At 37.1% G+C, this 144,179-nt stretch overlaps 1 protein-coding gene across 4 annotated transcripts; it reads left to right on the top strand.

Annotated features, from left to right (window-relative positions):
• Window positions 1-28,629: 28,629 nt before the first annotated feature.
• Window positions 28,630-128,148, top strand: Msr1 (macrophage scavenger receptor 1). 4 transcript variants are annotated; one of them, XM_006509311.3, is made up of 10 exons: window positions 28,630-28,771; window positions 38,555-38,660; window positions 39,986-40,099; window positions 47,045-47,454; window positions 51,316-51,502; window positions 55,558-55,638; window positions 59,659-59,748; window positions 63,242-63,295; window positions 81,902-82,090; window positions 127,998-128,148. In XM_006509311.3, the coding sequence occupies exons 1-10, from the start codon at window positions 28,673-28,675 to the stop codon at window positions 128,111-128,113; spliced, it is 1,446 nt and encodes a 481-aa protein (XP_006509374.1). In that variant the 5' UTR covers window positions 28,630-28,672; the 3' UTR covers window positions 128,114-128,148. The 4 variants fall into 4 exon arrangements, with proteins under 4 accessions (XP_006509374.1, NP_001106797.1, NP_112472.2 ...); NM_001113326.1 differs by lacking the exon at window positions 127,998-128,148 and adding an exon at window positions 89,515-89,680 and having other exon boundaries at window positions 28,702-28,771; XM_006509312.3 differs by lacking the exons at window positions 28,630-28,771; window positions 127,998-128,148 and adding exons at window positions 35,562-35,615; window positions 89,515-93,958.
• The last annotated feature ends 16,031 nt before the right edge of the window (window positions 128,149-144,179 follow it).

Genomic DNA, 144,179 nt, shown 5'->3' with positions numbered 1-144,179 from the left:
AAAGAAAATTGTTAGGTTTCAGGTTAAGAAGAGTGTGAACTGTTCATCAGCCAAAAGAAGACAAAAATATCAATGGAAAAATTAAATATGAGAGTTAAAAAAACAAATTTAAATTATTGAGCATTATGTAGTATAAATTTACATTTCTGACTGAAAAAAAAACACATAGCATTATAATGGTTTCTGTATTTGTGATGCTAACTAAAAATACATTGGAGCCTTGATAAGTGAGACAGCTTTGCAACCCAATTAAATGATGAATATGAAAAGGTACAAAGGTAGACACATACAAAAGGTAGTCCTTCGAATAGTGGTCCAACTCATATCCAATATAAGTTCACATATTTATAGCTTTGGTACACAAAAGTAAATAGTTGTATAAAGTGGTCATAGTTTAATTATTAATCATATAATTTAAAGCCCCATCTACCAGAGAATGGTAAAATGAAAATAAAGAGAAAATATCAAACATGTAATAATAGCAAGGAACACCTGAAAGATGAATTATTAGTGTGAACTACTAGTGTGTAAATTATGACAAAAATCTTTGAAAGACTTTTTTTTTGCTAAGTTTGAACAAATCACATACCCTATTATTCACATATTTGTAACCCATAAAGGTTGTTCTATTTAGCTAAAATGTGACCACTGGTAAATAATTTTTATTATAGGAATATGGCAAACATAATTCCAGGAATGTTTCTCAGCCATGTATTTTAAATTAGCACCAAACAAAAGCAGTTTAGCATCAGTTAATAGTAAAATCAATAAGCATTCATTGGAATTCTAACAACTGAAATGAGTGAGCTGTAACAGAAAGCCTCCATGCAAAGACCCAATGCTGTACAAAGGAATGGGGGTCCAACATAGATTGTATGATTCCATTCATTATCTATGCCAATGAAGCAAGCAAAAAATAGTCTTAGATGTCAGAGTTCTGAAATCATTTTCAGCCTAATAATTGATAAATCCATTACACAAAAGTGAGATTTTTGATGAGAAATAAGCAAATGCAAACATTCCTCTCAGTAGATGCTGCATATAATTAAAGATATTCGAATGATACATGAACAACTCTTTTGTAGAGATTTTAATTATATCATGAATGTATCATCAGTAAACTTCAGTACAAGACCAAAGTAAAAACATCTACAGCTGAAATGCACAATACAATCCATTAACCTTGAGTTCTACCACCCTTTGGCATCTTTTCCTTATTAATTTTGTTGTTTTCTTTATGAGCTGAGGGGATGTTTATAGCATCTGTCCCAATAATGAAGCAGGATCTGTAGACACCATTTTAAAAATAGTTTTAAAAACAACTGTGTCTGAGCTGATTTCTTATTGTTCTGCATGGACCAGTAAGAATACTGAACCCAAGGTTATACAGTTCCAAAGGCAATAAAATCAACATCAATGTACGACAGGAACAGAGCTCATCTCTATGCTTGCATGTGAATTTTTGTTCTTTTTTTTTTCCGGTGGAAATACTATGTACAAATACAGAAATTTCAAAATTTATTCAGACTCCAGATTTTTATTGTTTGTGACATAATCTGTGTGGTCGACACTAGTGTACAACATTTGGGAGAAAAACATAGAATGCAAATTGAAGTCCATGCATTTTGAACTTGGTATTGAAAACAAGCTTCTCCTTAAACAACCAATTAGAATTCCTTTGTGGGCATAGCCGAAAAGTAAATGTTACCAAGCAAGGGCATCAGGGAATGCTGGAACTGAAAAATGTATTTTGCTACATGTAATCATGAAACAAAATGTTTTAAGAGAGTAATTATCTAAAAACATTATAAACACACTATTCACATAGAAATAGAATATATTGGGAACAAAATTAGTGTAACATCAATTTTTCAAAGATGTAAGTTATTTTATTTGTGAAAAACAAGAAAATAGAATAATCTTAGTAAGATTTCTCTGATATGTTTGCATACAAAATAAGTATCTAGTGACTGGAGAGATGGTTTGGATTGATACTGCTCTTGAAGAGTACCAGAATTTGCTTCTTAGCTACCCACACCATTTAGTTCACAATTGTCTGTACTTTTAGCTTCAGGCCATACAATATTCTTTTCTAGCCTCCAAACACACACACATACACACACACACACACACACACACACACACACACACACACACACACACACACATATATATATATATATACAAGATCCCCCTCATACACATAAATAAAAATGTGTGGTTTCTTTAATTTTATTTTATACATTTGGTTCCTTGCATATATGCACATATATGTGTGTGTGTGTGTGTGTGTGTGTGTGTGTGCGTGTGTGTATGTATACAAATATACATATACATGCATATATTTTTGTGTGTGTGTATTCTATGTACATACCTAAAATAATTTTAAAACTAATTAGTACCACAAATACCTATATGGCCTTTAATACCTACAAACTGTAGCGTGGATCATTATGAGTATATCCAAACATAGAGTGACTTAAATGGGAGCAGAAGATGCTTATATTTTCCAAATTTCATGCAGAACCTATCCGGAAATAACAAGCTTGTCAGTGGAAGCATCCATGTTTCTTGACAGTACATACTATCATAAATAGTGATGTGTAGCACAAAACACAGAGCCTGCAAACTGGGTCCATTTCCACTGAATTGCAAGATGAACTACACACCGTGTAGAACTGCTATCCTTCCCACTCAATAAGGAAACTGATAATAATTACTAACAACAGATCAGTCAGTCTTATGTCAGTGTGTCTTGTCTGTTTCATCATCCTTTGAAGCGACTTGAGAGATACTTGAGGAAGGAGACTGTGAGCCTAGAAAACTCACAGGTAAAGAGTGACATAGCTGCATATGTAGCAGAAGATGGCATAGTCGGACATCACTGGGAAGAGAGGCCCCTTGGTATTGCAAACTTTATATGTCCCAGTACAGGGGAATGCCAGGGGCCAAGAAGCGGGAGTGGATGGGTGGCGAAGCAGGGCCGGGGAAGGGTATAGGGAACTTTTGGGATAGCATTTGAAATTTGAAATGTTTATAAAGAAAATATCTAATAAAAAAGTGAAAAAATAAAAAAAAATAATAAAAAAAGAAAATTAAAGCAGTGTTGAGTTCCATGTCCTTCTGTCAGATTGAGTAGCTATCATTCACAAAACAAACAAGAAGTGCAAGAAAGCATGCAAGGAAAAGAGAACCCTTATGTGCTGTTGGTGGGATTACTAAATTAGGGTATCCATGATAGGAATTACAGTTGAACTGTTTCAAAAACTGAAAATAGATCTACAGTAGAACCTGGTTATAACATCGCTGGCTGTATAACAAAGGACTTTATCTACCACAGATGCTTACACAACTGTTTATCAGACTGTCTTTCCACAGATGAGTGGATCAAGAAATGTGCTATGTATATATATTAGTGCCCTACTTGGAGGCAAAGAATTTAAGGATTATCATCGTAGTAGAAATCTGGGTATTTTACACAGTTCCCATAATTCAGATTAAACTTTCTTTTTCTCTAAGATTTTTTTTTATTTATATGAGTACACTGTAGTTGTCTACAGACATCAGAAGAAGGCATTGGATCCTATTAAAGATGGTTGTAAGTTACCATGTGGTTGCTGGGAATTGAATTCAGGACCTCTGGAAGAGCAGTCAGTGCTCTTAACCACTGGGCCATCTCTCCAACCCCTCTGATTACACTTTCATTTGTTTTAATTTTTTTAAAAATGTATTCACTTTACATTGATGCCCCCCTCATGGTCTCATCCTCCCACAATCCCTCTCCTATCCTCCACCACCCCCCCCTCTCCACTTAGAGAGTAGAGGCCCTAGCCCCACCCCACCCCCAGACTGTCCCACACCCTGGCGCATCAAGCCTCTTCTGGGCTAGGTACATGCTTTCCTACTGAGGCCAGCAAGGCAGCCCAGCTAGAAGAATGTATTCTGCAGAGAGGCAACAGCTTCGGAGAATAGCCCCCCACCCCGCACCATTTGTTCAGGACCCAAATGAAGACCATTTGTTTTCATTTCAAATTGACATATTAAAATGATAAACAGTGTTCCTGCATTGTTTCAGCAATATAAAACCAAATAAAAACACAAAAAGTGACCAATTGTTTTAATGCAGAAATGTCCTCTAATTTATTTTGAACTTAGAGGTATACGTTTACATAAATCTTCATTTTTTTCACATATGCCTCAGTGTTATACAGTAATGATTCCAATTTTCGGAAAAATTAAAACATTTCCTCCAGGTTATTTGAAGCATGCCTGTGACCCCTGCACAGAGTAGAGAAGGGAACAATGCCACACATTGAAGCCAAACAATTGTCACAGTGAGTTCTTAGGCTAAAGAGAGCTGGACATTAAGGCCCTGCCTCAAAAATACAAAACAAAGCTTTCTAAAAGCCCCCACACAGAAAGTAACTCTTCTTCATAATGTAACTGTTCTTACTGTTTTTAATGGTAAGAATATTTTATTTATATCTTGTATAGTTCATATATGACATAAGATTTCTTACAAGAAATTTATACTAAAATTTGCCTATCTATGAATATTCAATGTATGATTTTATTAATTTTTCTACAGAATACTGGCCTCATGTTCTTATGTTGACAGTCTTGAATTGGTATGGCCATTTCCAAGTATAGCCTATGAAACTCATACAGCAGCCCTCGTACAGCTTCTCACTAATTTCCTCTCTTCTGCACTACCATTCTGTAGAAGGAGGAGTCAGTTTACCTCCCCGCTGTCTTGTGATTATCGAAGATTGAGTACAATTAATTGTTCACTTATGTATCCAATCTTTCAAACGTTTGTCATTGACACCTGCTCTGGACTAGACCTTAAATAATGGTCAACAACTAGACAGATACACGAGAAAGAACCTCTTTCTCTTCTAATGACAGACAAGTGTGTGTGAAAACCCAACTTTTCCCTGCTCCACCAGTAAAGACCTAGTTAAAGCAAGTCAGAAAATGCCTTGCAGGAGATTTAAAACATGGCACAATAAATGGGAAATCCATTCATAAATGGCATGTTATCATTCCTAATCACTCACTAGTTTCAACTATCTTTGTCTTATACTTCTAGATTACAAATCTGTCTTTGAGAGATGTCATGACAGGAACTCGAAGTTCATCAGCCTAGAAAACTGGAGGCAGGAATAATAGAGAATCAGTGCTTGATGCTTGTTTGCTCTTTGGCTCTTTTACTAATTCATGCCCACCTAATTTTCTTAATCCACCTAAAACCATCCACCTAGAGTGATGACACCTGGGCCCTCCTACATCAATTAATTGTCAATAAAATCCCTCATAGCCACGGCCACTGGTCACTGGTATCTATGTAATTCCTTAGGTAAAGCTCCTCCCCTCAGTGACTCAAGCTCTTGTGGTTCTATGCTTGTCTCTTCTCACAAACAATTCTCTAATATATTTTTGAATGAATTGTGTCAGTGTCTGCTTCTTTTTTAAAAATATTTTTATGAAGAGATGCATGTATGATCATGAATATATGTCATGCTTGTGAAGGCTATCTCAGAGGCCATAAAAGAAAAAGAAGATTCCCTGCATGTAGAGGTATAGGCATTTACAAGGTCTTCCAGTGTGTTGGAAACCATGCTGTGTTTATCTGCAAAGTCAGCAAATGCTCTTACGTTTTGGTCCATCTCTCCTGTCCTTCAATATGTACCTCTAAAGAACCTGGACCAACACAAGAGGAAACTATTGTAAATATATAGTGCTGCACATACATATATTTATATACAAGTATTTTGTACATTGTTTCATAGTATGAGAGAAATCTACTCTGGGACTTAAAGTCTACAGAGATCCGTTATCAGATATACGCTGAACTAGATAATAATCAGTATTATAAGAGATTTACAAACACAGTGGACAAGATGGCCAGGCTAGGATAGGACACCTCCTTTCTGTCTGTCTGCTGTACTTTGTGTGTGTGTGTGTGTGTGGGGCGGTTGACCAGATGCAGGTGATGGAGAAAGCAAAAGATGTGCATCATACTATAGCTAAGTAACACTCATCCTGGCTACACACATGAAACATTTTCAGTGCATTAGGGAAATCATGACTATAAGTGATAGGTTTGAATTTAGAAATAACCATGGTGTGGTTTTATGGGAATAAGGTGCAGGATCAGGTTGAAGAGAGACAGGAGAGAGGCCCAGAGGACCAGGAGAATGAATCTACACCTGCCAGGGGTAGGGATGGAGGAATCAATTGGAAGTTCCAGAAACCTGGGATGATGCAGAATCCTAGAAGTCAAAGCAGGTGACATTAGATGAGATGCCTAACAGTAGGGATATAGAACCTGAATGGGCCACCTCCTATATCCAGGGATGACCCCTGGTGGCAGTATAAAGACATCAACCCACCCTCAAAACTTTTGACCCAAAATTTGGTCTGTCTACATGAAGTGCAGGGACAAAGATGAATCAGAGACAAAAGAAATGGCCAGCCAATAAACACCCCAACTTAAGACCCCTCACATGAACAAGCACCAATCCCTGGCACTATGGATATTCTGTGATCCTTAGAGACAGGAGCCATCATAAATGTCCTCTGAAAGATGTTATCCAGCAGCTGACTGAAACAGATACAGATACCTACAGCCAAACATTGGACAGAGGACAGAGACCCTTATGAAAAAGTAGGGGGGGATGATTGAAGGCCCTGAAGGGGATAGAAGCCCTACAGGAAGACCAACAATGTCACTAAACTGAACCCGTGGGAGATTTCATAGACTGAGCCACCAACCAAAGAGCTTACATGGGCTGGACCAAGACCCCCAGCACAAATGTAGCCTCATTTGTCTGGCCTCAGTGAGAAAGGATGCACCTAATCCTTCAGAGACCTATGCATAGGTTTGGGAGATATCCAGGGGGCTCCATCCTCTCATATATGAATGGGAGAGAAATGAGGAGAGGGACTCTGTGTGTGTGTGTGGGGGGGGGAATGGTAAATAAATAATAAATTTAAAAATGAAAAATTAAAGAAAACCTACTAAAATGACAGTGTGAATTAAGGAGAAGGAGAAGGTGGAAGAGGAAGAGGAGGAGAGGAAGCAAGCAAATAAGCACATTATTTCTAACTAAAAGGAAAAACAGACAAAGACAGGAATTGTGTTTTTATCAAAGACAGCATTGATATTAGAGTTGCAAATCATGTGGGAAAAATCAGCATCGAGGAAGAAATAAAATCAACAATAAAGAGCTAACCTATTCAAAGTAGGAAAATGTTTAAACTGTAATGCATCATAAATTTAAAATACCAGGAGAGGTAATACTAACCAAATAAAAGTAAAAAGCAATATATTTAATTAAATATAGTTAGTCATTTCATTATCTATTTCATAATTATTTAAGGAGTTTTGTTATATACAAGAAACAGGCTGTTATATACAAGGAAAAATTAGTAGTCAAAATACAAACCCCAGGTAATACCAGTAATAGAAAATGGTATGTGAAGAATTAACTTTAGATCTACCTAGAGAGAAATGTATAACTCCCACTAGAACTAAGCTGTTATCACTGAAGGATACCCAGTAAGTGGCACTCACATACCAACCATAGTCTACAAACCATCAAGGAAATAAAATACTATAAGGCACTGTAAAAGACACATAAGATTGGCTTTTAATTCTTTTAATATTATCAGAATTATCAATTATTAGCTGCATTCAAAGACAAAGCACATTAATTAGAATTTTCCCACATATACTGAATTAAATTGACAGAAAGCTTAGCATTTCCAGCTAAACAAAAGGAAACTGTTTACCATAACCTATGGTTTTAAGAAACAGGAAAAGTGCTGGGCGGTGGTGGTACACGACTTTAATCCCAGCACTTGGGAGGCAGAGGCAGATGGATTTCTGAGTTTGAGGACAGTCTGGTCTACAAAGTGAGTTCCAGGACAGCCAGGGCTACACAGAAAAACCCTGTCTCGGGAAACAAACAAACAAACAGAAACAGGAAAAGTAAATCTAGAAGTAATGAGTAAAAAAACAATACTATAGAAATATAAACCATACGTAACATGGATAAAGTAAAATAGCAATCAGTAGATATATTTATTTAATTATATTTTAACACTGTAGTTTCATTTGAGATTTTACACAAACATTATAAAAATACAATTCTAAATAGTGAAATAATCTTACTATCATTTTCATTTATAAGAGTACAACAGTGAAACTAAAATTTGAAGATTTTCTAAAAGAATTAAGTCTATCCTATGTTAATTTAAACATTAATGACTACAACTGTAATAAGAAAACAAATTATAAGTTTTTCAAATTTAAAAGGTCCAGGAGAGCAAACTATTGAAAATTGTTAGTATTTCTATTTTTTTTTTCATTCACCCCTTTCTACAACCAAATCTTCACTTCCCATCACTTAAGACTTCTAAGCCTGCAGACACTGGTAGTGTGCTGTGTGTTACCTGTTGAGGTCCTCTCACAATTTATATATTACAATCTGACAATTATATAAAGGTAATATTATTAGTACCTTCAGTCTTTGGACATCAAATTTAGTTAAGGACTTAAGACAACTGAAGACATTCATTGGCCCTCTCCACCATATTGGGGCATACATGGAAACCACTATCTTGTATGAAGAAAGACAAACCTCAGATTTTTGGTGGCTTGATGTACCCAGGACTTGGCATACGTTAGAAACATGTTCATTGTGTTTCCACTGTTTGCAAATTGATATCTAAGATAGTACAAGCTTCTGTCATAACAGTTTGAACTAAAATCAGCATTGCAAAGGCATACGACATCCTTCCATTTGTGTTTACACTTACATCCACATTTTATAAACCAGTAATGAGGACTGTCAAGATGGCTTACTGGATGAAGAAGCTTTCTGAGGAGCCTCACAACCTGAGTTTGAGCTCAGAGGGCCACATAGTAGCCTTTGGACCCTTCCACAAACTCACCATGATTTGTGTGTGCATACTTACACACACATTAATGCATGTAAAATAAATTAATGGTAGTAAATTGTCACAATAAGAAGAAATTTTACATTGTTTATAAGTAAACTTGGAGCCCACTTTGAACGCTTATGCAGAGGTAAAACATTATTTTAAGGAAGGAATATAGGTATAAATGATCTTCAGATGTGAAAGAGAAACCTGGCAAATATTTGAACAGAATATAATGAGGCCTGACAATTTCATAGTATAAAAGGTGGGTGGATGGGGGCAATGTAAGAACAAAAGCCAGGAGATTAGCACCCAGCTCTTGTTTTTTAATCCATGTGTACACATGTGCACAACGTTGAGCAAATGGTAGACTGGTGCCATGGGAAACTGTCAATATTGATAATGCTTACAGATTGAAGGCACTTACAAAGGAAAAACCAACCAGGCTGAGTCTAAGAATTCTGAGTGTCATGATCCTTTAGAGCTGTACTATTCAGCACATGTTTCACTAAGTTTACCATTAAATTCAAGTCACTTTCTAATAATCATAATTTGTTTGATATGAAAACAACATGCTTTGTTTTAGTTTCTTGAGTGTGGTTCACACCATAACTTGTTCACTGATTCCATTTTGCTGACAGAGTCCAATCAATTGGAGAATTGTGTTTAGTTAGAGCTTCCTTTCTACCAATCTCTGAGATGACTGAAAGGAAATGAATACAAACATTTTTACTAGAGGAGATTTTCATTTTTGCAATGCCATTGCTATTGTGGTTTTACAAACTGTTCAGATTCCCAACAGGAATTCTGGAAAATATTCACTGACTTGTGGAACCCTCACTCTAGAAGCAGGCAGTAGACAGGATAGAAGTGGGGTACCCTGAGAACGAACAGGCAGTGGAAAGTGATAAAAATGCACAATATATGCAGGCTAATGCAATTATCCCAATTTAATCATAGTAAAGTATTTTACAGTTGTGTCCAGAGAAAAAGAGTAGTATTTTAAAATATAGTATAATATAAAATATTAGAAACATTAAGAGTTTAAGCAATTTATCTCCTTGTAAAAATAACTTCAAGCATGCCCTTTCTCAGTTGTAAAGAGTAAGCATCAAATTGGCTTTAACAATTCACTATAATCCATTCAATGCTTCCCTTAAATATTTAATTCTTTACCATTCAAGTGGTCAATATTCTTGAGAGTTTCTTTGATGTAAAATCATTTATAGGTTCAATTCCTCTAGAATTATTTTTATTGTAACTTTGGTAATGTTTTAAAATTTGCCTTTGTTACATTCCTGTTGCGGTATAAGAACACTCACAGATAGGGGCTGTTTCAATGTCCCTAATTTAAGTATTCTTTGCGTCACTTTGTATTTAATTTAAATTCACTTGTAGGACTAGCATTTATTGTTTTGTCATTGAACTTTCATTCTTCATGCATTTCCTCTTTTATATCCATTTCTTTTTAAATTGTTGTGTGAACTTTCACTGATCAACAACAAAAAATAATGCATGAAAGTCAAAGCACAACCATATTCATTTTCTCTACACATGAAATTAGAGAGTGTGCAATGAGCCTGACACCCACTGCTAAGTCAGGCATGAAGAATTATAGCTAAAATCCAAGCTGAGAAAAACTGAGGCAGGAGGGTCACAAGGTAAAGTCGATTTAGATTGTAAAGATCATGTCTCAAAACAAAGCCAACCAGGTGATGGTGATGATCATTCACACCTGATATTTATTGTAGCTATGAATTAAGAACTAGGGAAGTTGTACATTTTCAAGGTAATCATGATCAAACCATCTGGGAGCTAAAAGCTGGGCCACTCTATTGATGAATCGATAGTATTTAGTAGTTTTGATCAGAATAATTCATATGGACAATTGTCTGTATAAAAACATTAATAGGTTAAGGTTCAAGACTAAAAAGGATTTACCATATCAGTTCCCTGACTCAGAGTGGCTATGTTAAAACCTTAAGTGTGAAAGTCAAGAAAGATTATTGATATGTCAGCTTTTTCATAATGTGATCATGATGCAATTATGACATAAAACTTTTAAAAATCAGATGTATAAAGCACGTGAAAAAGCTCTTTACATTTGAAATAGGAAATATATACATATAATGGTTTCAATATAAGTGGAAATGATGAAGAAGCTTGACTGCTTTATTAAGGTTTATCCACGTGATTAACCACTGATTATGCCACTCAGTGGTGACAGCAGAAGACACAGTCTTTCAAAGAGCATAAGAGCATCTTGTCACTTTTATTTTATTTTATTTTATTTTTTTGCATTTGAGAAGGCATCTTCCTAAAATAATGAGAGAAAATAAACCTGACATCTACTTGCTTTTACCAAATATTTATTCAGCTAAATGAAGACTAAAGAATATACTTTGAACAAGAATGAATGAAAGAAAAAAATGGAAGGAAGGAAGGAAGGAAGGAAGGAAGGAAGGAAGGAAGGAAGGAAGATCAAGCATTCATGGGCCAGCAAGTTGCCTCAGCACATAAAGCACTGGTCCCATAAGTTTGGCGGTTGCAGTTCTTGCCCTTTAACTGTTGAATTGAGAAATGTGCAATCACACTAGGGTCTCGATCTTCAAGCTTGAGCTTGGGCCACATCTACTTCTCTCACACAGGAGAAAGGGAGGAGATCCCGAGCCCAGTTTCAGGCAAGCATTTATAGAGGCAAGAAGTGGGTATCTAGCTTGGCACACAGCTGATTAGCAGGGCATTATGGCCTTTAACATAATTGGCTGGTGATGAGAGCCAAACCATAAAACAACTGTTTTTTTTCTTTATTGCTTTCCTTATTGTTAGGACATAAAGTGTCAGGGGGAGACTTGTAACCTGGAGGTGAAGATTTATTGAATAATTACCTGGAAACTGGTGCCAGTCACAAGTTTTGTTGGGGGTTAACCTGGAAATTGGTGCTAGGTACTGGTCTGTTAGTTAACTTGAATTCAACCTTAAGTCAAGTTCTCAAAGATAGAGTCTGAACCCACAACATCTGCTCTCTCATAACTAGAGAATTGATTTCACAAAGTTGTTCTCTGACCTCCAGGTACATGGCATGGTACACACTTCTAAATACGTAGCTTGTGTGCACGCATATGTGCACACCACACACAGAGGGTGGGGTGGGATAGAGATAGAGACAGAGACAGACAGACAGACAGAGACATAGAGAGACAGAGAGTGAGAAGGATCTCAGAGTCTGAACCAGCAACCGAAGAACATAGAAGAACATATCCCTTGTAGAGGCAACAGCTTTTGGGATAACCCTGTTCTAGTTGTTTGGGATCCACATGAAGACCAAGCTGCATATCTGCTACATTTGTGCCTGGAAGCCTAGGTACACGTTTGATGATTCCCTTGGTCTTTCTGTGGAGTTCCTATCCCCTTAGGGTTCCTCAATCCTTTTTCTAGTTTTCCATAAGAGTCCCCAAGCTCCATCTACTGTTTAGCTGTAGGTGTCTGCTTCTATCTGAGTGAACTGTTGTGTGGAGCCTCTCAGAGGACAACATGCTCCTGTCTGCAAACATAACAGAGTATCATTAATAGTGTCAGGGATTGGTGCTTGCCAATGGGATGGGTCTCAAGTTGGGCTGGATATTGGCTGGCCATTCCTTCAGTATCTGCTCCATCCCCTGTGCCTACATTATTTTTAGACCTGATTAGGTTGGGGTTGAAAGTTTTGTGGGTGAGTTGGTGTCTCTATTGTTCCACTGGGGTTCCTGTCTTGCTATAGAAGGCTGACACCCATTCTTAATCACTAGGAAAAGGCTCATATACAAGCCTACCAAGGATATAGCTTAACTTTATCCTTGTTATCCAACAAGAAAAGGTAGGTACAGAGTGTAAATAATTTGCACAAATTAATATATATATATAATAGATGAGTTCTAAATTCAAGAACTGAAACCCAATAGCATGGTTCACGGTTCAGATTTTTATCATAAGGCTGTAATAGTAGATTCTACATGCAAATTAGTTAATTATATAGTATGCATAATAAAGATCTTTCTAATAATATGTTTAAAAGTGGTATTTCCATTGTTGAAATATCAAAAGAAATTGAATTCAATTGAAAGAGTAATCAATAAGGGGCTGGGAATTTGTCTCAGTGGTTAACAGCAGTTACTCTGTGGAGGAACAGAGTTCTGTTCCCAGCGCCTATATGGTGGCTACAACAAGCTTTAACTGGAGTTACCAAGGAAACCAAACATCTTGGATCTCTGTGTATCAACCACATGCTCCAGAGACATACACGAAGGAAAAACATCCATGCAAATAAAATAAAATAAACATTCAACATTTAAAAAACTAGCTTAAGAAGTAGAAAGCAAAACTGCCTACTTCATTTCTTTGAAATTAAACTCTTTGATTGAATTTCTGGATAAATTGTTTGCCAAAGCTTGCTCTTCATCAATCAGGTACAGACATTGCAGAAAGTATCCAGTAAGTTGGTATATATTTCTGAAGGGATTATGAATTTGGAAAAACAATATAAATGTTAATGAAAGTGATTCAATTTTTAATTTTTTTCTTTTATTTATCATGTTTTTTTTCCCTCTTTGTTCTTTGATAGTTTGAGATAGCATTGTACTCTGTAGGCAATTCTTGTGGCATGGAAATCATAAAAGTTCTGCTCAATCTCACAGTGCTAAGCTTAAGGGGAGATCCACTATGTGCATGTTCTTACGTTGTTTTTTTTTTCTTTTAATTTTTGTAAACTTAATTTATAGTTTGCCATTTGATAGTAAACCAATGGGAGGTACAGTAGATGTCAAACACCTTTATATATTGTGAAAACTAAGAAGCTAACTCTTGGCTTTAGTTACTGTCTAAAAGAAAATTTAGTTTTTATTTCCTTTTTATTTTCACTTGACTAATAATAATATTAGGCTTAGTAAATTTTTTACCTGATGTTACAAAGTATGTTCTAGAAGTTAAATTCAATACCAAAGCAGATTTGTAATACCTGGGTACCAGATGGCTACTAGTATCTTTCTACATTTCAAAATGAAAATATAGCAATGTCAGCACCAATTTTCAAGCAATTCTCTTTAATTTCTCTTTGTCTTGTAGATATACTCTAATGTAAGTATAGTGCCTTTGTTCTAAGTTTTAAAATGGAACGTTTTGTATGCCACTCTCTACCTCAGTAAACCAAAATAAAAGAACACATAGACAAACAAATCTTTTTCATATTTAGAAGAGCCAGCCATAGAAGACTGCTCCCCTGGGTTATGATAATGCCATGTGAAGTGCTATGTATATTTGTTGTAAGCATTATAACAAATGGAGATTAGCTCATTTGCATTTTCAAAAGGCTTTTGCATAGTAAAAGGATATTCTTAAGGTAATTTGTATTCATATCTAAGTAGTAAAAAGCTCATCATCATATTATTAAAAAATGCAATCTTGAGCAACTTGTTATAGTTTTTTTTTCCATTTTAGAAATCTTCTTTGAAGTATTATTCAAAACCTGAAGCTGCCTTGCTGTCCTCTATGAGGTCTCCTACATGTTGCAAATGACAAAACATGGATGTGTTCTTTAATCCTTATCACTATGCCCACTGTTCAGAGACAGATGCATTTGGAAAATTCTTGTCTTTAAGAAGGCTGTAGGCCTTCATCGTATTATTACAGCCTATTTAATGAAGCTCTAAATATGCTTTTGAGCATAGACTTTGACAGATTTTTGTCTTTAAATCTCTACAGTTGAAAAAATACTTTAAAATGGATCATTTCCAAGGATGACAAAACATATCCCAAATACATGACACATCTGAGGAAAAGGAATAAATATGTCTTGAAAGAATGTCTTGAAAGAATCTGTGTGGTCATACCTTCCATGGTTTGGTAGAGATAGCTGGGCAATTTTAATGTAATTGGTGAAAATTTTAAGCTATTAAACTTTGTGTTATAAAAACTGAATTGGGAGAGAGATTTGGAAAACTACACAAAAAAGGGATGGAGAAGTAACTCAGAAGGATAGAGAGAGGAAAAGAGACACGAGACAGAAACAGGAAAAAGAGTCTTAAATGGGACCCAAGAAAGTATTACTGGCGTTCTCCTCTACATCAGCTGTTTCCTAGTTATATCAAGTATCTTTATAGTATAGTAGTAAGAATTCTGGTAAATTTAAGCAATAATTGAATGGGAGGATAGAAAATCTCCTAGAATCTGTAAGAATAAAAAAGAATGAGGTATCTTTTAATTACTTTTCATTGAGATTTGGGGCTGAGACTACTCCCATAACAATTGTGTCATCATTGCACAAACATATCCAGCAGGAAGGTCATTGCTGCAGATTCCAGAGTTTGTAGCTGAGTGATAATGATGATTACATTTGTCCTCTGGTAATGTGCAAAACTATCTTTCTCACCATGAACAAAATTGGGAACCAGCTCAAATTCTCCATGTTCAATGATAAGTGAGTTGAGTTTTCAATAAGACCTTACCATCAGTTTATAGATATTAGCCAATACCCTTGACAATTGCCTGTGGTGTATTGGCATAGTTTATGGGAGCCTTTAGGCCAACAATTCTATAAATTGTAACTCATTCCTGGCATTGAAGGTGTTACTTGGTGGCATGAGATACCTAGTTGGAGCACTGTCTTTCCTGTCATATCATGACTCCATTTATACGCTGCCTGCCCAACCCCATCCTCATTTAATATCTGTTGACTAATGGTTTCTCTTTTATGTCATTTTAGCACTATACTATACTTCCCCTTCTTTGGAAAATTGCTTATTCCTCCTTGGCCTTCACTATATACCAGGGCTGAGTGATTATTCATATTGAAACACATGCATATAAAACCTAAAACCTAACATCTATATTTAAGACAAAGCATGCAGTATTTATCTCTTGGGGTCTGTGTTCCCTCTCTCAGAATGGTCATTTCTAACTTTATTCATTTACCTTCAGACTACATTTTTCTTTTTCTTTTAAAATTTTATTTAATCTCTATTTTATATACTCCAGGTTTTATCCCCTCCTGGTCCACCCTCTGACTATTCCACATCCCATATCTCCCCCTACCCCATCTCCACGAGGATGGCCTCACCCTATCACCACCCACCAGATCTCTCCATTCCCCTTCTCCATTCTCCTCCTTCTCTGACTGAACCCAGACCCAGCAGCCCTCTGCTGTATATGTGTTGGGGGCCTCATATCAGCTGGTGTATGCTGCCTGGTTGGTGGTCTGGTGTTTGAGAGATCTCAGGGGTCCAGTTTAATTGAGACTGCTGGTCCTCCTACAGTGTCACCCTCCTCCTCAGCTTCTTCCAGACTTTCCCTAATTCAACCACAGGGATCATCAGCTTCTGTCCATTGGTTGGATGCAAATATCTACATCTGACTCTTTCAGCTGCTTGTTGGGTCTTTCAGAGGGCAGTCATGATACATTTTTCTTAAAAGCTGAATATTATTGCATTCTGTAATTATATCACAGTTTCATTTTCCATTAGGTCGGTAGTATAGAACATGGTAGTAAGCAAGAGGCACTGAGGTCCTTTCAAGAGCACACTAAGAATTAAATATTTAAGTGTACATTTTTAAATAAAAACACATGGTAATAATGATGAGTTATACACTAAGTATAAATATGAGGTTGATAAATATGAGGTATTTTATCAACTTTTTAATTTAAAATATATTAGGAATATGTATGTCCTAATTTTTTATCATATTTGAAGAGTTAGGCCAAGAAGAGGTATTGCAAAAACAAGAAACTTAAGATAACAAAAAATTAATGGTGATTCATTCCTCTACATTTTCTATTATATTCCTCATATTTATAAAGATCTACTTCTAAAAGAACATATATCTAATGGTAATATCATCACCAGATTTAAACAATTATGATTCCTTAAAATAAAATAAATTTACTTCTGAAACCTTTGAACTTGACTCATTTATAGTATATATGTGTGTGTGGGTATGTGTGTGTGTGTTGATGTATACATATACACACACACACACAACTATATCCTCTTTACTAGAAGTAATAGTAATGGTGTGCCTCCTTGTTTGCATAAGAAAGTCCAAGTTTCTGTTGCTATGGAGCCATGTAAAGCTCTGAAAGCAGGAAAAATCAAGCTGACATCTTCAGGGTTAAATATTGTTTTATCGTCCAATAAGAATTCATCATACCTCCTGGGAAGAAGTCAGAGGTCGTCAGTGTTTGAGCGGTAAGGACATCAGGAAGCTTCAGACTACAGTCTGTTGTTCACATACTAGAAACTCACCATGAGGGGAACTCTGCATAAGCAGATCAGTTCTGTTTAGAGAAAATATTCAACTTTCTCCTTCAGCCATCGATCACCTCTCTCTGCTGAGTGGCTGCTTTGTGTGTGTGTGTGTGATGGCTGAAGAAGTTTGTTCCCAGGAGGCAGGTAGCATGAGGTACACAACCAGGTATTTCTTGTTTTGGTGCTGTGAGTCTGATAGAATATTTTGTTTACGAAATTCTAAATGGGCAACAGCATAAAATATTTTCTGCATTCATGCCCACTAGCGGGCACTCACCTGCACCCCAGTGATGCAGTTGACAATCTCAGAACAAGAAACATTTTATTGGGTACTTGATGTCACTTAACATTCTGTAGAAGCATCACTGAGCAATTACAATCTTCTGTCCTGGATTCCTCTCCCTAGAGGTTTTCAGTGACCTCCACTGGACTCTGCAAATAAGAGCCTTGTCATCTCATACCTCAAACTTCACAAAGTCCATTTGGATTCTGCCCATTACAGAAAAATAGCTCTTCTTAGCACTTATTTTGATTTTTTGAATTTTTTTTGGGGGGGGGAATAATCCCAGGACAGGCCCACAGTTCCCAGAGATGGAGATATGAGTCAAAATTTAGCAAAAAGAAAAAGATAAAAAGATATGAGTTCTGAGATTCTAATGACATTGCTATTCTTTAAAATATACTTATCTATTATTTGAGAATTTCATACACCTTTTGCTCACCTTTCCCTTAACGTCTCCCTGGATCTAACCTGATATTCCCTCCCTCTCATCTTTATGTTCTTCGTGTTCTTTAACTCTCTTAAAATAAAACAAGAGCAAAATAAAACAAACATGGCATAACAAAAGACTGTGGTCTGATTTGTGATGTATAACTACTTCTGAGCATGCGGTCTGTCTTGGAGTATAGTTGATATACTTAGTATCACTCCATAATAGAAAAGTAATATTGCATCTTCAGGCAGCTATCAATTGCAAAATCTTCTTGGCTACTGGTGGGACTTTGTGACCACTTTCCCTTCCATGACTTGAATCTTTGCAGGTCGTTTACATCCTGCTGTAGTCTCTGTAAGTACATATGTGCCCTGATGTGCCTGGAAAGGCTTTTTATTTCTAGGAGTCGTCTACCACTTCTGGTTCATATAATTTTCTGCACACTCTTCCGCAAAGATGCTGAACGTTACAGAGGAGGTATGATGAAGACATCCAATTTAGAGCTGACCTGCCCTTACCTCTAGATCTGGGAGGTACAAGTGTCTGTTTTTAAGCCACCCACACTTGTATTTTGTTATTAGACTAAAAAACAAACAAACAAAAAACTAGCGAGATTGTTGTTCCAATGCTGTTGTGCTCCATCTACACAAACAGTGGCATAAAAAGCAAGAAATTATTTTCCTATCAATGTATAGAAAAGATGTTTGAAATGAATCCTCCTGAAATAAAATCAAGTTGCTAATGTGGTAGCATTGCTTTCTGGATGCTTGAAAGAAAAATGTAATGTGTCCTTACCTTTTCTTATTTTGGGTACCACTCATAATTTTTAGCAAGAGGATTTCATTCTCCATATTCAAAGCGAGCGATCTTGTATCTCTCCATCTATTCCCTCACAGCTTATTTCCTCTGATTCTCCTTCTCTTTCTTTGTTTTCAGTTTTACTTAGAACAGTGATTCACTGGAATCACTCGGGTGATCCAGAACAATCTATTTCTTGTAATGTCAACCAAGCAGGTTCAATGTACAAGTAATTAATTCCACATACAAATGTGGCTCCCCTTTAACCTGAAATCAGTGTTGGTTTCTCCTTTGAGAATTAGGATATGGCCATCTTCAAAATGAGGAAGTTATTCTGGCATATTTTCCTGCCTTATCAACTTTCTGGAATTTTCCTCAAATTATTCAACTCATGAGATATAGCAAGTCTTGAATCTGGGTAATTCTAGAACAAAAAATGTTTTGAATCCCCACAACAGTGTCAGGTGTTAAAGAGAATGTACATATAAAGAGATATTATTATTAAAGATTTACCCAAAAGACCTAGACATTTTTTGTTCTTTTGTTTATAGAGTTGTATAATTCTTTAAAACACTATAAGCATCTTAAGCCTATATTCATCTGACTCACTTTTGGTACTTTATGTGAAAGTTCCCATGGGGATTAATTCTTCTTCTGTCGGGAAATCTGGTGCCTAACTTCCCCTTGACCAAGTGTGGTCAGCAGCCGGATGTCAGGCGTCCACTTAACTCTGTCTAATGTGTCAGCCTTCTACAAAAAAGCAGAAAGCTGGGGCAAGATGGAGAACAGATCTGAAGTGAAAGAGGAGAAAAGTTCTATTTTCACTGAGTGCATGAAGCAACATCCTTCCTGAAGAGAACTCTTGAATGAAGTGACTTTCAAAACGTACTTAAAAACTGTCAGATCTTTGATGTATATTTTATCAACTCATATTAACTGAAACTGTGAGAATTAACTATGACCCTACTACTTATCCTATAAGATATGAATATAATATTTTGTGTACTATGTATCCTTTCTTTAATAGATTTTATCCCATTTAATCACATAACAGCTAGGCACTTGCCAATGTTTGCTAGACTGTTTTACAAATACACAGAGAGTACAGATAAGAGATTCAAAATTGTAAGTTCCTTGAAGTGAATCGTGTAGAAAAAGAAAAGACAAAAGATAAAAATAGCAAGACCTATTGTCAGCTTTGAGCTAGAAAGAAACTAAATCTAGACGGTAGCCCTTAGCTTTCTAGGGAGAAACTCAGAAGAGGGTAAGGTTTTCTCAGGAGCAAGGTCATAGTCAGTTGGGTGCCAGGCAAAGGTTTGATATTCTTATTGCAGAATCTTGTGTACCAAGCAAGAATCTCTGTTACTCTTGTTGCCTTCCACACATGGTGGGTCTTTAGAATTTGCCAGTGAAACATGTGAAGAGATGTGAGGAACATGAAAGTCAACATTTATTGTCCAATTATAGGCAGATCGAAGTATCAAAGAAAGACTGTACTTTTAGGGATGTTACAGAAAATGATGAGCAAGAGCTCCTGGTAAAATTAAGCTGGGCAAAGATGCATAGAATATACCACTGCATATGATTATGGAAGATCTAGGTGACCTTGGTGATTCAGTGGGGAAAGCTTCAAAGAATATCCATTTCGAGAACATGCTCTGTCACTGGATAGGAACTATAGAAACTTGGTACATTTTCTAATTTCATAATAGAAACAAATAAAATGGAAGGCATGAAAGGTTTATAAAATAAATAGCATCCACTGGGGTACAGTCCACTCACCCAAGGTTTAAGATTGCCGGTTTCTCCCACCCCCACCTCTCATGTTTGCATGTGTCTGGATATATGTGCTCACCCGTGTACATAGGAATGACTCTATCTGTAAGGAATCTAGAGGTCAGCATCAGTATCCTCTTTAATTCTCCTCTACTATTTTTTTTTTTTTGTCACTGTTGCCTTTTTTGGAGAGCAGAACGTCTCACCAGTTTATTCCAACTTGGCTAGAGTAGCAAGCCAGTGAGCTCTCAGGGGCCATCTGTCTCTGCCTTGTTAACACTCATAGGCTCTCACTGCTGATATCACCTATTAAGTGTGTGCTGGGTACCAAATGCAAATCCCAGACCCTTTGCAAAATGTGACATCTTCATGGACCAAGATTCTCTTTTTGAACTCTCTAGGTTGGTGTCTCTTGTATTCAGAGATTCTGGATTGGTTCTGTTTGCTTAGATTTTATTTCATTGACATCTTCACAACTCTTAAACTCACTTAAACTACATCTGGCCTTCAATAGGATTCTGTAGCCTTACCTGCCTAAATTTTGTTCAATGTATATTAATGTTTCTAAAATAATACTCCAAATGGATTCAGGTTCACTTTTTTACATTTCTGGCTCTTTTCAGTGAGACAAAACCATAAGGAAATGGTGAAATGTGGGTGTTGGTTGCTGTAGACTGCTGACTTTGCCTGGTAATTAGTCACTATCATTTTGTAAATGCTTATTTTACTTCCCTAATTGCCCAAGAACTGAATAACCCATGGCATTGAGGAGACACTTATATGAGGTTTTATATTACTTTAGCAAGGTGTTGGATTTTCTAAATGTTCCTGTAGACACAGCCCTCGGAAACTAAAACTTTGGATTTCCCTACATACATCCTTTTAAAAAATAATTTCTTAAAAATACATACAAGTACTGTATATGGACATGATAGGCTATATTTAGAGAGGTATGTATATACAAACAGAAATATGCAAACAAAAATTAATGAAAAACAGATCAAATTAATTAGTTTGAAGGAGGGGACAGGTATATGGGAGTGCTTGGTGGGATTAAAGGGAAGGAGAAAGTGTTTTTATTAAACTAAAATCTCAAAACAAATGACAAAACAACCTAGCAGCTCTTTCTGCTTCAATCTTCTGGTCTTTTCCTGTAACTTTGTTCATTGAGTTGGGAGGAACACTTAATTTATGGTTATGTTCTTTGGGTGGCCCTTTGACTTCTGATAGTGAGCTTGACAAGTATTTCATAGCTGAATATTTTTTTTTCTGTTATTTTGAGCTAGAATCAAGTGGTGACCCCTCAGTCACATAGCTAGCTTGAAACCCTGCTGATGTCTCTTAAACGAAGAGTGGGTCTTGGTTGTGAAGGGCATCTGGAGCATATGATAAGTAGTTAATTCCCTATCTTCATTGTATTTCAGGTACTTTAGGTGGTATTTTTATTTTATTTACATATTTATTTATTTATCTTAAAATTCTTATTAATCATTTTAGTTGTTTACATTTCAAATGTTATCCCCCATCCTGGTCTCCCCTCAACTAAGCCCCCATCCCATCCTTCTCCCCTGGCCTCTAAGAGTGTGTTCCTCCACCCACTCCTGCCTCACTCCTCTAAAATCCCCCTTTCCTGGGGCATCAAGCCTCCACAGGACCAAGCTCCTCTCCTCCCACTGATGCAAGATGAGGCAGTCCTTTGCTATATATGTAGTAGGAGCCAGGAATCAGATCATGTATACTCTTTGGTTAGTGGTTCAGTCCCCGAGAGCTCTGAGGTGTCTGGTTCGTTGATACTGTGTTTTCTTCCTATGGGGTTGCCATTCCCTTCTGCTCCTTCAGAGCCCTTCCCCTAACTCTTCCACTGGGGTCCCGGGTTCAGTCCAATGGTTGGCTGTGAATATTTGCATCTGTTTCTGTCAGGTGTTAGCAGAGACTCTCAGAACAGCCATACCACGTTCCTGTCTGCAAGCACATTTTGACATCAGCAATAGCGTAGGCATTTGGTTTTGGGGGATGAAACGGATCACACAATGAGGAGGTCTCTGGATGGCCTTTCCTCTCTATTTTTTTACAAATAAGAAACATCACTACTGCATTTCCTTTAGACAGGGACAATTCCGGGTTAAAATTTTTGAGATGGGTGTGTGGCCCCATCCCTCCACTAGGGGACATGTCTATCTACTGGAGGTGATCTCTTCAAGTCAGTGTATGGCTATTTTGCCTGCGTGTATGTCTGTGACCCATTTGCAATCCCCATCCAATAGAGGCCAGTAGAGGGTGTTAGCTCCACTGGAACTGGGGCTTCATACTATTGTAAGTTGCCAATGGCTGCTGAGAACTGAACCTCATTCCTGTGAAACATTAGCATATGTTCATAACCACTGAAACTTCTCTTCTCAGAACAGTGTTCCTGCACATTCATACGTTTATTATTTTTAGGGGGGTGTATTTTGTGTTTATCTGGTTTTGTTTTGTTTTTAGGTAAAGTCAGGAACGTTTAAGGGGTTTGGAATCAATGAGCCATCAGTCCTAGTAATCTCTCATTTTGCTTGTCTTAGCTTTTTGGTATTTGTCAAGGTTAATATTGGTGCTTGTTATGGTACAAATGTTGGGTTCACCAGCCTCAACAGGCTAGGATTGAGCAGAGACCAAAAATGAGCCATTCTGTTGTAGTAGTGATGTTTCTTATTTATGTGACAAAAAAACTAACCAAAAGCAAGAAAGGATTCATCTGGGTTGTAGTTTCAGAAGAATCAAGTGAACCATGGGGATGAAGGTGTGGCAATGGGAGCACGAAACATCTGATCACATCGAGGACTTAGTCAGGATCCAAAAAAGAGAGCCCTGCTAGGGCCTAGCAGGCATCTTCCTTCTGAATCATTCCAGGAGCCCAGCTCACTACAAGATGGCTCCCTAGAGTCAGGATGGCTTTTCCTTCCCCAGTTTAACCTCTCTGGAAACACTATCAGAGACATACTCAAAGGAACTTGTAGACCTACAGTGAAGATTAACCAAGACACCATCCTTATAATCTGACAACTAAGGACACAAATATTAGTCTCCATCAGAGAAGATAAGCACCCAATGAGGCCCAGTAGGCAAAACCAAAAGGATTAGTGATCTCAAATGTGTCACTGGAGAACTACCATTAGCTTTAGATGAAAACATAAAGAAATTAAGTTTAAGTGTTAAGAAGCATCTATTAAGGAGTCGTGGTAAATGTGTGGCCTAGATCATCACCATCTCAGTTCTTCATCAGTAAGTCGGCTCTTGAATGACAATGGTGCCTCAAGATAGCTCTCCGATTTCCCTGAGATGATTATTCCTACCTGCTAGAGAGCTCGGCTTTGACATTTGCCTTTGTAGATATTTGTCTGCATTTGATAGGTGCTCTGCCCTGTGACACAATGCCTCGAGATTGTTTTCTTTCTTTGTCACAAATGTAGTTATGGATTCATATTGGGTCCTAGACTCCAATGTGAATTCAGGTTTAGGTTTCTTTTGTGATCTGAAACAGAGCATTCATTGTAAAGGTTGATAGTAAAATGTCTAAAGGAGACAAATACAAAATGTGGAATTTGGAGTTCAAGTGAGGAATCATTTTTTTTTAATTTCTATGTATCTGTTATAGACCAACAACTTTGAATGTTCGCTAGACATGCCTATGCTTTTATTGTTTTGACAATTCTGTATAGTTATAGTATTCAGTTAGAAGTATATGCCCATTTCAGCATTCTTAAAATCTGTATTAAGTCAGAACCCATTTGTTAGATTTCAGAATCCACAAATATTAACTAAAAATCATATATATATATATATATATGTCATAATTTAAAATATTTTATTTTATTATTTTTAATTCTGTATTCAGGTGTATTATTCAGGTTAATGCATGTAGGTGCAATATCTCTGGACAACAGAAGAAGAAATCATCAGATCCTGGGAGCTGGAATTTCATGTTATTCCATGGCAAGTGATGTAAATGCTAGGAATCAAGCTTGTATCATCTGGACAAGCTGGGTGTCCTCATAACTGCAAAGCCATCTCTACAGATCTTTCAGGTTATATCTCTTATGACTAATGACTAGTTGCAACTTTAGGCATACATGCAACCTTAGAGAAAAAAAAATAGGCCTTCTGCTAAGTTCAGGATGCCTGTAGTACAATTAACCCTGGGGTGTTCAATTCAGTTTTGCAAACCTATTTCCCTAATTGATTATGATTTTTTACTGGATACTAGGCTAATCGTATGCAGCCCTCACTGTCAAAACATGTTTAAAGGCAGAAGAGATATAGTGACTAGACCCATGACTCATAACACTGATTAATAGGTGAGCACCCAAATGGCCTGATGTATACCCACATTTCTGATTTATTTTTTATGTAATACTTCTGATGAAGAATATACACACCCCTCTGTAGGCTTAGATCTAATTTTCAAACTTTATTCTAATAAAGGTTCTTAAGTGTTTCAAACTTCCCTCAAGCCCACCAATCAAAGGGAGGGGAGAAAAAAGGTTAATTGGAAAAGGGTGGTGTGGACGTTTTTAGATGTAGTTCTTTGGGGTGATTCCAAACCCAAGTCAGTAGCAGGAGTCTAGTCCAATAGATAAACAACAACAACAACAACAAAATCAGTAGCAGCAGCCCAGGCTATGCCTAATCTGTAGGAGTCTGCAGAAATGCAAGAAGCAGCCAGAATACCACATGAAGTTCTTTGGCACTTTTCTCTCTATGAAGCCATGAGAAGCAAAGATAAGCAAAGATCAGCAAAGACCAGCAAAGCATTGCAAGACGAACCAATGCAAGAGTGCCGTTCACTGTCTGTTGGCTTACACTTAAACTCTTTCCAATCATCACACATCCTCTCATGTTTCTGCTTAAGCAAAACATGAAATTGACAACTGAATCTCCAAAGAAACCGGAAATTTCCATTTTACCCCTATATGATACATATGCTGACCCAAGACTAAGAAATAATATATTTTGGGACATTCTGAAATAAGTACAGACTACCTACTACCTCTGATGACTCAGCTCAAGGATCTTGAAATTTTATTTAAGTGCATCTTCAAGCCATACTTTTTTTTTTTTTAACATTCACGTTTTCAAAGAATGGTTGGGATGTCATTCCACAGTATACTCAGAGTACAGCTTGAAGAAATCAGCTCTCCTTCTACCAACTGGATACTGGGAAACAACCTTAGGTCCTCAAAGATGTGGCAAACACCCTTATCCTCTGAACCATCTCATTGTGCTACCACATTTTCTTGATCAGACCTGAGAAAATAAACAGTATTATATTTCTTATTCCTTCTGTGGTTTTGATTAACCTTTGGTTTAAGTTTAATCTTTTCTCCCTGGTTTCCAGGGAAGGAGCTTTTCTATACCATATTATATAATACCTAACAGATAATATAATATGCTATAACACATCATAGATTGTATAAGCAAATTACATGAAAACAAAATGTGTGGATAGGGAATATTTTTATACTTAGAAGGGATTTTGTTTTTACGTGAACAATTAGATTAACTAGAGAATGACGATTAAAGATGAAGGGAAGTGGTTAGGATTGGGATATATATATATATATATATATATATATATATTCAGATAGACTAAAAAATCAGTTGACCCTAGTCTAGAAAATCCTCATCATAAGTTGTGACTTCTTTGTTTTTTTCTTTAGGAAGTTTCGTTGGAACCTGGGAAGGGGGTCTGGGGAAGGAAGTAGAGGCAGAGGAGAGAGAAAGAAGGGAAAAGGCAGGCCTGGAACACATAGGAAGAAGATAGAGGAGAGGGAGAAAATTTATGACTTCTTAAGTATGACTTTTACAACCTTGTAGCATTAACATGTTATCTACATATATATATATATATATATATATATGCAAGATCTCACTAGATGCTTTGTGGACCTCAAACTCTGTATCTTCCTCCCTCAGTCTCCTGAGTGCTAGGTTCCCAGGCCTGCATCACTATGCCTGGATAGTATGTGATTATTGTACTATAGATACAATAAGCCCCATGCTTTACATTCAGATTTATTCACAAATAAGAATAAAGGAACACGAATGAGATCTCATGTCAGTTTCCAGTTCCTCTTCCTCTAAAATCTTGAGAAACTTAAAGCCATGTGGTTATGAAATAGTATAATAGTCATCACGCTAGTTCAGTGTGGATAGATTCATGATTCTACTTTTTGTTTAAAGCTTCACAGTTAGAAATTATATGCTCCTTTCAAATGCTTCTTTTACCCATTTTTGTTTTAGTTTAAAATTTGTGATGCTAGAGATTGAATCAAGACCCAGAGGAGAGGCCCTTGGTCTTGCAAAGATTCTAGGCCCCAGTATAGGGGAATGCCAGGGCCAGGAAGTGGGAGTGGGTGAGTTGGGGAGCAGGGGGAGGGGGAATATTATAGGGGATTTTCATAGAGGAAACCAGGAAAGGGGATAACATTTGAAATGTAAATGAAGAAAATATCTAATAAAAAAGTAAATCTAAACAAACAAGCTACACAAATGCTCTACCACTGAGTTACACCCCTGCCCACTTTTAGCTTTTTATTAGTTACCTTAGGGATGCGTTTAACATGCAGTTATTATAAACAGTATTGCTATTAGATTAGCACTTGTGTTTCTCAAATGCTGTATTGTTCTTGTGTTCTTTCACGCATTGCCTTCTCATGGTCGGTGCCTTCGGCTTACTGATTTGAGCCACAGTTTATTAAGAAACATGATTCTTCAGTTCTCCCCATTCCTTTTCCTTGGGGTCTCCCAAGTTCCCGAGGGGAGGCACCCAATGGAGATGTCTAATTTGGGTTTTCTCGTTGCCTAATGTTTGGCTGTGGGTCTCTCTGAATCTGCGCCCATCTGCTACTAGAGAAAGCCCTTCTGATTACAATTGCTCGGTACCAATCTATGAATGTAGCAGAATATTGTTACAGTCGAGGACACCAGAAAAAATATGATCCACAGAATGAACTAAGCAGAGCTCATAGGAGCTCACAGAGACTAAAGTAGAAATTACAGAGCCTGCCTGTCTGTACTGGGTCCTTTGCCTATAAATTGTTCTGTACCTTGCTGTTTTGTCGGACTCCTAACAGTGGGAGGGAGGTGTCTATGACTCATTTTCCTACTCTTGGAACCATTTTTTCTTCTACTGGGTTGCCTTGTGCAGCCTTATGAGGGTTTGTGCTTAGTGTTATTGTAACTTGTTATGTTGTGATTGGTTGATATCCCTCTGAGCCCTGCTTTTTCTGAAAGAAAGTGGATCATACGGAGAGTAGAGGTAATGTGAAGCAGAACTGGGAAGAGTGTGTTGGAGGGGAGAAACTGTGGTGAAGATGTATTGTATGAGATAATAATAATAATAATAATAATAATAATAATAGGAGGAGGAAGTTGAGAAAGAAAAGGAGGAGGAGGAGGAGGGAAAATTTCTTCTGTTTGGAGCACCAATAATTGCCTGTGGGATATGTTACATATTTCTTTCAGAAATATTAGTTGTAAATCTTAATAATGCAATATTGAATTTTTAAGTGGGTTATACTTTAACTGGAGGAATGTAACTGAATGGATAAGGAAACTGTACAAACCTCTGACCACGTGTCAGAAGGTACAGGGTTTTCCTTTCCTTTGAGCTGACTCTTCAGCCTCCTTTAGTCCACATGGTCCTATAAAATGCTGAAATGATTTACTAAGAGCATCACAGAGAGAGCTGAAGTAAGCAAGAGCATCATTGTTTACCTTGGTTAAATGCTGTATACTTTCCTTATGTTCTGCTCTTTGCTATAAAGACAGTGTGTGTGTGTGGGGGGGGGGAGTGATACAAAACAAAACATGGTATCTTTCTCTACACTGTACCACTGCAAGAAGACACAGTGAGAAATAATGAATGTTGTAGAAGCCACTCACAACGTATTAGCCAGGGATGGCTGATGGAATGTCAATTTTGTATCCTGCTCCAAAATTCTTGCTCCTCTTTGAATTTTAACTTCTCCTTTTCATTTTACAATGTCCTTTAAGGAAAGGGAATGAGTTATCTGACAAATTTAGATTTTGCTAACTTGTGCATTGAAGAGAAGGCTATTGAAGTACAATTCAGAGAAAGGTTTTCAACACACAACTGTGTCATTTCCTTTCCTTGTGGGCTAGATGCTGAAATACTGTGAGATAAAGATTTTAGGTTTCAATTGTAAAGAGAGGGAAGTGGATAAATCAGTGCTGTCTTCTTTACCAGCAATGACAAAAGAGGTATAGTTTAATTTATTTCTTATTTAAATTACTTATGTTGACAGTGAGTCTACTCTTGTACAAGTGTGTATGTGTGTGTGTGTGTGTGTGTGTGTGTGTGTGTGTATGTGTGTGTGTGTGTGTGTGTGAGAGAGAGAGAGAGAGAGAGCACAACAGACAGACAGACAGAGTATCTGATCAATAATTTCTAGTAAACTCTTATTCTACCACTAGTAGTTTAGTTTTGTTGCTTAACAGGTAAACTGGTAGTTAAAATTCTTGACATTGTCTTCAATAAAAATATAATACATATGCACAAAACAAACTAATTTGTAGTCAGATTAGCAAACAAACTTTGTCACATAACTATGTGTGTTTTGTTAAAATGCTGGCTTTGTTTAAAGTATTTTTTATAGCTTAGTGTGTTTCCTTGCCATTTTCTTCTTGTGAAATTTCTGGCTTTAACCTGATTGCTGTATTAATATTTCTTTGCTTAGAGAGTGAATGGCTGCCGAGTCTCTTCTGCTGCAACAGTTTGAATTACATATGAGGAAGAGATACAAAGAAAAAAAATACAGTTAATTTTGTAAGAAGTTCACAATTTAAAGCATATGGCCAAGCAGAACTAATATAATTCGGGCTTCTTCCGTAGAATAAAATTAGTTTTTGTAACTACTATGTGAATGGGAGGAGTTATTGCTTTAAAGGCAAAAGTGTTGGTGGGATGTTACAATTTAGGGTGATTTGGATGGGTGGGTAAGCCTTGCACAGCATAAAATTGGGCTGGTGTTATCACTGGCCATGTGGAACTGTGGCAGAGAAGTGACAGAGCTGAAATGATGAATGTATGGGGCAGCACCAGGGAGCTCACAGTATATGAGCGCATCAAACCTGATGGTCCTCACTTCCAGCTGTATAACATTGAGTAAATACCTAAGCCATTTATGTCTTGGTTTCCTAAATGCAAGATTAGGAGAGAATCTGTCTATAGAGCTCACAGAACTGCCTTGAAGCTAAAATAAGCAAAACTCATAAAGTAATACAGAATCGTAAAAAATGCTGATGCAGTTTATTGCCAGCTCTGTAGTAGGCAAGCTTAAAAATTACTTCAGTCTTCAAGTATTCCTTTACATTGATCGTATATTAACATTTTACACATATAAAAATTGTTCAAAGCTTTAAAAATAATCCCTGCTTTCTTAAAGTCATTTAGCTAAAAGAATGATATATTCGTCTTTCCACTTAGGAACAGTTTGTTAATTTTTTTATTTTTTCTGTTTTCATTTTTGAGAATTTTATAGAATATATTTTGATCATATTCTTTTTTGACATGTTTGGTTTTCGACTCGAACATTAGTACTTTTTATATTTTACTAGCAAGGACAATTGTCACTACTATAAGGCATAAACAGTCTTCAACAGGAGTCTTTATACATTCATTTTTATCATTGCATACACAAATACAATAACTTTAAAGGTGATATAAATTATCAGCTACCTATATTAAAAGCAGGGTTTTAATTTAAAAGAATAAGAAATGTTACATTGGAGAAATTTACCCCACTGTTAAGAAAAAATGACTGTAAAATGATCATGACAATTATAAGTATACATTTATCTTAGAAGAAATGATATGCAGAAATATGAACAGACAAATGGCCAGGCACATGGTCACAGGCCTCTTGTCCACCTGCTTGGAACACCAAGGTAGTCAGACAACAAGATGAAGATGTTCCTAGGCTAGAGAGTAAGTTCAATTCCAGTCTGGACAATTTCAGTCAGGTCTTGTCTCAAAATGAAAAGTAAGAGAGTACTACGGGTGTAGTTTTCTTGCAGCACCTTTACTGAGCAGAGAATTATCTCTAAGTCTAATGCTAGTATTCTGACGACAACAACAAAAAATTCTCAAATGGTTAGTAGATGCTAGATACACATAAATTCCTTAGTTACACATGGGTATACAAAAACTTCCCTAGAGTGTCCAAGCAATGGATATGAACAGGCAATAGCCAAGGTACAGTAAATAACGAATAATTGCATGAAAATATCTCTTCCACACTAATCATAAACAGGAAAACAAAGGTGTCTTAAATTATCACAATTCTTGTTAATATCTAAATAATTCTATGATGATGAACCTCACTCGTTTTAAAATTTTCACACTCATACATTATTCAAATATAATGTGTATTATAACCTCTTTTTAAATAACAGTAGATACTAAGATATTTAAAATAGTTATCACTTAGTGTAGTACTTCAACACTGGTGCAAAATCAAACAGAAGAATATCAAAAGAATAAGTCTAACCAACCACAGTACCTATGGCATCATTATTTATGTAAGTAAAATCGTGAGCTCCAGAAAGGGGGTGGTCATTAAAAAAAATGGTTATAGAAATGGGTTACTCATGTTTGATTAAATATCATATAGTTCATTACTTTCAAATTTGGAAAGACCATTCAAAGGAGAAAAAAACAGGATTTTTAAGCAAAATGTGTCACAGCAATCAACATGCACATTGCTGTAACATGGGGTAAAAGGAGACCTGTGAACAAAGACTTAAATGTCCTGTGAGGAATGAGGGGCTTTATTGTATTCAAGTGACTGGATGGTAGAAGTTGAATTTTATCCCAGCTTCCATGTCACTACATGGTTTTAATGATAACATGCCTGAAAATGAAGACTGCGGCTAGTGTTAACCTCTGAGTTCCTTCATATGGCTTTCCTGTTGCTGCTTCCAGGAACTTTTGACCCTTCATAAAAAGCTTATGTGGCAGAGATGCATTCCGATTCTCATGAGAACATACTGTTGATAGATTATACAAGCTCAAAGGATTTCACAATCCTTTATCAGGGTAAAGGCGTGTGCTGGGAAAAGTCACTTTGTGTGAAATTATTTGGCTCTTAACTTGGAAATCACATTTAAGGTCACAGAAAAATGCTGTAAAACAGTTCCCAGACTACTAACAAAGATTCGCCTCTGTATGTATTCTTACATTTCCAAAAAAGAAAAAAAGAAAAAAAAAGAATCAAATAAAAACTGAAATAATCTGGTAAATTTAATAATAAAATTATTTGAGGCAAAATGGAATGCACCAAGGATATCTATTTTGGGCCAGGTAACTAAGTTCATGGAAGTCTGAGAGAAGCATTTTCCAGTGTGTAACAAATTCTTTTTTTTTTTAATTCTATATATGTGAAATATGAACTTTCTTTCTATGAACTTTCTAGATGCATGAAATATAGTCATCCTTAAAAATATGTGGTCGTTTCCATCTATGTAATTTTTTCATGTTAATTTTTTGTTCTGTTTTTTGTTTGATGGCTCTGGGGATCAAACACAGAGCCTTGTGCCCGATACTAAGGCACTGAGATCATCATGGGAGTAAGTGGGCAGAGACTGCAGGGCCAGAGCTGGGCCAGAGCTGAGCCCTGACACATTCACAGTTAAGGCATAGGACACAGCACATTAGTACACCTGTGGTCATATAGAAGTCTGTTGGAGGAAGATTGCATGCCAAAGCCAGACTGGCTCACTTAGTGATACGTTGTCCCAAAACAAAATCAAAATCCATCAGAAAATAGCCAAAGGTTTGTCTGTGTCCTGGAGTGCTGGATCATTCTTCTTTACTCCACCACTAATTCAGCTTGTTCTCAGGTTTATGTTTCTCAGGTTTGTTTTCCTGATAAAACATTCTCTACATACCTGTTTTTCTCTCTCTGTTTCTCCCTCTCTCACTCCCTTCCCTCCCTTCCCTCCCTCCCTCCCTCCTTTCCCTCCCCCCACCTCTCTCTCTCTCTCTCTTTCTCTCTCTCTCTCTCTCTCTCTCTCTCTCTCTCTCTCTCTCTCTCACACACACACACACACACACACACACACACACACACACACACACACACACACACCATAAAGGGCTAAAACTATAGGCAGTAAAATGAGAGAAATCGCTCAACATGTGACAAATCTTTGTTGCTTCTGTAGCTCCTGAAGATTTTTGGTTATGAATTTGAATGTTTATAAAAGGCATCCCAGCAGTCCTATTGCTGAATGCAGATGTTGCCCGCAGTGATTAAAAACTCTACATCTACATTCAGCAAACACATTCATAATGCACACAGAACAGTGGTTGTCAGTGAGAGAACACTTTGCTTGGAAAAACATGAGGATGGGAGTCGGGACTGTTATAAGGTGGCTGCACTCCTACCATGTCCGTGAGAGCAACACTTATGAGAGTATCTGACCTGTCCTTCCACCCATTTGTATATTGTTGTGTATGAATTGCTCATGGCTTCAGGAACTCGGGGGTAGGGGGTGGGGGTGGGTAAAGCACACAGTACAAGAAGGAACGTTCACCTGTGCAAACACAAGGAAGCCATCATCGTGCTGGCTGAAGACTTCAGCAGGGCCTGCACTGAGGTCAGTCCTATTTCTTTCAGTAACCCCTTTGCCATGTCTTTATTTAAGCCCAGCACACTTACTGCTTCCCGGAGTGAGCTGTGCTGTACTGTAATTCTACTTTGGTTTATCAGGGCATGGGCATTTTAGCCGTTGAGAATATCACTGAAAGGAAACCAGAGACGCAGTGAACATCTAGAGGGTGAACACTGGGTTAGATAAACATCCCCCAAACTAAATCACCCCCTCGCCCCTCCCCCCCCCCAAAAAAGTCATCCTGGGCAAAATCTAGTAAAGTGTCCCTGAAAGTGGCAGTAGGCCAGTTGAGATTGACCAAATGCAAAAGAATGCAGAGGGGGACTAGGCAGAGGCATCTGTCCATGTTCCTAAGCTCTAAAGAGCAAGCCTGGCTCTGGGACCAAAAGGATGAAACAGAAAATATATAAAAAGAGAGAAATGAATTCACAGTTTTAACCAAAATATTCCAACCAGGCTCAAACGTCCTTATATTAGTGTTCTGACCTCCAGAAAGGCTGAGGCGAAGATAGGAAATACTCATCTTGATTATGCAGGAAGCTCGGGCTGTGGAAGCAGGAAGATAAGCCTGTCTCACACTGCCAAGGGAAGGCTTTGGGGATATATGTAGTTTCAAGTCATAGCAGCACACATGCGCGCACACACACACACACACACACACACACACACACACACACACACACACCTACATAAACACACATGGGGGTGCTGTGGCTGGGTGTGCATGCCTATATAATATATGTGTATGCATATACACATATGTGTGTGTATGTATATGACCAATTGAAACACTAAGTTCTTATGGGGCCTGTTATGTTCATATAGGGTCAAAGATGTCAGTGAAAGACTGGAAATAAAGCCAAACTCCCTTAGATTCTGAATCACAAATAAACAGAAGGAGCTAGAGAAAGTACCCAAGGAGCTGAAGGGTTTTGCAGCCCCATAGGAAGAACAACAACATGAACTAACCAGTACCCACAGAGCTCCCTGGGACTAAACCACCAACCAAAGAAAACTCATGGCTCTAGCTGCATATGTAGCAGACAATGGCCTAGTTGATCATCAATGGGAAGAGAGGCCCTTGATCCAGTGAATGTTCTATGCCCCAATGTAGGGGACTGCCAGGGCCAGGAAGCAGGAGTGGGTGGGTTGGGGAATAGGGGGAGAAGGAAAGGGATAGGGGGTTTTTGGAGGGGAAACCAGGAAAGGTGATAACATTTGAAATGTAAATAAAGAAAATATCTAAGGAAAAGAAGAAGAAGAAGAAGAAGAAGAAGAAGAAGAAGGAGGAGGAGGAGGAGGAGGAGGAGGAGGAGGAGGAGGAGGAGGAGGAGGAGGAGGAGGAGGAGGAGGAGAAGGAGAAGGAGAAGGAGAAGGAGAAAGGAGAAGGAGAAGGAGAAGGAGAAGGAGAAGGAGAAGGAGAAGGAGAAGGAGAAGGAGAAGGAGAAGGAGAAGGAGAAGGAGAAGGAGAAGGAGAAGGAGAAGGAGAAGGAGAAGGAGAAGGAGAAGAGTTATTTCTGTCTCCAAAAGAACTCACCTCTGCAGTCCACTGATTTTCTAAATAGTCACCTCACCTGGCAATCAAAAACTAACACGTGAGCTTAACATCTTAGAAAGTCAAATAAAATCATAAAATCATTGAGTCAACAATTATAATGTGTATTCAAAGTACCAGGGTGCCTGAAGCTCGGGTAGTGTAATGTTGAACAAAGCAGGCATGTATCCACCAGCCAGTAGTTTATACTCTCGTCTTTTTTTCAGGTACAAATATTTTTATCTTAATTCAGAAATCTTCCTACATAGAGAAATGAGTAGACGGCCTGCAATGTTTTCTTTGCATTTAAGCAAAAATGAACTCGTACTTACTTGTTTGGAGAAGGACCAGTAACAGCCAGTAAAGAAACGACAGAAAGCCTTCATGAACAGAGTGAATAGGGTTTTTCCAGCTGAGCTCAAAGTCACAAGTTTTATCCACTAGGCCTTAGTCATTTTGAATGCGGCTTTGACCTGATTATAGAGCTGTTCTAGTGTTAACTCCGTGTTGTTTCCTTGCTCATTTGTTTTGCTTGATGGGTAAAAATCATTGTCCACATTTCATCGTGCATTAAAAGGGAAACGCCTGGATCCTGGGGTCCAAATCTGCTTCCTTCCTGGTCAGTCTCCAGGGCTATTTGTCACACATTTACTTAATTGTTTAACGGATTCTGCTTGCTTATGAGAGTCTCACAGTGTGGCCCAGGCTGGTGTTAACTCTGCATTCCTCTTGCCAGTCTCTTCCAAGTGCCAGGATTACAGATAGTGAGGTTGTAGGCGCATGCCATTGTGACTCACAATTGGACATTTTCATCTTTTTGTGGTGGAGCCGTCGCTCTGCATTTAATTCTATAGGATCTACAGCACCCTGTGACTTGCAACATATCTGCTTCCTTTGGTTTGGGCTTTTCCTTTTTTTTTTACCTGAAGAGAGAGAGGGGCGGGGCAGGAAGGGAGGGAGAGGGAGGGGGAGGGGGAGGGGGAGGGAGAGAGTTAGTTTCTGGTCCTCCCGGTTCCCTTCCCTTATCCCCTTGTACTGGTGGCAAATCCTGTAAAGATCACAATCGTCAGACTGAACAACTTAAGATTTGTGAAAACCGATTCTCAGAAATGATCAACGTGCAAGGCATGTCTGTGTGAGTGGCCAAATGAATAACCCTCTTGGCCATAGTTTTACAAGTCTGTTGACAGGGGTTTAGTCACATCCTTGCTAGTCTGTGAATCTCCCAAAGCAGCAAGTGCCTTTAGGTATAAGTGATGGTCCTCTGTCTCCAGCCCAGGCTGGAGGGCTTCTTCCTGACCCTGTTGTGAATTCAGTTAAAACTGCAGCAAAACATCCCTCAGCAGTGGAGTAGATAAAGAAAGATTAGATGATGTTGATTCTTGCTAAATTAGTCAACCTGCCTGAACTGTGACCCACAAAACAACGTTATTCCATTTATCTTCAAGGACAATGTTCGTAAAATGCAGACCATTCAGCCACAATCAGCACCATTTCTTGAAAATTTATTAGAATCTTTAAAAAAAAATTTAAACATTTTTATTAGATATTTTCTTCATTTACAGTTCAAATGCTATCCCCAAAGCCCCTTTATATCCCCCCCCCCGTTCCCCAACCGTCCCACTCCTGCTTCCTGGCCCTGGCATTCCCCTGTACTGGGGCATATGATCTTTGCAAGACTAAGGGCCTCTCCTCCCATTGATGTCCAACTAGGCCATCATCTACTACATATGCAGCTAGAGACATAGTTCTGGGGGTTACTGGTTAATTCATATTGTTGTTCCTTCTATAGGGTTGCCGACCCCTTTAGCCCCTTGGGTACTTTCTCTAGCTCCTTCATTGGGGGCACTGTGTTCCATCCAAGAGATGACTGTTAGAACTTCAAACATTAAGATGTAGTTTAATGGTTAAAGGACCTATGAACTTTTGAGTGATACCTCCATTTTAATGTCTAATACCACAAGAAAAGAGTAAAAGAACAAAAGGAGTAAGAAACTTTGTGTTTTAATTAAATTCACTTGTTTCAATGTAAAAATTAATTTGATTTTACTTAGTTTTTTTCATAATTGGAATTAAGCATGGGACATGACACAGGCTTAGTAAATGTTTCACCAATGCCCTAATCTTGGTCATAATTAAATTTGTGAAATATAAAACTGTAACCATTAGTGAGTGTTATATGATATCTTGATGTATCATATTTATTGTGTCATATGAAAATAATGTTTAACATTTCTTTTTGTTGAAAAATTTCAAGATTCTCTTTACTACCTTTTCAATGTGCAAGGTAATGCTGTCATGTGCAGTCTCCTGACTGTGCAATACCAGACCAGACTCTTTGCTTCTATCATAAATGACACAGTACCTATAGATCTAGAATTGTAAATTGTTGACCCTCTCAGTTCATGTATCAGGAAGACTGGCATTGTAGCCCATTTAGCTCTTATTCAAGACATGCAAGACCATTGATACCTGTCAATAGAGATAAGGCATAGATTGCTAAGTAGAACATTGACTGAATTTGAATAATGGAAGAATAGATTTATGTTGTGTATTACAAAACCCAAAGGAAACATAAAGAGTAGAAGAGAGAGAAGGAGAAAAAAGGAGGGAGGGAAGGAGGGAAAGAAGACACGATGGAAGGGAAGGAAAGAACAGTAACTTTTGTCTGGTTTAAAGACCATTTCTTCCCACTGGGTTGCTTCAACCAGCCTCCATGTGAAGGGATGTGTCTATTCTCGTCTTAATTACTATCCTGTGTTTAGTTGATATCCCTGAGATGCCTGATCTTTGCAGAAGAGAAAGGAGGAATTGATCTGGGTGAGGGGTGGGACATGTAGGTGGCAGGTATTGGGAGGAGAGAAGCAATGTAATACAAGAAAGAAGAATAAATTAATTAATGAAGTAAAAGCAACAACAATCAAAAAGAAAAATTACTTTTGCCTGTGTGTCTAAATCTAGTGACTTGACCATATCTTTCTAAACTGATAAAGAGATGCCTTGGCAAGGAAGTCTGGCTCGTTAAGCTATGTTCAATAAATTCAGTCCAGAAAGTCACTGGAAATATTTGTTCCAAACATGTATAACTATTTGTTCTAAGGGAAGTCATGTTTTCTCTCTAGCTAGTTGATTTTGTCACTTGGATAATTTTTTTTTCATTAGAAAAGTAAGACTCCTCCTCTTCACGTGCAAAGGCCACACATCTGTAAACACAGACGCCTCTGTACAGAGAACAACACAGCAATGAATCCTCAAGGATTCCCCCTTTTAAATCTGTTTTTCATGGCTTTGCAGTGTATATCTGAGTGCATGACTGTGTGCATGTGAGTGTGTGTGTCTGGAGGAGTTGCAACTGAGCAGATGTGTAGTTGTGGATGGAGACCCGGAATCAGTGCTGTGTATTTTCTTCTATTGCTTTGCTCCATATTCTTTGAGACTGGATCGATCATTGTGCACTAGACTCACATTAGTTGCCTGCACTGACTGGTCAGAGCAGTGCTGGGAAATCTCCTGTCTCTTATTTCCAAGCATCAGAGCTACACTGCTTGTAGCTTCTCAGGGAGTGCTTGGCATCCAGATTCAGGTATTCATGCTTGAGTAGCAGGCATCTCGTTGGAATCTATCTCCCTGGTCCCATAAATCTGATATATATTTTTTTAATTTAAATAGAAAGTCATGAGAAAGATTCATATAGTGGTCTATATGATGTGTGTATTTAATTAGACATTTTTGCTGGCTAAAATTGGATCTTAATTATAAATATTAACTTGTAACACCATGAAAACCAACCTGAGCAATTTTACATGGCATTCTTGTATTCTAAATGTGTTTGACAGATGACAGAGAATCAGAGGCTCTGCCCTCATGAACAAGAGGATGCTGACTGCAGTTCAGAATCCGTGAAATTTGACGCACGTTCAATGACAGCATCCCTTCCTCACAGTAAGTGGAAAATGATAGGGTGACACAGGTAGTTGTTTGGGTGGCTTAAGTCAGTAGAGATTTGTCTGTCTGTCTGCCTGTCTCCTCACAGTTCTCTGTCCCAGAAGTCTTAAATCAAAGTATCCAAAGGGTCACAGGTCATTTAAAGGCCATGTCTATTCCCAGCTTCCAGGGATTTCTGACAATTTGTGGTAACCCTGGCATTTAACTGCATCACTGCCCCCCTCTACTTCCTGCTTCAAAGATATTGATTGTTTTCCTGTGTGATCAGATCATTTTTTCTCTTGTTATAAAGATACAACTATTATATCAGAATCAACCTCACATCACAACACATGATTTATAGTCAACTAATCTGCACTGTCCCTGGTTCCAATTAAAATCACCTTTATAATTATCAAGGATCAGCACTTCTTCGTATCTTTTTGAGAGATAAACATCCTGCTTGCAGCAGATGAATGAGATTATTATACAGAGGGACTACATTAAGCAGCATCTAAAGTTAAGCAGCATCTAAGCATTTTAAGTTGACGGGACAGTCTACTAACCCTTGATGCCCATACCTGAGAAAATGGGTGGAGAGGGAAGAGTTAGACATTTCAGATGGAAGAAACATCATGCAAAACCTTCAAAGATCACACATGAGTTCAAATCTCAGCCCTTAGATAAAACTCAGATGTGACAGTTTACATGTATAATTCCACTTTGGGGAAATAAGGTACAGGAAGATCCCTGGGGATTGCTGGGCAGCCAGTGTAACTGAATCTGGGATTCCTGAGTCCAGTGGGAGAACTTGTCACAAAAATGAAGTGCAAAGGGACAGAGTCGAGGAAACTTGCTCTTTTGGAAGACCTGGGTTTGGTTCCTAGCATGCACATGTCAACTCATAACCATCTGTGACTCCAGTTCCAGGTGATCTGACCCCTGACCTCCACATGTTCTGGTGGAAGAAGATGTCCAAGCATTGACCATGAACTTACACAGGAACCCACATGCCCACACAATGTGTATATGTATATACATAGCTCCACTGCTATACAACATCCCATTAGAGAAATACACATTCTATGTAAATGCATACCAAAGAGATAAGTACAGTTCTATCCATAAGATATGTAAATAATTTTTCCCACTAAAATAATTGTGTGTTACATTCAAATCATCTGAGTTATACAAACATAAAATCATATATAATTAAGTTCTCTTACTTGTGTGACAAGCACTTCATCCACTGAATCTTATCTCTAGCACCAATTACAAAGATTCAAATCAAAGTTTTTAATAATAGTCTGGGATTTGTTCCATTTTCTTTTGCTTTGTTTTAGGCACTAAAAATGGCCCCTCCCTTCAGGAGAAGTTGAAGTCCTTCAAGGCTGCCCTCATTGCTCTCTACCTCCTTGTGTTTGCAGTACTAATACCTGTTGTTGGAATAGTAACAGGTACTGTATCCGAGACTTTTGGAACTGCATTCATCTGCTTATTGTAAAACCAGAGCTATAGCAGCTGCTATACGAATGCGAAACTCTCCTCAATTTCAACAATTGAATGGAAACAGATTCTATAATGTTAAGTAGAAACCTTTTCTTTTATTCAAGCAGAATGTAAGGGAGTAAAATAAAAATTTTGACATAAAGAAAATGGGCTAGGTTTATGCCTGTCTCTCCTCCCTCTTTCCTTTCTCCCCAACTCCTCCACTATCCCTCTATTTTTCTCAAAAATCATCATATACATATATATCAATTTGTAAACAGTCTCTGGGTTTATTATATGTTGCTTGACTGTATGTGCATTTATTAGGTCTGACCTCTTAATACTGGATAACACGTCAGGAAGCCCATCCCTGTAAATGATTGATTCTTTACCAGAAACCATTAACAGCCTATATGTAGCTCTTGATCCAGGGGGTAGGGCCTTGTGAGATTTATTCCATCTATACTGAAATGGCAATCAGTATTATCATTTTCAAGTCTTTTCTCATTGATCACATTGTTGGCATTTCATTAGTGCAGATCCCAGGCATACATAGAAGACACCATCTCTCAGTAGATACCCTGATCCTCTGACTATTACAGTCTTTCTGTCCCCCTTGTCTATGATGTTCACTGAGTCTTACATGTACAGCTTGTGTTATCAGTGTATAATTTGGAATAGGTTTACCACAGTCCTTTGTACTCTAGATTTTGGCGAGTTTTTGGATTTCTGCACTAATCTCAATCCAGGGGAGCGAGGGGAATCTTCTCTGACAAGATGTGAGAGTTATATTTACTGGTGGTTAAAGATAATAAGTATTTAGGATGCAGTTAGAAAATTACTGTAGTGACATGGCAGTGATATGTTCTCTCGTCTAGGTTTATAGTACTAGGCATCATGAGCAGGAGGGAATATTATCACAAGTGACAAAATTTTATTTAAATTCTCTCTCTCTCTCTCTCTCTCTCTCTCTGTGTGTGTGTGTGTGTGTGTGTGTGTGTGTGTGTGTGTGTGTGTGTATGCATGTCTGTAATGTTAAGCAAACATAAAATAATGCAGAGGATGCATTTTTATTTACTTAGGATGTTGTTAACTTCTTTCAAAGTTTTACATATATCTTTTACATGTACTCTTAGACATGACTGAGATTAGATTCTCCTCTTGTTTTTGCAAATGCTAATGCATTTGAGTTTTATACTGCAGTTGTTCATTGCTGTTACATGTAAATGTAATTGAATTTTCATATTAAACTTTCTTTAATCTCTTTTTGTTTTGTTTTGTTTTAAAGAAAGTGCTGGTAAAATTCAGACTATTTCAAAATTATACTCCTCAGTTTTGTATACTTCTAGTGATGGGCAACAATGCTCCTGAAATTCCAGTTAGTATATAGTAAAAACTTCCCCCAAAAGTGAATGAACTTAACCATGGTTCTTTAGCATGTCTCCAGAAACTTTCCAAGCATGTAGAGAAAATAATCCTCTGCTTCTGAAGTACTTGTCAGTATGAAAACAAACACATTAATTTACACTAACAATGCCTATCCGAAAACAAAACATGCCTGATTTGCGGAAAGCTTTTCATGCCAAGTGTGAAAATCAGACAGGAATATCACATCATGACTGTCTCTAGTCGATGTGTTTCACATGCTGTAATTTAAAACATATATCAACTGCAACACAGCAATAGCTGTAAAAAATTTAAAAGTATGGTATGCTACTTGGGTTCTAAGTGATGTTCTCCAGAAAAATATTTCTCTAAGAAGTTGGCTTGAGCTGAGATGACAGTTTTAAATGAATGCTTTTTGTTTGCTTGCTTGCCTGTTTTGCTTTTGTTTGTTTTGGGAGGAATTATTATTGTTGTTGTGGTTATGAATATGTTTTATCCCTTTTCCCAGGCTGTCTTCTAATTGTAGCTAAGGATGACTTTGAATAGCTAGTCGTCCTGCCCCTACCTCTAAGTGCTGAGGTCAGGGCATCAACAGATTTAGTTTACATGGGGCTAAAATTGAACTCAGGAAAACCTGAATGCGAGCAAACTATTCTATCAACTGAGCTACTATCCCAAAATAGACCTCTTGGATTTTAATGGATATTCTACTTCCCTGGTCTTGTCATTCTTTTTATTTTCTCTATGCTTCCTCCCCCCACACACACTACATCTTGCTATATGCTAATCAAGAGAAAGGCTTAGGAAAATTTCATATGAATATGCACATTAATCTACCTAAGAAAATGCTCCTAAATATAAAACCAAAGTTCCATTGTTAAGGGAAACTTGAGAGAGTATCTCAAAACACATTAAAAATTCTACTCAGGAAGAAAAGCTAAGGAAATTAACAACAATTGTAAAAGCAGCTATTGTTTTATCATTTTGCATCATTTACCATGCCTGAGCACCAGGCTATAAACTTTCAGCATATTCTCTTAATACATCTTTACAATTACCCTTTCAGCAGACACTATAATTATCTTCATTATCCACACCAAAATACTGAAACTCCTTGGTAATGGAGCATGCATTTCTATCTATGACTTTTGCATCTTAACCTCTCTTGTGTACTGTCTCTCAGTGTAATTTGGTTATGATAATAAAACATGATTGTCCAGAAAAAAATCCATGGAAATAGAATTTTCAAAATGTCAACCAAGAAAATATTTCTTTTAGAAAAGCTCCTGTTTTAGCCATTAAAAACAACTAAAACAAAAATCCAAGCATTGCAACCAAAGCAAACTGTGAACAAATTACAGTGATTGAATAAAGGGATTAGATGTTTCTAACAGCATATATTCCTCATTTCCCCATAAGCAAGGTTGTGTACATGTTGTTCATGTTTACGGACTTATCTACAGTGTGAAATACAAATTTGAATGATGTGACCTTACATGGTGTCAACAAATATACACCAGTTAGAATTTGGGTACATTTCATCTCTTTTATGCAAACCACAGTCTACAGAACCTACCTCAAGGACTTTGATAGGTCATGATCAAGCAAAATAGAAGCATGAATAGAATCCAGGCTTGTAATCAAGTTTAAAGTTCTTGGGCTATAACAAAATATTACCAAGTCAAACATTTGCTCTGGGATTGCCAGAAATTGATCTGTTGTTTTCTGTTTCCTAAAATTATAATAGGTACCTCTTAAGACAGATAGGAAATAGAGTGTTCCCATCTTATAAACTAATACTTGTTTCAAATTCACCAGAATTTTAAGCAGAGCTCATTGTGACTATCATGTACTCAGAACAGGTAGTTGTTGATGAATTTATAACTCTTAGTGTCAGATCACAATGTCTTTCAAAGAGAGCTAAAATGTATTGCATATAGAGACATGATATCAAACGATTACAAATGTAGACTGCAGAAAGTTATGACACGACATACGAATTGGTAGCTGAAGTAAAATGAACATAAAGCTTTCAACTTAAAGTAGCTAGTATGTGAAAACTTGTTTTACTATTCTTGTGGCATGCATTATATGATATCTTTCTCAAAGAATGTGAAGTATTCCTGACAGAAAACAGCATCATAAGACTGGACCAGGATGAGAAGGTATGTTATAGAGCTGATGTGTATAAATTATTACTGAAATACAAAGTATCTTTTCTCAAAATAATATAAATGTTGAATGGACAAAGATATTACTACATGAAAGAGTAAACATGATGTGTAGAATCAAATATCACTAGGTCCCCAGGTATTTGCATAGGACATAAAAGTTTGCCTTCTTTCAGTATAAAATAAAGTCATTACAGAATGCCATCTCTCCAGGAAAAGATGAAAAATGTGAACTTTTAAAAATATAGACTCTGATATTCTTTTTAAATTTACTTTTGAGATTATAATATAATTGTACATGTTACAGCATTTTCCCTTCTGTTTCCTTCCTCCAAACCCTCTTACATACCCTCCCTACTCTCTTTCAAATTAATGGCCTTGTTTTTACTATTGTTATTACATGTATATGTAATATATATGTGCTTATGTATATATACATATTATATGTATATATGTACATATATACACATATATCACACATGTTATATACATGCATGTAATATATGCATATAATAGCAATAGTGCCAGCTCAAACTGTATCATCTTATTTGCATGTTTTCAGCATTGGTTTTTTTGACATTAAAAAAACAGTTTGTTTGTTCTTCCCTGGGAAAGATCACCTCTCCTATTCCCAGCTTTGTTAGTTTTGTATAGCTCCTTGTGCAAGGTCTAGGTCTTGTGGACCTTTTGCTGTTCACTTTTATATGTCCATTGGTGGATTAGAGTCCATGATCATCATGGTGAAGAGCAAGTGGGGAAGAAGGCAGGTATGGCTCAGAGAACTCGCATCTTGAGACACAATCATGAGGAAGAGAGAGCTACCTTGAATGACTTTAGTCTTATGAAACTTCAACTCTCACCTCTATTGACGTACCTCTCCTACAAGGTCCAACTTCCTAATCCTCTTCAACAGGTGTACTAACTGTGGAAACAAAAGTTTAAATATATGAGTGTTTGGAGCCTTCTCATTAAATCCACCACAGTTAATTTGTAATTGCTGCAGTTTGGATTCTAAGGTTCATATATGCATGCCCAGCAAGCCCTATGAAGCTAAATGCTCCAGGACTTGAGTTAGCCATTTGTAAAGAAAGTTAAATTAGTTTCATGTATGATTAAGAAAACAAGAAATATTATATTTTTAAAAATGAATAAAATGTCTTTATTGTCAAATTAAAATTCTAGTTCATATAACCTTTTGCAAAATCCATTCTCTTTTATCTATGCTGAAGAAATATTTATTTTACTATATGAAAAAGAGGTTGCTTTCAAAGTAAAATGATATAGTGAAGCAAATATGGCATAGGTCTAATAAAATAAAATACAAATTACTATGTTTACAAATATAACTCAGTTGAGTAAGGAATATTTGTGGCTATACGAATCCTATAAGATATTCCTTTATGTATGTAGTCAATAGAATTTTATCGATGCTGGCTGCCTGAAATAAGGTCTAAATATTTATTCAACCCAGTCTCAACTACTGTTGAAACGGAAAGCATTTTTACATGGTTCAAGAAATCTAAGCAAGGACAGGGTAGAAAAATACCAAGAACAAATTGACAAGTGAGGCATAGAGGAGGCTTCCAGAATCACACTGTTCCAGTGAAATCACAAATTTACTGATAGTACTAAGTAGACATTTTTGTTGTCTTATTTAATTCTTTTGGTTTTTTTTTTTGTTGTTGTTGTTTTTGTTTTTCAAGACAGGGTTTCTCTGTATAGCCCTGGCTGTCCTGGAACTCACTTTGTAGACCAGGCTGGCCTCGAACTCAGACATCTGCCTGCCTCTGCCTCCCAAGTCCTGGTATTAAAGGCATGCACCATCATGCCCAGCATGTCTTATTTAATTCTTAAAAACTCTGTAATACTGGTTACAACTAAGAAATTCAGGAGATTCACATATGGCTATATATTTAAATATTTTGCCCGTGTGAAGGTGTACTTTTCCTGTTCTATATTATCAAATGTGAAAAACATTATGCATCAAACTAAGGATGTAAAAGGAGCATGCAGACAAAAATATATACATAGCTATAATCTGTTAAGTTTCATCAAATATATATTATTATAGAATAGTGGTAAATATTTTAGTATTTACTTCATCATATATAATTACAGCATATGTAATTTTATCTTTAAACGTGATGTTTTTGTTTTCCTTTATTTATGTATTTATTTCATTCTATACCATTCTGAAAAGATAATTAGCTCATATAGAGAACATATAGCCATTTGCAAACATGCTTCAGCAGCTCATTATAGTTCCCAAATTTCATGGAACAGAGTGGTTATTTTTGAGGATGTGATTCATCACGAGACTGCTTTTCAAAAACATTGAATGTGTTACTCAAAGTAGAAACAAACTTAATGTGGAGAATTTCTAGGGAAATCTGGCAGGTCTATGCTAGGATAGAATGTACTTGCCAAATATTTTTAAATAAGATTATTAAATTAAAATTAAAAAGTGCTGATAATACAACACTAAATTAAAAGTTTCCAGATTCTGTGATTCTGAGACTGGGAAAGCTATGCAGAAGCATCATGAGTCTGAGGTTAGAGTGGGCTGTATAACATCATCAAGGCCAAGCTGAGCTACACGCTGAAGTTCTGTATCACAAACCAAATAAAATAATAATAATAATAATGATAATAATAATAATAATAATAATAATGGAAACAAATGTTTTGATAAATCTGCAATCAAACATTAGACTTTAGACTAATAATACATATGGTAAATTATTTTTCATATTTGCTGCTATGATTAAATATTTTACAACAGGAGAAAATAGTGTAACGTGAACAATGCATTTTTAAAGAGAACAAATGTGTCTTCCCAATTTTATCTTAGGAAAACTAACCTGTTTAACTAAAGTGACTACTTTTCTGGTATCTTCAGTGATAAACCAACAGTTTACCAATCCCGTAGATGACATTGGTCTTCTGATTATTCTGTGTATTGATTTTGTAATTGTAATTTTAATATAAATATGTCCAACAGGATAATTTCAGAAGAGTTGTTTAAGGTGAACTCTTTTCTAGCAACAGTAAATAGCCCATGACTCAGGTGCAGAACACTTCAGTCTGTAGAATTTTCTCTAATTGACAAAGAATTGTTAAGAAGACTAACAATAAGAAATCAGAAAGGCTGATCTATACTGGATTAATTTCTAACATAAAAATCATAGAGGTGACTATGTGATTTATAATAATATACTGAGTCTAATCAATGAAAACTAAATGCTTGTTTTAAGCTAGCATTAAACACCCTTCAATGGGTGGGATTCAAAGACATAGGGATGATGAGCACAAATGATATAGGCTAAAAATTGATTTATTTTTTATTCAAATATTCAGCTCAGCTTTTGAATTGGGAAATGAAGAACTGCTTAGTTTGTTCACTTAACACAAGTGACACATCTCAAGGTCCTATGGAAAAAGAAAATACCAGTAAAGTGGAAATGAGATTTACAATTATCATGGAACACATGAAGGACATGGAGGAGAGAATCGAAAGCATTTCAAACTCAAAAGCCGACCTTATAGACACGGAACGCTTCCAGAATTTCAGCATGGCAACTGACCAAAGACTTAATGATATTCTTCTGCAGTTAAATTCCTTGATTTCGTCAGTCCAGGAACATGGGAATTCACTGGATGCAATCTCCAAGTCCTTGCAGAGTCTGAATATGACACTGCTTGATGTTCAACTCCATACAGAAACACTGAATGTCAGAGTCCGTGAATCTACAGCAAAGCAACAGGAGGTAAGCCTTCAGAATGCAGTGGCATGGCTGTGTTCTGGAACTAAATTCCATGGATATGTATATATATTTGTGTTCCTAAAAATAACCTGGTTTCTTTTGGTCTTTATAATACCAGCTGTATGCATGTTTTCAGACCGACAATTTAGCATCGGACAACCAATTAGTGTACTCTTCCCTTGGGAAGACTATCTTTCCTGCTCCTAGATTTCCTCAGTTACTATAGTTCTTTCTATAGAACTATACAGGCTTTGAACCCTGGTATGCTTTTCTTTGTCTAGTTTAGCTCATTCACTGTTGCCATCCATATTCAGCCCATATTTGAGCAGTAATGTTAGTAAGACTCTATGTGCATAGCTTTTGATATTTCTCAGAGACATAACCTCAAAGCAAACACCTTGATAATTGCTCTTGTGATCTTTATTCCCTTTCTTCCTCAATGTTCCCTAATCTTTAGGCACAGGAGTGTTTTGTAGATATATCCTTTGGAACTGTACTCCTCAACCTTGCATTTGGATTTATTGTAGATTCTATTGCAAAAAAAAAAAAATCCTTGATAGCAGGTGAAGACTATTTACATCTGTGGGTATAAGGACATTATAAATCAAATAAGGACTTAATAGATTATTGTTAGTGATTATGCTAGTTTAGAGGTTAGTGATTGTAGATTTTCCTCCAATAATGGTGATTTTCATAGCTAAAAGTTATTAGCTAGGTTTTTCCATACCATGCATGATCTTTTAAAATCTGAAGTGAGGCCTGGAGAGATGGATCAGTGAATCAACACTGATGGACAAATATGAGGACTGGAGGTTGTATGACTTTCCAGAATTCACATAAGTTTAGATAAAATGGTTTACATCTGTTATCCCAAGTCAGTTCCGGGTGTGATAGAAAATGGAGACATGAGAGTCTCCAGAAACTCACAAATTGTCTGTCTGTGAGAGATCATATATCAAATAAGATGGAAGACAATTATTCTCCCCATGTGCAATGAGGCAGATATATACCACCACAGATGAATATATAAACACATACATATATCATATTCACATACACACATCATACACACATAAAACATAAAAACATCCTCCTAAATGCATGCAAATTGTAGAACAAAAATAAACTCCTAATTTTATTCTACCTAATGAAAATCTATTAAGTTTTTGACTAAGCATAGACTAACAAAAGAGGAAGTTTTGCATATTTTTAACTTGTAAGTCTAGTTATTCTGAAGGTTTGAACTTTTATTTGTTACCACCCTTTAATGTTATCACAAGACACTGATATCATCATTGGCAACTTCATCTTAAAGAGTTCATATATTCTACTTCACTTTCATGTAATATAAAAAAAATTTGAATTGCCATAGTTCCAACATTTTTCATAAAGTATCTAAGCATATAACATATGATTGGGCTATCAAGTATTCATGTGAAGGATTTAGGTGGTTAAAAATGGTACTTAAAGAAGCACCTATGGGGGTGAAGGGTATAAATAAAAGAATAGAATGGAATAGAATAGAATAGAATAGAATAGAATAGAATAGAATAGAATAGAATAGAATAGAATAGAATAGAATATAGTGGAGAATAGAATATAGTGGAGTGGAATGGAAGGGAATGAAACAGAACAGAACAGAACAGAACAGAACAGAACAGAACAGAACAGAACAGAATAGAAATACAAAGATATCAGCTGCAAGTATAGACTTTAAGTTTAAGTGAATGAAGGAGAAAGAAGACTCTTATTTTGTGTGGAAGCAGAGTCAGAGGTCCCTGGAAGTAGAATGAGGAGTGAAGAATAAAATGAAGGAACACCCCTCACTTGATTGGGTAATGTGCTAGTTCCAGCAGAAATGACAGAATGCCACACAGGTAAAGCATTGTAGCCAGTAGACATTAAGACTATGTTTGAAGACCTGAGGAGTGGTTTTGGGTTTGTTTGTATAGACTATACTTTTAATTTGGGGTAATTACAAAAGAAGGTACATGTACACAACAGATTCCAAAGCTGTATTGTATGTGCTTTAAAGATAACTGTTCGCCAAAATTTAGAAATGAAGTCAATGTTGGTATGTGAGTGAATATGCACTGCATTGCCCAGAAAAGCAAATGAGGTTTTGACTGACATCACTGGAATTCTTTTATTTGCCTTTAAATTTTCTTCTTGCAATCTTTATCCACTAAGAAAATAAGCAAATTTAATTCAAGGCCAAATTGGTAAACTCTTTCTAAGAAGCAGGGGCATCTTGCACATCATCATACTTCTGGTCAAGGATACACCAAATATGAATTTGAAAAAGAGACAGTCTTCACTTTTGTTCACCTATTTTCTATATGAATGGTGAATTGTAGTACATATCAGAAATCTCAGCACTAAGAAAGTTGGGGAAGAGAATCAGGAGTTGATGATTTATCCTTAGCTAATTAACAGACTTAAGGCCAAGAGGCCTGTGATGCTCTACGTCAAAGAAATACGAAAAAGAAAAAAAAAGGAAAGAAGCTGTATACACTCTATGTATGTTTGTGTATGCATTTACCTATGTATAGTGTATTTATTATTGATAGAGAATAAGAAGGAATCAAAATCAGAGGCAATAATGTTTGAGAGTAAAATATGAAAATTCAAGTTGGACATTTTACTGAATCTGAAACTCTTCCAATCATTATCACTAAGAATGACATTAAACTTCAGTTGTTACCATAAAACAATTTCACACACTAAGGATATTTTACCACAAATACACAGTAAAGAAATGTCAATTTAGATAAATTAAAACCCCTATGATGAGATGTTATTTTTAATTTTTGGAATTTGACATTTGTGTATTTGGAAATAGAAGCATTCTTAGATGTATTGCCAACTAACTGATTCTGCTTGCTTTCACTAGGAATCTTAATGAACATTTTGCAGCCAAAGAACTGGAATTTTGATGACCCATTTATTTCAGGACAGTTGAACACACTGTGTACCCCGAGGTTGTGTTGTTTACGGAAACAAAACAAAATAAAACAAAGACAAAAAAAACAATACAAACAAACACAAAATGGTTTTTATTGTGTTGTATGCTCAGCCCTTAGCATACATCTTTAATCCCAAATGATGAAAGTAAAGTTATTTGTAGAAGGAATGGTTCAGTCGTGGTTGAAAGTGATATCCAATTGAGGGACAGAAATGTGATGAATCAGAAAAATGATTTGTCAGAATAGGATATGCCCAACTCTGAGAAGTGAGAGGAAAAGGAAGCTACTTAAGAGAGCATTGCAGAGAGGGGGGCTGTGGGTCGTGGGAATAGAAAGATGCAGTTTTACCAGGACAGTTGTACAGAGACAGGTTTCAGAGAGTATAAGCTAGACACAAGTGAAGACAGAGTGAGCCAGAGAATAAGAAGGAACCTGTAGACTAGAGCATATTTCCATAGTTAGTATAAGGCCAAGCAGAGCAATTCAGGAGATTCCAAGAGAGAGAAGCCAGACTGAGTCAATCAGCTTGGAGAGGCATTTGAGTCAGAACAGCTGTGTTGAATCAACCAGCCAGAAATCAAAAAGAACTAAGAAGGGGCAAGTTTATTTGGCAGCAGGTCTCAGAGGCCAAAACCATTTTCTAGGCCTACATTAGATTTTATGGAGGGTAGAAGTGTCCAGGACTAGGCCTAGTTTACCAGACAGAGGCAGTAAATCTCAGGGATGACAATTATATCAGGTGAATAAAAGTTAACATTTATACTCAGTTTCTTATTCTCATTCTGTAACGTTCCCCTAAGGCTATATGCTTTCCAAAAATCACAGTTTAAATATCCTAGACATATACATGATTCCTAACTGTGTGTAACAAAAGTTGTGGTGCTGACTTTGTTTTTAGGACATCAGTAAATTGGAGGAACGTGTGTACAAAGTATCAGCAGAAGTCCAGTCTGTGAAAGAAGAACAAGCGCACGTGGAACAGGAAGTAAAACAGGAAGTGAGAGTATTGAACAACATCACCAACGACCTCAGACTGAAGGACTGGGAACACTCACAGACACTGAAAAACATCACCTTCATTCAAGGTAAAATATCTTGTCCCGGAAATGAGATGTGAAAAATGTGTCATTATATGCAGGCATTTGGTATTTGACATTCCGTCATTTAAAGTAAATGGTTTCTGAGGGTGCTGTTACTACAAGTTCACAGAAGTTTAATATGAGGTTAGGCATGATAAGGCCACCAATGCCCTAGAATTTCTTATAGAGTAAAGCAAAGCCAGGCATGATGACTCAGCACTGGCTAGCTGATCCAGAAGGCCACTGCAAGTTTGAGGCTTCCTAGTGAGAGCCTGCCTCAGTAAATGCAAATAAAACAGAGATTACTATATTAGCATGAAAAATCTCTTCTTATCCAACTATACTTTTAATTAGAAATACATCTTAAACTCTTAATAATAATCATAGATACATTACTTTCTTCTTCAGTTCCAAAGAATCTTACTGATTTTTTAAAACAAGCATAAGTCATTTATACCTACATATTAGAATATAGTTATTTTCACTTGATGGATTTTTTTTCTGCAGTTTTAACTTTCTGGTCTGCATTTTTAAAGTTTATGTCTTGTAAAAATGCTTACTTTTAAAAATACAATCTGACAGCTCTTTTTCCCCTGTATCTACTTCTACTACTTAATTTTGTGTTGTTATTTTTTTTTTTTTGCTTTTCCAGCTTGATATATGTCCCTTACTTTCTTGCTCTGTCTTTTATATAGTTGATCTAGATTGTTTTTATTGAATATATCTGTTCAAAATCACCCAAAACTATTAGGAAAATTTACGCCATACTACTCTTGTCTTCATTGCTGTGGAAATGTGTTGTCATGCATGCTAATGCTCGTCAGCATCTTCAAAGATAACTGAGTGGTATAGGGAACTGAAAGTGGTGTGCCTCAGGACACACGCCCTGGCCTCCTTTGTTTGAGGGTCCAGTTCATCTCTACGTTATGAAGTTTTAAAAGCAAGAGTTTAGTTTGTATTATTCATCTTACTTTTTTATTAAAGGAATTCACTTAGACTTGCCCATGGGATAGCCAATTTTACTCCTTTAAAATCTATGTCGCACATCTCTGGATCACGTTCCTTCTGTATAAATAAAGTTATTGGAAGTTCATTTGAACCAAGTCAATGGCACTATCTTGAGTAATTTTGTTTGTTCTTGATTTTTCTGGCTGTCTTATGCCATACAAGTTTTTATGCCACAGTTATTTTGGTTATTTTATGAGGATAATAATTAACGGGGACTTGGCTTCTGAATACCAAACATCTGTGAATGCCCATCTGCCCTATTAAGTGGCCCAGTATTTAGTCTCTATTGTGTGTACTTTGAATGACTGACGAATTAGTTACTATAACTAACAAAAAGGAAATGCTGTGTAATAGTTGATATAGAGTGGTTTTTAGGGAATGAAGACAAGAAAATAACGGGCATGTAGACATATATGTCATTTTTCCACTTTGGTGCTGGCCTTGTACAGACTGGTTGTTACTCTACAGCTGAACTATACTTAACCCCCTTCTGGTTTTCTTTTATATATATATATATGAAAATTGCATAACCCTGAATGTATAGAATTGACAATAAGAGGTCTTGGTGTATTTTGGAGGAATTTTTCCTGTAGAGTTTGATTTTCCTTGTCCTCATTCTTCTCTCTCTCTCTCTCTCTCTCTCTCTCTCTCTCTCTCTCTCTCTCTCTCTCTCTCTCCCTCCCTACCTCCCTCCCTCTTTCTCTTGCTCGCTTTTCCTTACTCCCTCTACCCATCCTTTTCTACTTTCTGAAGATTCAACCCAAATACTTGCTAAGAGTCAACCTAGTTTCTAGTTTAATTCCCTTTAATATAAATTCTTCCCAATTCTCCCTTCTTCCTCTCTAATTATAATGAAAGTAAATTGGACTGACCCATTCTATCTCTGATGTACATTAAGCTCAATTTCATGATTTTAATATTTCCCTCATTAGTAATTATATTAGAAATTAGAAATTAAGTATTATAAAGATCAGATGAAGCCGTATTTAATGTATACTAATTTAAGACAGTTAAGAAGTAGGGTTGTCCAAATCTTAACAACAAAAATAACTTAAAATCAGCACCTATGGACTATATAGTACAATTTGATTTATTCATTGTTAATTCATTTATTCTCTTTTTTATGTATTTATTGGCACTGGAATTGAATCTGAGGACTCATGCATTCTATATGCAATGTTCTACTCAAATTTATACACGTGGTTCTCAATTTGTTTATATTCATATTTATCAAATAAAAATTTATGTATTACAGATATCTTGATATGTAATAAAATGGATGCTTTTAAATTGAAAGAAAATAAGAAATTCCAAATTCAAGTTCATGTGTATCTCTAGAAATGAAGTAGCTGAGTGAATGAGTGACCTGGTAGCTGGTATCTGTGCCTGCTGTCAGGTTGTTGCAGGGGTACTTTCCTTATTACTGATCTTTTCAGTTCATATACAGCACATGTGTTAGCTCTTCTTCCTTTTATTAGCACATTAAAACACATGACAAAGAAAACTCTGGATTAATCAGCCTTTAAAGAGTTGAATACTTTGTGCATTTTAATCTCTATCCTACCCTTTTTTAAAAAATGGATATTTTATTTATTTACATTTCAAATGTTATCCTCTTTCCCAGTTTCCCCTCCAGAGACCCCCTATCCCATCTCCCATTCCCCTGCTTCTATGAAGGTGCTCCCCCACCCACTCATTTCCACCTCCCCACCTTGTCATTCCCCTACACTGGGACATCAAGCCTTCATAGGACTAAGGGCCTCTCCTCCCATTGATGCCAAACAAGCCCGTCCTCTGCTGCTACATAAGTGGCTGGAGCCATGGGTCACTCCATGTGTACTCTTTGGTTGGTTGTTTTGTCAACCCCCGAGGGTTCGGGGGGCAGGCGTCTGGTTGGTTGATATTGGTGTTCTTCCTGTGGGGTTGCAAACCCCTTCAGCTCCTTACACAAAGAACTCAAGAAGTTAGACACCAGAAAACCAAATAACCCTATTTAAAATGGGCTATAGAGATTCAACTTCACATTATTCAGAATGGCTAAGATAAAAAACTCAGGTGAAAGCAGATGCTGGCTAGGATATGAAGAAATTGAAACACACCTTCATTGCTGGTGGGATTGCAAACTGGTACAACCACTCTGGAAATCAGTCTGGAGGTTCTTCAGAAAATTGGAAGATTTTCCAGAGCAATACCTCTCCTGGGCATATACCGAGAAGATGCTCCAACATGTAATAAGGACGCATGCTCCACTATGTCCCTAACAGTCTTATTCATAATAGCCAGAAGCTGGAAAGAACCCAGATATCCTTCAACAGAGGAATCCATAGAGATAATTTACACAGTGGAGTACTAATCAGCTATTAAAAACAATTAATTCATGAAATTCTTAGGCAAATGGATGTAACGAGAAAATATCACCCTGAGTGAGGTAACCCAGTCACAAAAGAACACATATGATATGCACTCACTGATAAATAGATGTTAGCCCGGAAGCTTGGAATACCTAAGATACAATTCACAGACAACAATAAGCTCAAGAAGGAAGAACAAAGCGTGGATGCTTATCTCAGCCTTTTAAAATCAAAAATCAAAATCTTGAGTTTTAACCAAGTCCACCTACATTCTTATGTCTGTTGTGTTTCTAGTCCTTTTGTAAATAGCATGGTTCTTCCAATAGTTTCTTGTTCCAAGTTGTTTTTGACTTGTCCCTTTTTCTCTTAATATGTAAAGACCTTCCACAAATGCTCTTAATTTTTCTTATATAACATTTAAATACGATATGTAAATATCTCTCTTAAAACTCCTAATTTAAGACACCATTTTCCAATGGTCTTACTTGCAACTGGTCTACTTGACTACATGATCTACAGTTTACTCATTCTGCCTAGAAAAAAGAGACAATTTATTCAACACTTAGTTTATAGTTTTAGGATATTTTAATTAAAATTTAATTTCATTATATGTAAATCTCTAAATTTCCAAATAACTGTCTTGATAAATAACAAGCTTACCTATGATTTATAATTATAATCAGTACTTGTTATTTTTTAAAGGGCCTCCTGGACCCCAAGGTGAAAAGGGAGACAGAGGGCTTACTGGACAAACTGGTCCACCTGGTGCTCCAGGAATAAGAGGTAAGGCTATAGTAAACTCTGAATCATATATCATGAAGTTGAATGATGTGTATTGATCTTTGTATTTAGAGGAAAAGAGCTGTTTCATCTATTCAATGCTGTGTGTGTGTGTGTGTGTGTGTTTAAATCCTCTCACATTTTGGGGATTTATAATGTGTTATAGCATCCTAATCACAAAGCAAATTGAATAGTAATCATTAATTCATATAAAAATATTTAATTATCTGTGTTTGGAGTTTTTGGCTACATATTTATATGTACATCATGTGCATATGTCTGGTATCCTCAGAGAGCTGAAGAGATTATCTAATCCCAACGAACTTGAGTTACAGACAATTATAAGTTGCAATATGAGTCTCAGGAATCATGCATGGGTCCTCTAGAAGAAAATCAGTAGCTAAACTACTGAAGTCATCTCTCTAGCCTAAGCACCAAGTATTGATTTTTATAGAATATTTAATGTTTTATCCAGAGTTACAATGTGAGGTTGTGTGTGAGCCTTAGAGGTTTTGGAGAGACTACATAGTGTGTATAGTAGACATAAGGCTGGACGTGAAGAAAAAAATCACATTCATATTAGATTAGTTTATAAGATATAATTTTCAATACATATATAGATACATTAATGAGTTGTAAAAGTTAAAATGTTGTTCTTATATATTTCTTGACTGTACTATACCTCCTTAAACTCACAGAATCATAAAGTAAATAAAGCTGAGATGATGAACGGTTTTTGCCTGGGCTTTCAGCCACTCTCTCTCTTGTATTTTACTTAGAGAAAAATTGTGCCAAATTATTTTCCTCTGAGTATGTTGTTATCTTGAAACCAATGTTTTGCAAAAAGATAATGGAAGGCAGAGAAAAGGAGAGAGATCATGAACTATCTTTACTGAAAAAAAAATGACACCAACAATACCAACAGGGCGACTGTCATGCTATTCAAATGCCATGTTTTGAAAACAAATTCTCTACACACTGTTTTAAAGGAATATAGCCCAAATGGTCTAAGCAAAATTAGAAAGTCTGACTGGCCAAAAATTACCCTAATAGCTTTGATTACATGTTAGTTTTTCTCTTTAGATGAAATAAAATGTTTTTCTTTTGATATTTTGACTAACTAAAGTTACATGAGGAAAAACATCCAAGGATAAAAAGTATGAATATAATGTGATTGGTACATCATGTGTATCTTATCTTAGTGTCTGTTTATCATCTATCATATATATATCATATGTACATAAATATATGATATATGTATATATATTGTGTGTGTATGATTATGTGTGTATGTGTATGGTCATCTTCCTATAAGCCAGTGAGTGTGTGATTTTAACATTAATCACAGATAGATTTTTTTTTTATCCAGCAAGATCATTCTTGTTGAGGGCTGTATAGATCTAAAGAGAAATACATTTATATCTTAAGTAGGGGAAACAGCCCACATTATTGTATCTGCCAAAGATGTAATCTCTAAGATCTGTAAGAAACTATCCCTCAAGTATGAGGCATAATTGGTAAAGCCATATAGTGCAAGCATAGCAATCAGTGAAGCCCATGACTTGTTGTACAAAGCATCATCTTGAAAACATTATGCCAATTCTTTCTGCACTGTGCATGTGGGAGATAGGATTTGAGACTTTCAACTTTTTTTTTTTTTTTAGGTTACATCAGTATCTTTTTTTTTTTATTACGTATTTTATTCAATTACATTTCCAATGCTATCCCAAAAGCCTCCCACACCCTCCCCCCTACTCCCCTACCCACCCATTCCCATTTTTTGGCCCTGGCGTTCCCCTGTACTGGGGCATATAAAGTTTGTGTGTCCAGTGGGCCTCTCTTTCCAATGATGGCCGACTAGGCCATCTTTTGATACATATGCACCTAGAGTCAAGAGCTCTGGGGTACTGGTTAGTTCATAATGTTGTTGCACCTACAGGGTTGCAGATCTCTTTAGCTCCTTGGATACTTTCTCTAGCTCCTCCATTGGGGGCCCTGTGATCCATCCAATAGTTGACTGTGAGCATCCACTTCTGTGTTTGTTAGGCCCCGGCCTAGTCTCACAAGAGACGGCTATATCACAGTCCTTGCACCAAACGCTTGCTAGTGTATGCAATGGTGTCATCGTTTGGAGGCTAATTATGGGATGGATCCCTGGATATGGCAGTCTATTGATGGTCCATCCTTTTGGAGACTTTCAACTTTTGTTACTAGTATAAACAGACACCATGTCAAACTAATACATCTTGTCTACTATCGAATTAATTAAGGTTATCCAGGGAAAGAGACTAATGAATGACTGTTATAAAAATTATTGGGTTGGCTTATTCAATAGGGGCTGATAATTGAACATTGTCTTCATGCTGGAGAAGCAGAGAACTTGGTTACTCCATCCCTAATGCCGACTGCTTCAGCTGGTCTAATCTAGGACTAAAAGCTTGGGCTTTTCTTGCAGAGCAACTGTTAGTCAGTTCATGTTGGGGACTCAAGAAGCTAGGATGCTGGCCACATCAGCAGCAATAACAACCAGAGCAGTAGCCATAACAGCAGGGCAAATACTCACCAGCACGAAGTGGTTACAAAGCACACAGCGCTGTTCATTCCTCCTTGCTATTGTGTGACTGCGCTGTTGCTGGAATTCTAAGAGAGGGTTTTCCCTCAGTTAGTTCATCTTATAGCTGCCCTCACAGGACTCTCTGTCCCCAACACATACAGGGGCTTCTTGATCTAATCAAATTCAAGATGCAACCAAGTTGGCAGTCAAGATAAATGACAACAAGGATTTAGTGGCTTTTGATGACATTGCTCATTTACACAAATAGATACTATATATGCAGTTTGGTCATATGACAGTTAATTAAATTATCCTGGTAGAAAACCCGTTAAGGTAGAGGGTTGCAATTTCATTTGAGGCATGAGAAGAAAAACTATGCAAGCTTCAAAAATGATAGGTTTGATTATTATTAATATCCATTCAGTGTTGTCTATGATTGCTTCAAATGTGATACCCAACTCAGGAGCCAAGGATAGATGGTGATCAATCGTAATGATCCCTCTTTCATAAACCCCATATATACTGCCATTTAACTCATTAAACTCACCTTAACAAACACCTACTCCCACAGCCAGGATAAAAATGTATTAGAAACTTCTGTGATTACTCTAGCGGCCCTAAATAGTTGATACGTCATAATCATTACACATTCTATAGAGTGCACAAGAGATTAAAGTGTGCTTTTTCTTAAGAAATTATAATAATAATAATTCATTTTATAGTACCAGTCCCTTTGAAAGAGTGTTCTATTGCTTTTTACTCTTAAAATATATACTGGATATATATACATATATTTATGTATATGTATATGTATATGAACTTGTAGTTATTGAGACATGTGATTTGCATCTAAACTGTTGTCTTAAAAGGCTCTGATAGTAAAAGTTTGATAGTGTTATTGAGAAGTAAAGGGATCACAAAGAGCACTGACATCATCATTGTATTAGTCAACTGATAGTATCATGGATGAAGACTAGTAGGGGATAACTTACCCTCTGAAATCTCCAGGAAGGCAGACTCTATAACTGCTTCATTATTCTCCATACATTATTGCATGCTACAAATGCCCATTAAATAATTCAAGGACATGGTGTTTAAATAAAAACTCATGCATACTTCTTATTGTGTTGTGTTTTTACTAATATGAACAATAAAAGCTCGAGCTTCAAAAGTTTATCATACTGACTATACTAATATCCAACACTCAAAATTTTCTGGTTGATTATAGTAGCTTTCTGGGTGAAACTGAAAATGTTTGTCTTTAGTTTACTGACAATGAGTGTTTCATTGACTATAACATAGTTAATGCAATATGCTCATGTCATTTTTTTAATATTATCTTTCAATGGAATACATGAACGGTAGGAAACATGCTATACTTCCTTCAGAGATTAATTTAATTTATTGGGTACTTGAATATATTCAAAATAAATTGTTAGACATATTTGTTTTTTCTTTTAACCATGCAGGTATTCCAGGTGTTAAAGGTGATCGGGGACAAATTGGCTTCCCTGGAGGTCGAGGAAACCCAGGAGCACCAGGAAAGCCAGGGAGGTCGGGTAGGTATTGTGATACAAATAATTACTGGATCATTAATAGTGTTTCTAAAATACTTGCATAATAAAAATTTTCATAGTATGAATAACAGTGTTCTTGTTAACTTTATAGTGTAAAATAGTTTGAAATTAATTTTTACCCACCAGAAAAATTCCTATGCATGGAAGGAAAATAGTTCCATATACACATCACATTAAAAAAGACACTCACAGGATCTATACATTTTACATAGTCATAGCTTGCTATGAAGGATGCTATCTACCATACAGTAAGCAGAATACAGAAAAATACCAGGAGAAAGTAGCAGTGTAAATACCCTTTTAAAAGTAAGTGACCAAATTTTGGTATGTCTCAGTTAAAAAAAATAACAAAATACATGGGTTTCTCTCATTAGTGTATAATAATCAACACTCAAATCATTTCAACTTTTATATAGATGATTGTTATTACCACTGATTACATGAATAGATATTAGATAATGTTCTTCATATTGTAGCATTAGTAGAGAATAGCTTATGTTTTCCATTTTCAAATGAAAATAATACCAAGAGAATACAGTCCATATTGTTAAGGTAGTTTTAATCGATATTATTCTTAGATACTTCTAGGTTTATAGGAACATGTTAAAGACAGCATAAAGTTCCCATACACCTCTCATCAAATGCACAACGTATAATACCTTGTCTTGAGGGATCATTTGACACAAATATTAAGCCAAAGTGGCAACATTATTGACAAAATCCATTGAGTACATTAGGGTTCTAGTACACTTTGTGTTCCATATATATCCCTATCAGTGTTACAGAATAGTCTCTCAGTCCTAACAATACCCTGTAATGCACCTAATCACCACACTCTTGCCATTCAACCTCTACCAGCTTATAGTATGTGAATTGATAAATAAACTATGAAGAAGGCAAAAAACAGAATCATAGTGACAAAGAGAAATATATAATCAGGCCACACAATGATACAGAGAAGTCTTAAATGCACAATGCCAATGGAAAGAAGCTGATCTGAGAGTACTATTAACTCAAAGATTTAAATTGCATGCACTTTTGAAAAAGGCAAAATATTGAGACAGGAAATACAGCCATAGTTGGCAGGAGTCTGGAGGAGAGGCCACAGTGGTTAGGACATCCCAGGGTGTCCTCAGGGCTGGGGTTCTCCTATTTGTAGCACACTGGTGGAGACATCATTGTGCAAACACAGCTAGCAGTTGTGCATTGCTTTCTCTATCCCTGAGCATAAAGTTTAAGCTGAACTTTTGAAACTGAGTTTTATACTGTGGCTGACTCTTTGTGAAGAATAAAATCGATGAACCACACATGCCTTTAACCCTCCCCCCTTTATATTTTTAGATTCTTAATCCTTTCTTTTTTGAACAGTGTGAAGATTTGGTTGTAGTCTTCATTATGGAGTACTCTTAAAAATTAAAACATTGGGTTCTTTTTTGTGTTACTTAATTATTTTGCCAATTTAATGGCACTTGAAATTATTTACTCAGAAATAAAGAGCACATTTAAGGATATTAAAAAAAACTTCAATATAAAAGTGAAAATTAGCAGTTGCCTTCATAGGCATCAGCTATGTAATATTTAGCTTTAACTAATGCTAACTTAATTTAAAATAAAATCCCAAACCATTTCAATTGGTGTAATTTATACAGTTTAAGTGGTTCAAGTCTCAATCTATTTTATACAGATTACATTTTTTAAAAAGCTTGGTGAGTTAGGGACCAAAAATATTTAAGAGGGACATACAAATATTCCAACCAGAGAAAAAAACAAAACATGAAAGTACAAAATGAATGAAATAATTCATATTAAAACCCTAAAATCAACCATAAAATAATTGTGCTATTAAAGAGGTTATCTATACCAGCTAAAGACAGCAAAAATCTGAACATTAGGGTAGATGGGTCCAAAGTCTCATCATTAGTAGCTAAGTCACTGTTGACAATTGATAACTTTGGGGAAAGGAGTAGTGGATTTCTTTGATATACCCTTGGTATATCAAAATGGGTCCACTTCAGGGCCCGTATCCAAGAATAATTGGGCAATATAAATGGGACTTTATAGGTTTTTAAAAATGGACACGAAAATGTGTGGTGAGGGTGGATCTAAGAGGAGTTGGGGAACGGAAGTAAATATGATCAAAATATGTTGCATGAAACTCTCAAAAAAAGTCTCATAAAAGAAAAGTCAAGTTGTAAAAGTTCTTTTCTCTTTCTCTATTGAGGATAGAAATCAGAGTCTAGCTAAGGTGTCAGAGATGATAAACTGAGAGGATAGTAGGATAAGTTGCATAAACTGCTATCTCTTAAGAAAAATGTGTTATTGATATTGTGAGTAATTTTCAAAGCAACTGTGCAATAGAGGGAAGAATTCATGGAAGCATGAACTTCAGCTTTAAAAGGTTTAAGGGCCATGATCTGTCCTAACATCTGCATGTAGTAGAGCAGAATAATTGAAGATAATACTTTAGAAATCATTGATAATTTTCATACTCAGATTCTTAAACCACTTCTGATGTAGTTCAGATGGAAAGTTAAAGGGAAATCCAAAACATTAATAATGAATTTGACTTTGAATCAAATAGCACTGAAGCCAGTCCTGTATTGATGTACCTGTAAGAGGAATCTGGTACCTCTTGGAAGAAGAGTTAATAATCAGACAAAACCACTCTCATGAAATAGAATTGTCACAATGAGCATCTCATGTTGGTACTGGATAATTATCTCCTGAATACCATCCTTTAAAGTGGAACTTAGGATAAAGTGGCAAACCACTCACAAAGCTGAACTGTTAACATTTCTACATTTACTTATAAGTTTGAGTCACTGACCTTCATATAACACTTGGGCTTTATGCCCATGTAAATGAGTCTAGACTAGAAGTTTGAGGAACCAGTGAACATTTATGAACAGTTATCAGAATTCCACAAGCCCCTAAACTTTATAGTTCATCTTTAGAATGGTCTGTTACTAAGAAATAAATAATGATACCAAAAATAAAATTATAGTGAGAAAAATACAAGACTTAGGATAGATTGGAGGATGCTGGGTACATGGAGGCAAAGAAAGACAGAAAAAGAGAAAAATGAGAATGAATATGCAAAAGTCATACTACAGTCCAGTGTTGTCTCTTTGGGAATATTTCACACCCTCCTAAATAACTTTAGATGGTATAATACCAAGCTCACACTGGCTTTCAAAAAAGATCATCTTTATTAGCATTATGGCATGATTGATTATATTTCACTAACTCTTAGTTGCTATAAATTTTTATCTTATTTTGCCATGTCCTATTGCCATTTAAATCAAGTTTTGTGGAGTTCGAAACTATAGCTCAGTGATGCAAAATGTGCTTAGTAAATACAGGCCTTGGGTACTGTCTCTAGCATCCCTAAATGTAAAAGAATGAAGATAGAAAGAAAGATAACATCATTTTGAGTTGGACTAATTTATTTTTTGCTGTTTTGTTTTCTCCTAAGGATCTCCTGGACCTAAAGGACAAAAGGGAGAGAAGGGGAGTGTAGGCGGATCAAGTAAGTTGATGACTACTTTTTTTCCTGTGTCAATTTTTATAATAATGTAGGATTGTGATATTAGTGGCATAGGCTTGAAACAAAGGTTGAGAATTTTAACACTGATTCACAGAGCTTCTGTAGAAGCCACAGATTTCTCCAAATAAAACATGCTAATTAAAATAAAACAAATAGATTAGATTATATAACTCTTTCAAACTCATTACCCACTTGTTTTTTTTTATTTTTTATTTTATTTTTTCGATGAACACTATTTTCTAAAATCACATAGAAAATAGTTCGATTTTCTACATCAATTTCTATCCACTGGAAGGAAATCAAGCCCATGAGTAGAAACAATCAGAGGCCTCTTACACACTAAGTATGCTTAACAGAAACTGATATATAGATATTAGGAAAACCTGAAGACCTTAACCTAGTTATTCTCTGGAAGCTATGGCTTTTGTTTCATTTTGGTTTTTTTTCTAAAACCTTGAAAATGTCATATTACACACTTTCCAACCTTCAGAGGAATAGCTTTCACATCAGGGAGCTTCCTTAATGGAATGCAGGCTTCTTATTGAATTGCACAAAACCAGGGCATCGAGCACTAAATATTAAATATCCGCTGATATGTCTAGGCCATCAGTAATTTTATGTGTATAGGATGAATATGCTTTAATGTAATAATTTTGAAGAGAATGTAGTACACACACACACACACACACACACCACACTTAGATTCTTCAAATCAAAGAGCGCCTCTTCTGTCTTCCCAGGAGAGTCTACCTGTGAAATACATGTTATGAGCATGTGTGGGGTGAACAACAGCCATGCTCTGATCATTCAGTTAGACATACCATGGTAAAGTCCTCATTTAAAAAAAAAACTTTGCTGTTGTGATCAATTTTGTAAATATAGAATCAGCATGTCTTGGTTATCTAAAAAAAAAATACCACATAGAGATGGCACAATTAGACAGTATAAGGTTATCATTGTGATGAGCCATTGGAGTCTAACATCACCATGGTGATTTTTGAAGTTGAACAACATATTGCAGTGGTGGATTTCTCAGAACTTTAGTACTTTCCCCCACTGCTCTTAGCATATTAAGGCAACATAAACACATTCCTTTGCCCATATATTTTATCAAGTGGCCAGTTTTGGGTTGGATGCTTGTTAACCACCTTTATCTCCTTTCTCTTCCATCCCATTTAGATTCAGTTGACCTCTTAGCCCCCGGTCGTTAAGTTTCTGTGTACCTTTGTCTCTATTTCTATTTTCTCATACTTTTTATAAAAGTGTTTTGATCTCATCTCCTTTCCCCAGGGCTTTCTTTAGGCTTTAGTTGAGTTTGGCATGTAAGGAGCTTCTCTACTTTAGTCTCTATATTGAAAAGCGATACTGCTTTCTGTTTCCCAGTTACCAAATGATTTTTAATAATTTTTCAGCTATGGCTAGAAATTTAAATTAAGAACTCGCACAGCTGTTTTGGACTGAATACTTCCTTTGAGAAAGCAGTAAGAGCTATTTTTGTGTATGAGCATATACAGCCTCTTGGTTCTTTTACATGTGTCCCCAAAGACAATGTAAAGGCAATTTTAAACTATTCCAAGAGAAGAAATAATAATATGCCTATACATCTAACATAATAGGTCCTGGTTTTCTGTGTTTAATATGTAATCTCATGTGCTTTGACCTTTTTCTCTCAGTCAGTAGACATCCTAAATTAGAGAGGAGCCACAATTGTCACAAAGTGGTTGTTTATTTTCCTATTCTTGAAGGGTCAATAATTTTTGCTTGCTTTATATTTATATTTGCCTTTAATAAGCAGTGCTACATTCTACATTTCCCTGTGCCATTTTATGAGAATACTATTAAATAGAGAATTTACTAGAAGCAGAATCAATTGTTCAAATGTCATATGCATTTTACAATGAAGTCTGGCAAGTGCCTCAAAAATGGTGCTACCACTTATTCTGCATAGAATTGTCCAATTCTTTACATTTTAATTATTATCTTTAAACTTTGTATGGAATGAATTCAATGTATATTTTTTATACTTTGGGCATGATTTAAATATAGTAAAATAACCATGATTTCCTCTTTCATATGCATGTCAGGATCAGTATAACTCCCTGATCATATTGGGGCAAGACCCTTTTAAGATCAGCTGGGCTGGGCAGAGCACCCTACTATCATCTCCTTAAAAGACCTTTCACCTCTGGACAAGTCATCAACACAAGTGACTTCTGGGATCCTTTTGCAACTCCTTCAAATGACATTGGTTCCTGTGTCATGCCATGCCTGGCTTCTTGTAACTTCTTCTAACCCTGGGTGCTGTTGGGGCCTCCATTGACATAAGTACCTTATGGCATATGCTCTGCTACAATGACTCCCATCCCCTGGCACCTTTTACCTAGATGCTCTACCTGTTGAGTAGAGGGATGTTCCTGCCTTCTTCAGACCTTCTGCTGTTCCCCTCACCTAACTGTGCAGAATCCTATTAAATTCTAAGAAAAACTTAATTGATATTGATTAAGTATTAGTTCTTGAAATGTAAGATATTTTCCTCAAATACAAATAGAGATTGAAATAGGGGTCTGTCCATCCATTCATTCACTAATTCATTTAACATAAATTCATTCATTGTGTACCAATTGGAGAAAGACTTAACAGGTATAAATATGTTTTTTTCTAACTTTATAAGACTAATTACCTCTAGGAGATACAAATACATCAGTTATAAACAAACCAGAGAACACTGTCCCAGGAAAAGAATAGGGCTATACAAATATTGAAAGGAGATAATTAACTTTAGTAGTCTAATATATTAAAAATAGCTCTATTTTTATTGCTTGTTTCACTTTGCTACCTTCTTATTCCCAAAATTGAAGTGTGTGTATGTGTGTGTGTAGATATATATATATATATATATATATACACATATCTCACATATAATTATATACTATGTAGAAATCTATATATGAAAAAGAAATATAAAAGTTGTACTTTTATAATAATTTTATATTTGAATGAGAACCAAACTTTACTTCAATAATTGCTTACCGATTTTAAACAAAAACATTTTGATCATAAAGAAAAAGCAATGCTTATTTTTATTCTAGAAAGCTCTTTACATTTGTTTGCCTTTTATATTTTAAATATGTGTGTGTGTGTGTATACTGGAAACTAAATATTGCAGTAGAAATGGAGATATTTTGTACAAGTTATAATAAGGGAGAAAATACAGAACAAGAGAACAAAAGAAAACAAAATGCAGGAACAATAAAGATATAATACACCATGTTGTTTCCATGTTGATGCCTCTTTGTGAGTAAACAGAACATGTTTTTCAGGACTTTCCTCTGTACTTTAACACTAAACCCTAAAGTCTGCAGCATTAAGATAGTAGCAGATTACTAATTGTATGCCTGTGTATATCTCACTTTTCCTATTTTATGCTCTGTTAATGATCATGTCAATTCCTACCTCACAGGGTTGTTGTGGGGACCAAAATATGTGTGAAGATGTCTGTAAAACCATGAAGACCTTTAAAGTCTTAAGAATAGTTCATAGCAGTCTTTTTATTTTTTTTTAACAGAACAGCTGTTCATTGTAAATTTTATGCAGACCTGGTAAATCTCTAATCATATCAGGACTGAAAGAATATAAAAATGCCAAGAGCCATATGTATTTAATTTAAATTTAAAAAATTTTTAAATAAGACAAGATTTCTATGTTATATGGAACAATGCACGTGTGCCCAGAACATAAGTCAGTGAGTTTGTCTCAGCAAAGAAGAAGATTGTGTAAGGAAGAGAAGCAGCTAAACCAGAGGCCAAATGTCAAACTAATAAAACAAGCTTGGGCTATGCAGGACAGAACCTGAGCCCATTTCTGTCGAGCATGTTCTAAGAAGGACAGCAACAAATTTGCATTGTTACTGGTACAAGGTTTTGTCTCTGCCTTTGTGCCTCCAAGGTCTGATGAAATGTGTCTCCGAGGAAAAGAAAGATGGAATTAGCCAATGATTTTGGGAGTCTGTAGTATGAATGGACTAGTTATTCTGTGAAAACATCTAGAGAAACCTGGATTTGTACCTGTGGCTTAATTGGCCTGTGCTGTGGAGTGTGGGTGACTCTTTTCTTGTGCCAGATGCATTGCTGTGGAAAATTTTGGCTTCATACAGAATGACCCCAATCCCAGCTGTGCTGGCATACGAATTCTAGGAATTCAGTTAAGTCATCTTACATCCAAAACTACACGTATACGGTTAAGTGTGGAATATTAACCTGAACTTTCCAAATTAGAGAAGAAGGCTCTGTTTTTCTCTTTAGATAAAAATAGATGCTGAATGCCCTGTTCAGAAGCATCAATTATCCCATCTTTTATAGGGTATAATGAAAAGTGAAAATGCTATGTTCTGTTGCCATGCTAACTAGAAAGGGTGTTTCAATCAAGCAAGGGGACCGTGTAAGTAAACGCTGAGAGGCACCATTGAAGAGTCCTGTTGCTTATCTGTGGTGTGTCAGCATGCTGTGCTCGTGATCAAGAAAAGAGACAGGATGTGAATTTTGGGCATCTTCTTTTGAACCTCATACAATGAAATGAAAATAAAGTGTACTTGCTTTGATTTACACTGAAAACTCAACTCGATCTTAAGTAAACTTCTGGTCTTTCTTAAAACATTCAGTTGATTAAAGTTAAACCCTTCCCCCATCACTAGCTAATTATACTAATGGATATTCAGAGAATACTTGCTGCATACCAGGTGCTTTTTTTGTGCATTTTCAAATCTAATGCTCGGAAAGCCAGTGGGGTAAATGCTATTACTATCAACATTTAATGAACTGGAATCTAAAGTTAACTGCTTATAAAGAAAAACAGCACAAACTCAAAGCTATGCTTCCCAGTTTCCAAATTCTCATGACTCCGTGAAATGCTTCCAAATCACTGAAGTATTCTATGCATATAAACCCTAAAAATATTGAATATGGAGGTGGAGAGAGAGAGTAGACTTGTAATTAGCATTTCTATTTTTCCAGAATGAGTCTTATAATTTGAAGATCTCAAGGAGATAAAAATGTGTAGATTAGGTCCAGAATTCCAGAAGTATACTACTGAGTCATCTGTATTTATGTTTCCACCAGCGTAACTACTGTGTATATTGCCTGCGTTCCCCACCTCGAGTCTATTACTCAGACACATCGTCTTCCTGGAAGTGCTCTCAAGACTTCCATTATCACTAATGAGAGTTACTTACGTGCACCTTGCGAAGAGCTACCTGCTAATAGTCTACCTTTATTTCAGTAACTGACTCAGTTTTCACACTTTAGTTTCTCTAGATGCTTTTATGCACTATTCCTTTGCACTTAGTGTGTCTTCTTTTTCTAAATTTGAGTGTGCTTTTTCCACAGTAGCACTAGTTATGAGCTAGCAAACATGGTCCAGTATACCTAAGCAGGAGCAACTCTCAGTAAATTAAACAAATGCTACCAACTTATAACAGTTGTGTTTTTGGATATCACTTCCAGGGATGCCCTGAATTGTTAATAAAACTATACAGCATTCTCATGACACAATAAATATAGCCTTAATAATTTTATTGTTATGTCTTGTAAATAGGGATTTGAATCAGCAACTGATACATACTTAGCTTGTCCTGTTCAATTCCTCTTCCCACTGACTATCAGAGCCTGAACTCTACCAGGTCCAATCAGAAGAGGGGAAAGTCAATATAATTCTATTCAGGATTTGTGCTAACAAATTTAAAATTTATACAGTATGAACAGGGGTTTGGAGAGAGAAAGGAAACCCAAAATGCCATGTCACATCCTTTCCTAACCTGTGAGCAAACGAGGATTTCCCGACATCCCATCCCTAGTTATGAGCCACTTCCTTCTGTGCTACAATGAGGAATTCTGCTTTATAGGAACACAGTATCACATACTTATTCACATTAAAGCACCTTATAAGTGTAGGCTCACAACCTATTATTTGGTTTCCTCAACCTTCATTGTCTGGAAGCATGCAACTGTTAGGAACTGAGTCTTAAGATCAGTTCCCTAGAAAAACAGCTCGACTACACAGGATGTGTCCAAGACATCTATGCACACTTGCATTAGAGCTTAAGCTAATTACCCTTAATCATTGCCTAGGGCACTCTTATTTTATTCCTCCCACAAATCCTCATGCCCTGAACAATACACTTCAGAGTAAAATATGTGAATTCCAGAAATATTGCAAAGCAGTTTAAATGTCTCTAATGTGAATTGTGCAGCAAAATGGCTCTATCTCCTAGTGATATTTTGTGGGAGTCAGAAGTTTCACTTCCACTGGAATAGTGTCAAGTGTGACTAAACATAATTTTCAGTTTTCTATGCACAATATTTTCATAAAACCCCATATGGTTTACAGCATGACTCATTAGACTCTAGTAAAATAGTCAAATGTTCTTTTATAAAGTGCTAAGTGAAACTCTCTCATGTGATATTAACATTTATTTTTTAATATTAATTTTTAAATTATTTTAGTAGTTCTTTGAGATTTTCTTATGATGTCTTTGGATCATATTTATTCTCCTCTCAACTTTTTCCAGATTGACTCCTGCTTCCGTACCCAACCCAACTTTGTGTCTCAATAAATAAATCAAGACCAATTTGTGTTACCCACATATTTGTGGATGTGACTACTGGTGCATGGTCAACTTACCAGGAGAAATTGATTTTCTCTCTCTCAGCAGCTATCAATTGTCTGCAACTTCTTGGCTTGGAATGGGGCATCTCACCAAATTCTTTCTCTTTGTGGCATGATTAGGCCGGGCTTGAGCATGAACCAGTATTGTGCATGCTGTTACAACTTCTGTGACTTGCATGCAGAAATGGAGGGATCTGGGATCATTGTGGGAGAAGAGATCATCTACCACCATGCACTTTTTACACCTCTCCTTCCACAATGATCCCTGACCCCTCCATTTCAGATAACCACACTGTCACCTATGGGAATACAATCTGTGCATCCAAAGAACATGGGTGTTCTGATCACAAGAAGTAAACCGTTGAATCATGGTTATTAATATCTACTGAGGAATCTAATAGATCCTTAGTGAATATTTTGAAAATTTAAAATCAGACATTTTTTTTTTAGGTGGCAGCAAGCCTGAGCCCTTGTACAGTTAGGCAAATGTTGTGACACTGAGTTGCACTGTCTACTAGCTTTCTCATTGTTCTGACAAATGCACGTTATAGAAGGGCTTGCTTTGACCCACAGTTTGAAGGTGTCTTATACAATAGCAGGGAAGTTACGGGGAGTTTTGAGCCTGAGATATCTGGCCCTGTTTTCTCTATGGTTAGGAAGCACAGGGAGAACCATATTGGTTCTCAGCTTCTTTTCTCCTTTGTAGTCATTCCTGGAAACCCAGAACAGGTGGAGGTGCCTCCCACAGTTATGGTTGATCTCCTTACCTTATTTAATGTACTCTGGAGTCCTCCAGACAGACATTCCCAAAGGTTAGACTCCCAAGTAATTCTACTTTCTGTCAAATTGACAATGTTAGCCATCATTTCAAACCCTTAAATAAGAAATTTGTTTGTTTGTTTGTTTATGGCATTAGTCTCACTACATATCTCAGTCTGGCCTCAAAATTGTGATCCTCCTATCTTGGCTTCGTAAGTCCTGGGATTACAGGCATGCCCTGCTATGGCAAGCTAAAAAGATGATCTTTTTGAACATTTTCTATATGTCAAATCATAACCTAGCAGGTCTCGTTAACCAACCTTTATCTCCCATTTAAATCTAAAGAAAATCCTGCTTTTTCAAGTTTCTGTACACTGGATGACATACTTATTTTATCTCTTATTTATGGATACACAAACACAAAATCTAAGTGAAAGGGGAAAAGAAAAACAAGATGGTCTTATACTGTCAGAATAAGCTGATTTGTCTTATTCACAGTTCTGGACATTAGAGTCAAAACCTGAAGTGCCAGCAGGGTCATTTTCTCTACCACCTCTCTGAGTAGTAATGTTGGTGTTAAAACTTACAAGAATAATTTCCCTTGCATTTTCTCTGTACTGATTTTGTAACTTTAAATTTCAGTAATGTTCCTTAATAGTATGCCATTTCATGAAATAACAAGAATTGTTACCCAGGAAGTTTTACCTGAATTTACAATGACCAAGTTTTTTAAAAAATTAATGTCAATTAATGACCTTGACCATCCTTATCTTCTTCCTCAAATAATTACCACCAATATATTTGTGAGAACAGGTAAGTAGGGCTGAGAGTGGTGGTACAATGTAATTTCAGCATTTCAGAGGCTGGGGCAGGAGGACTGCAAATTTGAGGTCAGCTTAGGTTATATAGTGAGGAACTTTGGTTAAAAAAGGAAAGCAATAAACAACAAAAACAAATAAAAAAAACTGAACTGAAAGGTAACAAAACTCCCTCACTAAAGAAATAAATGTATTGTCTCATGCAAAAATTCTACAAGATGAGTCTTACTTTATGAATAGCATGACACAGGACATATTGGGGTTCTTTAAAGAAACAAAACTAATGAGGGGTGTGTGTGTGTGTGTGTGTGTGTGTGTGTGTGTGTGTATGTATACAAACTCACAAAGGCATTAAAATAATAATAGCACCAAGAATCACATCAATGAGATGAGAACCTGGCAGTTCCTCTGACACTGAGGCTGAGTCCCTTAGCATCTGAAACCATCTCACGACGGCTGCCCCTTACTGGCGACAAGGCAGATAACCAGTAGTTGCTCATTCTACAAGGCTGTGTGCCTTCATTGTCCCAATCTGGCCCTAGGAGACTGAAAGTTTCCATGGTCCAGAACAAAAGCTTGGAAACTGTGGTTCTGCTGGCAGTGAAGGAAGCAGCAGCAGCAACAACAACAGAGCAGATTAACTGCAGCACGATGAAGGATGAACGCTTTCTTCGGCCACATCCGTTTTTTCCGTGCTGGTACCAGAAGGTACTGCCCACATCCAGGGCAGGTCTTCGCATAGCAATCAAGGCGCTCAAGATACTTCTTCCTGTGAGGCCCCTACTCGGGCAATTCTAATGTGGGGCAAGTTGACATCAAAACCAAGTATATTACAGGAGTTGAACTAAATCTTCAGGACTCAGTCTCTCTATGCATGTCTCTTAGATTTCATATCTGTCACCTTTGTTGACAATAGATTCATGCTGAGCCATATTATCTTTACATCTCGCCACTTCTTCCCCCTTCAATCATTCTCTGATTCATGTCTGCTTGGGGGGCTGAGTTTTCTCTTGGCTACTGTGTTCAGTGATGGGTGTACTCATTCCCTGACAATGCACTAAATGCCTGGTAATTAGGAAGACATGATTTCCTTTTCACAATCTCCAGGGTACAAGAAAACAACAGGTCACTGAACAACCACACCGTGTGTGTCAATAATATTTAGGAACAATCTTGCTGATTACTGATTGGATGGCCATTTTAGCCCTTCAGTTCTCTCACAGTAGGAATGAGTTATAATCAAGCAACCACACTGCATCCCAGTAGCCACTGGTTTAGAAGTTATTCGTGATCTGTGGGATGTAGAGGAATAACCTCTGGGGATTCAGTTTCGTGCCTGTAGCAGACTTGACATTGAGATCCCCTTTCATGAGGTTTGGGCCATCAGCTAGGATGGATGCTTCATAAGAATTGTTTGGGGAATTAAGGAGGGAAAAGTGGTCAAAGGCTTTTTATTATGTAGTCATTTGCTGTTGCCATCACTGTTTTATAAGCACTAGGCCAGGTAACAGAATCTTTAAGAAGCAATGTAATGAATAATCTCCCACTGCACCCAGCACTTTGCAATGCATTTCTTTTTTAATTGATAAATAGATTTCTCTCTTGTATAATACATTCCAGCTAGTTTCTCCCCCTTCACTCCCCACAACTCTGTCAGTTCCCTTCTCTCCATATACACTCCTCCTCAATTTTACTTCAGACAATAAATAATAATAATAATAATAATAATAATAATAATAATAATAATAATAAATTCAGGCTTCCTTCTAAGAGACTACAACCAAACACAATAAGACAAGACAAAAACCATCCTATCCAGGCTGGACAAGACAACCAAATAGGAGAAAAAGGGTTATTGTTAAGGGTCCCACAAAACACTAAGCTAACAGCCATAACATATACACAGAAGACCTGGTACAGACCCTTACAGACCCTGTGCTTGCTGCTTTAGTCTTAATTAACTCAGTGGGCTATGCTCTCTGGCTATATCACTTCTAACTCCTAGTCTTTCCTCCCCAGTTCTATAGGATTCCCTGGGGCTTTGAGAGGAGAGATCAGAAATGCCCTCACTTGAGTCTCATAATCTATTCCTGCACTTTCCTCACGAGGGGTCAGAACCTTTAAAAACTTCCATAACACCTGCTAGAAGTGTAGTTTGTCTATGCACTTGGAAACTGGGTTCAGTTCATATTCAACTCAAAGACAACATTATAGTCAATCTTGATCCAACTTTTCCCCTCAGACCTTAATGGAAGACATAGTGTTTTAAATTAGACCTCATCAGAGTTCCATACTGAGATGGTTGTCATAAAAAAATGAAAAGAATTAAGCAAAAAGTGTAGAGCTGTGTGCACATAGTTGTAAGTCCAGTTTGTAACACAGTTGGGACTAGAAACTGTTCTCTTCAGCTTTCAGGAGAGATAAATATATCCTTTCAAGGCACTGGCTCATCTATCCCTGAACAGACACTTAAGGTATTCTTAAAATAGAGTGTTTGCTAATTCCATCTAACTTAGATCCCATTTATTGAGAGCCACCTTTCAGTAGATGTATTTTTCTGCTTTATTATTATCCAAACAAAAGAAGGCAGTCCATTTTTTTTTTCATATCTTTAGTGAGTTTCTACTTTGACTACACAACAAAGGTCAAACAAATGGAAGCAACTATATTCTGGATAAGAAGACTTATCTTTTGACTTTTTGAGGCTTCAAATACTCTCTCTAAATACTGCTAGGTGCAGCAGTGGTCCATAATACATTATACATTATACATATAATATATTATACATATAATACATATAATACATATAATATATTATACATATAATACAATATAGCCACTCCTACTAGGAGTCAACGTAATAAAGAACACACACACACACACACACACACACACACACACACTCCACACACACACACACACACGTCTTTTACCTGTTCCATTAAGTCAGTCTGTTTATAGCTTTTGCATAGACAAAAACATTTGTAAACATAAACATATGCCACCAGGACTGTATGGTGTCTCTCAGTTGCCTCCAAATCTAACTCAAGGTATAAACACTCAGTAAATTGTGAGAATTTTATTTTCATATAAGTCAGAAAACTCTACTAACTTGTCAGAGCTGACAGTAACTAAGCAGACTAAACTCTAGCGGGCCAAATTTCGAACATGTTTTCTCCCTAAACCTCACCTTTTAAGTCCCCTTACAATCCATGACTCTGCAGGATAATTTTCAAAATAAATAATGACTAATTTCATTCGATTTTACTTTCATACTATTCATCTATATTACTTCATACATTAGGATACATCGTTTTACATACTGTACAATTTTCCATCCTAACCCCAAGATACATGTCTTACCGTATGTATTTATTCTGTAAGTGATCAGATGAGGGTTTGCAGAGGTTCATTCATTCATCAGTGCCTCAATGGCTTACAAAGAAGGACATGCAAATTTTCTCAAAGTCAGTCTGAAATGTACAAACTTAGAATTCAGAATTCACAGTGCCCTATGTGATAAAAATTCTTTTAAGGTAGTGTTGCTCTAAATGAAATTTGATCACATTCTTAATCTTTGACCTGGCGATTGAGGAACTCTGTGTCCTAATTGAGATGCAAATAATTAAATAAATTAAACAACTCATAAATAGGCAAGTTACACACTGTAAGTTGCTGAAATTTCTCCCTATAAGTACCTTTACAAATTAAGACTCATTTGTAAGTGTAACTGGATTGTTCTGATATGACAAATATTCTCATAAAGAGTTCTCACTCTTCTACAGAAATTTATTTCACTGAACTTTTACAACCCCCAATACTGTTTTTATCTTGAGTATTTATCCCACTCTTGGCAAGAGTATCTTAAATCCACAATGATTCAATATGTTTATATAGACAATTTAAATATAGCAACAGAAGCCCTTTTAAACCTTTTTTATATTGAAGTAAGCTACTCAAAATTGTGCTTACAATAATATCTAAATGGAACATAATATTTTATACTGGCAAGTCCTCAATATTTATTCAGATAGTTGTTGAAGCATTTAGTTAAAAACCATGACTAGTTTTGAGAAGTGATTTATTGATGGCATTAACAAAATATTTACCATCTAGCTTACTCTGGAGATTTCAAATATTGATCAATTTGATCTTAAATATTGAAATAAAATTGTGTACCATCATCATCTTCTAAGATTAAAAGGGCCTATAGTCTACAATACTTTAATAAAAATTCTGAAGACCGTTTTTGTTTTTTATTCAAATTTCTGCTGTGAGGTGTGTCAAGAATGTAATCATATCTGCTTGAAATCTCAGAGAGTGACCTGATTTTAGAAAATATTTGTACATATATTGAAGCAAAAATTATTTCATACAGGATTAAGGTACACTCTAATTTGTTGAGCCCAATCTACAAAAATGGGAGCACGCCCAGAGAAGATCTGACATGCTGGAGCTATAGCCAAAACCACCAAGAATTGGTAGAGACATGAGAAACAGAGAAGAAGAAAGCACAGATTCTACCCAGCTTTGAAAAAGAGCTGGGCCTGGCAGCTCCATGATTGCAGTCTTATGGCTTCCTAACTTGTAAACTTCTATTTTAAGCTACACAGCCACAGTCATTTGTTAGGGCAATCCTTGAAAAGACATCTTTGGATCCACCTTCTCCCAAACTTCATTCCAGTAATCAGTCTCTCTCTCTCTCTCTCTCTCTCTCTCTCTCTCTCTCTCTCTCTCTCTCTCTCTCTCTCTCTCTCTCTCTCTCTCTCTCTCTCTCTCTCTCTCTCCATCTGAGGATGGGCACCAGCCCTGCTTAGGCATGTAAAAGAATGAAAGTGATATCTGTACATAATGAGGAAGTATACTCACAATCCTCATATAACTTCCTTCCCTCTGCACTCAGGCTGGCAGGGTGCTGTCTCCTCTTTCTGCTCTTCTGCATTTCTAGAGGGGTTGAGATTGCATGTCAGTGTCACAGTAGAAAAAACAAACTCAAAAGTCAAACAGCCAAATTCAATTTCTACTGAATATGTGTCACTCTAGCAGAACTGTAAAGTTAAAGGTCATTAAGACAAACCACTGTAAGTTGAGAGCTGTCTGTAAATGGAAGTATCAGTTCTCCATTGGTCATTTATAACTTTAAGGGAAGGTGTGTACATGAAGCACTTTCATCGTTTAGAGATCTAATGAGGCTTTATCACCATTGGTGTGAATGTGCCATTTTCTTCTTTAAGTAAAATACATTTCAAACAAAGAAAACAAGGAAGGCAATTTACAGTAAACAAGTGCTAAGTAGCCACAGATGCTCCAACACCTGGATTTGTAAAATCTCAACATTTACCATATTAACTGCCTAACCTAGTTGAGTATATTAACACACAGAAAGCAAATGTGGGGTATTTTCAAAGGCAATGGTATAAGTTATCTTATTAATTAATGAATGAATTAACTAAACAAATAGCCTCCTGTTTTGGATTTGGCTTTACCTGCAGTTTTCTCATGAGGGAACAGGTCCTTGTCTCACATATTCAAATCTCCTTGTGTTTGAGGCGGCTAAGTTGACATTTATTCAGAAGATATTGTCTCATGAGTCAGCAGCTGAGCAACAGGTCTTTGGTCTGAGCTGGAGAGAATCGGGTTTTAGAATATGTACAGTTGCTGACCAGAGGCTCCACCTGGCCTCCATGCTCTGCCAAGCTTACAGTAGCCAACAAAGTAAGTTACTCCCATAATAGGACTCAAAATTATTATGTGGATTAAATCAATATTTTTGTCATGGTGTACCTTGCTTTTCCTACACATTAAACTACCTCTTGTAGAGAGTTTAAAAATAATACATTCCATTCTATTGTTTTATTCCAATATTTTAACAATTTGATTTAAACATCTTCAGAAGCCCTTCATTCAAGAGGATCTCATTATTTATTCACATATATGACCTACCTGTCTTATGACATAAGACAGGTCTTGTGATATAAGCCCTAGGTTACCTCACACATTCTGCTGTGTGCTGGGAACTTAGTAAAGGTCTAAATAAAGAAGGGAAACTAATTGAGTTGATAGTGCTTCAACATGGGCCAGTAATGATAACAGAATGTAAAAGAGAAAAAAAGAAATCTATGCACACCTGGAATTGAGAGTGGAGAATTGAGAAGGCAGACAGAGAGATAAGCAAGGAAGAAGTCAGATAAGGTCCCAGAAACAATGGGTATGGAAGCTTATATGGAACATTGTAGAGCTAAATGACTGGAAAAAGGTGAAGGAGGAGGAAGGAGGGGGAAGTAGAGGAGAAGAAGAAGAAGGAGAAAAAGAAGACAACGACAACGATGACAGAATAGTTTCTCTAAGGATCAAGGAGAGAGTGGTCATGGTTTAAATAACAACCGTAGATGCTCCAGGAATCACTGGACAGATATATCCCCGCTAAGACCCTCTATCGGCTTACAGGATTGCACTTGCAGCTATTAAACATTAAATGTTAAAAATGATCAAACTAACACTGTGACCAGGAAACACACATTTGTTTTGTTTTGCATGTTCTGTGGTGTCTGTGGCTCTTCACTTATGCTGGTGGTGACTGAAGGTAGCTGCAGACAACCTGGAAACTAATAGTTGTGGATACATTCCGCTAAAACATCAGGCAGAAATACCCACAGGCCAGAGACATTTGGAAGAGTACCAGCAAAGTACTAGAAGAAAATTACTGGGGGAAACAGTGAAGACTAGATACACACTTATCTGAAACTACCCATCAGGTCTTGTCTACCTGCAGAAACTCAGCAGAATAGACTAATAATGCCTATTTCATAAGAACAAATGGTACATGTGAAAGTGCTGAAATATGTGTGTGTGTGTTTATTATATTATAATGTGTTTATTTCACCTCAGATAAAATATTTAAACCTTGAAAAATAAAAACTTTGTACTTGCAGTAACTCTAAAAACTGTATTGTTTACTTTAAGCATCATAAAAATCTTCCTAACTTTGAGGGCAGGACATATGTTTTGGTAACATTTTTAACTGATCCCAGAAAAGAGACTTGTGCTTAGTTAGCTGTATTCAGTTAATATTGGGTAATATTTTCTTCTTTCTAACAGTTGAAACATTAGGCTTCACAGAGTTCAAAACATTTGACAATGCCCCATTCACATTGTACAAATCAGATCCAAAATCTGTGTGTGATTGATGAGTCTTGCTTATCCTGGAGAAGTGGCTCTCAATTTTGTGTGTGTGTGTGTGTGTGTGTGTGCATGTGTGTGTATTTTGTATGTATGTGCATGTGTGTGGATGTATGTGTGTGCACCAGTATAGTACAAGTTAGTCACAGATTCTGGGCTCATAATTGCCTTGGTCATATCATATCCAGAAGACAGCACTCCTTCCCATCCTCCACCTCTTACATCCTGCCACCTGATTCTCTACGATGCAACCCTGGGCCTTGGAGTGGGTAATATAAATATCCTGAGAGCTGTTTCTGGTATAGCATGCCTCCTTTCTTGCAGTGTTATCTTCTAGTTCATGTTTCTCAAAATGTGGTTGTTGGCCAGAAACATAAGCAACCACTCAGGCCCTATTAAATGCAAGGCCAGCAATTTGGAATTTTGCTGCTTCCCAGAAATTGAGAGCCACTTCTCCAGGGTAAGTAAGCAAGGTTCATCAATAACATCTGTGGAGGAGCAAGTACTACAAACTCTTACATAAACAACTTTGGGGACAACCTAGTGTGCATAGTCAAATGTTTGAATACGTTGACTTGTCCATAGAATGAATGATAAATATATTATGGTTGGATATGCTTGACCTTGTAAAAATAAACTCTGGGGCATAGTACTACTGAGCACAATGTAGCTGTAGTATAGAACGCTTTACACAATCATCGTTAGACTCTTTTCTGATTTTCTTAGGCACTTGCTATAAATGATTGGGTCACTTATGGATTTTTCTCTGTGGTTGTGAGTTTGGATTCTTCTGTCATAACACATTATTTATATTTCAAAAATGCTCAGAGTTTAGATTTTTGGCTTGAGTGAGAAATAGATGTGTGCTTTGGCATGGCTCCTTTAATTCTGTAGAACCAACAACATAATTATAATAATGTCTATGCCATACCACCTGTTACACTTCTGTGTGGCTCAGTAAATTAGTCATGGTTTAGGAAAGTTTCAACTTTCTTGATATGTTGTTGAATTACTATTTCAACAAAATTTACTTGAATTAGAAGAAAATTTCACTGAATATTTCTTACAAGTAATAAACTCTAAAAAACAAAGCTGTGAAATTCTATTCAGGTACTAGAAAACTGTTATTTTTGTTTTGTGTATTTTGCCTGCATGTACGTCTGAGCAACATTTGTGTGCCTTGTCCCCACATAGGCCAGAAGGAGGCATCAGATCCCCTGAAATTGCAGTGATAGATGGTTGTAAGTCACTAGGTAGATGCTAAGAATGGATCATGGATCTTACTGGTTCTCTGGAAAAGGAACAAGTGCTCTTAGCCACGAAGCCATCTCTCTCTAGCACTCTCTACCTTGATTTATAACTTAGTATTAGTCAGTTAATTGAAAGGATGCATTTGAATTGAGTTACTCATTGGCTATGATTATGAGAAAGGATGATGTCATTGCTAATCATAAATATATTTAGCTGCGTTTGACAGTTTATACATGTGATGGGTTGTGGTCATGTTTCAAACCCCACTATACCCTCCCACCATCCTAGTCTTACCCTCTCATACTTTCATATTTTGTGTGCATACAACTCACAGAGTTTATTTAGAATTGCTTCCATAGACATATGTGGAAGGATATTTACTGTTACGTAAACAACATACCAGAGGCTAACCACTGAAGACATTGATACCTGTTACCCAGGGGAATGAAGAATTGTAAACACTTGGGGGGAAGTATCTATAACTCATGTAGCAAGAAATGTTCTTGCTAATTCTAAATATAATTACTTGCTTTTCTTTGCATAAGATACATAGTTGGGCAACCTACATTCTCATTTATGGTGAACGGTATCTATCTACTCTTGAACCCCTAAACTGTCATTGGATTGAAGGAAAATAATGACACTCTGTGACACATTTTACAAATAAGATGAAAAATCTAAATAAATTTGTATGTCTCAAACAGCTAAGTTGTCCGAACAATTTTTGAAGGGTTTTTTTTTTTCACAGCTTAGTCAACAGACTTAACATTTATTGGGGTCTCATGAAGCCCAAACACTCCACACAGTACTTGAACTGGTTAATCTTTTTTTTTTTTTTTTGTATTTTCCTCAGTTACATTTCAAATGCTATCCCAAAAGTCCCCCATACCCTTCCCCCACTTCCCTACCCACCCATTCCCATTTTTTGGCCCTGGCGTTCCCCTGTACTGGGGCATATAAAGTTTGCGTGTCCAATGGGCCTCTCTTTCCAGTGATGGCCAACTAGGCCATCTTTTGATACATATGCAGCTAGAGTCTAGAGCTCCGGGGTACTGGTTAGTTCATATTGTTGCACCTACAGGGTTGCAGATCTCTTTAGCTCCTTGGATACTTTCTCTAGCTCCTCCATTGGGGGCCCTGTGATCCATCCAATAGCTGACTGTGAGCATCCACTTCTGTGTTTGCTAGACCCCGGCCTAGTCTCACAAGAGACAGCTATATCAGGGTCCTTTCAGCAAACGCTTGCTAGTGTATGCAATGGTGTCATCATTTGGAGGCTAATTATGGGATGGATCCCTGGATATGGCAGTCTCTAGATGGTCCATCCTTTTGTCTCAGCTCCAAACTTTGTCTCTGTAACTCCTTCCATGGGTGATTGTTTCCAATTCTAAGAAGGGGCAAAGTGTCCACACTTTGGTCTTCGTTCTTCTTCAGTTTCATGTGTTTTGCAAATTGTACCTTGAAGGGTTTTAATATATTTAAATGTAACTTCAATTCAGCTTTGCAATGAAAAAAAAAGCTTGCAGTTAAACTCTTGACCAGTAGGTGGCGAAAATAGTTTAATATTTAATATTTACTGAAGAAATAAATGTATCAAAACTCTTAAGAAAAAAAGAAAAGAGAAGAGGAGGGGAAGGGGTGGGAAGGGATGGGGTGGGGAGGGGAGGAGAGGGGGGGGAGGGGGAGGGAGGGGAGGGGAGGGGAGGGGACGGGAGGGGAGGGGAGGGGAGGGGAAAAGGAAAGGAAAGGAAAGGAAAGGAACGGAAAGAAAAGAAAAGAAAAGAAAAGAAAAGAAAAGAAAAGAAAAGAAAAGAAAAGAAAAGAAAAGAAACAAAAAATACTCGGGTCCAACCACGACCCCTGAAAAAGAAAATTAACAAAACAATGTGAATATAATCAGTCTTTATTTCCTATTTTATAGCCCCCCTTAAGACAGTTCGACTGGTTGGTGGTAGTGGAGCCCATGAGGGCCGAGTGGAGATCTTCCACCAAGGCCAGTGGGGCACAATCTGTGATGATCGCTGGGATATACGGGCTGGACAAGTTGTCTGCCGGAGTCTAGGATACCAAGAAGTTCTAGCTGTGCACAAGAGAGCTCACTTTGGACAAGGTAATCTGAACTCTAGTTGTTTCTTTAAAAATCAAAGTAGGCAGTTTTTTAAAAACTTTGTTTTGAGAACTTCATGAGCACTGCATGTGCAGCACTGTCTCTCCCCGCTCTTTCCTCTAACTCCTTTCCTCTATCGTCCCAATTCTTGAAAGCAGGCAATTTTTAACCATTTGGAAATCAAGTAGATACAGAAGCATGTAGTGGCGGGGGGTGGGGGGTTGGGGGGGAGGGAGCGGGAGGAATTCAGCCTAAAAGTTTTGACTCATTCTATCCTAGAAAGTAGATATAAAAAGAAAATACTATATGGCATGCATGCTTCCTGATAACAAACATTTAAGTTTCACTTAAGCTCTTTTGGTTTGTTGACAAATCAAGTCTTGTTATTGACCAGGAATAAGGATGAGAGAGTCACTGATAAAGTTTACCCTCAGCAGATAAAGTTGCAGAACTGTTTCTGGAGACATCAGCTCAACATTTGTGTTGTGCTCCAATCTGTTCTTGGTGGGCTAAGAGAAAGGCCCCAGACTTATGAGAATCCCATAGGAGTAAGCCTTGTTATTTCTGTCATTCAGATTGGAAAACATGGGATGACTCTTTGGCTACATATACTTTAATATATCTCACCTGGATAGCAGCAACCAGTTGTATGACTGCATTAAACGATTAGGGAAAGAATTTGCATTGGTAAATAGTTTTAAATGTATGCCGTGAAATGTTCATTGTCAGTTGTTTCTTCTACATCAGCACCTTATATCAGGCGTTGTGTGTAGTTAAAGATCTACATAGGCCTTGGTTCTGGATGAGGAGACATCAGGAGAGCACATGCACACTTGTATTTTCTTCTATGCTTTCTGTATATTCCAGTCTTCAAATCTGACAATCAGTTTCTCTGCAGCTGAAATTGACAAAATATAAGTTCTAGCCTTCATGATTTTATAATTGTATTATTCTAAATGCACATGGCCAATCAGAAAAAAAAATGGAGAAGAAAGCTGTATTGAAATTATACTTTTTAATCTCATTTAAAATTTTAGTATGGGACATATGTCAAATTAACATCTCTGAATACTAGAATAAAATCAGATGTTTTATATCCCTATGAGGGGTATTGCTGATAGATATGACACCACAATTTATTGATAACTATGAACCTGACTTTATGCTAAACACACACATTAATAATACTGACCACCACAATTACATCTGTTCCTGAGATGAACTCCATAAAAGAAAAGAAAAAATGGATCTGAGCAGAAATGACAGATTCTAAGTTTTCAAATGCATGTTCTAATGTGGTGACAAAATGACACACAATTAACATAAGTGTCTTGATGTACAACGTTTGTGCACACAAACTCAGGCCCTGATCTATTTTCATTTAACTTATGTTGTGTACATATGAATTGAAGACAAAAAAAAGAGGAAATTGAAAAAACCCTATATTTAACATTATATATACAATGATTTGACATGGATACAAACTTCTCATCCCTACCACATCTTCATTTTTTATTGTCACTCAATATTTGTGCGTTTACCTAGTATGGAGTCTCAACCCTATACTCAGAGCAGTAGAGATGCTGAGGCAGGAGGATAATGAAGTCAAGGCCAGCCGAAGCTACCTAACAAGACCGGTCAAACAAATAAAACAAACAGAAATAACAGCAACGATATGTGCAGATGTTAACCATCCTCTTGCCCTTACACGTACTTTTCAAAGTGAAATCTTTCATTTCATCAATAGGTTATTTATTTATTTATTTTTGTCAGAGAAGAGTTAAGAACAACGGACCTCTGAGTCCAGGGAGTGGCAGTCTTCTCTACCGTATAGAAACGACATTGCCAATCCAGAGGGATGTGCTCACAAGCAGTGCACAGTCGATAATGAGAACTGCTTTTGCTTGAAAGTAGAGGCACAATGACATCACAAAGTGACATCAGTGGTCCCCCTTCCGTCAGAAAAAAGGGAATGTGACCTTTTGTTGTAAGACCCCGTGAAAATAAATCTAAGATCACACTGCTTATGGTCAGCCCAAGTCTTTCTTCACTTCTCTAGGCCACACTACAAACCCACTGAAGAATGATTAGGAAAAATTTAAATAGTGAAGCAAGATGAGCTGAGATGGAGAGACACACAGAACCAAGATGATTAGTTCTGAAGAAAACAAATTTTAAAATGTAAGTGTCGTGGTCTACATGTCAAGGAATATTAAATGAGGGAGGCTTGCCCTGCTAGCTGCTTATGGATTAGACTCAGTGAACAACTATTTTTGTGAGATATTTGGACTCCGTTCTATTGCAGTTAGAACACCTCTCCACATTTAGTTTATAGTTCCACCCAAGGGATGGGGAAAAGGGCCACACTGAAAGCTGAATAGAGACAGAAAAGGAAACCTAAAGATAGAAATGAATGGTAGAGAGAAAAAGACAGCACATATACGAGTTTTAATTTTTTGTTATTTGCTTGGGAAAAGAAGAAGTATCATGTTAATTTTATATTGTCAACAACTACCAAAATTAAAAGAAAAAGAAAAAAGTTGAAATCCATCCACTTTATATAATCCCCATTTCAGACAGAATGTAGTGTTCTGGCCATGGTTTCCCCCAATCCCCATACTTTTTCTTCCTCTCTTTTCTTTTTTTTCCTGGTTTCAAAATAGCAAACCTGGTTTACGAGAGATAATCCTTGTTAGCTTTAAGAACAATTAGTTTTGCAGCTGCAAGCAAAATGATTTATTGGAATAAAGCTTAAAGCATGCTCCTTTAAATAGGTTCTTTTATTTGCGCGTGCTGTTTGCAAAAAGTGGAATGGTCTTTCTTTCCCTGAGAAGACAAAACCAGTGAGTTTCAGGCAGCGCAGAGAGTCATCTGGTGTTTGTCATTGTAGGTGGGAAACCTGCTCCTTATTCAGGCTTCACACCCTGGTTTCAGAGTCCACTCTGTAGCAAACAAGGATGGACTTTATCAAGCTATGGTGTTATCGCCTGGAATTTGTTTAAGAAAGCAGGAGTGGGTGGGTTGGGGAGCAGGGCGGGGGGGAGGGTATAGGGAACTTTGGGGATAGCATTTGAAATGTAAATGAAGAAAATATCTAATAAGAAAATTTTAAAAGAAAGAAACACTGAAACCAAAGCAGCTATTTAACTTCCCTTAAGTTAGGGGTGCTGGGCTCTAAACTGTAGAACAGAAACAAGAAAATTCTCCTCATAGTACTCTCTTGCTCATCCTTAGCTATCTGTTCTTTGCTTTGATATTAAATGCTATCACTTTCCATATTTAATTTTCCAGAGCAACTTTGAAAAGAAAATTGCAAAAAGAGAGAGATGGGAACCAAAATTAAACTCTGCATCTTTGACCTGTCTTAATGAATGGTTATAAAAATAATCCCAAAGATAAATGAAATGCAAGGCAATTGTTGAGCTATTGTCCCTCTACATGAAAGGGTTGTAAATGTAGGGGCTGGAGCTATGGCCCTTTTGGTAAAACACTTCCCCAGTAACCGTCTTCTGTTTTCTCTAAAAGCTATCAATTTCAAGGGAAACAGTTGTATATATGTATGGATAAATAGGAGTGGCAAAAAGATAATATGTAGGTAGGTAGGCAGCAGATATATAGATAGGCAAGTGTTTGATAACTCTAGCTAGGTCAGTTGAGTAATAATTTGTTTAGAGCACATATCTACTAAATTCCACAAAATTTATATACATTGCTAATGAGTAAGAAAGTACATCAGTGACAAACCCTGTAGTGACCACAACAGCAGAATTCTTGGAATAACTTTAGCATCTAAAGAAACAAAATCATATATACTTTTTTTTTTTAGTCTTTTTGGTTTTCATGAAGATCAAATTTTATGAATTCTATGCTACCTTTACATTAATTTTTAAAGGCAAAAAAAATACAATTTGCAATAAGTTGTAAGATACGTGTTAGATAAAATTTCCCCTTAGGCTCAATAGTTCTGAATATATTCTTGTAAAAGTAAAACAAATATGTATAAATGATTTTCCTACCTCTACTTAGCTTCTGTGTAGTGAGTAAATATTACTGGGTTTTGATGTCTTTATGTTCTCACTTGGCTTTTTGCTGCTATTGTGAGGTAGCAATTTGTTCTGTGAATCTCAGTGTGCTTTTAGCTCTGAAATGGAGGTATTGCCGTTATTTTAAAGGTTAGAGTGGCATTTCTTAACCTTTTAAATACTGAAACCCTTTAATAGAATTCCTCACGGTGTGGTGAATCCCAACCATAAAATTATTTTTATTGCTGCTTCATAACTGTAATTTTGCTACTGATGTGAATCATAATATGAATATCTGTGTCTTCAGATGGTCTTAGGTCCCTGTGAGGGGTCATTGACAGCCCCCAAGGGAGCTGAGAACCTCAGGTTGTGAACTAGTGGCTTATAGAGTAAACAGAATTATATGGAATTATAGCTAGGAAAGCATCTTCAAGCACTCAAAACGTTCCCATGGTTACTGAATACTCTTCAACTAGTAAAGGCAATAGTCATTGAAGGTATCTTATATTTTATCACCTATATATGTCCTAAGTATAAGGTCTAGAATAATAATCAGAAATTGTGGGTGCACAAATAAACAACAGATTTATAAATAGCAGAGTTTTCTGCTATTACATTGGTGACGTCAAGTGTTTTGCCTACCTACCTACAGAAACCCCCAGGTAGAAGCCATTCTTAAAGAGTATGGATTTGGTTTCTTTGCACTCAAAACAGGTTCATGGTATGGTTAAATCTAAGAATGCAGAGGAATGCAGTGATATTGATTGGCTTGAGGCAGACTTAACATAAGGATTCTGTGTGGCTTTTGGGTGCAGTTCTTATTTCTGCATGATTTTCTGTTCTGTCAGTCGAAGAATTGAACAAAAATGAAATTTAACTATTTGAATATTAGTGAGAGATTCAGTGAGTCACCAAATTGAACGAACCATGAATGTGTCCTGTGTCACATGAACAGTCTTTGAAGAGTCAGCCTGCATTTTCATTATGACCCTTGAGCACCAGTGTACTAACACCCATGAATTGCTTGGTCACAGTTTCTAAAATCATGTGTGCTCACACATCAGCACATTGAATATGTAATTTCTTTTCTCATGGAATAGCTACAACCAATGAGATTCTTCTCACTCTCAATTTTCTTTCACTCAATGACAAAAACTATACTGCTAAGCTCTGGACAAAATGAATATAGCTATAAAATAATTCAGAGCATGCCTATCAAGGTAGCCTTGGAACAGGGACCATGAACTTTTCCATTCTCCTGTCTCCAGAAGGATAAAAAAAATCATGGTTTCTCCAGAGTTTCACATGTAAATAATTTACATCTAATGAATATGATTGATATATTCCTCTGCTTTGTACTCTTTTTATGATAACATGGGAATGACCATACATTCTTATTATTTTCCTGCACTCTTTGAGTATCCCTTGGGGGTTTTCTAGAACTTTCTGTAAGATTTATGAACTATAAAGAGAATACACACACAAACAAATACCTACAAATACAGAAAGGATGGTGCTACAGCTGATAATCAATTTGAGAACTAACAAGTATTTGCCAACTTCTATGTCTTGATATGGTATTTCCATGTTATTTCTTCATGTCCTAATATTCAAGTCACAAAAATGCAATGCTATATAGACGCTCCCTAAATGTTTGAATTATCCAGCTAATTAGTGCTACATTTATATCTGAGAATCCTCAAAATTGTTTGTTCCTTTTTAATAGAAGCATTGTAAACGGAGTGTGTACCTCAGGAGCAGGTCACTTGTCTTTAGCATGCCCAAGGCCCTGGATTCCATCCCTCTGAACACCCAATTAACCAAAATAAGGAAACAAATAAATCAGAGCATAAAGGAAATCTTCTAATTACTGTTACATAAAATGTATAATATTTATAATTATCTCATCACTTAAATCTTAAATTAACACAATTTATGTGACATACTGGGGGGAATCTTGTTCTGTTCTAGGAACAAAGAAAAAAATGAGTCCTCAAGGAAAATTTCTTTCTCTGTTGTAGATTTTTTTCCATTGAACATCCACTGTGACACATAACCCTAAAATATAGATCTGATGATGTGTGTATTTTGGTAGCTCATAATGTATAACTAAAGATTTTTCAAATTGCAGACCAACTTTCAATGTAACCTGTCAAGGCCATCTCCTTCATCCATTAACATTGATTCTATTTGAGATGCTCAGAGATGATTCTAAAGTATCAAGGATTTCCATGTTACCGTTGTCACATGGAATAAATGTTTTTGTTTATAATGGAGAAGTTTTATCCATGTTTTAGGGCTTATGTTATCCACACTATTCATTATAACATTACCAGTAGCTGCTTGTTTATGGACATGCATGTTCCCATGCAATGTTAGTGATTCACCATCTATAGATTGTTCTTGAAAACTCATTTGGAGATTTGCAATCTGATACAGCCAACCAAACCTGATATAAGCACAAGTTTATAAGTTTCCTAAAGTTTCTGTTTTCAATATCTTGATAAAAGAGAGGAGAATATTCATAGTGAGACATTGAAGAAAATTTGTCTGAGAACATCAGAAACATACTTCTGAGCACTTATTTTTAAATATATTTTTTATATTCCAACTTCTTTCTAAAAAAACAACTGTTTTCTTATTGATGAAATATAGTCTTTAGTTAATACTTTAGTCTAATAATTTATTAAATTAAATATTTGATAGGTAGTCTTTCAGCAAGTAATTCTTTTTCATTATAACGAAACTGTGAATGACCTCAGAGGACATAAACGTGTTTTAGACTCACCATTTTCCTACAGATTTGTGCTTAAAAGCAACACTATTTTCAATCCAGGGTTTCCTTATAGGGTAGTTTTACAAGTGCTTTGCTAAATCAATAATGGTAGTTTCATTTAGAAAGATAGTATATTCAGTAAACTAGGCAATGATCAGTGAAATACAGCAGTAGCTAAAATCTAAGGAAGAAGTGAAGTTGCTGCTATATAGCTTTTTGTCCTGCCAGTACTTTTAGCTCCAAGTGTGTATCAAAATTTGAACATCCAGAAATACTTCAATCATCATACCATTATATAAATCCATTGTTATCAAGGCTTCCTTACTTTCAGATTGCTAAGGAAATCCACTGCATCCTTAGGGAAACAATCAATTATTCTGTAATGTGGGCTCTCACAGAACTGTGCAGAGGCTATTATAATTTTATATTATTTTGAAGTATAGTAGTTTATAAGCTGGCAGGGTGTGACATTTTCTGAGCCAGGAAGGCCAATTTTATATTCTCAGTACTTTTATCTCAGGAGTATCCAATATTTTGTATTTAATTAATTATTGGCCTAATTGCTTTGTCTCATTCAATCACAGGCACTTGACAATACTTACTGATGTAGACGTATCTGATTGTTGCAGGTACTGGTCCAATATGGCTGAATGAAGTGATGTGTTTTGGAAGAGAATCATCTATTGAGAACTGTAAAATCAACCAGTGGGGAGTACTAAGCTGTTCACATTCAGAAGATGCTGGGGTCACTTGTACTTCATAATGTATCATATTTTCAATGGCATTTATGAAATTGCAATTATGAAACCATTTTTGTTGCCCTGCTCCACTAAAATCATTTTAATGAATAGTAAATGGATTCACAATATTGGATAAAAGAAAGGGAATATTAGAAATGAGTGGGAATAAGTCTTAAACACATCAAACTTTATGTCAATAGATAAGGGATTCAAATTTCTTGCAAAGTTAATGTAGATTGTCAAATTGACATAATTTTCAAATGCCCAGGAAGACAAAAATATGTTTATTTATATGAGGGCATTTCCAGCGAGGTTTATTCAAAGGTAGCATCATTCTATGGGCACAGGATGCAGACAGAAATAAAAGGATAAAGAGAGTGTGGCACCATCATTAATCCCTCTCTGCTTCCTGACTGTGAACACAATGTCATTATCTATATCATGCTTCTGTCACCAAGATGGACCACTCAAATCCACGAATCAAAATAAGTTCTGTCTTCTCAAGTTTCATTTAGGGCAATGAGGGAAAAAGCTAACAGAAAAAAAATGTTTTGTTTTATTTTGTTTTGTTTTACCAGAAGTGAGGTTGTAACTATCATAAACTTGAGGACAATTTGTTAAATTGTTGAATTAATTTGCGAAGAGTAGAGAAAAAAATCAGAGCCATAGACTATAGGTGATCTAAAATGGTATCAGCAGAACTTAATAGGATATTCTGATAGAAATTTGAATTTTTAGATTGGCAAATAAATAGAAAAATGGATAAACAAATAAAATGAAAACACTAAAGCTCAGTTTCCAGAGGCTTCAGGATGAAATAAGAATTGTATCAAGAATTAAAAAAAGGTATTCACGTCACATGCTGGCAATGACTCTGACTTCATTCTACTCATATCCTGAGACTTGGAGTAAGACCATGAGATAAGCTTCTTTAATGTTAAAACTTCAAGATATAATAGAATCGGGCTGTAGCATTGCTACAAGTCTCTGTTCTTACTCATATATGCAGTGGCAAAGAGCAGCAAGAGAGGAGGAAGATATATTAACTCTGCTGTTTTAGGAAGAAATAAGCAAGGCTGGTTTAAAGTTGCTGACAAAGAGAACAAAGTTATGATTGTTAAAGAGGTTAGAAAAATTAATGAGAAACCTCACCCTTTGCAGAAGAAAATTATAATGGGCCTTGGTGGCAAAACCATTGAAAGGCTCCAATGTATACAAAATGCAAATTTATTTGAAAGGATAAAAGTTAAACTGGAAATTCTGTTCAAGGGTTCTCTGCTAAAAAGAAATTGCCCAGAGAAGTATTTGTCCTAGAATCAGCCACCAATGTCCAGAGACACCTTTGTAGCTGTGCTAGAAAAATCCCCAACTCTATTTCAAGATAGTAGCAGAACTTACAAACCTAATCCACATGGTATAAAATAAAAGAGGGATTGATTCACAAAGATTTACAATAGATGCCAGAAAGATACTGAGGTCAGAAAATGTGTTTCAGAGTCAGTTTCCCCATAAAGAATTCCCTAGAGGACACTGTATGAAGCTATAAAGGTGAACCTAAGTTGAAGTAGGGCTGCAGGAACCAGAAATATCCCGTGAGACAAGTTTCATGTAGAGAGTGGAACTTGTTCAAGAAGAAGTTGAAGTGTTCTGAGATAGCAGAAATAGATTTTCCAGGTGTCAGAGTATTGTAGAAGTTCAAAGGATTCCTTCAGGAACCCATGTGCCCAACACCAGATTATATGATTTCGGTATTTCTCTAATTGTTCTTTCCTCACTATGATTCATTTTGTTGTTTTTGGACTGGGGATGTTCATTCTGTAGGACTATGTACTGTAAGTATGCAACATGTAGGTTTTAAAAATAGACATTCACAGTTAAGAGACTGTCTGATTCTCAGAAGGGGTTCTGAACTTCTATTTTGAACAATTTTGAAATTCTTATGACTTTAGTGAATCTCTGAAGACACACTAAATGTATTTTACACTATGAGATTAATGTGAGACTTTAGGGACCAGGGGTGGAACGTTGTAATTTAAATGATGTGTTTGGATGTTAATTTGACAAGACTGGATATGTGATGGTTAACATTACTCGTAAAGTTATTGGGATTTAGAAAATCCAGCATATACACTGCTAGCCATCTCTTGAGAACATTTCCAAAGAGAATTAACTGAGAAGGGAAGACCTGAATTTGGTGACTCCATCTTACTATTTGGAGTTTCAGCACCAAATGAAAATAGAAAAGAAGGTAGAGAACAGATGTTCATTTCTTTGTTTCCTGATGTTACCCATGGGCTCATGATCCTGTCATCTTGCCTCCTTGCAGTGATGGACTATACCCCAATCACTTGCCAGAAGAAATCCACCATTCCTTAAGTTGATCTTATCAATTGTCTTGTACAACAATGAGAAAAGTAAGGAAGACACTTTCTGAGCTTTTAAGTGGAAAATTTAAAATAATGATGCATTAAGTGAATACTTTTAAATATGAAATTTCTACAAATGAGAAGAGAGTAGAGAAGATAGAAGTCCTCTCATACTAGGAACACAGGAAGAGTTTTTTGGATTTTGAAACTTAGATACAATAGATAGAATAGAGACTTGCAGAACTGTGTGTATGTGCTGGGCTGGGTTCTCTTCAGCTTACCTTTTAAAGTAGGATGACATTTAAGACTTCACTGCTAAACTTTGCTTTATGAGGGCAATACTATGCAGAGATTGAATCATATATTCTCAGATTTTAAATGAGTATTATAAAGCATAAAACTATTGTATTGCTATGTGATTTCTTTTTTTCTACAAAAATGTCAGATACCAAAAATACAAGGGGCATTATTGTATTCAGTTTCAAAACTGTAGAAGCAAATGTGACTCTTAAAGTTCAATGATGTTCCCTGAATCAAACAAAAATATATGAGAAATACATAGTGGAATAATTTTAGGTAATAAAGAGACTGAAATATAGTGGTAACCATCTATGAGGAATCTCTCCAGTGCCATACAACTTCAAGCAAACTTCCTGGAAAATATTTCTTCTGTTAATCACAAAAAAGTCTTTGATGCTTCATTTTTTAAAACAGATGGTTAATATTAATGATGTTGTTGTATTTGTTTCCTTAAATAGCAAAATAACCATTCCCACTGTGAAAATATAATGCTAGAATGAAGAGAGAACATCCCTATTAATCTGGATAAATAGTGACTAGGAATTTCAAGTATTTCTCTGACACTTGGCATGCCATAAATCCCAGTTGGCTGCTAGAGTGATTAGATAGAAGTGGTAGTTTGGGAAGGTTAATGAAAAAAAGAAGAATGAAGGAGTGAAGAGAAGGAGGGAAAGTGAATGAGAGAATATGAAGTAAATTTCAAGAAATAACATATTTGCTAATCATCACCGTTACATGTTAAACATTTTGAGTAAGTCAGTTTGGTATACCTTGAAGTGGCTTATGATAGACATGGGTATGAGGCAATAAATCAATTGAAGAAGTCCCTGTGTGCCATTAGTGATATTAGGTGATTATTTCTACCTTACTACTCAAATTCTATTTTGTGTGTATTTGTATGTATAATGTGTATGCACATTTGTGCATTTGTGTAATTGTGAATGAATGTGTATGCATGTATGTGCGTGTGTGCATTTATATGTATGTGCAATCATGTATATATACATGTGTGTATGTGTGCATGTGTGTATGTGTGTTCATGAACATGTATACACATGTGTGTATACATGTACATGCATGTTTTGTGAGCATCTTTGTGTATGTATATGTGTGTACATGTGAGGAAGCCAAAGGCTGATAGTGACTTTTCAATCACTATGCACCTTACTTTTTGAGACAGGATCTCTTAATGAACCTGGACATTACTGATTCAGGTAGACTATCTGGCCAACAAGCCCTAAGAATTCACCCAATGTGGAGTGTGAAGAATGTATGATTTTGTGGGTGTGCATGCATGTGTCAACAGTTGGGTGTCTTCCTCATTTCTTCTTCATATAAAATTCATTTATGTGCCATGTATGCATGAAACCTGGAGATGAAACCTGTGATTCTGGTTTGTTTTGTTTTGTTTTGTTTTGTTTTTTATCAAAATGTTCAGACGAGGGTATTTGACATTGCAAGACAGTCAACCTATAATGCTTATCCTTATATCATGGGAAATAGAACTATTCTATGTGACCTGGTTAATTCAGGCTGAGTCTCTAAGTGGCCAAGGTGGACATGAATCATGGACAGGGCAAAAACTACTTGTTTGCAAACCCTTCAAATCATTGCTTTCCCTCCCTCATTTGATGTCCATAAAATGATAATAAAGAGTTTTCTTTCAAGTTGCTTTTGTTTTCAAAACTACTCTTTTCATTTTAATCTGTTTTAATTGAAAATAGATTACATTCATGCAATATATTCTGACACATTTTTCCCTTTCTCAACTCCTCTTGGGTCCTCCCCACGCCCCCTCCCAACTGAATCCCAACCCTCATGTATCTTAACATAACATTAGACTACAACGTGTTACTTCTTCACTAACGGTAAAAGTAAGATAGTGTTCCATAGATTAAAATAGGAAATTAATTGTGTAGCTGGAAATTTAAGTTCATCGGATCTTCATGGAGGGGAAATGATGTGGGACTCAGATTAATATAATCCAGTGAAGGAAGTGTTTTCTAAACTGAGAAAGATAAAAACATACAAAGAAGATATTTCCAAGCCTTCCCGCAGATCCCTGGCAAGGACAGTGGGGAGAGCCTGCTGTACGTTGTCACAGGAGTGCAGACACTAACAGACAGAAAGGAAAATTTTCCCAATGATGGATCCAAAGTGGAAATATCATGAGCCCTCCTACCACAGAGTACTGAGATGGGAGTGAGGATAGGAGAGGCAGAGGCTGGTGTGTGTGGTAGAAATAGGCCCCCAAACCTCTCTTCTTGGGTTTTCTAGAGCTCCCATGCCTTAGATTCTTTCTCTGCACTTGCTTTCTTTTCTGTCTTCATTGTTTTCTTGCTTTCTGTGCAGATGAAATCCAATGTTTTCATGTAAATGCTACCACAAGACTATTGGCTGGATCCATAGGATACTTAGCCAGGAGCTTTTCTCAAAGCACACCCCCTGGAATTCATGATAGTAAAGTCCCAGCCAAACTGTGGGAAACTGCAGAGAAGTAAGTGTCAGAAAGAAACTAGAAAACAAGCTGGACCTGTCTTTGAAGTTCTTGGGATCTCAAGGAGAAGAATGTGGTTGGCACCAAGAAGTTTATGAGCTGTGCACAACAAGACAAATCACTAAAGGTGTTATGACAGAGCCATTAGTACACGGATGGAAACTACAGTCCAGAAATATTTGAATGTCCAAAGACAGCTAGAGATCACAGCAACTGTGTAGGAAGAGAAGTGCTATGCAATGGTGCTGCCACTGCAAGAAAAGCTGAGTTTCTGCTGGCTTTGGGAAGTGTGTGGGCATAGCAAAACTTAAAACAGAACTTGTTTTCCTTAAAATGCTGGTCAGCAGCCACAAGAGCTGTGGAATGGAAGCTCAGTCAGACCCATGATAAGCAGAGAAACCAATTATACTTCCATTCTAGTGCTTAACAGGTTTTCATCTTCCAGATAAGATATCTGTATCTTGATTCTCCCTCATACATATTTGTGATAAAATTTCTAACAGTAGCTAATGAGACAAAGGAGAGATCGCGAATTTGAAGATCAAAAGGTGTATATGGGAGGGGTTGGGAAAAGAACGAGTAAAGGAAAATTATGTAATTATATTATAACCTCAAAGATATCATTTGAGGAAAAATAGATTATGTTGTGAAAATGTACATAAGCCCTACAGTCTCATGATATTTAAATTAGCTTCATTATTTTTATTATTGCTGTCTAGAATGATAAAGGGAAAGGCAGAGAGAAACTGTTTTACTTTTCAGTAAATCCAACTTGGCCCAATTCTTTACTCAGAATTATAGGTGTGCAGGGCAAATTTTTAATATTTGATAACAATGTGAGTTTCTTTGCAATTCTGATTAGTCATTTGGGTGTAATTATCTCCCTTTGTTTTGTAATTCATGTATGACATTGTTGGGTATGTTAGCAATGTTAGTAACAGAAACTGCTTTAATTTCTGTGTTTCCTTAAAGAGCTTATGCAAGGGCCTAATTGTCACATAAAAAGCACAGGGTTGCATGGAAAATATTAGGCAAATTATTTTGGCAAAAGCATGGCAGCTGGAATAATCCATCACTCACGATTGTCATCTGCTCCTTCAGTCTCGTAGCCAGATTTGAGGTGTAAAATAGTCCCACCAGACAATAGTTTCAACTCTATCACCATCCATCCACAAGCCTCACTTTCTCATGCATACATGGAGCCATAAAATGAATTACATGTTTGTTAAAAAAATCAATAAAGTACGATTTGTGAGATGGCTCACTGGGTAAAAGCTCTTTCTAGCCATGCCCAGTAACCTGCATTTGATCACAGGAACTCACAATGAGAGGAGAGAACTGAGTCCTACAGGGATCCACCCCATAATCAGCATCCAAACGCTGACACCATTGCATACACTAGCAAGATTTTATTGAAAGGACCCAGATGTAGCTGTCTCTTGTGAGACTATGCCGGGGCCTAGCAAACACAGAAGTGGATGCTCACAGTCAGCTAATGGATGGATCATAGGGCTCCCAATGGAGGAGCTAGAGAAAGTAGCCAAGGAGCTAAAGGGATCTGCAACCCTATAGGTGGAACAACATTATGAACTAACCAGTACCCCGGAGCTCTTGACTCTAGCTGCATATATATCAAAAGATGGCCTAGTTGGCCATCACTGGAAAGAGAGGCCCATTGGACTTGCAAACTTTATATGCCCCAGTACAGGATAAAAATAAATGAAAAAAAAATAATGCAAGAGTAAATTGGGTTGATTGAATTGATTTTTTAAGGAAGGATGCTCTCTGTATGAAGTTATTTGGAAAGAGAATTTTTTTTCAATAGAAAAAGACACAGGGTGAGGATTGCGTTAGAAATTTTGTGTTGAAAGTGTAACTCCTACCCCATTTAAAAAATATATATTTGAGATCATGATACAAATACGCCATATCCTGCTCCCTTCCAAAACCTCCTATGATAGTCCACCTTGCTCTTTTCCAAATTGTTGCTTCTTTTTCATTAATGGTTATTACATTCATCTATGTGTATATATCCCTAAAGGCATGAATGCAACTAGTTCAGTTTGTATAATGTGACTTTCAGGCCTGATCATTTGGTATTGGATAGCTAACCAATTAGCTCACTCTTTCCTCTGTAAGACTGTTTCTCTCACTCTCGCCATTCTTAAGTAGCCTGCAGTTCTTTGTGTAGGGTGATGGCTTTATGAGCTTTCTCCCATTTACCTTAGCATGAGTACTGCTGTCATCTTTCAGATCATATTTAGTCAGTCATGTTGATGATGCTTTATGGATGTGTCTTTGAAAGCACATCCCTGGAAGACAGATTTCACAGCAAACTCCCTCTTCCTCTGGCTCATACAATCTTTTCTCTCCTCTACTGCCATGGTCCTTAAGCCTTAGGTACATGAGTTGTGGTGTAGATACATCAGTTGGAACTAGGCTCTAGAATGCATATACTACTTATATATGTATATATGCTTAGATGCATAAATACAACCTGTTCGGACTGTATAATGTTACATGCATACATATCTTTTTGGGCCTGACCACCCAGTATTGGATAATCAAATAATGTTCTCTTCCTTGGGGAGAACTAATGTATTCATTCCCTAGGCATGGCATTTTAGTTGGTTGTGTCCTTTTATATGGTCTTTTCTGTAGCAAATAGGCATTTCCTTGATGAGAGGTGAGAAGCACCCTTATGGGTGGGTGTCTTAGTCAGGTTTCTATTCCTGCATATAACATCATGGCCAAGAAGAAAGTTGGAGAGGAAAGGATTTATTCAGCTTACACTTCCACATTGCTGTTCATCACCAAAGGAAGTCAGGACTGGGACTCAAGCAGGTTTAGGAAGCAGGAGCTGATGTAGAGGCCATGGAAGGATGCTATTTACTGGCTTGCTCAGTTTGCTTTCTTATAGAACCCAGGACTACCAGCCCAGGGATGGCATCACCCACAATGGGCCCTCCCCCCTTAATCACTAATTGAGAAAATGCCTTACAGCTGGATCTCATGGAGGAAGGTATTTTCTCAAGGGAGGCTCCTTTCTCTGTGAAAACTCCAGCTTGTGTCAAATTGACACACAAAACCAGCCAGTACAGTGTGTATAAGGGCAAATATTTAGAAAGTAATTTTGGATAATGCTATTAGTAAAGTGACTGTTGACTGTTGTAGGTTCTTCTTCAAGATCCAAGACTTTATAGTCCCTAGGTAGTTGACTTAATTTCCAATACCAGGCATGGTTTCCTTCTTGATCAAGAACCCTTATGTCTGATTAGAGAGCTCTTGGTCACCACCAAGATGTGACTGTCACTCATACATTTTTGATTATCATCATATCATTGTGGCTCATGTTGTGGTTCATAGAAATCATGACTGGGATGAGCTGTTGATCACTTCCCTTTTTTGAATGTTTGCATGACAACTTCTGGTATCAAGAAACATAATCCTCAGGGAAGAGGTTTTTATGTCAGTACCAGCTTTTGGGCCTCTGGAAATATATCTGAAGTGAATGGTATCTTCAGCAACAGAGATATACCTTTCACCTCTTCAGAACAATCAATGACAATTGCAATGGCCTATAACGTTTGGAAGGCTCCTGGACAGCACCAAAACAGAAGAAGGCTATAAGGACTGGTGCTGGAGTTTTTACTCAATGGTCTATAGATCTTGGATACAACATTGTCAGGCCAGATAGGAAAATATTTAAACAATGTGTGAATATTTATATGTTGATTATGTGTATTACAGGTATTATGGGTAGAAAATTAATATTATTCCTTAGGATTTTTCAGAAACCCCAGATGTTTTGTTTAGGATATTAAAGTAAGCAATAGATTGGTAATGTGGAAAATTACCCTTAAAGGGTTGTAGATGTGTTTCTATAGAAAATAGAAGATTGTAAAATCTTCTTTAATATCTTCTAGATTTTTTTATAGACTAGTTTGATCATTTATATACTACAAATTATCAGGAGAAATAGTTGTAACTAATTCCCACCTTCCTAAAAATCTAAATGGTTATTTTAGAAAGTCGGGTCTATATTGAATCTTTTTATTACTATTATTTATTCTATTTTTTCTTTTTTCCCACTCCATATTTTACTTCCGGTCCACTCTCTGACTGTTCCACATCCCATACCTCCTCCCCACCCCCTGTCTCCACAAGGATGCCACAGCCCCAAGACCCCACATCCCCCACATCCCACAAGACCTCTAAACCCCCTTGGACCTCCAGTCTCTTGAGAGTTAGGTGCATCTTCTCTGACTGAACACAGACCTGGCAGTCCTCTGCTGTATACATGTTGGGGGCCTCATATTAGCTGGTGAATGCTGCTTGGTTGATGATCCAGTGTTTGAGAGATATCTAAGATCCAGGTTAATTGAGACTGCTGGTTCTCCTACAGGGTCGCTCTCCTCCTCAGCTTCTTCCAGATTTACCCTAATTCAACCACAGAGCTCAGCAGCTTCTGTCTATTGGTTGGATGCAAATATCTGCATCTCTTTCAGCTGGTTGTTGGGCCTTTCAGAGGGCAGTCATGATAGGTCCCTTTCTGTGAGTGCTTCATAGCTTCAGTAATAGTATCAGGTCTTGGGGCCTCCTCTTGAGCTAGATCCCACTTTGGGCCTGTTGCTGGACCTTCTTAAATTTTTAATATCTAAAGATTTATAATGTTAAGATTAAATGTAAGATCCAAAATTGAGAAAACAAAGCCTAGACTTCATTTTATTTCACTTCTTTCTTAATATTCAACTAAAAGTCTTACAATTTTCTTCTAGCTTCCAACAATTCATCTGCTTCAACTATGCAATTCATATGCTTCACTGAGAATTCTGTACAGAGAATCTGATTCAAATTACTCAAACAATATTTTCCTCCATCCTATACTTATTTTAACTGATAAAAAACCAGAGACGTTTATTTAACAAGTAATATCAAGCAAGTATTTATATAGGTACAATGTGTAATATTGATACATCTGAAGAAAGTACATCTTCAAAAATGAGATAAACCATAAGTTTTATTAGTTATACTGAGTTTCATATCCAGATTTTTTAGAGCAGAGCAAAATAATAAGCAATTGTATTTGTCAGCCTTTTCTAGAGGAAAAGTACTAATAGTATGTGTGTGTGTGCATGTGTGCAGTGTGTGTACATGTGTAATATGTATGTGTGTCTATGTGATTTGTGTATGTTAGAATATGTGTGTGATATTTCTGCATATGTATTATATAGGTATATGTTTTATATGTGTGTGTGTCTATCTAAGAGAGATAATATAAACTGTGTGAGTATATGTGTGTTGTATATGTGTATTGTATGATGATGTGCAAGTGATTTGTGTACTTATAGATGTGCATAATGGAATTCCTTGGTTCACATGCTATAGTCTCTATTGTCCAACAACAGCTCTACTCACACTGGCACAGCAAGTACCTGGTAGTATCTCAGTCTCTGGTGCAGAATGCCTGAGATGTCTCAATCTGATGCTGAAGATCTAGAAGAAAGTTACTGCTCTTCAGTCTATGTTGGGGCCTATACAATAAATACTTCCTTTGATATCAGCAAAGGAGTGGGGAGCAGCAGTGACACCTGCAACACGGTAGGTGAATTCACAACAAAAGTAGATGAATTTGGCTAGTAAGATATGCAAGTATGGAAGCAAATAACACAATATATTTTTCCAATTCCCCCTTTATCTGAGGCACCACCAGAAGATGCTCCCTACATTTAGGTGGATCTTCCTACTTCTGAGTTGTCTGAGCCAGAGACATCCCCATGGATGTACCTAGAAGCTTATCTCTTATTGATTCCCATCAGGCTGACAGTCAACATTGACCATCACGGTGTTGTTAATTACTAACTCATTCTCATCAGTTTTGGAAAGAAGTCAACCTCCACTGAAGAAACGTGAACACATCCTGAGGGCAGCTGTAACTCTAGTGTAGTGTTCCATTCTAAGAGGACTCAAGTATCTCTGTGGCACAAAAAGCTGCTTTCTCAGTACTCCTGCATCAGCTGGCCAGACTGCTGAGTTACGACTTCAGTACCTCGCTAGTACAGCATTGCTATTTTCCTTAACTCTCAAGACCCTGCCCACACTAATGTGGCCTTCGGGTCCTATTTAGAACCTCCCAATGCAATTTTCCTTTGCGACCAACTGAATACTTGTGATCCAATAAACCGTAATTGTACTTCCACACATATTGAGATATAACCATGAAAACTACTTCCCTCTTTATCCCGATTTCCTTGTTGTCACTTACTGTTTAAGTCTAACTTGAGTATCAGTCATTTGTTTGTTTCCCAGTCCCCATTTAGAAGAACTAATGTCCCCTTACCCAATCCCTGTTCATCTTACTTCTGAATTCACTGAGCCTGTGGTGTGTCTCTCCAGCTGCCACTTAAAAACACTTCAAGTTTTATAACTTTATTTTACTGGTAATATAATATATAATTTTATAGTCTATTGTTTTAAAACAATGCTCCGTTTAGAAGATAATATGAATAACTACTAACTCAAGCACAGAACTGCTAATAGACCATAAAAAATATTTGTTCATATAATCACTCTCTGCTTTCTTACTCTACCCTTTATCTGAGTATAATGTTAATGTCTCTGTACTGTAATATGCTTACTTTTGAACTTCAAAATAAGCTCTAAATGACTTACACATCTGCTCAGCAAAGGAGTTATAACCTTCCCTAAGTGTTGATGCCAGGGCATATTAAGTGGTCTCCCTGAACATCTCCAGACCACTCATAGCCGATTTTAATAAATTAAGGCTAATGTAAAGCATTTATACTTTCAAAAGCAGACAGGTTGGAAATATAATAAATGAGTTGTAAAACATTTCTGCAGCTGAAGATTCTCTCAAAGGAAAAGCAGTAGAGTATATGAATTGGTTTTCATTTTTATGCAATCTAAATAGAAGAGAATAGAAATAAGAAGGAAGGTGGTGGAATTGAAAGAAACTTGACTTTCCAGCATTTACTCTGCCCCAGGAGTCAGTGATAAGACTGTTGGGGAATGATAGTACCTTACCTCCTTGTGCAGAATGAAGCACAAGGAAGGAGTTTGGGTGGGGGTGAGGGAGAGCGGAGTAGGAGTTATCTAACTTAATCAATTCTCTTCAGTTAAGTATATGTATGGCATGTAAGAAGTCATTGAAGTTCTTGCACAGAAATGTGAGAGTTAAGTGTATTAAAAAACCCAGGGAATAAAGAACATAAAATTTGAAGTTAGGAGACCTGGGTCCAAGTGATAACTGTTTCTCAAGTTTACTAACTACATAACTGCTCTTGTTTATTTTCTATTGCTATGATAAACACCATATAGTTTTGATTTCAACTTGATACAAGCTGAAATCATCTTAGAGGAGGGAAACATAGTTCAGAAAATGCCTCAGTAGTTAACAGGTGCAGGCAAGCCTGGAAGGAGTTTTCTTAATTAGTGACTGTTGGTCTATTATGGGTGCTAGCACACCTGAGTCGGTGGCACTGCATTCTATTAGAAAGCAGACTGAATAAGTCAAGAGGACCCAGTAAGCTGCATATCTCACTAGCCTCTGCACCAGCTCCTGACTCCAGGTTAGTGCCTGTCTTGATTTTCCCCAGTGGACTATGATTCTCTACATGTAAGCCAAATAAAACCTTTCCCTCCCTAGTTGCTTTTTGTCATGCTGTGTCATCACAGCAAGAGAAAGGAACAAAGACACGCAATGACCAAATGTACCTTAGGAAGAAAGGACTTATTTGACTTGTACTTGCAAGCCAAAGTCCACTATTCAGGAAATCAGCATAAAAACTCAGGGCAGAAACCTAGAGGCAGGAACTGAAGCATAGACCATGAGGAAAGATGTTTACTGATTTGCTTTCTGACTCCTATAAACAAGAACCACCTGCCTAGGAGTGGTAACACCCACAGTGGACAGGGCCCTCCTATGTTAATCATCAATCAGGGCAATCTGATTGGGGTAATGCATCTTTTGAGATTCCCTCTTCTCAGGTGACTCTAGATTGTTTCAAGTTGACAAGAAATAGTAACCAGGTGATAGCTTTGGACAACTATTTAACTTTTCTAAATTGACTAGGATTTTCAAAAGATGTAAGAACAACAGGCCAGAGACCTAGCAGTATGCTAGATATTGTTTATAATTAACAAATTGATTCTGTCTCACTCTGTGAGTGTTCTCCTTGAGTTATTGTTTCTTTTGATATATAGAAGCTTTTAACTTTTGTGAGGCATCATTTATCAGTGTTTATCCTTAATTTCTAAAAAAATAGTGGAGTCCTATACAGATAGTCTTTTTCAATATTTATACAATGTAGTTTGCTGTCTTTGTTTTCTTCCAGTAGTTTGAGTATCTAAAGTTTCATATTGAAATCTTCAATGCATTTTGAATTTACTCTTATGAAGAATGATAAATATTTAACTAATTTAATTCATCTACACACATCTAGTTTCCCAGTCCCATATATGGAGAATGCAGATATAGATAGATAGTTTTATATATATATATATATATATATATATGTGTGTGTGTGTGTGTGTGTGTGTGTGTGTGTTTGTAGATATATATAGTCACATATTAGATATTTGTGTTTGTAGTTATATTTACTCATGTTAAACCATATGGTTTTTCTTTCCTTTCCTTTTTCTTTCTTTTCTCTACTTCTTTCTTCCTTTTATCCTTCCTTCGTTTTGACCCCTGGAAGGGTCTCATTGTATAATGTGTTGTCAAAATCATAATGCTCCTGCTTCAGTCTCCTTGTGCCAACTAGGAAATATTTAGTCAATGAGAAAATTATATTAACTGTAACGAAAAGATTAATTTTTTTTTACATTTCAAGTATTGAAAAAATATATAAAAGACTGGACCATATCAAAACCTCCTCTTTTTATCAACTTGAATCATATGATAAAAAGGACACTCAGTTGAGTATTTGTTGTGATCTGGTTGGTCTGTTGCCATATCTGTGAAAAACTGACTTGACTGTTAATAGATTTAGGAGGACCTGACTTTGTGGGTGGTAGAACTTCCCAGGCAGATGTTCCTCCCCTACATGAAGAAACTAGCTAATCATGAGCCTAGGTTATCCAGAGAAACAACAAGCATCATTCCTCTGTCATCCATGTCTCCAAGTTTCTGCCCTTAGTCTCTGCTCTGACTTCTCTCAGTGATGGATTCTGACCTGAAAGGGGGGGGATATCTTTTCTCTGTGAGTTGCTTTTGATCAGTATTTTATCACAGCAACAGAAAATAAAATTATAATATACTCTGAGTCCCAAAACTGTATAATCTATAACTTCCCACGTAGCAAACACTATAGTACGCTCCTTCATTATTGAAGTAAGGCTAATTAAAGTTATTTTTATTGACCAACAAGAGGTTGACTGATGTGGTATTTTAGAAGTCCATAGCAGTATGTTTGAGCAATGAACATTATAAAAAGAAGTCTGTTTTAAGTATGTATATCTAGCCTCTTTTGTGTTTCTGCAACTGAATACTACAGATCAGATAAATTATAAAAACAAAGTTCATTTGTCTCATGTTTCTGGTCTGAGGCTATGGCTTCCACCTTGTGGTTGCCTACTTGCTCTCAGTGTGCCATGGAATTATAGGATATCACACCATGAGGCATGGAGAACATGTGAGACATAGTTAACATGAATTTCAAGAAATAAGTCATCTATCACAAGAATGAATTAACTTAAGGTAAAGCCATATCCTTCATATCCCTCCTAATTCCACCTCTTAATACATCAAAATTGGGATGGATCATGGCCACTGCTTCTGAGGAAAGCCACTATATTCAAATCAACTGAAATGCACAACACTTTAAACAAGTTTCATAAACATCAACACCATAAGCTACTGACACAGAGAGAAAAGTGCAGATGGCAAACTTAGGCTTGTTTTTGGTCAAACTAATTCAAGAGGAAGATTTTAGTATTTCTTTAATCAATGCAACACACTCATGTGCTTAATTTATGCAATAGTTAGCTCAGAATGAACCGTATCCAATTCCTTCCTAGGTAAAGGCTGTGTTTTGTGTTGGTGACTCATTTTCAGTGATCAAAGTGAGTAAATAAAAATACATAATATACACTGTTAGTTGGTCAACAGTAAACTCTGTTAGAAACAGAGCCAAAGCATTACAGCTATGAGATTAGTACAGAGACTCAACCATAGTTTTACTATTTTAATGCTCGATTTAAGTAATTATCTCCTAGGTATTCACTACATTGCTACTCTAATCTTTTCATGATTTTAGTTATTATAATTTTAAAGTAACAGGTATTTTAGGGACATGGTAGATTATAGTTTTATGTATCATTTATGCATTTTTTATCTTTTAGGTTGTCAAACATAGATGTTGCACTTTTCTACATCCTTCATCCTCCACTGCTATACCCCATCTGGTAGAATCTGCCTGATAGATTATCTCCCTCAGAAAAATCGCCTTCTTCTTCCATATCATTTGTAATCCATTATGATCTTTTCTTCCTGATCTCTTCCTCACCTCTTGTGACTCCTGTTTCACTTTAAGCACACCAACTAACACACATGAACACATATTTGTATGTAGACATGTACCCATTAATACACACACACACACACACACACACACACACACATTGTTTAGCTGGGGTGTTGACTTTTAATAATTTTTTATTTTCATATTTATGCACCGTTTTTTATCATTTCTACCCAACCCTCTCAATTTATGACCCCCTTTTTCTTGAATTATTATTGTGACTTATGTATATATAAATACAATCTGCTGAATCTGTTAAGAATTGCTAATACATAAAATGTAATTAGGGCTGACCACTTGAGATTGGGTAACCATCTCTAGAGAAGATTTATTCTTCCTCCCTTAGCCATTAATTGCCAAAGTCCTGTGTGTAGGGATAGTTTCTGGGATTTCCCTAGCATGTTGACATGACAATTGATATTGCCATTGTGTGGGTCTTGTGTAGGTAACCATGTTTTTTATAATTTCGTAAATATTTCCTGACGTATTTAAAAGACATGGTCTCTCTGCAGATGTCCAGTTCCTTTTCTTAAGTTTTTCCAATTTCTAGGTGTAAAGTGTATAGTATCTTTAGCAGTAATATCTTACTTTCAAGTTCTGAATGTTTTCTCATGCCTGGCACTGGAGGAGTCTCTGTTAGATAATCTATGAGTTTTGGGAGCATTATCGCCCAAAGTGGTACAACTTCATTTAAGTTATTTAAGTTTGTACATATACACATGTATATGTGGTGTGTGTGTGTGTGTATCATATATGTATTTTAAGTGAACATAGAACAGTGTTTCCCAATATCTATTTCCAAACCCCTTATTTAGTTATTCAACCTCCATCTTCTTTACAGTTCCTTCCCTTCCTTTTAGATAAAGCACTCCCTCCCCAGTTTTCCCAGTTTTACCAGTTTTCCTTTCATAGAACCAGTCTTCTACCATCTTTCTCTATAGAGCTCTTTATACCATGACGGAAGATATAGCATTTGTTTTTATTAGTTTGAACGGTTTCATTTAACATAATGACTAGTTATATGCCTTGTCTTGCAGATATTATGATTCGATTTTTCTGTGTCTGCATAAAACCACTGGATATAAGTTCTACAATTTCGGTATTTACTTATTTGTTGATTGACATCTAAGCTGGTTCAGTATCCTAGCTTTTGGGAGCAGTGCAGCAGTAAACATGGGTGTGCAATTATGTCTGTACATGTTGACATAGAGTCATTCAGGTATATACCAAGGAGGACTATGGCTCATTAGTAAAGTATTTCTACTTTCAGTGTTTTGAGTGGCAGGATATGGAATCTCCAAGGGCTTTTAACTTTCACTTTCCTAATAGCTAAAGATATAGAACACCCTTTGAATTATTTCTCAGTAGTGTTTCATTTTTTTAAAACTGTCTATTTAGTCCATTACCTAATTTATTTTTGGATAATTTTGTTTAATTATTCTTCGAGAATTTCATTATTTTCCTTCTCTTTCCTTCTTCCAACTCCTCTTCTGAACCCAACTCTTTCTCAAAATTATAATCTTTTATTCTTTATTATTATTGCATATGTATATGCATATAAAATTTCAAATATAACCTGCTCATTTCATGCCTATGAGATTGGGTAACCTATCAGGGCTCTCATCCATGAAAAAGATTTATTCTCCTCTTTGCAGCCATTAATTGCCTGCTCTTTATTCAGGAGTGTGATAATGTGATGTTTTCCCCACCATGTTGACTTGCTAGTTCATACTTAATGTTTCAGTTTTTAAAATTATATTGAAGAGTAGATTTTATTCCTATAAAATTTGTATTTATTAGTATGTGTGTGCATAATGTGTTCCAGCATATGCAGGCCATTGGTGGCATGTGGAAGTCAAAGAACCACTTTTGACATTCTGTTGTCAATTTACTTCCTAGGGCTCTAGGTACCTAACACAAGTCATTGTACTTATGGGGGAAGAATTTTGACCAATTGAGGCATCTTGTTCCCACTCTATAAATTCTATATATTAATCTCCTGTCTAATGCATGCAGCTGTTAAATGGTTTTTTTTTCCATTCTGTAGGTATATGATAACTGAAAGTGATGGTTTTCAGAAAGAAAAAAAAATAATGTCCAATGTTACAGGGGCCTCAAACCTGTAAAGCTGTTAGAGGCTGTGTGTGTGTGTGTGTGTGTGTGTGTGTGTGTGTGTGTGTGTGTGTGTGTGTGCGTGTGTGTGAGTGAGTGTGTGAGTGTGTGTGTGTGTGAGTGTGTGTGTGTGTGTGAGTGTGTGTGTGTGTGTGAGTGTGTGTGAGTGTGTGTGAGTGTGTATGTGTGTGTGTGAATGTGTGTGTGTGTGAGTGTGTGTGTGTGTGTGTGTGTGTGTGTGTGTGTGTGTGTAAGAATCTGGTATATTGTTTTAAATTGCATTTTATTCTTGAAAATTCCATTGGTCTAATCCATGGCCCTGTTCACACCAGACAAATGTTCTTCTACAAGACTATAACCCAAGCCCTGTTAGCATTATATTCCTCACAATAATTTGTGTTGAGTGGGAGTATAGCGATTAGGAATAGGTGGGAATTTTGAGGAAGAGGTGTGACTACAAAGGTTCATTAACTCCAAGGAAACAGACATGTCTTTGGATTGGATTTTGTTTTATTGTTTTCTTGTTTGATTTTGCTTTCTATGACAGGGTCTCTTGTGCTCGAAAGTTGGCCTCTAACTCATCATGTAGTCATGGATGAGCTTGTATTCCTGATCTCCATGCCTACATCTCCCAAGTGATTAGGTAACAGTGGTGAGCCACTGCCCTGTCTAAAACTCAGTATTAATATGGTTGGAATACTGTTCACAAGTCATCATAGCATGCACAGATTAATCATACTTGCTTTGTCCTGTGGATACAACTGTCACACTCCACAAACACTGGAACCCTTGTATCTGTAGAAGCAAAAACAGTATGACAAGCCTTCCCACTTACACATTTTGCAATTCTATTAGCAACACTGATTGCTTGGGCTACAAGACACCTCACACAAATGAGAAAAAGCAAAGAAGGATGGTGGGGACCTGAGAGTCAAGAATTGAGGAGTTTAGTCCCAGGGAGCTCTGGGGTACTAATTAGTTCATATTGTTGGTCCTCCTATAGGGCTGCAAACCCCTTCAGCTCCTTGGGTACTTTCTAAACCACCAATCAAAGATATCCCATGGTGGGACTTGTGTCTCTAGCTACATATGTAGCCGAGGATGGCCTAGTCGGCCATCAATGGGAGGAAAGGCCCTTGGTCTTGTGAAGGTTCTATGCCCCAGTATAGGGGAATGCCAGGGCCAGGAGGCAGGAGTAGGTGGGTTGGGGAGCAGGGGGAGGGGGGGAAGGGGAGGGGATTTTTGGAGAGGAAACTAGGAAAGGGGATAACATTTGAAATGTAAATAAATATCTAATTGAAATAAATAAATAAATAAATAAATAAATAAAAGAATAGAGGAGTTTGCAATTGTTGACTCACCTAAAGAGGTTAGAAGGAAAGAAAGAGGAAAGTAAGTAATCAAAACATCAGTGAGAGATGACAGAAGTTTGGAGAGAGAGAGAGAGAGAGAGAGAGAAATACAGAGGACATTTTTACAGTACTTCTGAGTGCCAGAGAAGTAAAGTGGTGTGAGAAAAGAAGATTTGGAAACTCTTCCACAATTTGCAGCTATTCATCCATGAGAACACATTTAATACTGCCTTTGCCTTCAATAAATACAATCACAATTAAAAACACATTATCTGTGCACAACACATTGTCAAACTATGTGTTCTCTTCTGTAAGCAGCCAAGCTTAAGTATTTAACTAAATGCTTACAAAAAAAAAAAGTTAATCCTTTGGCAACAATGTCTGGGAAATTCTATTCTCTCAATGAAGGCAGAAATAAATTATCACAAAAGAAAGTTCAATCCCACCACCATACTAACATCCAAAGATGAGAAACACATGCATAATACTAGTAATTAAAATGAGATCTAGTGCATGGTCTGCTCTTAATAGACATGCCAGGAGTAGAAAATAATAATAATGCAAGATGACTACTTATTTTATGCTTAAAATAAGCAGCACATAGTTGTGGGGGTCATTTATTATTGCATTGGAGGAAAAGCAAGAAAAAGGGTAGTATTTGCTAGAGTAAAACTCAGAAATCTCTCCAGATCACTCAGTAAAAAATAATATCAAACAAAAAGCACAAAAAACAAAACAACAAACAAACAAATCATACCCTATTTACTTAGAGCATTAGTACCATGTACCAAAGAAGGAGCAGAGGGCTCACAGTTACAGAGTCTAAAAAGTGAAAGTGTGCATTTGCTGGGAAATCCCAGGTACAGTTTCATTGTAGTGTTCATGTTGGAAGAAAGAACTAAGAAACAAGGTAGAAGTAGTCAATACCAGGGTGTTCCTGTTTGTTTTCTCGGGGTGTTTCTAACAGTTTGACTCACTCACTCAAAAAATTTAAATCAAATCCTGTAACATAAAAGTCTGTGCAGTTTACATTCTAGAGCCCTAGGTTAAGTTTCACTGTCAAAGCTACCAAAAGCCATTCAGAAGTAGGTTCCATCATGACCTATATGTAAACGGTCTCTACCCCAATTCTGTAGCTTAGAATCAGTTGTATATGACTGTTTAAGACAATTGTATATATATAATGGCTTTCCCATGGAGGTGTGTGTGAGAGAGAGAGACAGAGAGAGACAGAGAGAGAGAGAGAGAGAGAGGAACAGAGAGGGACAGAGACAAAGATGGCCAGAGACATAGAGAAACACAGGAAACAGAGTTGGGGGACAGAGAGGGTGGGGCAGAGAAAGAGAGGAGAGACAGAGAAAGCCATTTGGGGCAGAAAAAGTGAGGGATAGCAGAAAAAGAGGGGAAGACAGAGAAAGGGGGAGGAAGAGAGAGGGGACAGAAAGAGAGAGGGATGGAGAGACAAGAAAGAGGGATACAGAGAGTAAGACAAGAGAAGGTCAGAGGGAAACACACAGATATTGAAGACTGAAATTGGAGACAGAAAAGCTGAAATATACACAGACAGGAACATATAGGGAGTAAGGCAGGAAAAGGCAAAGAGTACACATTTTTACAGTATACGCATGTGCCAGGAATTATTTAGGGCATAGTTACATTAAGAGTTCCTTTATTGCTTATGAGAATGAGAAATTCATTTTAGCTGAATGTCCTATATTTGATCTGGCAACACTAGTCCTTAGGCTGCTACTGACTTGACTTTCAATCAGAGTTAAGCATTCATATTCCGTCTGGTTCTTACTTAATTTCATTTTAGTTGTCTGTCTTACAGCTCTTCCTTTTCCTGCTCTGCACGTCTTTTATAGTAGTAAGAAATGCATTCATTTCTCTGAGATATTATGTTTTACACTTTTGTCAATATAAAAAAAAAACCACACAGTCTCTCTCCAAATGAAGAAAGTGTTTATTAGGAATTAAATATTAGTGACAATCAATGCTTGAGAGAATGGGTCCAGATTAACTCTTAATAGAGTACTCATCTATTTTCTTTTATCATCATGAAATAATAACAATTGTAAATTGTTGTATTTTATACATATTATATATTGTATATTATCCCGAGCTAGTATCTCGCCGGCAAGAATTCACTCAGACAACCGGATTCTTCTATGGCAAAGCTTTATTGCTTCATCTGAAGGAAGACCCCGAACAAGGAAAATGGTGCTGCTTATATACCCCTCCGTTTGACATGTCAGCTCCTGATTAGCTGCTCACTCATTACCCCACTACTACGCCCTGGGATGGGCAGTGACTTGGCACGAATTTACTCTTGCACCTGCGCACATTACTTGTTTACCAGTTAGGCACAGCGGAGGCCAGCACCATCTTGTAATGGCGATTGCTCATGGCTCTCCACAGTATATGTATATACAATATATTATAAATATTTTATCTAAGTCATTTTACTTTGGTTTCCTATAACATTGTGGCCATGAGTTGGAAAGATGCTATGCTACAAGTTGAGAAACAAATTATCTGAGGCTATCTTTAGTCTCTTTATTGGCTATTGGCTTTCAAACTCTCTGTTCAACTTCAACATTGTTTAGTGAAGTGGGTGAATTTTTTGAACTGTATCACTCAACATAGAAGACTTATAGCTTGAACAACTGCAAACATAATATGCTTAGCTGGGAGGGATCTTGCCCTGCAACCACCATTCTCTTAATCTGTTAATCTCCTTGAATTCGTGAGTCATTTCTATTTTACTTTCTGATGCTCATTTATTGTTGAACCAAACATATTATATTTTCCCTTTCAAAGTTTGCTATGCTTGATCAGAATGATCTTCATGAGAGTAAAACAGAAGACAAAGTCTATGCTGGATTTTCTTTTTTTTTTTTTTGGAGACTTCCTTTGTCAATGCAATTAATCTGATTCTCTGTACCTTAGACTTAGCCTCAGGCAGACTCTTTAGGCAAGGGCAAAAATCAACCATATTATTCATCAAAAGACCACAAAACAGTCTTTAAGCCACATACTAACATTCTTCTCATCTGAAACCACATGAACCAGATCCCTACAGTTCATATCACCCTCAACACCAATGTTTTCCATATTCCTACTAGGATGGCCCATCAAGCCCCACTTAAAGCATTCCACTGCTTTCCAAATTCAAAGTCTCAGAATCCACATTCTTTCAAACAGAAGCATGATCAGGCCAATTAAAGCAATACCCCAGTGCCTGGTACCAACTTCTGTCTTAGTTAGGATTTCCATTGCTGAGAAGTGACACCATGACCAAGGCAAACTATTATGAGGGACAACAATTAGTTGGGGCTGGCTTACAGGTTCAGAGTTTCAGTCTATTAACATCAGGGCAGGAAGCATGATGGAGTGCAGGCAGACAGGGTGCTGGAGAAAGAGCCAAGAGTTCTACATCTTCATCCAAAAACAATCAGAAGACTGTTTGTCAGGCAGGTAGGAGGAGCAAATAAAGCCCACCCCCAACATGACACACTCACTTTAACAAGACCACACCTACTCCATCACACTTAACTCACCTAAAACTAACCTTAAACATACTCTTGCTTGTTGAAGCATATGTGACAGCATCCTACACACTATCTCTAGAATTAAATAGGTTTGGAAAAATTAATATGACACACCAATACTACTTTTGTCTTAGACAAGTCACTTAAGGTCTAAGATTCAATTTTTCCTTTGGTAAAGTTATCTGTGAGACCTGCTTTTTTTTTTAATTCATTTATATATTTTTTTTACTCTCCATATTCAATTCGCTTCCTCCCATCTACCTTTTTACTGCTCCACATCCCACTCATTTGACCTCTAAACTGCCTGGGGCCTCCAGTCTCTTGAGGGCTAGGTGTAATATCTCTGAATAAACTCAGACCCGGAAGTCCTCTACTGTATGTGTGTTGGGGGCCTCATATAAGTTGGTGTATGCTATCTGTTTGGTGGTCCAGTGTTTGAGAGATCTTGGGATCCAGATTAATTGAGACTGCTAGTCCTTCTACAGAATCACCCTTCTCCTCAGCTTCTTTCAGCTTTCCCTAATTCAACCACAGGGGTCAGCTGCTTCTGTCCATGGGTTGGGTGCAAATATCTGCATCTGACTCTTTCAGCTGCTTGTTTGGTCTTTCAGAGGGCAGTCATGATAGGTCCCTTTTTGTGAGTACTCCATAGCCTCAGTAATAGTGTCAGGCCTTGGAACCTCCCCTTAGGCTGGATCCCATTTGGACCTGTTGCTGAACCTTCTTTTCCTCAGGCATCTGTCCATTTCCATCCCTGTAATTCTTTCAGACAGGAACAATTATGGTTCAGAGATATGACTGTGAGATGGCAACCCCATCCCTCACTTGATGTCCTGTCTTCCTGCTGGAGGTGGGCTCTACTTATCCCTACTATCTGGCATTTCATCCAATGTCCCTCCCTTTGAGTCCTGAGAGTCTCTTATCTCCAAGGTCTCTGCTGAATTCTGGAGGGTCCCTCCCAACATCATATCTCCCAAGGTTGCCTGTTTCCATTCTTTCTGCTGCCCTTAAGGCTTCAGTCCTTTTCCCTCACCCAATACCAGATCAGGTTCACCTTTTCTATCCCAGCTTCTTAAGGTTATTGTGAAAGCTCTGATGGCAAACACAAGGGAATTACTGTAGTCTGGCTTCCTCTCGGTGCTGAGAGAAAATTCACAGGGAGATCTCTGAGATCTGGTTCTTTTTCTCAATTTTGAAAGCACCGACTTTTATTATATTCAGTTCAGAATCATCTGGGACTCCTTAGCACTTTCTTATGGAACAGGGAACGTGGGACAAAGTGGGGACAGAGTGTATGAAGATCTGGCCCTCCTTTCCCATGCTGCCTTTGTCTTCCTCTGCCCCAAATATTCAATATCTTTGTATTGTGCTTCATACCATATATAAAAAGATGATGGGTGTGTTTTTCTTAGTAGCATCTTTCCCAAGATAAAGAAAATGTGTGTTTAAAGCTTTCTGAATGGCTTCTTTCAAACATTACCTCTATTGAAATTTGTTTGATGGGAAACTAAAGACATGTCTGTTTGAGTGGGTACTCATATTCTTTGAGCCAAAATGCAAACCCATTCAAACAGCAAACTATCTCCAAAAGACACAAGGAAATCAGATGAAAAGCCAGGATGCCTACATTTTGTATAAAAAAGTGTTAAAACATTAAAGCTAGAAAGAAAAAGCTACCCATCACCATTCACTAGACTCTAAGACATACAGCATAAAGAAATAGGATTAAGCCTGTGTCTTAGACTTGAAGCCTAGTATGAGGACAATCAGAGTGAACTGTAGTGCTGACTCAAGCACTTTAGATTTTAGCAGAGGAAGAGGCATGCATAAATAAGTCATCTGGCCAAGGCCTGACCTAGTTCATCCTTGTCTAAGCCTTGGGAGTTGTAAGAAGGTCTGTTTCTTAGGGTGAGATCTGGAGTCCTCTAAAATAAATATTTCTGCTTCAGCCAACGAGAAAACTTTATTTTAGCAAAGTGGGTCACTTTTGTGATGCTCACAGTTGACTGGCAGTAGTTTTGATCTTGGTGATACTCTGTCCTGTTACAGCTCAAATCCAAGCCTCAAAAGCTAATGGTGTTTACCTTACTAGGTTTCAAGTTCCTTGAAATGTATCTCCTTTTCTCCCCGATTTTCCCTTCTGGAATGGAATGTTTATCATATGTCTGTATTACCAATATATTTCAGAAGTACAGATTATGGTCACCCAATATTTGGTACCTAACATCTAGACAGTATATGATGGTAAAAGATAATAGTTTTACCATGCTGGTAAAAGATAATAGTTTATATCCCAAAGAGCCCTAAAGAGATGATGTGAATATAAGGAGACATCAATTTTAAGAATATTAAGCCACCATATCTGTATGATCATTACACCTGACTTGAATTTTGTACAAAATTAGAAAATTAAGAGAAAAATAATTGCTTGAATTACTATAATTAGTAAATTGAAAAAAAAAAGGCGATTGTAAGCATATCAAAAAGCTTTCTGTCAGGTTTTATACTTAATCTTAGAAGAGTACATTTTTCAAATAGAAAAGAAACAATCTAGAATTACTGATATCCAGTATGTTATACATAGTAACAACAGATTGGGGTAAGTAATAAGATATCCATCCAATCTAGGGGTTTGGAAAGGCTTCCTAAAGGAAAGTTCTTGGCAGAGAGCACGTGGATAAGATTGTAGGGATAGCTTGACAGTAGAGTAACAGCTTGCTTAGTACATGAAGGTCCTTGCTTAAATCGCCAGCAAAACCAAACCAAACCAAACCAAACAAAAACTAAACTAAATTAAAATAAAAATTTGAAGAATTTTATAAAGTACAGAAATATAAAACCCATCAAATATGTTCACGTTCTCATTTCTAAATCTTAGTGACTAGAAGACAAAGAGGAATTAAGATTTCAAAATGGAATTACATTTGCTAATAAGATGACTTTAATAGAAGGGGATTATCCCAGATTATCCTTGTATCCCAAAGCACTTTCTGGGTCCCTTACAATATACAATGTCAGCAGAAGAAGACATTAGGGTGATGGCAGTAAAGATGAAACCTCTAGTTCCTCTATCAAACAGCCAGAGGGCTAGTCAGGTAGCTCCTTCAACTGAACAAGGCAGGCACGGATTTTTCTCTAAAGTATCCAGTAAAGACAGAAACCATTCAGACATCTCAATTTTGGCCTGGGGAGAAGCTACAGGCTTTCCTGTTCTTGTGTACATGGGTGTTAAGTGGTTTTACCTCCAGCTTTAGGCCTTTGTGAACTTTCTTTGTATGGGAGCTATATCAGCTCTACCACAGACTGTGGGGAGCCATGGCCTCCTCCATTTCCTTCTGTTTCATCTCTCACTCCTCTGTCACATGCCCAAGCTCACCATTGGATTTAGGGCCCAAGCTGGAAAATCTTGAAAGACTTTTCTCCCAAAACTATCAGAAACTAGAGAAAGGAGAGAAAGAAACCAAGAAATAAGAAGTGTGTGAGTGTGTGGTGGAGGTGGTAGGATGGGGTTTGGGCTTTCTGATTCCCAAATTGCATATTACTTGGAGGTGAAATATCAATTCTATATAACAGTAGGGTAATAAATACGAATACAAACAAATAAATATTTTTTTAGTAGAAAGACTAACCATTTGTTATTACACTAATAACATGAGAAAGACATTAGGTGAAAAATGTAAAAAGTTTCAGTAGTGGGAGAAGACAGATCACTATACAGGAAAAGACTTCTGTTACTAATTTCAAGAATTTGTATTTGCCACAACGATGTCTTTTTTTCTCATATTTGAATGAAATGATAATTTTTCATATTTTTTTACTTTGCATGAATACTATCAAAGCAATAAACAGAAGGTCTTGTGCATACTAAAAAAAAACAGTGTGATATTGAATGATATCCCCCACATCCTCTGAGACTTTTAATCAGATAATTTGTTTAGAAACCATACCATGTCCATTTTTCATTTTTATATTTTTCTTCATTACTTTATTTATTCTCTTTGCATCCCAAACATGACCCCCTCCCAATCCTCCCTTCACACAGTCTCTCCCCCTCCCCCTTCCCCTTCTCCTCTGACAGGATGTAGTCCCCCTGGGTAAACACTCTACCCTTTCTATCAAGTCTGCAGAGCTAAGCACATCCTCTCTAACTAAAGTCAGAGAGCTCAGCCCAGTTAGGGGAACTGGATCCACAGACAGGCAACAGGTTTAGGAGCAGCTCCAGTTGTTCAGGACCTACATGGAAACCAAGGGCTGGAAAGATGGCTCAGCTGTTAAAGGCTAGACTCACAACCAAACATATTTTTATACATTTTAATTAAAGTATAATCATATCGCTTACCCACTTCAACTTCCTCCTTCTGATCTCACCCATGCCCCTCTATCAAAGCTTTTCCATGCTCCTGTCTCATTAATAGCCTCTTTTTATTTGATTATTATTGCTATATATAATATGTGCATTGAGCCATAGATTCAAGAGATGTGATGTAGATACATCCATTATGCCTGGGCTCTGCATAATCAATTGTTCTCTGGATTGTGTCCAATTGCAGTTTTCTGTGGTGGCCTCTATCAGTTGTAAAGAAAAGTTTCAACATTGGTTTATGAAATGAGAACTCTCCCTGAGTACAACATGAATGTGCAGATCAGAAAAGGTCCAAGTTCAGGAGCTCACATTTCTATTGAGACAGGGACTGGTCCTGGGAGGAGGCTCAAGAGTTCCCTTGAGCCTTTTGTTTTAACATCTTGTTTGAATTTTTTAAAATTATCTGTATCTTTGTATTCAATTACAATACAATATAAAAATACAATTGTACTTTTTTTGTTTGTTGGTTGGTTTTGTTTTTTTGAAAAAGTGTTTTTTTCTGTATAGCTCTGGATGTCCTGGAACTAACTCTGTAGACCAGGCAGGTATTGGTGCAGGCAGAGCTGAGAGTTCTACATCTTCATCCAAAGGTATTAGTGGAAGACTGACTTCTGGGCAACTAGAGTGAGGATCTTAAGCCCACACCCACAGTGACACACCTACTCCAACCAGGTCACACCTATTCCAACAAAGCCACACTTCCAAATGGTGCCACTCCCTGGTCCAAGAATATAGAAACCATCACAGGTATCATGAAACATTTTTTTTCTTTTTTTGAGAACAGTGCCCCATTACTTCTAGGTTATAACAAAGATATTGTGCATTTTTATTATGACTTCCCACATTAGTAATCAATTGAAGTTAACTATCCTGTCATGTAGGACTAAAACGCAGGAGGACGTTTCTGTTACAACTGCTTCTCAACCCCTCCTCTGTTGCTCTTCTCCATATTCTGATGCCAATGTGGGTTCCCACTTTTGGACTTGGAACAACATTTTACTGTTTTAAGCCGTGGGTAACATATCATTGTATCTTACCTTGGCTTAAGAGCCTTCTGATCTTCCCATCTATCTACTCTGAAGTGTCTCTCTCATGTTCAATTTGTTTAAGGCTGAGAATGGCAATCATTCTCTATAAAATTTTAATCCCCATACAAACTTCTGAACCTTCATTTTCTACATGTAGCATTCATAATAGTCTAATCATAGTTCTCAAGTTCTGTAAGCATTTAGTGTTAAAACTCATTATTGAATTAAAAATTCCAACACACACCTGCAATGTATATGGCATAAATAACTTCTATAAAATACCTAAGATGATGATAGTGATGATGAACAGATTAAACTAAAAATGGATACAGATAATATCAAGGCTAAAACAATAATAAAAGAAAAGTTGCATTTAATTCTACATTAGAGCCATTTATCATGAGTGAAGAAGGACTCAGGTTCTGAGAAGGAAGACTTCTCAAGCTGATTTGGAGACCATCAGGGTCTGAGAGCTGGGATGGATAGGCTGGGTTTCTGACAATTGTCTCATTTGTCACAGTTACCTTTAAATGAATAGCTAGAACTTTAATCAACCCACCTAAAATAAAGTGTCCTCTCAGACTACCTCCTCCTCAATATTTCCTGAAGAGGCCTCATCCTTTCATCAGCCAACCAGTCAGAAAAATGCTTGGTCCCAGCCTTCCACTCACAGAGTCACATCATTTTTCAACTGAAAGCAATCAACATCCACTTCCTCTGTCCATTAACCATTGCCTTTGTCTTCAAGTCAAAGTTGATAGTTGATAGGAGAAAAAGGAAAAAAAATATGAAGAAAGTTACCTCTGTATGATTCTACTCTTGTTTTTCATTTAATTTCTGTAAATAAAGAGTACAGATGTTCATCAAAGAATAGCACTATTTTGCATGCAGAATTATCTTTGGTAAAAGAACAATACAGAGTCTAGTTGTGGACTAGCCAAATGTGTGCCAATGTGAAGCTCTTACTGAGGGCCTTCTCTGCAGTTGATCAGAGTTTCATAACTTGATGCATGGTACAGGGGTATTCACAAGCCTTAGGAGGGAAGCTGAGCAGTGTGGCACCTGCAGTAAAGCATCCATGAGCATCACAACCTTTGCTGATGACACATGATGGAGTGACAAAGTAATGCTTGTTAAATATCCAAGAGCTCCCTGCTCTACTAGGAGAGAAGAAACCACTCCTGATTAGCAGAGGCTACAGATACTTCTGTAAGGTTTTGTGCTTGCAACCATCTTCTAAGATACAAGTTCCTGTTGAGAACTTTAAAGCATTGCTTTCAATTTACTCTGTTCTAAAAATCCTATTTTAGTTGAGAAATTATTCTCCATGCAGGTGTAAAATCACTTTCATGGAATATATATTTTCAGCTCTACTTTTTTCACATTAAAATGTATAAGTATTTCAGCTAAAAGAGCATCTCTTCTATATGTATTTTTGAAAATTAAAAATAACTTATTACTTAGAATATTTTTAAATAATTTAAAAAGTTGAATGTTGCAGAAGCATTTTTATTTTATTCTAGTTAAGAAGTAATTGTAAATGTATCTAATCATAAAATGAAGCATTAAGAAAAGATTTTTCCCAGGCTCAGCTATTACAATGAGCACAGAATTTGGAAACTGCATCTTTTACCTGAGTTCATATCAACTCATTTGCACATTTTCAACTCCATTCATGTACTCCCTTCCAATGGGTTTGAATTTGTTGTTATCAATTTTTATGATAGTATTCACAGTGTCCTGGATATATGCCCTTTGAGAAGGAAAATGTGGCTTATTGACATGAATGGATGTAAAAACAGGTTTTTACAATGCAGAATTTAAATAAAAACTTTCATCCAAAAATTATTATAAAATGAGTTTTGTTTCTGATGTTTTGATCTAAAATTTCCCCAGATATTTGAGAGGAATAATGATTTCTTTTTCACATATTTTCCAGATTAGATCAAAACAGTATATACCAGATTACTGGACAACCCATTAATAATCATGCATTATCAACTACATTCCATGTAATTCTTTTACTCTTTAAACTGTAGTTTGGATGGGGCAAGGGGACTACTGATAGTTCTAGCTATCAGAAAAATTAGATTTATATTTCAGGGTTTGTCTAAAAAGAGATAAAAATGCAAAATAGAGTTTAGTGGGAAGTATGTAAATACCTCCCACACTGACAGTAGATAAAGGATTATTTTGTTTTTATGGAGTTATGCAAATTGACCATTGAAGGGACCATTATCTTGGATTTATAACATTATAAACAAAGATAGTAGAGGGTTAACAAGATGCAAAGTGGGAAATATTAAAAAAGAATTGAATATACATGCATTTGGTCTGGAAAGTACTCTAAATGTATTTAATAGAAGTGATCTAAAAATGTTAGGAATTTATGACATTGGTATATCCCACTCTTCTGCTTCATCTTAGAAGACAAACTGTGGTCACATTTGACAAGCTTTTATTGCATCAAGGGTTTGTGTTTGTGCCTGTACCAGAGAGGATAAGGATCCAACCAGCCAACCTAGTACCATATGTATACTTCATCCCCACTTCTGACAGTGCATTGTTGATAAATTTTATGTGAAATTCTCTAAAAACTATATACATAATTATTTTATATGTAGACTGTAAACACTATAGAGTATAGACAACATTTTCAATGAATTGCATTGTCTAATTTTTGTGATGACAAATTTAGTTAGAAAAAAAAATATTGCCTATGGCCAAAATGCAAAATTTGAGCCTCAGCTGCATGAAGAATTTCTTAAACTTCTTGTTGAGTAAGAACACTGTTTTGTGAATAAGAATAACATAATAAGTATTTGACAATTAAATAGAAATGATGAGTACAAATTGCATATGGAATATATACATAACAATTTATCTGAATATATTGATAGTAAAAGTCGTCGATAACAGTTTCTTTTTCTTTTTTTTCTCCAATTTTTATTAGGTATTTAACTAATTTACATTTTCAATGCTATACCAAAAGTCCCCCATATCCACCCACCCCCACTCCCCTGCCCACCCACTCCCCCTTTTTGGCCCTGGTGTTCCCCTGTACTGGGGCATATAAAGTTTGCAAGTCCAATGGGCCTCTCTTTCCAGTGATGGCCGACTAGGCCATCTTTTGATATATATGCAGCTAGAGTCAAGAGCTCCGGGGTACTGGTTAGTTCATAATGTTGTTCCACCTATAGGGTTGCAGATCCCTTTAGCTCCTTGGCTACTTTCTCTAGCTCCTCCATTGGGAGCCCTATGATCCATCCATTAGCTGACTGTGAGCATCCACTTCTGTGTTTGCTAGGCCCCGGCAGAGTCTCACAAGAGACAGCTACATCTGGGTCCTTTCAATAAAATCTTGCTAGTGTATGCAATGGTGTCAGCGTTTGGATGCTGATTATGGGGTGGATCCCTGGATATGGCAGTCTCTACATGGTCCATCCTTTCATCTCAGCTCCAAACTTTGTCTCTGTAACTCCTTCCATGGGTGTTTTGTTCCCAAATCTAAGGAGGGGCATAGTGTCCACACTTCAGTCTTCATTCTTCTTGAGTTTCATGTGTTTAGCAAATTATATCTTATATCTTGGGTATCCTAGGTTTGGGGCTAATATCCACTTATCAGTGAATACATATTGTGTGAGTTTCTTTGTGAATGTGTTACCTCACTCAGGATGATGCCCTCCAGGTCCATCCATTTGGCTAGGAATTTCATAAATTCATTCTTTTTAATAGCTGAGTAGTACTCCATTGTGTAGATGTACCACATTTTCTGTATCCATTCCTCTGTTGAGGGGCATCTAGGTTCTTTCCAGCTTCTGGCTATTATAAATAAGGCTGCTATGAACATAGTGGAGCATGTGTCCTTCTTACCAGTTGGGGCATCTTCTGGATATATGCCCAGGAGAGGTATTGCTGGATCCTCCGGTAGTACTATGTCCAGTTTTCAGAGGAACCGCCAGACGGATTTCCAGAGTGGTTGTACAAGCCTGCACTCCCACCAACAATGGAGGAGTGTTCCTCTTTCTCCACATCCTCGCCAGCATCTGCTGTCACCTGAATTTTTGATCTTAGCCATTCTGACTGGTGTGAGGTGGAATCTCAGGGTTGTTTTGATTTGCATTTCCCTGATGATTAAGGATGTTGAACATTTTTTCAAGTGCTTCTCTGCCATTCGGTATTCCTCAGGTGAGAATTCTTTGTTCAGTTCTGAGCCCCATTTTTTAATGGGGTTATTTGATTTTCTGAAGTCCACCTTCTTGAGTTCTTTATATATGTTGGATATTAGTCCCCTATCTGATTTAGGATAGGTAAAGATCCTTTCCCAATCTGTTGGTGGTCTTTTTGTCTTATTGACGGTGTCTTTTGCCTTGCAGAAACTTTGGAGTTTCATTAGGTCCCATTTGTCAATTCTCGATCTTACAGCACAAGCCATTGCTGTTCTGTTCAGGAATTTTTCCCCTGTGCCCATATCTTCAAGGCTTTTCCCCACTTTCTCCTCTATAAGTTTCAGTGTCTCTGGTTTTATGTGAAGTTCCTTGATCCACTTAGATTTGACCTTAGTACAAGGAGATAAGGATGGATCGATTCGCATTCTTCTACACGATAACAACCAGTTGTGCCAGCACCAATTGTTGAAAATGCTGTCTTTCTTCCACTGGATGGTTTTAGCTCCCTTGTCGAAGATCAAGTGACCATAGGTGTGTGGGTTCATTTCTGGGTCTTCAATTCTATTCCATTGGTCTACTTGTCTGTCTCTATACCAGTACCAGGCAGTTTTTATCACAATTGCTCTGTAGTAAAGCTTTAGGTCTGGCATGGTGATTCCGCCAGAAGTTCTTTTATCCTTGAGAAGACTTTTTGCTATCCTAGGTTTTTTGTTATTCCAGACAAATTTGCAAATTGCTCCTTCCAATTCGTTGAAGAATTGAGTTGGAATTTTGATGGGGATTGCATTGAATCTGTAGATTGCTTTTGGCAAGATAGCCATTTTTACAATGTTGATCCTGCCAATCCATGAGCATGGGAGATCTTTCCATCTTCTGAGATCTTCCTTAATTTCTTTCTTCAGAGATTTGAAGTTTTTATCATACAGATCTTTCACTTCCTTAGTTAGAGTCACGCCAAGATATTTTATATTATTTGTGACTATTGAGAAGGGTGTTGTTTCCCTAATTTCTTTCTCAGCCTGTTTATTCTTTGTATAGAGAAAGGCCATTGACTTGTTTGAGTTTATTTTATATCCAGCTACTTCACCGAAGCTGTTTATCAGGTTTAGGAGTTCTCTGGTAGAATTTTTAGGGTCACTTATATATACTATCATATCATCTGCAAAAAGTGATATTTTGACTTCCTCTTTTCCAATTTGTATCCCCTTGATCTCCTTTTGTTGTCGAATTGCTCTGGCTAATACTTCAAGTACTATGTTGAAAAGGTAGGGAGAAAGTGGGCAGCCTTGTCTAGTCCCTGATTTTAGTGGGATTGCTTCCAGCTTCTCTCCATTTACTTTGATGTTGGCTACTGGTTTGCTGTAGATTGCTTTTATCATGTTTAGGTATGGGCCTTGAATTCCTGATCTTTCCAAAACTTTTATCATGAATGGGTGTTGGATCTTGTCAAATGCTTTTTCTGCATCTAACGAGATGATCATGTGGTTTTTGTTTTTGAGTTTGTTTATATAGTGGATTACATTGATGGATTTTTGTATATTAAACCATCCCTGCATCCCTGGAATAAAACCTACTTGGTCAGGATGGATGATTGCTTTAATGTGTTCTTGGATTCGGTTAGCGAGAATTTTATTGAGGATTTTTGCATCGATATTCATAAGAGAAATTGGTCTGAAGTTCTCTATCTTTGTTGGATCTTTCTGTGGTTTAGGTATCAGAGTAATAGTGGCTTCATAAAATGAGTTGGGTAGAGTACCTTCTACTTCTATTTTGTGAAATAGTTTGTGCAGAATTGGAATTAGATCTTCTTTGAAGGTCTGATAGAACTGTGCACTAAACCCATCTGGTCCTGGGCTTTTTTTGGTTGGGAGACTATTAATAACTGCTTCTATTTCTTTAGGTGATATGGGACTGTTTAGATGGTCAACTTGATCCTGATTCAACTTTGGTACCTGGTATCTGTCCAGAAATTTGTCCATTTCGTCCAGGTTTTCCAGTTTTGTTGAGTATAGCCTTTTGTAGAAGGATCTGATGGTGTTTTGGATTTCTTCAGGATCTGTTGTTATGTCTCCCTTTTCATTTCTGATTTTGTTAATTAGGATTTTGTCCCTGTGCCCTTTAGTGAGTCTAGCTAAGGGTTTATCTATCTTGTTGATTTTCTCAAAGAACCAACTCCTCGTTTGGTTAATTCTTTGAATAGTTCTTATTGTTTCCACTTGGTTGATTTCACCCCTGAGTTTGATTATTTCCTGCCGTCTACTCCTCTTGGGTGAATTTGCTTCCTTTTTTTCTAGGGCTTTTAGATGTGTTGTCAAGCTGCTAGTATGTGCTGTCTCCCGTTTCTTCTTGGAGGCACTCAGAGCTATGAGTTTCCCTCTTAGAAATGCTTTCATTGTGTCCCATAGGTTTGGGTTCGTTGTGGCTTCATTTTCATTAAACTCTAAAAAGTCTTTAATTTATTTCTTTATTCCTTCCTTGACCAAGGTATCATTGAGAAGAGTGTTATTCAGTTTCCACGTGAATGTTGGCTTTCCATTATTTATGTTGTTATTGAAGATCAGTCTTAGGCCATGGTGGTCTGATAGGATACATGGGACGATTTCAATATTTTTGTATCTATTGAGGCCTGTTTTGTGACCAATTATATGGTCAATTTTGGAGAAGGTCCCGTGAGGTGCTGAGAAGAAGGTATATCCTTTTGTTTTAGGATAAAATGTTCTGTCAGGTCCATTTGTTTCATAACTTCTGTTAGTTTCACTGTGTCCCTGTTTAGTTTCTGTTTTCACGATCTGTCCTTTGAAGAAAGTGGTGTGTTCAAGTCTCCCACTATTATTGTGTGAGGTGCAATGTATGCTTTGAGCTTCACTAAAGTGTCTCTAATGAATGTGGCTGCCCTTGCATTTGGTGCGTAGATATTCAGAATTGAGAGTTCCTCTTGGAGGATTTTACCTTTGATGAGTATGAAGTGTCCCTCCTTGTCTTTTTTGATAACTTTGGGTTGGAAGTCGATTTTATCCGATATTAAAATGGCTAATCCAGCTTGTTTCTTCAGTCCATTTGCTTGGAAAATTGTTTTCCAGCCTTTCATTCTGAGGTAGTGTCTGTCTTTTTCCCTGAGATGGGTTTCCTGTAAGCAGCAGAATGTTGGGTCCTGTTTGTGTAGCCAGTCTGTTAGTCTATGTCTTTTTATTGGGGAATTGAGTCCATTGATATTAAGAGATATTAAGGAAAAGTAATTGTTGCTCCCTTTTATTTTTGTTGTTAGAGTTGGCATTCTGTTCTTGTGGCTGTCTTCTTTTTCGTTTGTTGAATGATTACTTTCTTGGTTGTTCTAGGGCGTGATTTCCGTCCTTGTATTGCTTCTTTTCTGTTATTATCCTTTGAAGGGCTGGATTCGTGGAAAGATATTGTGTGAACTTGGTTTTGTCGTGGAATACTTTGGTTTCTCCATCTATGGTAATTGAGAGTTTGGCCGGGTATAGTAGCCTGGGCTGGCATTTGTGTTCTCTTAGTGTCTGTATAACATCTGTCCAGGCTTTTCTGGCTTTCATAGTCTCTGGTGAAAAGTCTGGTGTAATTCTGATAGGCCTTCCTTTATATGTTACTTGACCTTTCTCCCTTACTGCTTTTAATATTCTATCTTTATTTAGTGCATTTGTTGTTCTGATTATTATGTGTCGGGAGGAATTTCTTTTCTGGTCCAGTCTATTTGGAGTTCTGTAGGCTTCTTGTATGATCATGGGCATCTCTTTTTTTATGTTTGGGAAGTTTTCTTCTATTATTTTGTTGAAGATATTAGCTGGCCCTTTAAGTTGAAAATCTTCATTCTCATCAATTCCTATTATCCGTAGGTTTGGTCTTCTCATTGTGTCCTGGATTACCTGGATGTTTTGAGTTAGGATCCTTTTGCATTTTGTATTTTCTTTGACTGTTGTGTCGATGTTCTCTATGGAATCTTCTGCACCTGAGATTCTCTCTTCCATTTCTTGTATTCTGTTGCTGATGCTCGCATCTATGGTTCCAGATCTCTTTCCTAGGGTTTCTATCTCCAGCGTTGCCTCGCTTTGGGTTTTCTTTATTGTGTCTACTTCCCCTTTTAGTTCTAGTATGGTTTTGTTCATTTCCATCACCTGTTTGGCTGTGTTTTCCTGCTTTTCTTTAAGAGCCTGTAACTCTTTAGCAGTGCTCTCCTGTAAATCTTTAAGTGACTTATGAAAGTCCTTCTTGATGTCCTCTATCATCATCATGAGAAATGTTTTTAAATCTGGGTCTAGATTTTCGGTTGTGTTGGGGTGCCCAGGACTAGGTGGGGTGGGAGTGCTGCGTTCTGATGATGGTGAGTGGTCTTGATTTCTGTTAGTAGGATTCTTACGTTTGCCTTTCGCCATCTGGTAATCTCTGAAGCTAGCTGTTTTAGTTGTCACTGTTAAGAGCTTGTTCTTCAGGTGACTCTGTTAGCCTCTATGAGCAGACCTGGAGGGTAGCACTCTCCTTAGTTTCAGTGGGCAGAGTATTCTCTGCAGGCAAGCTCTCTTCTTGCAAGGCAGGTACCCAGATATCTGGTGTTCGAACCAGACTCCTGGCAGAAGTTGTGTTCCACTCACTAGAGGTCTTAGGATCACGTGTGGAATCCTGTGTGGGCCCTTGCGGGTGTCAGGCGACTCAGCTGGCAAGGTAGCCCGGGGCTCGAGTGGAGTGGAAGGGGTTTGTGCCCCAGATCAAGCCCGGGTAGCCTGCTTCCCTATGTACTGCAGTCTCAGGTTCTGCGCGATTGGATTGGGGCAGGTGCTGTGTTCCACTCACCAGAGGTTTTAGGATCCCGTGGGGAGTCCCGTGTGGGCCCTTGCGGGTGTTGGGCAAGACTCTGCTGGCAAGGTAGCCAGGGGGTGGAGTCTCGAGTCGAGCGGAAGGGACTTGTGCCCCAGATCAGGCCCGGGTAGCCTGCTTCCCTATGTACCACAGTCTCAAGTTCCGCGTGATTGGATTGGGGCAGGTGCTGTGTTCCACTCACCAGAGGTCTTAGGATCCCGTGGGGAGTCCCGTGTGGGCCCTTGCGGGTGTTGGGCAAGACTCTGCTGGCAAGGTAGCCCGGGGGTCGAGTCTCGAGTCGAGCGGAAGGGACTTGTGCCCCAGATCAGGCCCGGGTAGCCTGCTTCCCTATGTACCGCAGTCTCAGGTACCGAGCGATTGGATTGGGGCAGGCGCTGTGTTCCACTCACCAGAGGTCTTAGGGTCCCGGGGGAGTCCCGTGTGGGCCCTTGCGGGTGTTGGGCAAGACTCTGCTGGCAAGGTAGCCCGGGGCTCGAGTCGAGCGGAAGGGACTTGTGTCAACAGTTTCTTAAAATTTGAAGCCTAACCCTTCATTAGTCTCTAATTTAATCTTGAAAAACTGCATTTTTCCATTTAACTGTGCTAAGCTTTGAAGTAAGAATAAGGTAGTATAAGGTAGAATTGAAGTAAGAATAAGGCGATAGGCCATGTTCTAGGCAAATTATGCAGTCTAAGAACCCTACCGTTTTCTCCAAAGTGGCTATTGGGTAGAATGATGCTTATCTTGCAGACTTCAATGGCTTGTTGGAGAATGTTTCCTTTACTCTTATAATCAAAAACATTGGAATGATTTAGAAGGATCTCTTCCCCAAAGAGAAGGCTTAGCAGTCAAGAGTACTTGCCCAACTCAGATTGAGCAGCTCACAATGACCTGGAGCTGGAGATCCAGGGTATTAAATGCCCTCTACTGACAACCAAAGGCACCACCTGCACACAGGTGGCATACACTCACACATACACATATATACAGGGAGAAAATGAAAATAAATATTAGAATCCCAGGCTTCTCTTGGGAGTTATAACATTGGCATAGCTTTATATTTTCCAAAACACTTTTTCTTTTCCTACAGGATGTGTATGTCTCACTTATTTCTCTAGAATCCTTGATTGTCTTAAAAAGTTAAGGACTGTTTTTTTTGTTGTTGTTTTTTGTTTGTTTGTTTTGTTTTGTTTTTGGAAAAAGTCCTTTTCCAGTTTCATTTTAAACTGTTAAGTTATAGTTTTTAGTTCTCGGGTTAAGGAGAGAATGTTGTTTTCTTACAGTGATGAACATCAGTAGGAAGAACCCACTGTTGTCTCCTCTCTTGAACAAAGCCACAGTTCTGCAATGTGCTCTTAAGCTAACTCATCACTTGAGAAGAAATTTCAACCAAAATTGATGCAGAAGAAACAAATGCAGTAAACATTTCAGGTAAGGAAAAAAAAAAGTTTTGTGACTGCTTTGATCTTATTGAGTTATTTTACAAGTTCCTCACTGCTAAGCAACATACTTGTACTATTGAGTACATTGATTGATTGTTTTTGTTGGTTGGGAGGGGCTACCACATGTATTTCATGGCCTTATTGGATGAAGTGTGTCACTGTTGGGATGGGCTTTGAGGTCTCAGATGCTCAAGCTAGATGTGGTGTCACTTTTCTTTCTGCTGCCTGTGGATCAAGATGTAGAATTTTCAGCTCCTTCTCTAGTGCTGTCTATGTGCATGATTCAGTGTTCCCCACAATGATGATAATGAACTAAGGGTCTGAAACTGTCAGCCTGCCCTGAGGTTTTCCTTTTTAAGAGTTGCCATGGTCATGGTATCTCTTCACAGCAGTAAAACCCTAAGCTGTTTAGCCTGTTTTCTTATAGGACCCAGTACCACCAGCGCTGAGATGGAGATGGCACCACTCACAATGGGCTGTGCCCTCCTGCATTGATCACTAATTGAGAAAATGCCTTACAGCTGGATCTCATTGGATCATTTCCCAAACAGAGGCTTCTTCCTCTCCAATGACTCCAGTGTGTGTTAAGTTGACAGAAAACCAGCCAGTACAGCCTCCATGCATTTGTTTAACACATGCATGCCTGGTGTCTGCCGATGCTAAAAGAGGATTCAGATCCCCTAGAATATGAGCGATAAAATGGTTATAAGCTGCTGTGTGGTGCTTGAGTCAAACCCAGGTTCTCTGGTAAAGTAGCAATTGATCTTAATGGCTATGACATTCTTCTAGTCCCTCATTAAGTTTTCATATGTAATTTGAGTGGGTTTCTGATAATTAATATTTTTTCAGTTATTTTTTAAAAATGTGTGTGTACATGCAGTGTATCTTGATCATATCTACTGCTTACTCTGCCCACCCAACTCCCTCCAGGACTCTGTCATATCTCCTTCCCAACTTCATGTCTTCCTTTTAAAATCATTTTGCTTTACACATCCAAATTTATATAATAAAGTCCAAGTAGTGCTGCCCATGTGTAAATCAGTATGAGCCATTTTCTGGGGCTGGGGTGTAACCCATGAGTGGTCAAACTCCTAAAATTATATATTGTCCTTAGACATAAGAGTCATCAACAGGCCTCCTCCCCAAGTGCTAGAATTTTTAAGTGACTTATCTAACGTTGGTAACCACACCTTTGGTAAATTCTTATTTTCAACAGCCATGCTATATCTACAATACACAACAGTATTTCACCACATTATCCCAGACTATATGGCTCTTGCCATCTTTCTGCCTCCTCTTCCATATGTTCCCTAAGCCTTGGTAGTCAGCAATTGGTACAGATGTCCCATCTAGGACTGAGCACTCATAGTCCCTTATCCTCAGCTTTGAACAGTTATAAATCTCTCCATTTATGACTACACACTGAAATAGTAAGCTTTTCTGACAAAGGTTGAGGGCAGCACAAATCTATGGATATAACTTTGACAGCTAAGAGCTTATTAGTTCTTAGAAACCAGATGTCTCCCAGGCAGTGGTGGCACATGCCTTTTATCCCAGCACTTGGGAGACAGAGACAGGCAGATTTCTGAGTTTGAGGCCAGCTGGGTTTACAGAGGGAGTTCCAGGACAGCCAGGGCTACACACAGAAACCTTGTCTCGAAAAACCAAAAAACAAGAAGAGAGGAGAGGAGAGGAGAGGAGAGGAGAGAGAGGAGAGGAGAGGAGAGGAGAGGAGAGGAGAGGAGAGGAGAGGAGAGGAGAGGAGAGGAGAGGAGAGGAGAGGAGAGGAGAGGAGAGGAGAGGAGAGGAGAGGAGAGGAGAGGAGAGGAAAGGGAGAAAGAGAAAGAAAGGAAGAAAGAAAGGAAGGAAGGAAGGAAGGAAGGAAGGAAGGAAAGAAGAAAGAAAGAAAGAAAGAAAGAAAGAAAGAAAGAAAGAAAGAAAGAAAGAAAGAAAGAAAGAAAGAAAGAAAGAAAGAGAAACCAAATGTCCATGGTTACTTAAAATGTCGACAGAAGTTTTTGAAATATTTTCAATTTAATTGGAAACCACATACTTATAAAATAAGTGCACAGAATGACCATCTTGAGTAATCATTTATCACCATTTGGAACTCCAGACTTGAGTATGTAAATAGCCAGGTGCTTGGAAGGAGAGCTGAGTAAATGCTGTTTCAGGAAAGCCAGATGCAGGGCTCTCAGGCAGTCTTGACATAAGCAAGAAAATTGAAAGCAAAATTTAAGCTAATAGTACAAATCATAGATTACATTAAGTAAATGATGAAACAGCCAGAGTTGAGAGTGAGGTTGCTACTAAACTAAATCATTTTAACTATATTTTTTAAACAATTTCTGCAATTTTCTACTCTTTCTGGCAAAGCTATCAAACATGATCACAGCAATTTCACATGAGATGTTCAACAGTCTTTCCACGGCATTGATTAAAACTCAATGGCAAATATTGGGAGCTGCCCCCACGCTCACTTGAAAATAGGTCATCATTACAACAAATAACTAAAATCTTTGTGCAGAAGCAATGTACTGCCATCAGACACTTGAAGTGAGAGGCGACAGCACTGAATGAATGATAGGATGTTGAGGCATCACACACTGTCATTTTAGGTGGCAGTCTGCACATGCTCACAATATGTTCTGAAGGAAATAGACATGAACTTTGGGAAGCACTAGAAGATGGAGAGCAGCAATGAGTAAATCCACATAGATTGTCTTAGTGCTAGGCACTTACCGGCTAGGTCTGGGGTTAGGTCTATGTGTCCTCTCCAGCAGAAGATACTATGTTGATAGTGTCAATCTATTAACTGATAAAATTGAAAGGGAGGGTCATGAATTGAATGGATTTTATGTTTGCTTATTAATTTTCATTTAATGCATGTGATTAGCTTATGTTAGAAGTGATTTCTAAAACAAAAGTACATTACTCTCTGTCTTGTCTTGAAAACCCCTGTAGGGCAGCATTCCCTGATAGGTAAAATGCATTCCATGGTGTAGAAAGGCCTTTAAAGTATTTCCCTTCACCTAGTTATCAACTGCCTTGATCCACACCAGTTTTCATCTTGTGTAATGTTGGCTTAATGTACTTACAAAGGCTCTGCATTTTCATATCTAATAGATATTGACCTATTTTTTCTCTGCTTACTATGTTTTCCTAACTTCTCCAATGGACTCCATAAAACTTAATAATCAAAACGTCTATGATTCTTGCATTTGACACATGGACACTTTCCAAACAACCCCTTTCCTCTCTGTACCCCCCACAATATGACTTATACAATGTAATGCTTTCCTGCAAGCTTATTTTTGTATTCCTATTTAGTGTTAGCTCCTCAATGGATATACTGTGCTTATACTGCCAACACCAAGCAGAATGACTGACACTCTCATCAAATATGTATAGACAGAAACAGGGAGGAAAAAAGGAGGGAGGAAGACAGGAAAAGAAAGATGAGGTAGAAAAATAAGGATGAAGTGAGGAAAAGGAAAAAAGAGAGCTAATGTGAATGATGTTGATAGGAAAAGTCGTGGGAAAGTGGGGAGAAAGAAAAGGGAGGGGAGTGAGAAAGAAGGGAAGAAAAAATTAAATGATTCAAAACTAAATCTACCACAGGCACAAATCAAAATGCCACTATCCATCAAACATGAAATAACATTTAAAAGAAATGTATACTAACTGTTTCACAGAAATCAGGAGTCTGTCAATAGATACCTATAATAAAGAAAACAGGTTAACATCTAACTCAGTAAAGGACAGTGAGTGCATGAAATTTCATCTCAGAGCTCTGAAGTCAGAGATAAATTGGTTGTACTTTCCTCAACAGTGATCTGCCTTTATTAAAATTAGGAATGGAAATCTTACAGATGTTATTGCCTGCAGTGATTCTTTACCTTCCCAATACTGTGGGCCTATAACACAGTTCCTTTATGTTGTTGTAATCGTAAGCCATACAATTATTTTTGTTGCTACATTATAACTAAAATTTTACTACTGTTGTGAATTGTAATATAAATACCTGTGTTTTCTCATGGTTTTAGACAATTCCTGTGAAAGAGTTATTTGACTCCCAAAGTGGATGCAACTCACCATTTGAGAAATGCTGGCTTAGAGATAAGAATAAAAACATCAGTTTTCAATCCTGAAACATATTCTAATTCTGAGAATTTGGTAAATGCTGATGTCATTTATTCAAATAAGCTACCTTAGAAATCATTGATGAAAGTGAGGGATGAAGAAAGAAATGGAAGGGTAAAAATAGTGAAAAGGGAAAGGCGGATATCTCATCCGATGTATATGGGTCTTTAAGGGAATGTGATCTAACATACCTCCTGTATCAAAGGTATGCTTGCTCCTATTAGGAATGGAAACTATAATTAGTTCGTTAGAACTCCTTTGGTAAGACATTAATAATATCAGTTATTATTTAAGTCCTTACTTTTTATTATAGTTTATTGACTTTAATTTTAAATGTACTGGGCTCAATATTTTATAATGTCAGATTAGTCAATTAATTTATATGATTACTTATAGATTAATTTTTTTAATCCCACTTTCATTTGTTCATTATTTTTTGTTTAATTCATCTGTCCTTAATATACAGTTTCCAGTATTTGCCTAATATATCAAGATGACATATTTCACAAAGTATAGTAAGCCAATATATACTATTCAGTTCTGTCATTGATGAGATGCTTCTGTCTAGACCACTGTAATGGGTTTGTTTGTATTTGCTAAATTAAAGCAAAATAAGGACATTTTATTTTGTTTGCTTAAGAGAGGGAAATAAGTCAAACAGAAGTGATGTATCCTCTTTCTTTGCAATGTCTTCTCTTCTTTTAGATTTTCAGATGATTGCGTAAGAACAGGAAAGACTGACTCAGAGGGAAGAAAGACAATCAGTTGACAGGTGAAATGAGCAATAATAGGGATTATTTCTAAGTGCTTTGCTGAAGTGTTCAGCCTGCCCCACGTAAACTTCTCTTTAGAAGCATATTGAGGGAACCAAATACTCTTTCCAACGTTTCAAATACCCTCACATTAAAAAAAAATAGCCAGGTGTTACCCATTGCTTGTGGAAGTTACAATTATTTGTGATTTTCCCTTGGAGCCATTTACAGGAACACTAATAATAAAAGGAATTCTCAATGACCAAACAAAGTTTTGTGTTGAATACTTTTATCTAGCTTCTGAGCATCCCTTAAATTTGGTTCCTTGCTTTTTGTAATAGAGGGTACCAAACAGTTCCATGAAAGCACACCACCAAATAAAATTTCCCCAAAGCTAGCAGAATCTTCCTGGGAATTAATTACATAGCGAAAACTCATTGTAAAAGTTATGGCTAAGAATAAACTTGCATACTCTTTGATTTGAATCCAATTGTTAGCACTATACACTAGAAATAGTTTTTGGTTAGATTCTTTCTATGATTTATGCTGAAGAAATATACTCATCAGATCCAGTGCAACTTACTTGGTCCTTTACCCATGGTAATGCAAAACTATAGATCACTAGATTCTACTTCTTAGAATACCATACATGCATCTGCTACAGTTTACTGTTCAATGAATGTTAAGCAGAGCAATAAGTAGATAAGCTGGGCAGTGGTGGCACACACCTTTATTTTCAGCACTTGGGAGGCAGAGACAGGAAGATTTCTAAGTTCGAGGCCAGCTTGGTCTACAGAGTGAGTTCCAGGACAACCAGGGCTACACAGAGAAACCCTGTCTCGAAAAACCAAGAAAAAAAAAAGTAGACAAATGAATTTATTATGAAAACAACTCAGTATAAATAAAGCCTTTATAACTTGGTACATAAAGAATAGAAGAAGAATTAAGATCAATGTTAAATAAGATTCAAGATATTTAAGATTAGCATTTCTATGTGTCTGTGTGAAAGCTCTAATGTGGGGAGCGGGTGTGGCAGTAGTCCCAAGATGGCACCCAGGACTGCAGCCAAGTCTTATGACTTGCACCTGACTTCCTCATATACCTGAAAATAAGCCACGTCCATCGTGAGAGCTGCGCAGGCACACCATGACACAAGATCAGGCCATTTGATGAAGGCCAATGAACTGAGATTACTCGGACTGAGCTGATGGGGCGTGGTTGAGGGGTTATATAAGGGATTGAGATTGAGGGCTGGAAAAAGAGATTCCTGCTTGCATGTTGAGAGATTCCTGCTTGCATGTTAAAAGGTTCCTGAATAAACTGCTTTGAGAAGAACAATGTGTCGTCACTCTTTTCTGCTTGTCAGGGACAGAAGCGACAAGTGGTGGTCCATACAGGGAACCTTCTCTTTGTTCAGAACTCATCTCAGTCAGGGCAGCTAGCTAGTAAGGTTCCCAGTTTTGGGACAAGTTAAGTTCTTGGATTGAGACTATAAGGTTCCTGGTTTTGGGACAAGTTAAGTTCTTGGATTGAGACTATAAGGTTCCCGGTTTGGGGACAAGTTAAATTCTCAGATTGAGACTATAAGGTTCCCGGTTTGGGGACAAGTTGCACCAAGCACCATGGGGACTTGAGCTTTGCAGAGGAACAGGGGGTTTTACCAAAAGGGGTTTTGCCAGTCTGGAAGTTAGTGAGAAATTGCGAAGAAGATAAAGAAAGATGTGGCACAGAACTCCTGAGAGGTAATGAGGCGCTGAATCAGGTAAGAGAGGAACGCTCTGAATTGGTTTGGGTGAGAGGGTCTGTTTGTGTGTTTCCTCAGGATCATCGAAAGCTGCTGTGAGTCCCGTCCCAGAGCTGTTGACCAGAGCAGTCCAAAATGAGCGGAGTGGGGATGGTGTGGAGGTGTGGATGTTCCTGTTGTTGAGGATACTTCCCGTGGTGATGATTGAAGATCCACGTTGGGGAATTTTTTTTTTTTTTTTTTTTTTTGATTTTCGAGACAGGGTTTCTCTGTATAGCCCTGGCTGTCCTGGAACTCACTTTGTAAACCAGGTTCACCTCGAACTCAAAAATCTGCCTGCCTCTGCCTCCCAAGTGCTGGGATTAAAGGCATGTGCCACCACACACCTGGCCCACGTTGGAGAATCTTATCTGTGTTTCCCAAACCCATGCCATTGACACATTAGGCACAAGTGTTCCCTCAATTTTTCACATCTAATGCTTCACTGTAGTTACCCTTTTTACCATGGGATGTGGAAATAGCGCCTGTGCAGGAACCGATGCAGCTTCAGTTAAGGGGATTGCTGTACTTTCAAATGATTCAACATATTTCTCAGAAATGTGTGGTTGGTGTGTGGTCTGAATGGTAGTTGCACAGATCTTTCTCCTCTGAGTATGCTAGTGGGAGGGGCATGGGGTAATGCAAGTTTTTATTGGAATGGGTCTAGTGTGTTTGAAAACTCTGTATCTCAACTTGCTGGAGGGCACAATGCTTCCTTTAAGGCAACGCCTGTTTGTTTGTGGCCTCCTTTTGTGTTTATTGTTTATAATGGTAATTATGAGAATAATGTTGTTAATTGTAGTAGTGATATTTGTTATTATAGTATGTGCTGGAATGCATCTGAATATCATTTAGCTGTTGTGACTAGGATGCTTCGTTTTGTACCTTGGCCTGTTCAAGCTCCTTATGCTATGACTTTGTTTAGACCTAAGAAGGATTTTTGGCATTACTGTGGCCATTGTCACTGCTAAAGCAATTTCTGCCACTGCAGCCACAGTGGCGGCCATATCCCTTACCTCTGTGGTACTAACTGCCACGGCAGTGAGTAATTTATCTGCGGGTGTTGCAAATATCTCAGTACCTTAAGGACTGGCCAGCTGGGTCTACTGCTGTCACCCACTTGAAAGAGTGGGCCAGAATTGGTGGACTTGCCCTGTGTCTGATATTAATCAGCATCCTGGCCTTTTGGTGCATTTGCCATATACAGTTTCGTCAGCGCAGAACCCAAGCCTTGATGACACAGGCTTTTGTAGTGGTGGAGACAGGACAGTCTCCTCAAGTGTAGCTTGGCATGCTAGAGAAGTAGTCAATGATGGTAAGACTTCCTGGACGTGTCACCAACCTAAGACAGGGATCAAACCAAAGCTGTTTGTCTCCCAATGATGGGTAAGGGGCATTGCCACAGGGGGCAACCTAAGACAGGCATTCTCTCTGCCAAAAAAGAAAAAAAAGGGGGGGGGGAGATGTGGGGAACGGGTGTGGAGGTAGTCCCAAGATGGCACCCAGGACTGCAGCCAAGTCTTATGACTTGCACCTGACTTCCTCATACACCTGAAAATAAGCCACATCCATTGTGAGAGCTGCGCAGGCGCACCATGACACAAGATCAGGCCATTTGATGAAGGCCAATGAACTGAGATTACTCAGACTGGACTGATGGGGCATGGTTGAGGGGTTATATAAGAGATTGTTATTGGGGGCTGGAGGGAGATTCCTGCTTGCATGTTGAGAGATTCCTGCTTGCATGTTGAAAGGTTCCTGAATAAAATGCTTTGAGAAGAATGCTGTGTCATCACTCTTTTCTGCTTGTAGGAGACAGACACAACACTCTAACTGTAATGTGGGCACATATATAGAGAAGCATGAAAAATGAATAAGTCATAAATGATCTAGAAACTTTATCAACAGTTTCAACTCTGTACTCATCTTTCTGTTTTAAAAGTTATCAGCAGTAAAACTGATCAACTTGACTCCCACCTTAAAAATAATAATAAAAAAAATCCCCATTCCACCAGATGGCATTTCTACAATCCAATCAAGGGACAGAAGGAGTTTTGTCAAGCTTCAAGACTAGGAAATTAGATCTGGAATAAATGAACTTTGGGGCTCTGCCGAGGTATTGATAAGTCATGGAGTTGAGGCCCATGCTCCTTGTTTTTGCTATGTTTCCCCTCTTGTTGGAGTTATGAAGAGGAGAATTCCATCTGTGGATTGCATTAAGCAGAAAGATGTCATGATATGGTAGTTAGCCTGAAGACAGGTTTTCCTTTACATCCTCATATTCCTAGTGCCTGATACAGTAAGCCCTCAAAGAGGTGATAAATTTATAAACTTATATCCAGATAATGATCAGGAATAAATCTTTCATTTGTGTGCAATCTCTTATGAATTACAGGGTTATGCACCTACATTTCCACACACCTCAGTCTATTCTCTCATCTATGAAGTCAGCAAAGTAAGAGATTCTGCTGTTCTTGCACTTAGATTCTGATATACCTGTGAGATAACAGCTGTGATAACCCTCTAGAACCTAGACACATGACAAAGAAAAGAGAGTTACATAGTACTTTTCCCCCCTGGATTATGCTTATTCTTTGTGTTCTTCTGGTCATAGTTGTTCTCTTAACCCAGAGACCACAGCCAGCCAAATTGCATAAACAGCACTCATCTGTTCCCAAGGGGACCTCTATTAATCACTCTCCAGTATTATTGACAAAAATACTCTTATGAATGGAAGGATTTATTTTGGAATGGAAGGATTTATTTCACTGTTTCATAAGTCTCATTTTTGGATGTTTGGTTTTATGCACTTGGAATGAGCATCACGGCTACTACAGAATATGGCATAGAAGCTTTCTAAACACAAAGAATACTGTAAGCAGAAAGAGAAAGACTTAGAAACTAGGTAGAACCTTCAAAGACATTCTTCCAGTGGCCTGTTACATAAAGCTAGGCATGACATCCTAAGATTTTATCTTTTTTCGTCCCCAAAGCACACCATTAGTTGGGGAACTAAATATTCAATGCATATGCCCAAAGGAACATTTCATTCAGACCATAAAAATATATTAAAACTCTCACAGTATACCTTTAATATATCTTCATGGTCTGCTAGTTCAAACATAGATCTATTAGAAATTGCCCAGTACACCAGTGCCTCTGAATGTTGATATGAGAATCTTATTTCCCTCCATCTAATCTTACAATCTTTGTCATTCACTAGTCTGGAAACCTTGGCAGTGCCTTGTCTACTTGCTTTGAGGTGCTACCATGGAGTTGGCCTTGCTGTGTTTCTTTTCTCCTGCCTTGTTCTGAAGTCTCCAATTCTTGGTCTCTGCACATTGCCAAAGTTTCAGATTGACCTCCAAGTCAGTGCCAGTACTCACAACAGGTCCAGAAAGATCAGGATCTTTCTGTACTGATTCAACTGCCATGTAGAACATCTATGGAAAAAAAAGACTCTCTAACCATGCTTAAGTAATACACAGACATTTCATTATTTCTGGGTCTTTATTTAAAAAAATCACTATGCTAGTTTATCAAGAAGAAAATGTCTACCATAGCTGACTGGAACTCTTTCCGTGTTCTGTCAAATTGATGATTCTGTTTCCTTTGTCCTCTAAATTCTAGATAAAATGAGCTCGTTGGATTTTTACACATCACTTTTATTTGTCTCTACCAGGGAGCATCTTTCTTATGTTACTCCACATGGTTACTTTTCTGGTCTCATGTCACAGAAACATCTCCTTTTTTGTCTTGTTTGTTTTGTGTTTTTATGTTATTCATTTTTTTACATTATTTCAAATTATATCATTTCTACCTTTACTTTCCTCTCCCTAAAACATCTATATGCCCCTCACTCATTGCTCATTTTCAACTTCATGCCTTCTCTTTTCATTTATTTTTATTACATGTATAAATGTATATACTTATATATTCCTAAATTATAGCCTGCGCCTGCATACTCTATATAATGTTAGTTGTATATATGTTTACAAGCTTGACCATTTGCCATCGGATGACTGACTCATGGGTTCTTTCCTAAGGAAGACTATTTTTCCCATTCTCAGCATATCTTCATTGCCTGTAGTTTTTTATGTAGAATTGAAGGTTCTTGGTTTCTTCTACCACCTATCTACTTTAGAATGTGTTTCTTGTATTTGTTAGACTAATGTTTCAGCAGACCTGTTAATGAGACTTTATGAATGTAGCTTCTACTATTATTAGGAGGCACAGTCTCACAGCAAACTCCCTGATCCTCTGTGTTTCCCAATCTTTCTGCCTCCTCTTCTACATTGTTCCCTGAGACTTTGGTGTAGGAGTGTTTTGTAGAGTTATCTACTGAGAGACTAGGTTCCACCACTCTAATTTTTTGATTGGATATGTTTTTTTATAGTGGCTTCTGCCTGTTGCAAAGAGACATCCCCTTAATTGGGGTGAGTAATATTCTTATTAATCTATGGGTACAGAACCAATCATTTAGAGAGAAGTTAGCAATTGTGTTGGTATAGTTAAGTGGTTATTATAGATTTGCTTCCAAGATTCATGATATCACTATCCCTGAGTAGTTAGCTAGGTTCCCAATACCAGGCATGGTTTCCCTCTTATTGAACAAGCCTTAAGCCCAATTAGAGAGATGTTGGTTGCTGCCATAATACACAACCTTAGGGTTATTGTGTGCCATGCTGATTGTTATTGTGGTTCATAGTATGGGTAGGAGTTTTGGTTCATTCTCTCCTTTTGAAGCTTTCATGGTATCTTCCAGTATCATGAGAACTAGTAGTCATGCAAGAGGAATTCAGGTCAATTTCAGTTCAGGGATCTCTGTGATCTGTGGCTAAAGGTAAAAGGTGTCTTAAGCAAAGGGGTTCATTTTTAACTTCTTGGGGGCAAGGGAAAGTAATAGCAATAATCTGTATGTTTGGGGAATATCTGGACAACCCTGACCAATAGCTCACAGGAGGGATTCTCATACCTAGTGTTAGTCTTCTGATAGTTCTGATAGTGGTTTTGGCTCTTGGCTGGAAATATTGAAAAGCCAGATGAGAAATTCCGTCTCTTCTCTCAAGCTTCTCATACCTGGAAACTAGTCTCATTTTCCTTTGCCGGTATCTAAGATAGGATTTTATTGCTATGAAGAGATGCCATGACCATGGAAACTCCTATAAAAGAAAATATTTAATTGATGCTGAATTACAAATCAGAAGTTCATTGACTTATCAAGGCCATTGTTACCATGGCTGGAATCATGATAGCATGCAGGCAGACATGATGCTATAGAAGACACTAAGAGTTCTACGTCTAGATCAACAGACAGCAGGAAGTGAACTGGTTTGAGCTTTAGAGACCTCAAAGCCCACTCTTTAGTGATGTACCTCCTCCAACAAAGCCAAACCTACTCCATCAAGGCCACACCTCCTAACAGCACAACTCCCTATTGGCCTATGGGGACCATTTTCATTCAAACCACCACAGGTAGTTTCTGTACTTACTCAATTATACATAATGACACCTGACGATCTGGATGTAGGAGATTATAATAAGAGAGAGCATGTGCCTTTTGAATTCCTAGGTCTGAGACATGCACTCAATATGATTTTTTCTAGGTCCATCAATTTACCTAAAAAGTTTATAATTTTGTTTCTTATTATAGCTGAATAGCGTCCCATATTGTATAACATTTCATTATCCATCTATCCACTGAATGACATTCCATTTCCTAGATGTTTCTGCTAAATAGAGCTGCAATGAACAGAGCTGAGAAAGTATCTGTGGGGTGGAATACCAAGTCTTTTCAGCATATGTCAAAAAGTGGTATAATTGAGTCATATGCTTGATTTCTTTTTTTCTTTTTGCCTTCTGACAGTTCTCCCCACTGATTTTCAAAGTTTCAAAGCAGCTGCAGCAACTTGCAGTCTCATAAACACTGGATGAGGGTTTGTGCTTCCACATAGTGGGTACACTAGCTCTTTTTGTCAGTTGACTTGGTGGTCATTGCCATTCTGACTGGGGTAAGAATAACATCTCAAAAATGCTTTGACTTCCATTTTCTTGATTGCTATGGCTGATGATTCATCAACCTTTTGAGTTGCTACTTAGCCATTATTATTCTTTTTTCTTTCTCTATCTCTTTGACTGATCTTCCTTCCTTCCTTCCTTTCTTCCTTCCTTCCTTCCTTCCTTCCTTCCTTCCTTCCTTCCTTCCTTCCTTCCTTCCTTCCTTTCTTTCTTTCTTTCTTTTTTCTCCCTGTTTGGGTGCCAGACCCATTTTTTGAGTGGACTATTTAGGTTTTTTACATTGTTTGGTTGGTTGATTGGTTAGTTGATATTTTTTTCATTCTTTCTTTTTATATTCTTTATATATTATGGCTATTAATCCTCTAGCATATAGACACCAATGATTCTCCAATTCTATGGGTTTCATCATCTCTTGGTTGATTGTTTCTTTAGCTATAAAGAGTCTCTTTAATTTTATGGAGGACCACTTGCCAAGTGCTGGCTTTCATTCATATGTAAATAGAGACCTATTCAGAAAGTCCTTTCCTATACCTATATCATGTAGGGTACTGCCATGTTTACAACTAGCAACTCAGTGTTTCCAATTTCAGGTTTAGATTATTGATGCATTTTGAGTTAGTTTTTGTGTTAGGTGAAAGATATACATCTGATTTTGTTCTTCATTCCCATTTTCCCCACACCATTTGTGGAAGATGATTTCTCTTCTCCAGCTTATGTTGTTAGCATATTTGTCAAATATAAGATAGCTGAATAAACTGTATTCAGGTTTTGGTCTTTGATTTTGTTTTGTTTGTCTGCTAGATGACTCTTTTTGGGGCAGTACAATATTGTTTTTATTATTTTGGATCTGTAATACAACTTAAAATGTGGAACTAATCCTTCCAGTATTGTTTCTTTTGCTTAGTATTGTTTTGGATATCTGGGATCATTTGTTTTCCATATGAACGTTAAGATTTTTTTCTATTCAATAAAGAACGAGGTGGGAATTTTGATGGGATTGCATAGAATTTGTAAATAGCTTATGATAGAATGATCATTTATAAAATGTGAAATTTTGCAGTCTATGAGCATGGAATGTCTTTCCTTTTTCTTTGTCACTATCTGTCTTTTTCTTCAGAGGTTCATTATAGAGTATAGGTTCATTATTTCCTTGGTTAGGTTTATTCCTTGATGTTTTAATTTTTGAGGCATTGTGAATTGGGAGTATCCATAATTACTTCTCTGTAAGTCTTTTGTTTATATATAGAAATGCTCTTAATTTGTGAAAGTTGATTCTGTATCCTGCCACATTTATGAGGTCTTTTTAAAATCCTTTCTAGAGGTTTTATTGTAGAGTTTTGGGGATCACTAATGTATAATATCATGTCATCTGCAAATAAAGATAGGTTGACTTCTTTCTTTACTTGTATTCTCTCTAATTTTTTTCTTTATTGTTTCAGCTAGCATACACAGTTGCTGTTTCCTTCCTCTCCACTGAACCAGAAAGTTTTTAAAGACCTTTCATTTTTATTATTTCATCAGAATTTTCTCCTATATATTAAGTCTAAGGAATTCTATTTTAGTACACAAGAGAGTAAGGCACATTGAAGTGGAATAAATTGTTAGCGGTTGGTGGTGGTGGTTGAACAGAGTAAAGTAATTTTATCTTTTGACTAGGAAACAGCTTGTAAGAATGTCTCAGCTTTTATAATCTTTCAAGTGGTTCGTTCATTTGATCCCCTGATAATGAATACTAATTCATAAGAAAACTGACCAGAGGAGCAGAATACACATAAAGATGCTTGAGGAATGCACAGACACTGAGAAGACCACCATTTTAATAATGAAGACAGCTCTGTGCTAATCTGCATTACCAGTTTTACAAGATTAATATTGGTATCATTTTTAAACAGTGTGTATAAACTCTTCAAACCATAAATTTAGTAGTCACTGATGAATAATCTATAAAAGCATAACTTACCTTGAAGCCATAATGTTCGAAAATTGCAGAACAAATTTAAATAAAGATAGATAACTTTAGGGAGGCCAAGAGAAACCAAGTTTCAGAGATGAAACAAAATTTCAATATTTAAGGACCTGATTACTTATCTCTCAGGAGGCTAAGCTGCCATCTGAACTGGCATAAGATTTTCTGGCTTCCAGATGGCCTGGGAAGAGATTAGCAAGCGTTCCTATAGTATTTCACTTCCACTTGGAATATTATGTGGTTTTACCTCCCTTTAAACATCCTGTACTAAGAAATTTCCCTCCAAAGTGGAAGGTTTTAATCTTAGAGGAAGCTACTATACAGTAACTCTAGACGGATTAAGATTCCTGGGAATATCATATCTGGAGAAAGAGTTTTTGGAAAGCTTTTGTTTGAAGTTATGGAGTCTGCTCACGAGCAGGTACTCATCATTAGGTGGAACTGACATCAGCATCTGTCAAAGAATGAAAATCAAAATTTAATATCAAGCATACTCACAATCTTAAATGTCTTCAGTTTTCTAGGGTATACAATATAATGTTTAATAAATTGAACTCTGCTTATATATAAACATACCTTGAAAATACCTTTAGTCCCATTGTGTGTATCTCAACCACATCTTTATGACCTAGAATAGTGGTGGCCTATAGGAGGTGTCCAATAAGCACGTGGTAGATACACGAGTGTGGCCGCAGCCTTATAGGGAAGAATATGGACATATTTAAATGCTTTGAAATTATTTAAATGGATGTGTGTGACTCTAAATTTCCCCAGTGTATATTATACCCTTGTTACTTAGGTTAAATATGCAGTCAAAAGGAATGTGGGGTTTTTTTCAGTTTATTGTATATGGATTCTTTCAAATCCACGATATTGAAAATATTTATTTTTGATTTTATGTATGGATGTGTGTGTGTGTGCGCATTTGTGTGTGTGTGTAGGGGTATGTGCATTTGAGTAGAGTCACTAGTAGAGTAAAGAACATGGCATCAAATTGATGAAGCTGGAGTTATAGGCAGTTGTAGGTGCTTGACATAGGTGCTGGGACAAATTTGGATCCTCTATGAGAGCAGTACCTTAAACCACTGAGCCTTATCTTTAGAACCTTAAATCTCCAATATTTGATTATGGAAAGATCTAAAATGATATCTCTATATAAAGATAAGCCATTTCTAAACATCTGTGTTCTAAATAATATTTTAATTGTCAGAATCTCACATCTTACAGTATGTATTTTCATTGTTGCTCTCAAGCACCATCTTTGTTTTGACCCATAAACATTTTGTTTTTATCTTTTACTAATCTTTATGCAAGGCTTACTCCTGTTGATCAGTACACACATCCCCCCCCCCCACACACAC

This window comes from Mus musculus, chromosome 8 (genome assembly GCF_000001635.26).
Source record: "Mus musculus strain C57BL/6J chromosome 8, GRCm38.p6 C57BL/6J".
Classification (NCBI taxonomy): domain Eukaryota; kingdom Metazoa; phylum Chordata; class Mammalia; order Rodentia; family Muridae; genus Mus; species Mus musculus.
Note: the sequence above shows the minus strand (reverse complement) of the source record. Positions and strands in the feature narration are given on the sequence as shown.

Bases quoted from the DNA above. Each gene is read 5' to 3' on its own strand.
- Msr1 (XM_006509311.3), top strand. From the start codon at position 28,673: ATGCTGAAATACTGTGAGATAAAGATTTTAGGTTTCAATTGTAAAGAG. The intron at 40,100-47,044 runs GTACTGTATCCG...TCAAATATTCAG, and splicing joins TGTTGTTGGAATAGTAACAG to CTCAGCTTTTGAATTGGGAA. The intron at 47,455-51,315 runs GTAAGCCTTCAG...CTTTGTTTTTAG, and splicing joins CTACAGCAAAGCAACAGGAG to GACATCAGTAAATTGGAGGA.